This window comes from Dendropsophus ebraccatus, chromosome 5 (assembly GCF_027789765.1).
Source record: "Dendropsophus ebraccatus isolate aDenEbr1 chromosome 5, aDenEbr1.pat, whole genome shotgun sequence".
In the NCBI taxonomy this organism is placed as follows: domain Eukaryota; kingdom Metazoa; phylum Chordata; class Amphibia; order Anura; family Hylidae; genus Dendropsophus; species Dendropsophus ebraccatus.
The window spans coordinates 144494249-144638427 of record NC_091458.1 but is presented as its reverse complement, the minus strand read 5'-3'; the positions used below and the strand labels follow the sequence as shown (position 1 = coordinate 144638427).

The following is a 144179-nucleotide window of genomic DNA, read 5'->3' as shown; positions in this document are numbered from 1 at the left end:
TTAACAAAGGGGTGAGGCTTAGCATGAATACAGGCAGAGCCATCTCCTGCTTGCCTATTACAAGGTTTGTCAAGTCAACAACAAAAGCAGATGAGAGTAGCAGTGTGCGTTACGAATCCTGCTGACTGATATGTCTACTGAGAGTGCTTGATGTATTGTCAATACTATGTCTATTGTATTTTTTAAAACATGTATAATGTCTAGGATATGTCCAGCCCTTTCTTTTGGGTGCCTTGCTTAGTCTGGCCTCTCCCCACTGACCTGTCTATGCAAAAGAAGAGCCCATAGAGCCTCATCAAAGAGTCTCAAAACTCAGGGCAAGCCAGATATCCCTCCGAGAAATACCCAGCCAAGGGGTGGCTCCTGTAAGGATACCACCAAAACCACCATATTAAGTGACCCTATAAGTCAATGTAATGACAAGGGAAAAACCAAGGCTAGGTTCCATCCACATACAGCTGTTTCGGGGTGTTGCCCCTCATCAGTGTGGAGCAGCATTCTGGCTAGGTGGGAGCAATGCCTAGTAGAGCCATAAGAGAAACAGATCGCTGATCTCAGGGAGACCAGCCAAAAATGACAACACTGCCAGCTGCTAATGAAAGCGCTCAGTGCAGTTAAGTCCTAGGTGCATTGCCCCCTGGGAAACAAATATGCAAAAGAAGAGCCCATGGAGCCTCTCTGAATGGCGACCATATAACACTACAGGTTACTGACTGCTGTCTCTTGGAGATTATAGTTTTTTGCCTTACAGATACCCATGGCCGCCATTACTAATGTCATCTGTGTCTAGTACAGATCAGTCTTATAAACGACAGCTAGTTACATGGCCCCCTAACATGACCAGTCTCCCCCCATGATCAGTGTCCCTCTCTGCTGTCCTGTGTGCCGTGTGTACCAGTAATACTTACCAGTAGATGTTCTGGGATGTACCGGTGAGCTGTGCCGTCCATCAGGCGTCTCTCTAAAAGAATAAGAGGCCGAAAATGGCCCCTCAGAAACCACAAGACGCCGCAAGACTTGTTTACATCTCCAATGATGGTGGCAGTTGGTCGCCAACCTCACCAGCCATCATCATAACATTCGGTGATTGGACAATGACTTTTTTTTTTATAAACTAAAAGTAGCTTTACTAACAATCAGCTGTTTTAACATACATACAATGTACTGTGCAGCAGCTCCAGCTAAGACACAGCACAATCAATTATTACTCATCTCATACATAGCATAACAATACAACACATGTATCTCAACACTATACATCATACCACATTATGTATATATAGTTACCAAGATATAAATTTTTTCCCAGGGACACATTGGCTTTGACAATGACGGGTGTGATTTATTGGGGGTGTGGCTTGTCACCATAAGGGGTCCCTCCTCTTTTCTATAACCAGCCTCGTAACATCAGGGTAGGAAGGTCCCTGTATCTTGGCCCTGTGTAAAGCATAGATATATATATATATATATATATATATATATATATATATTTACCAGTGATATGCTATCATATTTTGTTATAGATTTTTTAGGTCCATGGTCTTTTTTCCCCCGAAATGTAGCATGCTGTAGATATAGTATATTGTGGGTATTTATTGATTATTATTAAGCCTATGGACTGATGAGCCGTTCACAAGATAGTTTCATTAGTCTGTGGTCAGTAGGGTCACGCTCATCTCTAGTCGCTGTCTCTATACAGGAGAAAACTGATTCCAGCCCCATTTACTGTGTAGTGTGGATGGGGATTAACAGCTGATGTATGAACACCCTACCGATCAGAGACTGATGAAGTCTCTTCCAACACTGGAGCCAGTAACAGCAATCTCTGCAAGCTAAGTGCTTTTATAGTGTATTTGTGAGCGAGTTTTGGAGCGTGCGAGTTTTAGATCTGAAGTGTGTTTTTGTCTCAAGTGTGGGACTTTAATATTCTGGGACTTTAGATTCAGGGAGTTTTAGAGGAAAACAAATTGTTTACTTGCTTTTGAATACATTGTTTGCTTTTGTTGCTTTTGTTTTGTTTAGTTATACATAATATCCCCATAATAATGAGCGCCATGTTTGACAATGCGGCCCAATGTACATCTTGTGCGATGTATGCAATCCTTGATCAACCGATCGAGGGTGCATACCATTGTGGGAGGTGTGTGCATGTTGCTGGTTTGGAAGCCCAGATCCTGGATCTAAATGAGCAGCTGCGACGTTTGAGATACATTGGCAAACTGGAAAGGGGTCTGGTGCTCACTGAGCAAGCGCTTCAAGGAGTAGATGGGGGAGAGAGTGATAGCATGGAGGTACAGGAGGAAGAGGCAAGTAGTTGGGTCACAGTTAGAAAACGGGGTAGAGGGAAGAGTGTGAAGGAGGCCAGTCCTGATCTGGCACACCCCAACAAGTTTGCCAAATTGACGGATGAGGGGGATGTTGATTCAGGGGTGGCATTGCTGCAGCAGGACACTGCCTCTGAAAGCCAGGGGGGTGTCTGCTCCAGTAAGGTGGGAAACAGGAGTTCAGGGCAGGCCAGGCAGGTACTGGTAGTGGGGGACTCAATTATTAGGGGGACAGACAGGGCAATCTGTCACAAAGACCAGGATCGTCGAACGGTGTGTTGCCTTCCTGGCGCTCGAGTTCGTCACATCGCGGATTGGGCTGACAGATTACTGGGAGGGGCTGGCGATGACCCAGCAGTCATGGTGCACATTGGCACCAATAATAAAGTTAGAGGTAGGTGGCGGGTCCTTAAAAACGATTTCAGGGACTTAGGCAGGAAGCTTAAAACTAGGACCTCCAAGGTGATATTCTCCGAAATATTACCTGTACCACGAGCCACACCTGAGAGACAACGGGAGATTAGGGAGGTAAATAAGTGGCTCAAGAGCTGGTGTAGGATAGAGGGGTTTGGGTTCATGGAGAACTGGGCCTACTTCTCGGTCGGTTACAGGCTCTACTGTAGGGACGGGCTGCATCTCAATGGGGAGGGTGCAGCCGTGCTGGGGGAGAAGATGGCTAAGAGGTTGGAGGAGTGTTTAAACTAGGGACCGGGGGAGAGGGCAACTACAATATAGTAAGTGAAGACAGAGTAGATGGAGAGCTGGGCCTAGATTATGGAACTGGGGGTGGAGCGGCGGGAGGGGTTAGAACAGTCACTAGTGACAAGAGGAAAGGGAATATGGACAAACATATTAAATGTATGTATACTAATGCTCGAAGCCTCACTAATAAAGCTGAGGAATTAGAACTCATAATGGTTGAAGAGAAATATGATATAGTGGGGATAAGCGAGACATGGCTGGATGAGAGTTATGACTGGGCTGTTAATATCCAGGGTTATAGTCTATTCAGAAATGACCGTAAAAATAAGAAAGGGGGAGGGGTCTGTCTATATGTTAAATCCTGCCTTAAGCCCATTCTGCGGGAGGATATAAGTGATGATAATGTAGAATCTCTTTGGGTAGAAATAAGAGGAGGGACGAAGAATAATAAAATTCTTTTAGGAGTGAGTTATAAACCTCCAAGTATAGTGGAAGAGTCAGAAAATCTTCTTATAAGACAAATAGATGCGGCAGCGAAGCAGGGGGAAGTCATTATTATGGGGGACTTTAACTACCCAAATATAAACTGGAAAGCAGGAACCTGCAGCTCCAGGAAGGGAAGCGTGTTTTTGGAAATAGTAAAAGATAATTACCTTTCCCAACTAGTACAGGAACCAACAAGAGAGGGGGCCCTTCTGGACCTGATCTTAACCAATAGGCCAGAAAGAATATCAAAAATAGAGGTGGGGGGTCACCTAGGTAATAGTGACCATAATATAGTAAGTTTTCAATTATCCTTCAATAAAATAATTAGCAGAGGGGCTACTAAAACATTAAATTTCAGGAAGGCTAATTTCCAAAAACTAAGAGAGGACCTTGGGAACATAGACTGGGACAATGCCTTCAGAAATAAAAGTACACAAGAGAAATGGGACATATTTAAGAGCATCCTGGGTAAATCGTGTGAACGACAAATACCATATGGGAATAAACGTAGTAGAAATAAGAGAAATCCAATGTGGTTAACTACAGCTGTAAGGGGTGCAATAAATGATAAGAAACAAGCATTCAGACTACTAAAACAAGAAGGTAGTGGGGAAGCATTGAGCAACTATAGACAGAAGAATAGAATGTGTAAAAAGCAAATAAAAGAAGCAAATATAGCAACAGAAAGAAGGATAGCCACAGAAAGTAAAACAAATCCCAAAATGTTCTTCACTTATATAAACAACAAAAGACTTAAAACTGAAAATGTTGGTCCCCTCAAAAATAATCTGGGTGTAATGGTGGAGGGGGAAGAGGAAAAGGCCAATCTACTAAATACATTCTTCTCTACTGTATTCACAGAGGAGAATCCCATAACAGACGACATGACTAGGGATAATATAAATCCTCCCATAAATCTCACCTGCCTAGAACAACAAGAAGTGGGGAGACGCCTTAAAAACATTAAAATCCATAAGTCACCGGGCCCAGAAGGTATCCATCCTAGAGTTTTGCAATAATTAAATACTGTGTTAGACAGACCATTATTCCTAATATTTAAAGATTCTATTACGACAGGGATTGTTCCACAGGACTGGCGCATAGCTAATGTGGTACCAATATTCAAGAAGGGGTCAAAGAGCGATCCTGGAAACTACAGGCCTGTAAGTCTAACATCTATAGTAGGTAAAGTATTTGAGGGGTTTGTAAGAGATGCTATACTGGAGTATCTTAATGAAAACAATCTTGTGACGCAGCATCAGCATGGATTTATGAGGAATCGATCCTGTCAGACTAATCTGATCGGCTTCTATGAAGAGGTAAGTTATAGACTGGACCTGGGGGAGGCTGTGGATGTTGTGTATCTGGACTTTTCAAAGGCATTTGATACTGTGCCGCATGAAAGGTTGGTCTACAAAATGAGGATGCTGGGACTCGGGGAAAACGTATGCAAATGGTTAAGTAACTGGTTGTGTGATAGAAAACAGAGGGTGGTCATTGATGGAACATATTCAGATTGGGTTTTAGTTACTAGTGGGGTACCACAGGGGTCAGTGTTGGGTCCACTTCTTTTTAATATTTTTATTAATGATCATTATGAGGGGCTACAGAGTAGAATCTCCATTTTTGCAGATGATACTAAACTGGGTAAAGTAATCACCACAGAGGATGATAATATCATATTACAGAGGGATTTGGAGAAGCTAGAGGCTTGGGCGGTGAAATGGCAAATGAAGTTTAATGTGGATAAATGTAAGGTTATGCACTTGGGCCATAGAAATAATAAATACAGTTATGTGCTAAATAATAAAACACTGGGTAAAACTACTTCCGAAAAGGACCTGGGGGTATTGGTGGACAGTAAACTCAACTTTAGTGATCAGTGCCAGGCAGCAGCTGCCAAGGCTAATAAAATAATGGGATGCATCAAAAGAGGTATAGATGCTAAAGATGAGAACATAGTTTTGCCTCTTTATAAATCACTAGTCAGACCACATATGGAATACTGTGTACAGTTTTGGGCACCGGTATATAAGAAGGACACAGCTGAACTAGAGCGGGTGCAGAGGAGGGCAACAAAGGTCATTAAAGGAATGGGTGGGTTACAGTACCAGGACAGGTTATCACGCTTGGGGTTATTTATGCTAGAAAAAAGACGTCTTAGGGGCAATCTGATCACAATGTACAAATATATATAGATTTCCGGTGATACGTTGATCCAGGGATTGTTCTGGTTGCCATTGGAGTCGGGGGGGGGGGGGGAGGAGTTTTCTCCCTGTGGTTGGGTGGTTGTCGTCTGCCTCGTGGGGGGTTTTGCCTTCCCTGGATCAACACAGTAGGGTTTCCCTAGGTTGAACCTGATGGACTCTTGTCTTCTTTCAACCTTATTTACTATGTTACTAAGTACCCCGTGGATAGTTTATCATTTGTTTTTGTTTGTTTTTTTGCCAGGAAAATCCCACCACTGTGCCACTAAGCATTTTCCACTCAGCATCCCCCCCCCCATAGGCTTATAACTAGTGAATAAACACCCACAGTATACCACACCTACAGCATGATGCATTTTGAAAAAACACCATGGACCCAACAAATCTATTACAAAATGTGATAGCATATAATACAGCCATAAGATGTATCCATGGTTTCCAGGACTCCCTAGGGCTGCATCCAAATTCTTCAGGCACCGGTATTCAAATGGCAAGCGATTGCTTTTGTGCATGCCCGAATCATGCTCATCTCTGGTAGTGACCTGTAACCTCAGCTCAGCTCCCATTTAAGTGAACAGGAACTGATCTGTGTTTGATGACCTATCAGTCTATTTTGCCAGAAACACCCCATTAAAAAATGTGTTAAAACCCCCCCAAAAAATCTTGTAAAAATTATTAAGGGGGCATTCACACGTAGTGCGTTTCGCAGTGAAATAAATCTTCTGCCATTCTTAGTACCATTATAGTCTATGGCCCTTCATTCTCGCTGCAGATTTTCATTGCACTGCAAGAATGTAGTAACAGCCAAGGTTAACTATTTAGCTGCTGTGTAAAACTGGCCTAAAGGGGTTTTCTGATTTAAACTTACTTGTTCTCTATCCACAGGATAGGGACAAGTATGAGATTGCGGGGAGTCCGATCTTCGTGCCCTCTGGGAATCTTTAGATTGGTGCATCGGCTCCATTGTTATGATTGGAGCTGCGGGTCGCTTCTGACTTGCTACTCCCTCCATTCTCTATAGAGCCACCAAAGAATCAAGCACAGCACTCTATTCTTTCCGGCGGCTCCATAGAGAATGAATAGAGCTGCAGGTAACGCATAAACCTGTGGCTCCATCTACAACAAGGGAGCAGAGAAACCGATCTACAGATCAAAGAGATCTAGAGATCCTGTGGATAGGGAACAAGTAAGGTTAAATCAGAAAACCCCTTTAATATAAATGTTTAGTATAAATCAGACAGGAAGCTGGCCTCTATGCTCTCCAATGCCAGGGGGCTTAATTTTATTCCCATTCCGGCCCTGCAGCTCAGCCAAGATGGCAGCACTATAACAATGTACAAAAAGTGAAATAAAAAAATTACTTTTAGTATCTGATTCTAATGAGTAAATAAGCTAGGTGACACATTCCCTTTAGGGGTACAAACACACACAGCAGATACGCAGCAGATTTGATACTGTCAGGGCCGGCGATAGGGGGGGGCAAGCAGGGCAAATGCCCAGGGCCCCCATCCCCCAGGGGCCCCTCCCGCAGTTCCAGTAGGAGAGCGTCCTGCAGCGTCTGGCAGTGATCCCTGGCTGCTGCTATCAGGGGTCACGCAGAGGCTGCAGGACGCTGCTTGGTGTCTGCTCCGTGTGTGTGTAGCTCCCCCTCCCCCTCCCTCCAGCTCCTCTTACTGCACGTGACTTCCTCCTCTGGTGTGGAGCTGTCGGGACGATGGAGGAGAGGATGACAGCCTGCTGCATGGTACATGAGGGGGATTCACCACTACACCCAACATGCTAGACAGAGTAAGTATACTGTATATGTAGTGTGTAATGTGTATGAATGTAAGTGTATAATGGATGAATGTAGTGTGTGTTACATGTCCTGTGTATAGTGTATGGACTGGATGGTTTGTATCTGTATAATGTGTTTTCATGGATGTGTGAGTGTATATATATACAGGGCCGTTTCTGCCATGAGGCGGAATGAGTATTCCGCCTCAGCCCTGCAGCCGCTCACCTGTCCTGCCGCGGCTGTCCCGTCGCCAACGCTCACCGCTGTCTTCCCGGCCCTGCAGCCGCTCACCTGTCCTGCCGCAGCTGTCCCGTCGCCAACGCTCACCGCTGTCCCGCGCCGTCAGCCAGCAGCTGTCATTGCCCTCCAGCGAGTCATGAGTGCCCGGGGTCAGTGGGGGCATCACGGCCCCTGCTGACCCCGGGCACTCACGACTCGCTGAAGGGCGACGACAGCTGCTGGCTGACGGCGCGGGAGCACGGAAGGGAACAGCGGTGAGCGTTGGAGGCAGGACAACCCATCGGCGGCAGGACAGGTGAGCGGCTGCAGGGTCGGGAAGACAGCGGTGAGCGTTGGCGGCGATGACAGCTGCTGACTGACGGCGCGGGACAGCGGTGAGCGTTGGCGGCGGGACCGGACGGCTGCTGCAGGACAGGTGAGTGGCTGCAGGGCCGGCCGGGGAGGGGGGGGGTTGTGCAGGCGCGGGTGATTCAGTTACGGCGGGGGGGTGGGGGGGTGGTGGTGGTGGTTTGTTGCTAGTGAGGGGGCGACCCCAGAATCGGCCCTGTATATATATATATATATATATATATATATATATATATATATATATATATTAGTGTGTGAGTTAGCACTGCTGACTCCCAAGTGTTGAGGTGAATAGACTGTGTATAGGAGCTGCAGCCATTCTCTGGCCTCATCAGTCCTATGTAATTGCTGCCGATGACCACTGAGGCCGCTGATTGGCTGCAGCTCCTATGTATATAAGGCGATACGGTGTATTTTATTGAGAAAAATAATAAGGTGGTATTCAGTCCTTAGGTGGTGGTCACTGTATGCTGGTAATATTGGTCTGTATATAGTGTATATATAGTCATTACTGCCATAGATTGACTGCCACATAATGACACTATATACAGACCAATATTACCGCCATACAGTGACCACCACATAATGACTATATACACTATATACAGACCAATAGTACAGCCATAGAGTGATCGCCACATAATATTGGTCTGGATACAGAGTCATTATGCAGTGGTCAATCTGTGGCGGTAATATTGGTCTGTATATAGTGTGTATATAGAGTTATATGGCGGTCACTCTATGGCAGTAATATTGGTCTGTATAAAGTGTCATTATGCAGTGGCCACTCTTTGGCATTAATATTGTTCTGTATATAGTGTATATATAGTCATTACTGCCATAGATTGACTACCACATAATGACACTATATACAGACCAATATTACCGCCATACAGTGACCACCACATAATGACTCTATATATACACTATATACAGACCAAAAGTACAGCCATAGAGTGACAGCCACATAATATTGGTCTGTATACAGGGTATAAAGAGTCATTCATTATACAGTGGAAAGTCTATAGCGGTAATATTGGTCTGTATATAGTGTATATAGAGTCATGCGGTGGTCACTATATGGCAGTAATATTGGTCTGTATATAGTGTATATAGAGTCATTATGGGGCGGTCACTTTATGGTGGTAATATTGGTCTGTATATAGTGTATATATAGAGTCATTATGGGGCGGTCACTTTATGGTGGTAATATTGGCCTATATATAGTAAAGTTTTCTTCAATAACGGTATGGAGGTAATATTTGGTCCTGATTACTAGTGATTTTTTTATTTTATTTTTTTAAAGCAATTCATATAAATAGTTCTTGTGTTTACACCACTAGCGGCAGTCCTGGCATGTAGCGGCAGTCCCAGAATGTAGTGGCAGTCCTGGCATTTAGGGGCAGTCCTGACATGTAACGGCAGTCCCAGAATGTAGCGGCAGTCCCGGCATGTAGCGGCAGTCCCAGAATGTAGCGGCAGTCCTGACATGTAGGGGCAGTTCCGGCATGTAGCGGCAGTCCCAGAATGTATGGGCAGTCCTGACATGTAGGGCAGTCCTGGCATATAGTGGCAGTCCTGACATGTAGGGGCAGTCCTGGCATATAGCGGCAGTCCCGGCATGTAACCTTCTGAACTGAGTAAGGGGCCTAATACATGGAGCGAAAATAGTCCGAATCAGGACGCTATCGCTCTGTGAGGACACTGGGGAACATGATCAGGTAGTATATATCACAGACAAGGCCTGAGGGTAGCGGGGAACGTGATCAGGTAGTATATATCTTTATTGTTTACTTTATACAGCAAGGATTGCACACACATCACTAATGATATACTGTATATATACACATAGGGGGAGATTTATCAAACATGGTGTAAAGTGAAACTGGCTCCGTTGCCCCTAGCAACCAATCAGATTCCACCATTCATTACTCACATTCTAAGATGGTGGAATCTGATTGGTTGCTAGGGGCAACTGAGACAATTCTTCTTTACACCAGTTTGATAAATCTCCTCCATAGCTTTTGCTGCATCATAAAAGAGCCATGTAGTAGGCTCTCTAAGCGAGCTCCATTCTACCAGATTGGCGCTCACTTCTGCAGAATATCAGGCCGTGTAATACGGCCTTAAAAGTGGCCGTACACTTCCAATAACTGCTGGCTGAACAATCCTTCAGCTGACAATTATCTGTCCCATCCTGTCCCGTCCTCCCCATACACAGAAATTTGGCACATCTGAGTGTTCCTGTGTTCTCTATGAGAGGGGAAAGCCATAGCCATACAGATCTGATGGCGGCTTATCTCTCTGAGAACAAAGAGGTTGGGCGTTGATTTTCCATCAAGCTTGACCCCCTATGTCCACTGATATCATCTGTCAGAGGACTGTCCAGAGAGCCCCATACACCTTACGCTGATGGCCAAATCCACCAGGAGCAACAGGTACCACCAACAAAAGAGTAACATGTATGGGGACCTTAAATGGTTGCTAAAATATTTCAGCATTTGGGGCCCCACCTTCAACTTTGCCCAGGGCCACATCTAGTCTAAAACCGGCCCTGGATACTGTGTTCAGTTATTTAGATCTAATCTGCTGCGTATCTGCTGCGTATCGCAGTAGTAAATACGCAGCGTATAAGCCGTGTGTGTTTGTACCCTAAGACAGCATTTTATAATGGCAAACCCCTTTCTTATTTGTACGGTCATTAACTGCCCAGTCACAGCTATCATCCAACCATTTCTCACGTATCCCCACTATATCATATTCCTCTTCCACCACTATTATTTATAGTTTCATTAGTGAGGTTTCTGGCATACTCTTCATATACTTATCCATGTCTCCTTTACTTTTATCACTAGTGACTGTTCTATCCCCTCCGGCCTTGAGCCACTTATCTCTGGTTTGGCACGTGGTACAGGTAATATTTTAGAAAATATTACCTTGAAGGTCCTGGTCTTGAGCTTCCTGCCTAAGTCATTTAAAATATTTTTCTTTTTTTTTTTTTGTTTTGTTTTGTTTTTTTGTAAATCAGCGTTTATTAAAGGTTTCAAAATAAAGTACAGGTACGCATGTGATGGGGGAAACAGACCCCGCACTGGTATACATAGTAAATGAACCAGATAAGCAGCGATAACTAGACATGTTCAGAGCTTACATTTGAAACAAGTATCAATAGAGCTAATGAACAATACCTTAATATCAAAGAGGCCCAACGGGGCACAAAAAGGGGCAATAGCCCACTGTATAATGCAAATGTGAGACTGTGAAGCCTCTAATATCTGATAAAAGGAGAACGAAAAGTGAAGGGGGGGGGGGAGGGAGGAGGAAGGCAAAGTGTTGGATAAGGAGGGGGAGGGGGAAGGAGGCAGGGAAGATCGTCTTGGTGTCCGGGGGCACGTCCAAGCCCCTCAAGCCAGGTACTGCACAAACCAAGGATCAGTTTTGTAGGACGTCCAGGCAAGCCATAACCTGTCTACTTTGCTACCCTGTAGGTGTTCCTCAGCCATCAGGGATTCCATCCTGTACAGGAAGTCCATTTCAACAGCCCATTCGGCAATGGTAGGTGGGAGAGGGGTCCTCCAATGCCTGGGGATCACCGCTCGAGCCGCTGTGAGGAAGTGGTGCAGCAGACCTTTCTTGACGGCAGAGGGAGGCCCAGGGAGCAGGGATAACAGAGCCACTTCGGGCGTGGGTTAGATAGGGGTGCCAGTAACCTGAGTATAAATATTAAAAACTGTGTGCCAGAAGGGATTCAAGACCGGGCAACTCCACCATACGTGGAGCATGGTGCCCACCTCTGCCTGACACCGCCAACAGAGATCCGTTACATTCGGGTAGCATTTGTGGAGGAGTTGCGGGTACCTGTACCACCTAGTGAGGATTTTAAAGTTTTTTTCCTGGGAGTGACAGGCCATGGGCATCGAGTCAGGGTATAAATGCGCAATCTCTCCGATGCCGAGAAGGAGCGACCCAGTTCTTGCTCCCAGACCCCCATGTATGGTAGGTTAGAAGCCTCCATGTCTGCTAAAAGGATGCAGTAAATACGGGAGATAACTTTGGTCGGAAGAGAGGATTCCAAGAGAATCACTTCCAAGTCTGTAGGGGTGTTAGATAAAATCCCATTTGGGAATCTACGTTTTAGAGAGGCGTTCAACTGTGCATACTCGAACCAAGAAAGCGTCTTCCCCGGGCAGGCCTCTTGCAAAATAGTTAAGGGCGGGAGGGTTTTACTAGCTCCCAGGACATGACCCAATCGTACACCAGCAGCCAATGACCACCCCAGGAAGTTCTCTCTCCCACAGGCAGGTGGAAAGGCCGGGTCGTCAAAGAGGGGGCACATGACTCCAGAGCGGTGCGAGAGGCCATACAGCGGTAGCAGCCTGTCCCACAGCTGCAGAAAACATTTTGTCAGGAGCGGGAAGGTCTCTAAGGGCAGCCGGTTGATACCCATGGAAGTGATTTCAAAGAAATCGGCGACAGGTCCCCCTCCACGCTCACCCACTGTTTGCTACCACCGCCATGTAGCCAATCCACGACCCGGAGGAGGATCGACGCCCTATAGTAAAGTAAGGAGTCCGAAAGTCCTGCCCCACCGCTCAATTTGGAGCGTGCCAGAGTGTTATATTTCAGTCTTGGTTTGAGGGGGCCCAGACAAACTTCCTCACCAGAGTCTGCACCGGTCTGAAAAAGGTGGCCGGGATGTGCACGGGTAACGCCTGAAACACGTAAAGGAAGCGCGGCAGAACATCCATTTTCACTACATTAATGCATCCGAACCAGGACAACTGGGGTCTATTGTATTTGGCAAGGTCAGTATTGGTGCGAGTCAACAGAGGTAGGAGATTTAGGGAAAACAATTTAGAAAGATCTGTGGAGATCCACACTCCTAGGTATTTAATAGCCGGTGTTTGCCAGCGGAACGAGAACGAGCTCAGGTCGGGGGGGGGGGGGGGGGAGGAGATATTAAGTACCTCCCTTTTGGAATAATTTACCTTGAAGTTGCTGACGTGGCCATAGGCCTCAAATAGTTTCAGAATGACCGGGAAGGAAGCCGCCGGATTGGATACATAGATCAATAGATCGTCAGCGTAAAGCGCCAGTTTGTAATCAATGCGCCCAAGTCGGATACCTGAGAGGTCAGGGGACGCGCGCAAGGCCACCGCCAAGTGCTCCATTACTAGGACATACAGCATTGGTGACAGTGGGCATCCCTGGCGCATTCCGTTTGCAATAGGGAATGGGGTTGACAAAATGCCATTGACCCTGACTCTCGCAGTCGGACCGACGTATAGCTCCGCTATCCGTCCTAGCATACCATCTCCCAGGCCAATCTGTCGCAGGGTGGCATGAAGAAAGGTCCAGTGTACCCGATCAAATGCCTTTTCAGCATCGACAGAGACCATGCATGAGGGTACACTGGACCTTTGTGCGTGGGACATCAGAAGCAGCGTTTTGTTGACATTGTCCCTCCCTTCCCTGTGTGGCACAAACCCGACCTGGTCAGTATGAATAATACCGGGGAGCGAGGGACCCAGCCTATTGGCCAGTGCTTTAGAGAAAAATTTCAGGTCCACATTAATTAAAGAGATGGGGCGGTAATTCGCACAAACGTTAGGATCTTTCCCAGGTTTAGGGATGACTACTATCGTGGCCATCAGAGATTGTGGAGGAAAGGGACAGGAGGGGCTTATGGCGTTGAATGTTTTTGTCAGGAACGGGGTGAGTTGTGGTGCGAAGGATTTATAGAATTGGGCGGTAAACCCATCGGGGCCTGGGCTCTTGCCCCCGGGAGTATTCTTAATAATGAGGGCCATCTCATGTTCTGAAAAGAGCAGGTCCATATCAGCGGCTGTATCTAACGAGACCACTGGGAGGGCCGTAGACTGAATGTACTGTTCTACTTTTGCTTGGAATGCCTCAGTCGACATATCAGCTAGCGAACCTTTGAGGTTATAGAGTGTCTGGTAGTAATGTTTAAATGTGTTCACGATTGCCAGGGGGGTGTGACATGTCCCATGTTGCTGGGAAACAATGGAAGGGACAAAAGTCTGTGTGGCTTTGGGATGTAGGAATTTGGCAAGGGAAGACCCACATTTATTGGAGAATTCGTAGAAGAAGCGTCGCACCCTTTCTCTAAAGCGTGCATATTTTTGATCAATTAAGGCTTGTAATCGACCTTTAAGTTCAAGTAAGGATGCCAAGACCGCAGGGTCTCTGGACTGTTTGTGGGATGTCTCGTGATCATGGATTTTTTCCAGCAGTCATGACATTTTAACCGCGTTGTCCCGTTTCGGGCGCGACCCGTGCTGAATCAACACCCCTCTGATCACACACTTCAAGGCCTCCCATTGGAAGGGCAGGGGAGTGTCGTCGGTGGCGTGAGTCGTGAGGAAGTTGCTGATGGCGTCCCTGACCGCTGCCTGGCAGCCGACATCTTTAAGCAGATTGGGATTGAGTCTCCAGTTCCACTCTTTGGGAGTGGGATCCAGAAGGCTCAATGTCAATGTGATGGGGGCATGATCCGACCACATCATGGGGTCGATGGTCGCCAGGATAGGAGATGGTGGTCAATGAGAAACATATCTATCCTGCTGTAAGAATCATGTACAGCGGAATAGTATGTATAGTCGCGGTCTCTGGGATGTAAAATCCGCCAGACGTCCACTAACCTGCTGTCAAATAAGGTCTTTCGGAGAGAACGAGTCTGTGGGAGAGAGAGAGCTGACCTGCCCGAGGAAGAGTCCATGGATCTATCCATCACCAAGTTAAAGTCGCCGGCCGTCACAAGGAGCCCTTCTGAGAATCTCGACAGGGCATTCAGATACTGCTTGGCAATCCGCGACTGGTTCTGGTTGGGAAAATAAAAATTAGCAATTGTATATACACGATTACCCAGTCGTATTTTCAGGAACAAATAACGGCCCTTGGGATCCGCTAGCGAGTCCAGGACAGAGACGGGCACAGATTTGTGGAAAGCAATGCTCACCCCTTTGGATCTGGCGTCAGGATTGGTACTATGGTACCAATGTGTGCAGTATCGGGAGGGTAAGTCTGGAATGTGTCCGGTCTTGAAGTGGGTCTCCTGTAACAGCAGTACCTGTGTCCGCTGCTTGTGCATATGACATAACAGTTGAGAGCGTCGCTCCGGTTTATTAAAACCACGGATGTTCAGAGAGGTGATCCTGAGCGAGACCATCATGTAACCGGACACCAAGTGGTAGAGAAGGGGTGGGAAGGGAGAGGGAGCAGGGTCAGGGTATGGGAAAGAGAAAACGAAGGAATAAGAGAAGAAGAATAACCAAACGAGAGAAAGAGAGGCAGAGGAGAAAAGCGTTGAAACAGCGCCAGCCAAAGCGTTGAAACAGCGCCAGCCGAAGCCAGCCAAACAGGACAGGCCTATAGCAGAACTGTCCGCCTTGGTCCACTAAGGACAAAGGAAAGAGGAACCCTAAGGGCTAATCGTGTAAAAACTAACACGAGTTATAGACTAGTTGGGAGGTAACTGGAGAGTGCTGAGAGACATTATCGTGCCACCAGGCGTCTCTAACACACCCTATGAGAGCATATGTGTGGCCATGACAAAATTATAGTTATAACAGAGATAGCCAAGAACACAGCAGACTTCAACCCCCCCACCCTCCCCCTTCTCCCAATCCGGCGCGTCACGCGCCACATAGCACCACAATAAGACCACAGGAGCATAAAGGATAAAAAGAAGGCAAAAGAACACTCAAAGAACAATCATGGTCACAGCAATCACTATTCAGAGCCAAAATGAAGAGAAAAAAGGGGGGATAACCAGACAGTCTCCAAGTCGAGATGATAAGGGGAATGCTAGCGCCATTGGCACCACCTAAGGAGACCATGAAAAGTTCAACTTTCAGGAAGACGTGCATCCGGAACCTGCGCTGTCGAAGCTCTTCTGCGGCGTCTGCGGGGATACGGAGGTCCCGACGTGCCCTGGTGGAACCTAGGGGCGCGCAGAGGCAGCGGTGGCATGAAGGGCCAGTCAGGAATAGAAACTGGCGGGAGTTGTAAGGCCTCGAGGAAATCCGGCAGGTCTGCAGGAGTACGCAGGCAAAAGGATTGGTTATTCTGTCTAACCTGCAGCTGAAAGGGGTAGCCCCAGGAGTACGGCAGGTTCCTATCACGCAGGAGAGTCAATAGAGGCCGCAGCGCTCTTCTCTTGGCCAGCATGGTCCGGGATAAATCCGTCAGGAGCTGGATTTGGGCTCTGTCAAAATCACTGGGGCCAGCGTCCCTGGCCTTCCTCATATTGTCCTCTTTAACTTGAAAATAGTGCACTTGACACACAACATCTCTGGGTCTGGCCAAGTCAGAGCTAGGCGGGCCGAGTGTTCTATGAGCCCGGTCCATTTCAATATGATGGTCAGGCGGTTGGTTCAGGAGGGAATTAAATATGGCTTGCAGTGTTGGAAATAAGTCAGGCGGTTTAACCGCTTCCGGTATCCCCCGCACGCGGATATTGTTCCGCCTATTCCGATTTTCTGCGTCAACAGCCATATTGTACAGTTGCTGAATTTGCTGTGTGTGTAAGTCCAGCTGCTGCTGCTGCGACTCCTGTGTAAGTTGTATGTCAGCTGACATTTCCTCTAAAGTGTGCACTGTGGATGTTAGCGACACCAGATCAGACTTTAGGGAGCGGATCTCTGCCTTACAGACTGCCTCCATCCTGGCCATATATCCCTCCATATTAGCTTTAGTAGGTATAGCCGCCATATGGGCACGCAGCGCCTGCAGTTCCATACCTGAGGTAGGCATCGCTCCTGTGGGAGACCTGGAGGCAGGATCGTGGGGGTCCGGGTCACATAGCAGAGGGGGGAAGTCCTGGGAGAGCGCTGGAGCAAGCTGCAGCCCCGCCGGAGCCCGTGTGCTCTGTTGTGAGGAGCGGTCGGCCATCTTGGGAGTAGCTGTGCGCGCTCTGGCAGCCGGCGTGTCGGTGAAGAAGCGCCGGATCCCGCTTCTGTTCCGATTCGGGTTCACCTCTGCAGGTTCGGGGGTCTTGGGGGGAGCGTTCTTGGGCATCCAGGCTGAGTTAGATCGCTGTCGGGTGGCGAAAACACCGGTGGCTAAGCGGAGCTCTTACTCTGTGCTGCCGCTCAGCGCCATGTCCAAGCCACGCCCCCCCTTAAAATATTTTTCAAGGGCCCTCCACTTACCTATACCAACCTCTAGATCGGGCCAGCGATCTAGAGTTCCTGTGGATAGGGAACAAGTAAGGTTAAATTAGAAAACCCCTTTAATATAAATGTTTAATATAAATTGGAGAGCCTCTATGCTCTCCAATCTCAGGGCTGACTTTTATTCCCAGTCCGGCCTTGCAGCTCAGGCAAGATGGCAGCACCATAACAATGTACAAAAAGTGAAATAAAAAAATGACTTTTAGTATCTGACTCTAATGAGGAAAAGACAAGCTAGGTGACATATTCCCTTTAGGACCTCTCTCTCTCCTCTCCTGCCTTGAGACACTTATTTACCTAGCGCTGCCTCTCTAGTTTGGCATGTAGTACAGGTAATATTTCAGAAAGTATTACCTTGAAGGTCCTGGTCTGGAGCTTCCTCCCTAAGTCCCTTAAAATATTTTTAAGGGCCCTCCACCTACCTATAACTTTGTCATTACTGCCAATTTGCACCATGATTTAGCCCCCCCCCCCCCCCCCCCCCCCCCCCCCCAGTAATCCATCAATCCGATCCGCAATGTGATGAACTTGAGCACCAGGAACACACTGTTAAAATATCCCGGTCTTTGTGACAGATTGCCCTGTCTGTGCCCCTAATAATTGAGTCCCCCACTTCCAGTACCTGTCTGGCCTGCCCTGCACTCCTATTTCCCACCTTACTGGACACCCCCCCCCCCCCCCCCCCCCTTAGCTGTCAGTATCCTGCGGCAGCAATGTCACTCCTGAACTAAAATCCCCCTCATTCACCAACTTGGCAAACTTGTTGGGGTGTGCCAGATCAGGACTAGCCTCCCAGGCACTCTTCCCTCTACACCATCTTCTACCTGTCACCTAACTAGCTGCCTCATCGTGCTATCCTGCATCTTCATGCTCTCACTGTTATGCTAACATAATATTTTGCTGTATTCGTATAGAGAGGCAAATCTTATGCATACATGAACAGAATAATGGTGAATGGGCCGCACACTAGGATGATAGCAATAGAATGTTCTTTATATAATGAGTACCCCTTTCATTAGCCGTCAGTAGCAGCTGATGATTTGCAAACTTGTTGAATAATCAACGGATGAGTGAGTGATTGCTCGCTCCTTGGCTGACTATTGTTTTTATTACACGGGGAAGATAGATGGGGGGTGAGTATTGACTCGGTCTGATTCAGCAGATAATCGCTCCTTGTAATAGTGCCTTAAGTCAAATCTGGGAGAAGGAGGAGATGAACCTTATTATAATTCTTAGCTATTGCTATGGCATAGGTAGGTAGACAGCATAGGTAGGTAGGTGACTGGCCGGTGGAAGAGGTCCAGGAGCGGAACACGTCGATGTGCGGGCACTGGTCCAGGTAAATATACAATCTTTATTATGTTCCCCCCACCCCGTGCTCAAAATGATTTTTTGTCCCCCGCTGGATTTTTCCTTTAGTAACTAAGCAGCGGGATAGACAATGAATGCCTCACTGATCGGTATGTACAGGTGTGCATAAAAGAAATAAATCTGATATTGTAAGTGCCCATACAGTATGCCAATCACATATTTTGATCAAGGCCTAGTGACCATACAGCATCCCATCCCAGACCACCCACCAAACAGGTCCCAAGTCATTCAGCTGCCCAAGGGTCCCTTAGAATGCAGATGGATAGCTGAAAGATGCTGGTGGGGGGACAGAGGCCTAAGTTCTCTTTGTTTCCCCATCCTAGAGGAGAAAAAGAAGACGGAAACCAGATGTATTCCTACCTTCTATTGATACTAACCTAAAACTGCTTAGCACAGTGTCTGTAGGCAGGTATAGCCTGTATAGGATGAGCTACCCTTTATTCTAGATGGCTGAGTCTATGCCCATGGTTTTCTGTGTCCACCAATAATACATTTGATAATCATTGCTAAGCAGGGCTCTGTTTTCCTCTTACTCTTCCCTTATTGTCTTTTGCATAACTAGCAATCTGTATAGACACACACAGCATTTTATTCATGAACTAGGAAGATCAGGATGAATAGAGCAATAGGTCCAGACACAGTATAAACCATGCAGTGTTTGAGGATTTATTTACATCAGCAGAATGCTGGAATCTAGACTTTAGCAGTGTGTTATACTGCCACCTTCTGTCTACTTCAACAGGTGCAACGTCCTTCATTTCCTTTTTGTTCACAGGGAAATGGTGGTGCCTACTGCAGAGAACAAGGAATTATATGGTTCGGTTTATTCACTGCAACCATGTTTCTACATAACCACTACGCAGATAGGAATGGCTATCTGTATCACAGCACGCCATATGGTGGTAATACCTTTATTTTTTAATTAGTTCCATCCCCAAATATTTATTACATCACTTGTAATCTTGAAAACTTTGTAACTCTGGTTCTGCCGCCCACCCTCTGATTTAGCCGCACATCTTCCTAATGACAAAAACAGAACCAGCAGAACAGTCACTGAATTGTGGCCTATTATTTCTGATTTAGTTAGTCTCTTTTGTCATTGTTGGATAAAGAGGTAACATTGTCAGGAGATGAAGCAAACTGTGTCCCCTCTACATTACAGAGGTGTGAAAGCACAAAGTTCCAGTATTCAGATGTATGATGAATAATTTATTTAAATATGTGGTGTACTCCAAGATGGTGTTATATCGGAGGGACGGCTGGACACTTGCTAGGTGGTCTAGTGTGACGCCACTCCTATGGTGGATGGCCAAGATACAGCCAGACCTTATTATGTTGTCACGTGATGCCAGTGCCTGGTGTGACACAGGTGTGATGGCACGCCTCCTTTTAGTGGACAAGGCTGAGTGTATCCTTTTCCCCTGTGGTCAGTGTCCTGCCGGGTTGCTACCGGGTCCCTTGGGATAGTGTCACTGATAATGTAGTCACGGATGGCCAGAGCGGTGTAATGCCCCTTCCAGATAGTAGGACCTGCCACCCACAGAAAGGGGAAGTGTCCCAAGGTTGTAGTGTATATGCTGTGTAAGTGGTGACGAATGACCACAGACTCTTGAGATAATGTTGAGTTGGTTTACTACTTGTAAATGTGCAACAGGTAATACAGAAGATCTTCGATATACACTTGACAAAGTTCCAATAAAGACTTGAACATAGGGCAACCAGATCTGTAGGCTAAGTGCGGTGTAGGAGATAGTTGTGTCGATAGAGTTGTGCTGAGGTAGAGTAGCAGAGAGGAGGATGCCGTGAGAGTTTCAACCCATGTAGTAATTTGCTCTGCCGGGATGTTGGAGACTATAATAGAATTAGGGATGGTCCGAACAGAGTTCGGTTCGGGTTCGTACGAACCCGAACTCTCGGTAATGATTCCCGCTGTCTGCCTGCTCCGTGCAGCGGGCAGATCCAGCGAGAGGACCACCTGGAAAAGTGGGATACAGCCATAGCCATAGGCTGTATCCCAGTTTTCCAGGCGGTCCTCCCGCTGTATCCACGCGATCCACATAGCGGGCAGACAGCGGGAATCTGATGCCGAGCATTGGGGTTCATACAAACCCAAACCTCGGAGGGTTCGGACCATCCCTAATTAGAATACTTGTAGAAGAAGAACACCTGTGCCTGTGTATTGACCTTTACTTTAGTCTTCACACCACCTTATACCCACTAGCGTTGGCCAAACGGTACTAATGGGTGACACTGGCCCCAGACCTTGTTACCTAGGTTGAGCGGAATGCTGAGGGTTTCCTGTTTACACTCGCGCTGTGAGATTGAGTTCATAGGCTTACTGCAACTTTGCTCCACCCGTATCAGTTCCTAGCTCTTTGGCTCCATAGTGGATACTGTCCTGCACTGTGACTTCTCCTTGTCCACGGCGTGGGTTGAGGTTATCTTTTGGCTAGTCCTCTCCTGAGAGGTTTAACACTGCATAGTGCTTTGTGTGGATACTTGTAAGAAAGGTGGTAACAGTGTGCTGTCTTGCGTCCTACCCATGTGGGGTACTGGCTAAGAATGACTCGGTATAGAATATGTTTATTTGTATATGTTTTATTTGTATAATGGGATGGGGTGGGATTTTAACTTTTATTGGGGTAGGGGCTTTGGGGTATTTTTAAAAAACATTTTTAATTTTTTTTTTTTTTTGTCCCCTGGGGGACTTTTACATGCAATCATTAGATTGCATACACTGATTATTGCTATGCCTTAGGGCTCATTTACACAGAAAGATTATCTGACAGATTATCTGCCAAAGATTTGAAGCCAAAGCCAGGAATGGATTTTAAAAGGAGAAATCTCAGGCTTTGCTTTTTGAACTGATCCTTGCTTATAGTTTGTTTCTAGCTTTGGCTTCAAATCTTTGGTAAATAATCTGTCAGATAATCTTTCTGTGTAAATGGACCCATAGGCACAGCACAGCCTGCGGCAGACTCAATGTGCAGGTCGCCGATCAGACCACACAGAGGAAGGTAAGAGACCTCCGGTGGTCCGGCAGAGCAATTGGGACCCCCGCAGTCACAATCGGTAAGAACATACCTGTAAGCCCAGGGTCATCTGGTGACAGGCGGCCAGGGCGTACAGGTACGTCCTAGGTTGTCTAGGGGTTAAATGCAAAGCAGAGCAGTGCTTCATAGTGAAAAATCAGAAAGATAAGATAAATAGGGGAGAGGTATCGGAGATTTTCACCTGATAGTGTTGTGCAAATGCAAGGGCACAACACTCAACAACAGCATGTAGTCAGACCCACAACCACTCCCAGGCAACCACTAAGGGATACAAAAGTCAACAGAACTCCTCACCTCCACGCTGGGTGTATCGGACACAGGTCCAGATATGAACAGATTCACGATTAAAATGTAGACTAAAAATTTATTAAAAATGACAAATCGAATCGAATTCAATCTGGCGCTTTTAGTTTCATTTAACCTATATGGTGTTAAAGTGGATAGTTTAAATTTCCAGGTTTCATGATTTATCAACTGCCTGTACCTATTAGGTCGGTCTTCTGAGATATGCCCTAAAATTATCAGTGTGAGATCTGCTGGATTGCATTGGTGTTTCACAAAAAAAAAATTGTTTAGAAACTGAGAAAAAGGAAAGCTTTTTTTAATGTCCGATCAATGTTTATTCATGCGGAACCATATCGTTTGAATGGTGCAGTCCATATTGCACTATAAATTGTATAGCGCAATTATATGTCCCACGCACAGTGGATGGACAGTGTTGGATTTAAATGATGTTAAAGGTGTAGAGGGAATCCATTCAGAACACATACAATGGCTATTTTGACATCTCACAGTGCCCGCCCCGCTATTAATGATCTGTATAGAAACTGGAGCTGGTTCACACTGTTTGTGGAGTCTACTGGGAGCCAGATGATTACATAAGGTTTTCATTTTGCGAAAGATGTTAGGGTTTTTAGAAATCAAAGGTCTCAAAATGGGGTCATCTAACAAAATAGGCCAGTTTTTTCTTGAGTATCTCCTAATGTCAGTCGCCCACAATTATTTTCAGTAACAAAGCAGCAGTAAAACTTTACAATATCACTTTGCTTACTGTCTGTCTTTGTTCACACTTTTGTTTTTCATATTAGTTAGAATGTCATTATGTGGAGTATTATTTATGTTATAGGCTTTTTTGTTTTTGTTTCAGATACCCTTTATTTAAAAATCTGTTATTTAAGATTCTAGACTGTTGTGTATAATCCTTCTCCACAGTGAAGCTTTTTCTTATTCGTTGGTACTACCCAAATGGCACATTCTTGAGCCACTGGGGCAGATGGTAACTACTATATTTGAGAAAACTATTATCAACACTTCTAAAGTGTGTTGTTGTTTTTTTTTTTTTAATAATCCTGCAGTCTTCGCTCTTCTCACTCCTTATTACTTCTAGGTCTAAAAAGTCTATACTGTTCTTACCAAAATTAGGTGTAAATTTGATCCCCCACTGGTTGCAATTGAGGCCATCAACAAAGTAAACCGCTTGCTCCTTGGTGCCTGTCAAGAACAGATTGTCTATATAACGACGATAGTATAGAGCAGACAAGTTAGTAAAACTCGGTGCAAAGCAAGTGCCCATCACACAGCCCCTCCTCTGCTTATAAATATGATCTTCATAAGACTTATATCTGACCACCCCAACCGGGGAAGAGTATTCTGGGTACCCTGGTTTTCTCTGGAGCTGTGGATCGGTAGCCCCAGGGAGATGAGTCCCAGTGTTGAATTATGAAACTGACGGGACCTACTCAATCCTGCTCCAGGGTTCTTCTCTCTGGTGAAGCAGTCATGTCTATGGGAAAGTAAACTTTAGTTTATATGGCCCTATTGTTGCACATTTATTTCTAAAGGGAGTTATTAGACCAGTTTAGCATAGGGCTGAAATGGTCTATTCCGGATTGTCTTACGGCAGCGTGAAAACTTAGACAGGTTAATTAGCAATAAATCAATGACACATTTAGTTATTCACCCTATAAAGCTGATCACTAGACCTTTAGCTTTAAGGTGCTGATGTCTCTACTGGCAGAAGATTGCTTAATTTCACCTGAGCTTGCTTGCAAAGGGTGTTACTACTTTAAAGAAAAATAAATATATATATATATTTTTTATTTATCTCTCTATGGGCTGTAATATATATATATATATATATATATATATATATATATATATATTCCCATTAATAGTAATGATTTTATTTATATAGCGCCAAACTATTCACATTACACAGTTTGTCAATTTTGGCCCCATTAGGGCTCAAATACCAAATACTCTAAACATGGAAAGAATATACAAACTCTTTGCAGATGTTGCCCTCGGTGGGATTTAAACCCAGCGCTGCAAGGCTACAGTGCTAACCACTGAGGCGCTGTGCTGCCCATTTAAGACTTTTGCCTTATGCTACGTTTACACGTAGCGATAATTCGCCCGATCGTACGATTAACGATTTATTTTTTTTTTCATAACGATCAGCGTAAACGCAGCATTAGGCCAGCAGATCATTTCATTTACTCAGCCGCAGCAGTGCACAGGGGCGTGTATGGTCACTGGCCAATCAGCATTTATCTTCATTGGGTCATTCTGTGCAGAGCAGAGGGACAACAACTAACAACACTTCCCGCATTTAGTCTCTTATTGGTAATGACAGTGCCCATTTAAATGGTTAAATACATCCTGACATAAGCAGGATGGCTGATATCACTTATTAGCAGTGGTTACTGCTCCAAGAACCTGTTCCATACACATCCTGAGAACTGATGACTAGAGATGAACGCAACTGGGGCATGCTCAAGCCTGATTGTTCGGCTTTTGAATATCGGTGGCTGAAGAAGTCTGGGAAAACATAGATACAGCTTATGGATGTAAGCTGTGGGCAGTTGTGACAAGGAAACTTTTAATTAGGAGGAGGAATGTTATGTTACAATGGAAACAGTATTTAAAGGGGTTATCCAGTATTTTAAAAAGTTATATTTAAATAAATGACCCAAAATATAAAACTTACTAACACAGTGTTATCACTAATAGAACTGACTTCAGTGTACTTCTCCACTGACAGGAATGGAAAACAGCAGAACTACACAATCAGTATTGTCTACAACAGTGCTTCTCAATTCCAGTCCTCAGGCCTCACCAACAGGTCGTTTTGAGAATTTCCCATACAAAGGACACCTGTGATCTGATGCACGGAGTATAATTATATCACCGGTTAAATACTAAGGAAATCCTCAAAACATGACCTGTTGGTGAGGCCTGAGGACTGGAATTGAGAAGCACTGGTCTACAGCTCTGTTACATTGTCTATGTGACTCCGTTACAGGCCTTTCTGTGCAAAACATGGAACGTGTGAATAAGGCTTTAGTGGTGTAATAGGGCCTTTAGACCTGCATATACAGAGATCGGCTCACCCACATTGACTTGCACCATCCTATTTATAAAAGATGGCCAGAATACTCTAGAAATTAAAGAAGTCCAGAGAATTTTTTTTCATTATAGTACTGCCTTTCAAAAGTTATACAAATTACCAATATGCACTTATTACGGGAAATGCATATAAAGTGTTTTTTTCCTCCTATACTTTCTACTGCATCAAGGCTTCACTTCCTGGATAACATGGTGATCTCATGAGGATGATGGCAGGGGGACACTGAGGGACACAGGGCACTGGAGGGACACTGAGCATCCCCCCTGCCATCATCCTCTCCAGCAGCCACAGCCCGCACAGCTCTGGGAGTCGGGTCGTGACATCACCATGTTATCCAGGAAGTGAAGCCTTGATGCAGTAGTAAGTGCGGGGAAAAAGCACTTTATAAGCATTTCCCGTAATAAGTGTATATTGGTAATTTGTACAAATTTTGTGGCGCAATACAATATTTTAATAAAAAATTTCACTGGACCTTTCCTTTAAGCAGTTTTGCCTTTTGTGTCCAACCTTTTCCCCATAGTCTGTAAGCTCTTCTGAGCAGGGCCCTCACCCCTCATATTTGACTTGATGATTACATGTGAATCTTTAATGTCTCATTTTCTCTATGTATGCATGCCTAGAATTGAAAAGCGTTGTAGAATATGTTAGCTCTACATATAAAAAATTATTATTAACTTATGTCTATGCTCTTAGATCCGATACTACAGCCTTATGAACCTCTCCCAAATGATCGTAATTTTTTTTTCTTGATTTTGTCTTCGTGATGCTTATTATTGTACCTACATGATGATGATATTTATTTTACCTTAAGTCACTTTTACAGCCCTTTATGGGTAAAAATGAGGCTCAAAAATGGTGTGTAAACAAAGCCAAACAAAGGTATGAATGTAACCCTTTTTTGTTGTCGTATACACAGTTTTTTGTTTTTTTTTAATCTTAACCCCTTCCTGCTCCTGCACTGTAAATTAACATAGCTACAGCAACATTAATTTATGATGCAGGATGGCACAGACACAGAAGCTGCGCCTGTGTCATACGCAGCGGGTCCTGGCAGTCAGTAGTAGTCAGGGACCCGCGAAAACTGTCAGCACCGGTGCTGACAGTTAACCCTATAGATACTGTGGTCTAGAGAAAGTAGTCTCTGTCTAATTACCACAGGGGCTCTGCGATGTGATCGCAGAGCCCAGATGGTAGCCATGGGCACCAGAAGCCTCAGGCTTCTGGCATCCTGGCTACAGAGACCAGCAGGAAACAGGAGGGAGGTAAGGCCGGCACACGGCCGCAAACTCTGCCCCCTCTTCTCACAGTAGCAGGGGACAGAGGAGAGGGGACAGAGCAAGGGACTTTAGCTTATGGGATCATTATGATCCCATAAGTTGAAGTCCCAAAACAACCTGGGCATTGAGGAATCAATGACTCACTGTCGTCAAAGGGTTAATTACACAAAATAAAAAGGTTCAAGTTCAGGATTGAACACGTTGCCACCTCTGTGACCATCCTAGTGCAGGGGGTATACTTAAGATATTGATCACATTGCTGTAAATATGTAAAATTAATCCATGTGCCAAATGCAGTAAACTTTGCCAGCAGAGCAGGTTATTCCCAATGTACCATGGCCACTAAAAACAATGCACAGACTGTAAAAACACCTGCACATTTTGCCACAAGGCGGACCTTTTTTTTTTTTTTTTTTTAAAGTCCTATTAAGATTAACATGTTTTTAATTGTATCTTGATAAAAAAACACAGCAAAGTAAAGACAAGAAATTCACAGTAGCACCAGTATCTATAAGCTACATAAAGCTGCTTACAAGAAGTACTCCATGGAAAATAATACACATGCAAATACACCAGAAAGACATCACAAGACTTTATCAGCAGTGCAGGAAAGTGCCTTGAAAAAGCTATGGTCTTTGTTTCAATTCGTCTCTTGTAAAATGTGCAATGCTTTAGAACCCCCTTTAAATGACCTTGTCACTGTGTACACTTTTTTGGCATGTCATATGTCTGATCCCTGAAATCCCACTTTTTCCTACATCGGGGCTTTGAACTCTAGTGAAGTACTGGTAATGTGTGCATAGTCAATCTCCATTAAACAAGTACTCCAGCAAATTTTTTTTTCTTTCAAATCAACTGATGTCAAAGATTTGTAATTTACTTCTACTAAATAATCTCCAGTACTTTTCAGCTGCTGTATGTCCTGCAGGACATGGTGTTCTTTCCAGTCTGGAGAGCAGATGTTTTCTATGGGGATTTTCTACTGCTCTGGACAGTTCCTGTTATGGACAGAGGTGGCAGCAGAGAGCACTGTGCCAGACTGCAAAGAATACACCACTTCCTGCAGGACATACAGCAGCGGATAAGTACTAGAAGACTGGGGATTATTTATTTATTTTTTTTAAGTAAATTACAAATCTATTTACTTGTGACACCAGTTGATTTGAAAAAAAAAAAGGAAAGGATTAGGGACCTATTACACCAACAGATTATCTGACTGATTTTTTTAAGCCAAAGCCAGGAATGAATTTGAAAAGGAGAAATCTCGGTCTTTCCTTTATTATCTGTTCACTGTTTATAGTCCATTCCTGGCTTTGGCTTAAAAAAAAAAATCTGTCAGATAATCTGTTGGTGTGATAGGGTCCTTAGTCCTACCGGTAACCCAGTTTCATTGAAACCTTCATGACAGCACCACAGTAGTCATGACATACCCTAGCGACAGGAAAAGCTTAACATGAGAGGTTAAAAGCCCCTCCCCTTCCCTCTATCACCAGTGCATTTATAACAACTTTACAGCCCCACGTGAGAATTATAATATTACAATATAAGTAGGGATAGTGATGCAGTCATGTAGGCTTTGGAGAAACCGGCTTACCGGTAGGACTAATCTTTTTTTCCTCTCCTGACCATCATGACGGCACCTCAGGAGAATGCCAACATTTTACTTTAGGGAGGGACAACGGCTTGTAAGACCTTTCTGTCTAATGCCAGGTCTTTGTTGCTTTGAAGTTGCAACCTGTAGTGCCTTGTCAACGTGTGCTTAGATATTGCAATTGTCAAGAATGTGCAGCAAGCCTGGTGTGAACTGGGCCTGTTTTTACTTTTTGTGTGACACACTTGCTTGCTGTTGAGTTACACTGCTCACTGCTAGCCTTGATTGCTGAAGATGAGCAGTGTGGTTTGATTGACACATGCCTCTGCCTGTCCAAAACCTTAAGGATCAGAGCGCCGGTCCAATGGGAATCTGGACCGGGCTCTTGATCCTCATAAATGAAAGCAGAGCCAGTCTTTCCCTGCTGGCTATTAAGGTTCATACCCTGATCCCAGCTCCGTCCATCTATTCCTGCGATACCCGTTCCTAATTTCTCTGCTTGCTCGACCTGTTACCTGACCTCCCGCCTGACCTTTGACTATACAATTGTTCCCTGATTTTGTACTGCACTGCCTGTTTGGTTCTGCCTTTGGCTTGTTGACTCTCCTTTATTGTGTTGGTTTCTCTGTCTCGTTCTATGTTACACTTATACAGTATAGGGCTCGTCTTTGTGGTTGTCCGTGGCTGCCTAGGGCCGTTTCAGGCAAGTAGGTAGGGACACTGTCTCGTCTAAACCCTACCTCCCCGTCCTGACAGTAATACTACCCTTCTAACTGAAATACAGTAAGGATGAGTTATTGTGAGAGCTTGCATATCACTGATCCTTCTTGCTTTAGAAATTGATACAAGAAAGGCTATTTTCCAGGATAAGCTCTTTGGAGATGGTTCTAATAAGGGCTGAAAGGGAGGTAAAGTTAGACCTTCTAAGACCACATTTACATTCCAAAGAGGATTCGGGTTCCTTACAGTAGGGTTGATTCTACTTGAATCTTTTGATTCTGTGGAAAGAGCAGAAACTTTTACTTTAAGGGCAGCTGGTTCATGACCCTTCATCAAACCTGCTTGGAGAAAGTCCAATATCTGGGGATTATTAGGCTGGGAATGAAACGGAGGAGGATTACACAAGACCTTCCATACCTTTAAGTATATTTTGACTATTACGGTTTCCTACTCTGCATCACAATGTCTAATAACCCCTTGCTTTTAAGGATGGACTCCTTAGGATCGAAGCAGAGAGTTAGTTGTGTCAAGTTAGGATGAACAACTGGCCCTTGGAGAAGATCTTTAATGACTGGGAGATGACATGGGACATCCATCACCAGGCTCTAAAATAGCCCAAACCAGCTTCTTTTCGGCCAGTACGGAACCACCAGAATGACCATAGTTTTCCCAGTTACAATTTTGAGATAAGGAGAAATGGGGGAAATCAGTAAATGAGGTGAAAAGTCCAAGGTTGTGTCAGGGCATCCACTGCCAGAGGGTAAACCTTTGGCTTTAAAGTGGAAATTTTTACTTTTTGATTTTCCCTGTTAGCGATTAGTTCTCCCCCTTCTTGGTTTTTATATCCCTTCTCGATGATATTTAAGATCCACTGGTTGTCATTGCTTGTCCTGAGAGGCTTTGGGGCTGAAACATATTCTTCTCTTCACCTCTCTTGGAATAGCTCTAGTGGCCAGATTTACCTTTTCCCTGAGGTTTCTTCTTCTTTCTTTGTTTACCCTCTGGTAAAGTCTTCTTATCTGATGATTTTTCTAGGATTTTATCCAAATCCTAACCAAAAACCTATCTTCCCTCAAAGGAAATACCATATAATTTGAACTTGGAGATATTATCTCTTGTCCAGTATTTTAACCAATGTGCTCTCTGAGCTGAATTTTTAAGAGCGCCTTCCGTGGTTGCAATATGGACTTCTTCCACAGATGAGTCAGCAAGTAAAGCCTTAGCATCCTTTAACAGAGAATCAAGTTCATAAGAACTTGATGGATACTATTACTTCCAAGGTACCAAAGTTTTTATTTTTGATCAGCAGACAATGGATTCCATTAGGGAATGTCTATTGACTACCTATTTACAACCTATGATGGACATTTTACCTCACAAACCTGGAAGTGGGCTGGGGCTTGAGACTCATTTTTAGTATTTAAGAATGTTTGTTATGTACATTTACATGCCTGAGGAAGGCTCTTTTTTATTATAGAGCCGAAATGTGTTGCTCAAATAGATAGCTACTGTATCATACCGCCTGTAGTAATATATATTGGGCGGTAGCTGCTATCATCTTGCTGTACTTGCCAAAGGGTTACCCTGTCCCAGACGGCTACTGCTGGAAAATCCTCTCTCCTACTCCTCATGCTATCTCTTGGCTTGACCTCGAGACACCTGGAGTTGTCAGCGGTGTGCGGTGAGTCTACAATAGAGTTGTGCCTATGCTTAGCACAACTCACCCAGGTGAGCATATTGTTGTTCGCCATTCTCCATACTACACTAGAAAGCATCCCGATCTTTTTGTTTCCTAGAGAAAGTGGCTGAGCAGGCACTTTATATAACTGCCCCATAAGCATATCAAGACAGAGACCGCAGTGTAAAACATCAGAAACACTTACAGATGGTTTTAAAGGAGGTTTATCCGCATTAGATTCCATCAGGAAGGCTTGCAGACCAGGCCATACAGACTGAGACGAATTGGAGCAGAACATTGAGCTCTTTATACTCATCACCGGAATCTTCGCTCGGGAAACCAGAAGTTCAGAACCTCCAGCGTGACATGGAGGCACCGTACGTCCAGTACGGCACATCTGGGAGAAGGCCGAAGCATAAGTGCACTCATGTATTGTCACATCTGGTCCTAGGCTGTCACTCCGGCTGTGGACTATCCCGGAACTTGCCACCGTGCACATAGGACCTGAGCCCGAGAGTGGGTAGCTGGACCAGAGCATCCAAGTCACATGTAGTTAGGAATGGGGTGAGGATATCGGGAGGCCAACAGAAACATCCAGCCCCACAATTCCCGAAGGGCCTACCCACATTTTTCTGCTGGATAGAAAGGGACCTAGACCCTGATCAATCGATTCAGTAGGTGAAAAAATGTTCTTTTTTTTCTAAGGGCTCCTCATCTTAACGATCCTCTCATGCCTTCCCTGCATCGACAGGAAAAGCACTAGTGATAGGGGGAAGGAAAGGGGCTTTTAACCTCTTGTGTTGTACTTTTCCTCTTTAACCTCTCGAATTTACTTTCTAAAATGGACACTTTGATGTCTAGAAGAGATGCCATCACAATCTAAAGTTCCATAAAAGAGTAGTTCTCCCTTTCTTATTCATATGCAGACATAATTTGGAATGGGAGCACAGTCAGCACACAGGAACCATGGTTATGTACAAAAGATTACACGTTAACCAATAAATATCTAAAACACGACATGTATTTACTAGAGAGGATTCCCTTTATTAAAAGCCCAGTAATATATAATGGGCACAGTCAGTCAGCAGGAAGCCTTGGGGTTATTACAGTGAAATGCAAAAGCCATCGATACCACTTATAAAAGAAAAAAAAGCGATCCTGATGGGTAAACAGGATTGGTCCTTAATTTACATGTATACCTTTTATCAATTTACAGATCCTAAACATCTCTTTATTCGTATCCTATTCAGAGAACTTCAAAATCTTATATATTGGTGTTACTTTGTGACCTGACAATTCACTTCATTCACCCAAACATCCATTCTTGCATCCCATAGATCACCATTGTATGTATGTCATGTAAGTTTTAAAGGTGGGGGAGTTTCTCACACCCTGCCAGGCACAAAAGGTACTAGACAGGATGTCTCCTGGTACCTGACCAGAAAAGACCCCTCGATAACAGTGAGCCCTTAGGTGTACAAAAGCACCAAAATCTGCATTGTTATGAACATGTCATGTATTTGATGGTATAATAGTCTTTGTAGCACAAAGCAGAAGGCAAAAACAGATTTTTAAAACTCAGAATTTCTTAGAGTTTCACAAGTAAAACAGCAGTGTCTCTACCGTCACAGACAGCAAGAGTACAGACAGCCCTGAGATAGTGCTGCAAAGGGAGAAGGAGCGGCATAGGATGATTTACAGAATGGCAATGGCCACCTCTAGTGAGAAAAAAAAAATAGTCAACTATGCCTCATCATTACGATTGTACCTTTATGTAGGCAATATGCCACGGCCCTAGGATTCTCCTGCAACTGTATTAGGAAAAGCAGCACAGCAAGTCTATGCTATACTGAATCCATATTTGCAGGAAGAACACAGCTTTATATGGTCATAGTAAAATACGGTGTTTCACCGTTGATGAAAGCTGGTAACAGTTAAAAATCACCACCACAAGTCATGATAATAGGAGAATCAATCATTCTGGAGGAGGAGAAACTCGGCTACAGAGTGGTGGAGGGCAGCTTCTTTACACGACGTTGGGCGAGGATGGAGGATTTGATTGGTTGCAGCTGAGGGACCGGTTTAGAGCTGTTTAAGGCAGAATACGTTGCAGCCATAGCTCCCTACAAAGAAAAAAAGATATTATTGAAAATGAACTGTAGTCATTTTTGTGATGAGTGCTCAAGCCATCTCTTTACTAGGCGCAGCTCCATCCATGCATCAGCTGCACCTGGTAAGACATGTACTAAGACAGGCCTAATCCTAGCCAGGAAGGGCACAGTATGCAACTAGACTGCATCTTCAGGTGAGTGGTGCCACCCAGATGACTTCACTGGAAAATCGGACAACCTCATGCTACTTTATAACTTCACTGCAAGGGACAGCCTAGATAGAAGGAGTCTTAAAAAACTATAACCATTGTGTATAATACCATGGGGACCGCTTTGGGGCCAAAAATGTGTTGACTGGCTTCCTTTTAAAGGGAATGGGTCATCAGAAAATGACCAACTTTAAAAATATGTTTAACATGAAACTTTATTTAAAGGGTCACTGTCAGTAAAACATTTTTGCAGAAATCAGGCGATTTTAAGAAACTTTGTAATTGGGTTTATTAGCCGAAAAATGCATTTTTATAACGAAAAAGCAGTTTAAAGCTCTCCCCCCTGTCTTCATTATTGTCTATGGAGAGGGGAGGGGCTGAAGGAGATGAGGCACCAAAACAGGACAACAAAGAGTTAATTTACAGCTACATCACCCGGTTATCTCCTCTGACATCAGCACTGACCTCTGAATACCAGCTTCACACAGCTCCCTGCTGTGTAATCCTTGTTCTCATCTCCCTCCTTCCTCCTCCCCCCTCCCCTCTTCATAGAACAGACAGGGTGTGACTGATGTAAACTAGTCGAGAATTCCTGATAATGAGCAGTGAATGAGAGAGAGGAGGGGGGGGGGACCTAGGGAAAGTCTTTTTGAATGCAGATAATGGCATATTTGCCTTATAAACCCAAATACAAAGTTTCTTAAAATCGCCAGGACTATTGATTTCTGCAAAAAAATTTTTAAACGACAGTGACACTTTAAGGGTAGCTTCACACGTACCGGATCCGCAGCGGATTTCACGCTGCGAGTTTGCAGTGAAATCCACTGCCGATCCTGGTAGTGTGAAGCTGAATGGGTCACACACACGCAGTGGAATTTTCTTTTTGCTGTCTGTATGTGATCCGGCCCCTTTAACCCCCGCATCCTGCTGCCCGGCCCGAAGCATACATTACCTGCTCGGTGCCACGGCTGTGTGAAGGTCCCTGCAGCCACGGCCCTGAGCAGGTAATGTATGCTTTGGGCCGGGGCGGCGGAGGGTTAAAGGGGCCACTGCGGATACGGAACGTATAAAGGCACTCTAAAAGATTTTTTTGTGATTTAAATTTTGATTTTACCATCTATAAATTACACAATAATCCTGAGATCTTGCAGTTATCTTTCTTACCACTAGGCTAAAACTAAGCTGAGATTTCCTGTTCAGTCTGTAGTGATAAAAGGAGGCTGCTGTAAAGGATATCACAACACGCTGTCAAAAGCAAGATGGCAGCCACCATAATAAAGTACAGAAATCTGACATAATGAAAATAAAAAAAAATTCAGAAAAAAAGAAAAATGAGAAACAAAACCACGTTTCAGTATCTGGCTTAAATCTCTGTGATAATTCCTCTTCAAAGTGTGTGTGTGTATATATATATATATATATATATATATATATTATATATATATATATATATATTATATATATATATATATATATATATATATATATATATATATATATATACATACACATACACACACAAATGTATTCATCATAGGTAAAATGTGGAATAGTTTATATACTCTGCTTATAAAAAACAGCTTGTAAAAGATTCTACATGAAGGTTAGCGAAGATTTAAAAGACCAATAAATCTAAGATATAACTAATAAAACAATCTCTTAGCTTATTTCCAGCTTCATCCAATAGGATTGTATTTGTATAGCACCAGGTCTTACTATTAGTAGCCACAAGGTGCCACAGCTAAGACCTGGTGCTCTACAAATAAAGCTGCAAATAAGCTAAGAGATTGTTTTATTAGTTGTATATCTTACATTTATTGGTCTTTTACATCTTTATTAGTTAACCTTCATGAAGAATCTTTATATCTACTTTTACAAGCTGTTTCTTATAAGCAGAATATATAAAATATCCCACGTTTTACTTACAGTGAATACATTTGTATTTTAATGTCTATGACTAAGGTCTTATTCACATGTCCATAGTTGTGTGAAAACAAAGGACCAATAGATTTAATTGGCCCTGTTCACGCATCCGTATGTATATAGGGGGGGCCGTGATCCATGCCACACACAAAAATAGAACAGGGGGTTGCAAATTTTTATGTAGTGGTCCATGAATTGCAGAGAACTACTGATGCACATTTGCAGTGCGGTCCGCAATCATGAGCTGCACTACGGACATGTGAATGGGGCCTAAATGAGAAAATACAAGAAGGAAGCTTCACCTTCACCAGCTGTGCATCCTGTCTATTCAGCTGACTCTGAGGTAGCAGGTCTCTTTTTGTGATCCACTCATGTTGTAGAACTTGGCGGGCAGTGAGTCTGCGATGGGGGTCCACATGCAACATACGAGACACCAGGTCCTGGAATAGGACAGAGAAGATCTGATTTATACATAATGTTAACAAAGATGTAACATTTAAAGTTCTTTCATAATAGGCTAAGAACGTGATGCACACACAGACCAGTCACAGCTCAGCTTTCATTTAACTAGAGCTGAGCTGTGATTGGTTTCTATGGGCAGTTTACACCAGTTTCTATTTTACACACAATAAATCTGGGCTATGTCTGCTGAATTCACATTTACACCTCAGACCTGCACAGCATATAGGTACACAATTAACACCCGCATAGCTGCCTAGGATCTAAGGTTCAATATCCTTCTTTCACTGTGCAAAACATGATTGTTACTTCTGCACAATTGGGTACACCTATGCAGGTTGTTACCGACCTTAAAGGGGTATTTCCCCAGAGAGCTAAAAAAATGAAAAGCTCCAAAAGTTTTTCTAAAAGACGGTCTATACCCATGATGGGAAACTACATTTGCCATCATGCCATTCTTCTGTCTAATGGGTCCATGATGTAGCAGAGCTGATACCCACATGATACAGCAAAGTTGAGGTAGTAGAGGCGAGTCAGCGAAGCCGCAGAGGCGAGTCAGCGAAGCCGCAGAGGCGAGTCAGCGAAGCCGCAGAGGCGAGTCAGCGAAGCCGCAGAGGCGAGTCAGCGAAGCCGCAGAGGCGAGTCAGCGAAGCCGCAGAGGCGAGTCAGCGAAGCCGCAGAGGCGAGTCGGGGGTGGGGGGCAGTCAGGGGATGCTGCAGGCCACAGGGGATGATGTCCGGGGGGAGGGGGAGATAGGGCGGCGGGTGATGATGTCCGGAAGGGGCGGCAGTCAAGGGATATCTGGAGGGGATTGGAGGACAGAATCAGGACGCTGTGGGCAGTGGAGGATGATATCTGGGGGGAAGTACAAGACGGGGATGCTGTGTATGACGGGGGATGATATCTGGGAGGGGCAGCAGTCAGGGGATGCGGCAAGCAGCGGGGATGATGTCTTGGAAGTGAGGGAGGGTGACGTTTCCTGCGGTGGCTAAGGAGACTGAGGGTGATGTGAGCTACAGGGTTACATTACAACTGGGTCCTGCTCATGTGTGTGCAGGCAGAGGGTGCACACTGTAACTGGAAGCAGGCACACTGATTGGTCAGGCGTCCTCACTCTCCCTCTGTGGACAGTGTTATAATCGCTAACCCGGCCCATTAAAGAGAGGACACGTGATCCCCGACATGGAGGCTGGGGGTCAGGAGTAATGCTTCTTTTTTGCATCCAATAGGGAGCGAGTCTGCAGAAAAAGCACCAAAACTGCTCAAAACACATAACAACTTGCTTTGACCAATATGGATGGGCTATAACCTGGTGTAAAAAAGATTTTAGGGGGGAAATACCCCTTTCAGGGGTATAACACACATTTTTGGAGTGTGACACATTAACACCAAAGTGGGTAACTATTTCAAGTGTAATTAATTATACAATATAATGTGGTCTGAATGTAACTTATAAGGGCCACATTAACATATCTATAGCTGTCCACAATTTCACTAGGAGATAGTTGATCTGTGCCATGAATACGGGCTGTATTTGGGGGTATTGAGGGACAATAAACTGAACTTCAGTGGTCAGTGCCAGGCAGCAGCTGCCAAGGTTAATAGAATAATGGGATGCATCAAAAGAGGCCAAGATGCTAAAGATGAGAACATAGTTTTGTCTCTTTATAGATCTACTGGTCAGACCACACATGGGTATCGGTATATAAGGAGGACATCGCTGAACTGGAGTGGGCTACAGTACCAAGACAGGTTATCAAGCTTGGGGCTATTTAGTTTAGGAAAAAAATGTCTTAGGGTTGATGTGATCACTGTTTCAGATTCTCTCTGGCCGTTTGCCAGTGATACTCACACCTAGATTTCCTTTCCCTTACATCTCTGGCCGGTCAAAGCATAGCTCCTCTGTGCCATGCCATTACATTGAACAGGATACAATGTGCTGGTGGATAATTTACACAGTTCAGCACTAAAGATGGCATGTGGGGGAAGACGAAGGGGTTAAATACCTTTGCAGATTCTGATACAGTGTTCCAGTTTCCCCCTCTCAAAGTAAACTTTCCACTTCCAATTCGAGCCAATATCTCCTCTGGAGTGTCTTCTGGGCCATTAGCAAATGGAGTGTATCTGAAGGGATAAAAAATTGGGGTATGCGGTAAATAAAAATAATTTTTACATTACTTAATATAAATGTGTGCATTTAGTGGCAGCAGCAACATGGCCCCTCTTCTGATGCCAATGGCTGCTGTGTCAGGAACTGCACGCTCTGGGGGTCCTACGGCTGTTACATATCGCTAGTGCTGCAGCAGAGTGAAGCAGAGCAAGCAGGGATAACTGTCTACAATGTCCCATGGCAGCTCTACTGACACAGGCAGCTTCCCCAAGTGTAGCATCTATTCTAATGCCATAATACATTAGCATAGACATTAAGGGAGACTCTCTACCACAAACGCTGTGTGCAGCAGTATTAGCGATAAGTAACTGTGCCAGCACCAGGGCTTCTGAATACCTGCTGTACCCCACACAGCCACTGGTGGCAGAAGATGGGCTGTGTCACCACTTTACGCTGCCTGCCAATGGAATGGAATCTAAAAAAAACATTAAAAAAAACAAGAAACCCTGATGATAACCATGTTGATAAGATAGACACTGCTGGGAAACAATCTGTACAAAACAGGAAGTCTCAGCTTAGTTCTAAGCCTAGTGGACAAAAATAAAACTAAAAGATTTCAGGATTATTCTATAATATACATAGTAGAACGGAAAAAAAAATCTTTAAAAACTTATGTTTAACATGAAAACTTTATGAAAACATGAAAAGTTTTCTGATGACTCATCACCTTTAAGGCCAGCATAGTACACACAAGTCTTTAGGTATCCTGCACTATAGTATGATGCTTCAAATTTATTAAGATGTGACAAATTTATTAAGAGGTGTGAATATCTGTGGCTGTCCGTGCCAGAGACTGAAATCTATGCTAGCCAACAGCTGGAATGGATTTCGGCTATAATTCCTACAAGCTTTCTGGTGAAAAATATGGTATATCGGCAGCAAGGCAGACACTTAATTTTTTGCACAAAACTGTGGCACTCACACAAAAATTTGCCACTTTTTTAAACCAATAAATCAGCATAGAGCATTAAAGGGTTACTCTGGCGAAAATCAACTGGTTTCAAAAAGTTATATAGATTTGTAACTTACTTCTATTTAAAAATCTCAAATTGTCCAGTACTTATCAGTTGCTGTATGTCCTGCAAAAAGTGGTGTATTCTTTTCAGTATGACACAGTGCTCTCTGCTGCCACCTCTGTCCATGTCAGGAACTGTCCAGAGCAGGAGAGGTTTTCTGGTTCAATGTTTTTATTAGTTTTTTTAAGAACAAATTACAATTTGCTACTACTCTGGACAGTTCCTGACATGGACAGAGGTGGCAGCAGAGAGCACGGTGTCATACTGAAAAGAATACACCACTTTCTGCAGGACATACAGCAGCTGAAAAGTTCTAAAAGACTTAAGAATTTTTAAATAGAAGTAAATTACAATGCTATATAACTTTCTGAAACCAGTTGATTTAAAAAGATTTTTTTTTTTTGCCAGAGTACCCCTTTAATATATGCTCTACCCTTCCCCCACAATGTATAGAGATGCAGACAGTGGTTTTCCCTAACCTGTGGCTCTAAAGTTGTTGCAAAACGCCAACTCCCATCATTCCCTGAATGCTGATAAAAGGAGTTTTAATTTGCAATGCTGGAGAGCCACAGGTTGGGGAACACTGGTCTGGAATATTGCTTCTAGTGACTGGGTGTTGTCTGCCACATCTGTAAATATTTGAATAAACACATTTTGCTTGAAGTCCAATTGTCTGGTCTGTCTTCTCTATACATCTATTCTTCTGCCGATATCTGTGACACAGTTGGGTAACTATAAGTAGGTGCGGAGAACCTCCCCTACATACCAGGAGAGCAGTACTTTGTATGTCCACAATGAGTGGGCAGGCCAGGAGCCACGCCACAAGTTAGTCTTCTGGTTTAAAATACAATGCATGTACCAGTCTTTGTTACTTACCCTGCCAGCATTGTGTAGAGGAGAATTCCTAGACTCCAGATGTCACATCCTTCATCATATCCTTGCTTCTTTAACACCTATAAAACAGTACAGCTCCATTGCACATCTGCAAAATCTCCATGCATGCCTCTTACACCCTGCTCTATTATTCCAGTATTTAAAGGGAAGCCAACAGCAAGTTAGAAGAATCTAACCTGCTCATATGTTCCCATAGGGTCGGGGACGATGAGAATAAAGGTAGTTTTCTTACCTTCACGCACTGTGGGAAGTACTACCACCAACAGCCCTGCCTGCCACCTCCTTATGAATACTAAGGTAGCGATCTGCAGTAATGTTGACGATATAGATTGCTGTAGTACCACCGCCAGTGCACCAAACCCCTTTATTTACATATTAACAACAGCGTAAGAACATTACCTTCATTCTCAGCGTCCTCTGCTCTATGGTAACATACCAGCAGGCTAGAATCTTCTAACCTGCTGGTAGTTTCCCTTTATGGGTCTTATTACCTCTGGGGCCACAAAATTGGCCGTGTAACATGGAGTCATTAGTAATCCATTTTCTGCACGCAGTTGTTTAGCAAATCCAAAATCACAAATCCTTATGGATTCTGGGTTTCCAGATTCATCAACATACAGAATATTGCTTGGTTTCAGATCTCTGTGAACAACCTACAATGCAAAAGAGATGTAAATTTCACATAAAACGAGTAAAACTCACAGAAGGTCTGTGGGGGACATTTATGAAGACCAGAGTACGTGTAAATTAGGCTCCGCCCCTAATTGCCCTGCCAGATTCACAAAGAGCACTAACACCTCTTAGTGAATGTAGCCTGACCTGCTCCTGCTGCAAGCATGCATAAATCATGGTAAATCAGGAGTGGGAAGAGGCCACACCTCCTCCTCACTTTGCCGCAACCCCCTGTGCTTGCCGATCGGTTGAGCGGGGGATACAGTAGAAATACGCCAAATCTGCACCTTCTCCCTGGCATACGCCCCTGGCCGCAACCTTCATAAATGTCCCCCAGTGTGTATCAGGCTGGAAATGCACATGGAAGTTCTTTGGAAATCTCCCACTGCAGTTTATGCCAAAACCAGAAGTGGATTCACATAGGATGGAAAATATAAAGGGAGGACTTGTACTTCTCTTTCCTGTTGGATCCACTTCTGGTTTTGGCATAAAAACTGCAGTGGGAAATTTAAAAAAACAAAACAAAAAAAACCCTGCTGTGTGTTTCCAGCCTTAGGGTGCGTTCACATGTACAGGATCCGCAGCAGATCTGCAACAGATCCGCAGAAGATTTGATGGTGCAGATTTGAAGCTAGTTCAGTTATTTAGATCAAATCTGCTGCGGATCCATGCCATCAAATCCGCTGCAATATATGAAAGATTTTGTGCACATGATTTTCTCACCCCTTGCGAGTGAAGATATTCCACTGTCTTGCAGATGGTCAGAAGGACAGCACAGGCTTCCCTTTCGGAGAAAAATTTCTGACGTAAAATTCTGTCCAGCAGTTCTCCCCCTCTCATAAGCTCGGTCACCAGGTGGACACTATTTCCCTCTTCATATACCTGTTTTGAGTTTTGCAGAGAAATTTTATGAGTACTTTCTTATGAAGACAGGACCAGTGCTTTATCTGCCATTTCCCTGCATCAGCCATGTAACTGAGCGGCGTCTAAATGGCATTAGTACTTACATCCTTTAGAGTAATTATGTTGGGATGTTGACCATATCTGCGTAAAATCTCAATTTCTTCCGATGGGTCCCTCTTGGTTTTATCTATTATCTGCAGTAAATAGAAGATGAGTCGGCACCGCATGGTTTAGAGGCACAGTCATAGAGTAAAATACGTAACAGGATAATTAGGACTAGTCAAAGCTTTCTAAACTGCTCTATTGAAGGGAAAGTTTGACATCAGTAAAAAGGGTCTGTTGAAGGGTGGACTCAGACTAGGTGTTTTTTTCCAGAAAAACTGATTTAAAAAAAAAAAAAAAAAAAAAAAAAAAAAAGGACATAACTGGTGCTTTTTTTTTTTTTTGTTTTTACGTATAAATTCTGCAGCCGGATGTCAGCTGAGAGTAAGAGTCACTGTCTGTAAACTGGCGGAATTAGTGAGCAGCAGGGGACTGGATTGCACATCTGCCTCTCTTTCCCCACGGCTATATCTCCTGATTGCAGCGGGTCTCGGCAATAAGGGCCCATTTACACAGAGAGATTATCTAACAGATTATCTGCCAAAGATTTGAAGCCAAAGCCAGGAACAGACTATAAACAGAGATCAAGTCATAAAGGAAAACCCGAGATTTCTCCTCTTTTTAAATCCATTCCTGGCTTTGGCTTCAAATCTTTGGCAGATAATCTGTCAGATAATCTGTGTAAATGGACCCTTAGACTCACTGCAATCAATCAGTTTTTATATCCCTAATGACGTGTGAAAAATTATTCTTTTTAATCACAGGTGCTCTTTAATAAGGAAAAATGAAAATACCTATATGATATTTTTTGGTTTAGCATTTTGTCAGGGCAGTTTGGCGTTTTTATGGTGGTTCACAATAATGCGGGCGCCTTTACAATAACCACTATGTACCACTGCTCAGAACTGTGCATCCCACCTTAACGCCTTACACTCTGTGGGCACGGTGCATTGCACCCGACCCATGGAAGATAAAACCTGCAGACTTCAGCCAGCTAAACCCACAACAAATATGGTACGTGTGAATGCACGCCCATATGAAAGAAACAGTTAAAACAGTTGGACAGCAATATTTACTACAAAGCATATATAGCGAGACACAGAAAAAGCAACTAGGAGGGAAACATTTTGGGACAAAAGCACTTCCAAAATGGCCCATAAATTTTCCAGGTTTTGCCTAAAATATGAATTAGGTCTATGCAGTAAAATGATTAATACAAAAAAAAAATATTTATATCTGCTTAACATTTCTTTACCTTCACAGCATATTCCATATTCGTTCCCTTGTGAACACAACGCTTGCATACAGAGTAAGAACCAGTGCCAATAGTCTCCCGTACCGTGTACACATCACTGAATACAGCATTTTTAGTGTATATCTATATAACATCAAGAAATCATGAAGAGAAATTGCATTAAGTAATGTAATATAATGCCAAGGATAAGAAACCACCAACTGTTATGGACAAGCATCACTGTCACCTTTGGTACAGAAAGTACTGGGGGGGTAGTCTCTTTTCCTTCCACATCGGTTAATGTAGGAGCCACAAAACTAAAGCCACGGAACAGCTGGTGAGCTCCTGCGCTGGGAGGAATGCCAGGGGAGTCTGTTTAACAAAAAAAAAATGTATTTATTTATAGTGCGACAATATGCAGAGACGCAGAACAGCCCCTCTCCCCATTGGGCCTCACAACCTAACATCCAGATTACCTTGTCAGTATGTTTTTGGAGTGTGGGAGGACATTGTGTAGGTTTCTACTATGTACTCCATACACAGAAAACATCATACACATTTCATACAGAGAGTCACATTTTAATCTAAGACTCTAGGCTGCAAGGCAACAATTCTGACCACTGAGCCACCGTGCCAAGGAAGCTTGTCATATCCCGTCTGTTGGTACTTTACACAGAAATCTATACAAGCTATACAGGCCACTTCTGTTGTCAGAAAATATGTTAGGACATCAGGGAAGGGCTGGAAAATGCAACTTTGGATAAACCATTACTATTTATGCGCAAAACCAGACGGATTTACTCCTGTTGCAATGCTTTACAGAAGCAGTAGGAAGCAATCATGCATGTCTCTACAGCATTAGGTTTAATTGCTTTTTTTGCCATCACATGCAAAAAACAGGTGGGGCGGGGGCTTGAGAATCACCTTTTGGAGTGCGTGACGTGAACTCTTTGTCAAAGTAATAGGTGTCATCTGGCTGTGTCACGGCTGGTTTAAAGGGTGGGCTGAGCTCTCGACGATACAGCTTCTGAGAGTAGAAAAAGAGAAGACGGTATTGAATTTATAAAGTTGTACATGAAAGTGCACAATTCTGTTGATAGTGGCAGGACTTGTTCACACTATTGCCTTGCGTTCTTAAAGGGAAATTAAGTCTATTCTTTCGGCGGACAGCGAAAATGGCCATAGAATGGAGTCTATGGAGCCGGCAGATATGCGCACCGCTGTGAACGGGTACGAGCGACGCAATCGGACGTAATTCATCTGCGCAGATTCCGTACTGTGAACCTACCCTAAGGCTGCATTTCCACATTCAGTGTTTTATACAGAACAGATGTGGAAGGCCTGTAATAGAGTTCCCCCCGCACAGCAGCATCTCTGATACGATGCTGGGAGTGAGGCAACTGTATGGACATGTAATGAAGCAGCCACACGGCTCTATCATTACAGTGCGGCACATATTCATAAAGTTCTTCAAATGAGACGTACCTCCGCACCTGCCCGAACTCGGCTCAATCAACTGGGGGCTGGTTGGTTGGTAGGTCCAATCACCTGGACACACTGGGACGGTGCTCTGCAAACTTGAAACAAGTCTCTGAATATAATATCAAAGGAGTAAAAATGTTGCGGCACACGTCCAATCTTTGCTCGTGATAATTTATTGTTCACATGCTCGTGGATACAAACAAGAACATAGGCTACGATCGCTCGCGCTCTCACCGCGCTTCCTCCTGGCCCATACGTCATTACTACACCCACCCCCTCTATATACGTGTGTGCAGTTAAAGAGACAGTACAGTTACAAATAACGACTATATGAAACACACCATAAATAGTGAAAATAAAAACAATGATAATGCAAACATTCGGATATAATAGAAATAAGCAATAACTTTAAATATCATATAATAAAGTACCATCATAGAGTCCATTTATAATATAGCTTGTAAATCTGTGCGGTCATTGAGACCTAACGGACCCAAAGCTCCTGTGCGTAGGATGAATTCCATTTCTTTTTTCAATAATAAGGCATGTTTATCACCACCTGTTTTCAAGTTATTGATACGTAACAGACCCATAAATTTCATGTTAGATACATCTCATTGTGAGCCTGTACACACGCATCCCTCAGGATGCGGGTGTGCAGGCTATCCGTCGGCACTTGCTATCCCTGGATCAATATGACACAGTTTACATTGATTTTTTGTGTGACATGTTGCGATTGGTGCTCACCCATAACTCGTTCCAGTTCGCTGACCGGTGGTACTGTCAGCGGGCTGGGACGGCGATGGGGACGCCGGTCGCACCTACTTTCGCAAATTTATTTTTGGCCGATCTTGAAAAAGATATTATTTTTTCTCCAAGTAACCGGTTTTCTGTACACATAAAACTTTTTCTGAGATTTATCGATGACATATTGATTGTGTGGTCAGGCAATAAATCTCAATTCTATGAATTTTTGGATTATATGAACCACAACAATGTGAACATGCATTTTACATCTTGCTTCGGGGGCCAGAGTCTGGATTTTCTAGATGTGCACCTAGAAGTATGTGATGGTACCTTATGTCTATCAGGTTTTCGCAAACCAACGGCCACTAACTCACTGTTGCGGTATGAGAGTTTTCATCCGCAGCATGTGAAGGAGGCCATACCGTACGGTCAGTTTGTTCGGCTACGCCGTATCAACAATTCAGATGAGGGGTTTGAAACCCAGGCTAATGAATTGAGAATACGTCTGACCAGTCGCGGTTATCCAGAAATAAATGTGAATAGGGCCTTAGAGCGAGCCAGAGGTCTTAAACGTAAGAATTTGATTTACTCGCGGAAAAATAACAAAGACTCACCCAATAGGATGTTTTTCAGTTTCAGACATAGCCCGATGAACAACATTATAAAAACAGCTATCCACAAGAACTGGCATGTACTTGGTGAGGACGAACTCCTAAAAGAAGTTATGGGTGAACGTCCTATAGTGGCTTTTAAAAGATGTACTAACCTTAGGGATAAATTGGTCCATGGTCGTATGGCAGCAGAGAGTAAATCTGGCAACTGGCTTAATCGTGACCTCCCAAAGGGTAACCACAAATGTGGTAGCTGCAGTTATTGCAGCTACATGAACAATACTCAATGGGTTAACTTGGGAGGCCACGATATTTTTATTAATGATTTTATCACTTGCAGAACATCTTATGTTGTGTACACGATTACCTGTAAATGTAAATTCTTCTATATAGGTAAAACAATAAGACCTTTGTTTAAACGTTTTTCAGAACATCTGCGCTCAATCAGAACAGGGAAGGGATGTCCCAAATTGATCCAACATTTTAGAGACAAACATCAGGGTGATGTATCTAACATGAAATTTATGGGTCTGTTACGTATCAATAACTTGAAAACAGGTGGTGATAAACATGCCTTATTATTGAAAAAAGAAATGGAATTCATCCTACGCACAGGAGCTTTGGGTCCGTTAGGTCTCAATGACCGCACAGATTTACAAGCTATATTATAAATGGACTCTATGATGGTACTTTATTATATGATATTTAAAGTTATTGCTTATTTCTATTATATCCGAATGTTTGCATTATCATTGTTTTTATTTTCACTATTTATGGTGTGTTTCATATAGTCGTTATTTGTAACTGTACTGTCTCTTTAACTGCACACACGTATATAGAGGGGGTGGGTGTAGTAATGACGTATGGGCCAGGAGGAAGCGCGGTGAGAGCGCGAGCGATCGTAGCCTATGTTCTTGTTTGTATCCACGAGCATGTGAACAATAAATTATCACGAGCAAAGATTGGACGTGTGCCGCAACATTTTTACTCCTTTGATATTATATTCATAAAGTTCCCCCGCTCCTAGCATCACATCGTGTGGGGTGGGGGGTGGTATTGGAGAACTAAGTGTGAATGCAGCCTTAGGCTAGGTTCACACCAGCGTTTTACCCTCCACCTCAGTTCCATGATGTATACAAGCAGATCAGTCAAACTGCCCATTCATTTTAATAGCTTTAAATTGTGCTCAGTTTGCATCAAATCCATCAGTGTTTAGTCAGTTCAGTTCAGTCAATGGACATAACATTGGTGCGTACTAGAGATGAGCGCATCTCAAGCATGCTCAAGTTGGATCGCTCAGCATCTGGATACTGGTGGCTGATTAAGTTGGCTACAGCCCTAAGGAGTCCTGGAAAACATGGATGCAGGCTAGGTTTTTATTTTATTTTAACATTACAGTCTATGATGGTGAATCTAGACTGACAGTCATGCCTCCACCATGTCTTCAAATCTTTGTTGTGCACAAATTTGAAATTTGGAAGCAGGTAGAGGGATAGGATGGGGAGCAAGGAGGCGTTTCTGCCCTCAGCACTTCAGGGCTTTAGGACCTTATGACCAGAGAATAAACACATTTTTAACTTTTATACAACATATGGAAGAGCATATATAAATATCTTTCAATACTGCTATTGCTTATTGGAAATACTCACATTCCAATCGATAGTGGAAAAAAATGGATGACGCTTAATCTCTTCTGCTCCATCAGTGGCAGAACCTATAAAAATTCCAGCATAAAAAGTATTACAGCTCAGGGTTTCTACAGACAAAAAAAAACGTACAATCAGCAAATCGACAGGCTGGGTTTACACTGCAGCCGTTTAATGTATCTGGCTACTTTCAACGTACACAAAAATTTGGTCAACCACATTTTTGTGTACACTTAAAAAATAAATAAATAAATTCGTTTTGTACCTTTTTTTTTTTTTTTTTTTAAATAATGGAAGTCAATAGAAAAACTAAACAATTGCATCCAGTTTTTCATCCTAAACAAAAATGGTCATTTCAATTTGTTCTGATTGAGAAGGAAAATCTTACCTAGTCTATTAATGGGATTTCTCTTAAAGAGAGCTCGTAACAAACCCTGAGCTTCATTGCTAAGGAACTGAGGCATTCCCAATTTGGCTCTAGAAAAACAGTAGAATGAGCGATTAATCCAGAGAAATACTGAGCACGGTTTATAGATTTACGCATTAAATATTAATGCACTTCAAGTATTTTTAATCATCATCAATAATTCATGTTATTTGTTTGGTACACCACCAATAAAACGAACACATCCAAGTTCCTTTATAGGGTAGCAGAAAGCAGACGGTAATTCTGTGTGAATGTTTTTGGCATGCAGGTCATTAAAACAAAAAGAGTTAGTAAAAATCCAATTTACACAAATTCGAAGCAAGCTAATTTTGCTATGAAATCTATGGCAAAATCTGAGGCATTTCCTGCAGATTCTCTCTACATTGGCTGAAAGGATTAGTAAACCCTTACATGTTACCACAGAGTTTTAAAATAGAATAAGAACTGAATGCAATTAAGCACTGTGACTGCCAGCCTGGTCAAGAGCAGTACAAGGGTGCGCTAGTAGGTTATAGCATTTAATTTAGCAACAGATATACATCATCCATTTCCATTACATGAGGAGTAGGTGGAATTATTTAATCCATCATCACTAAACACTTAACTTATAACATCACTTTCAGATTATAAATTGTGGTGACCATTCTGCATAGTCATGATGTCAATGTGTCAACTGCAGGGATAATGATGAGTGACATCACAAGAGTGGAGATTAAGTACATCAATAGGGGACAGGGATGACTATCAGCTACAGCAACAGGGGACAGGAATTACCATTAGGTACATTAAGCGGGGGGAGGGATGACTATTAGATATAGCCAACAGGGGTCTCGGGCAAAATTAGATACAGCAACAGGGGTCAGGGGCAACGATCAAGGAAGGGCTTCATTAGTGTGTTTGTGCTAACTGTAATGTATCAAGGCATCAGTACATCAGTAATGACAGGCCAATCCCAAAGTTCCCAGGCAGAGGAGAATGAGGATAGGTCCCTGGTCGGTTGCCGGGACCAGTCACCACTCAATGTATTGCATTCACATTTATGTACGTGGGGTTGTGCTAACGTGCAGCAACACCGCAAATACGTTAAAAGGGATAGAGAGCCGCAAGGCTTGAAATGCATAGCAACTTTTCACTATTAATATTGTAATGTTTTTAATGGAATACTAATTAAGAATTGTTAAAAAACCTTATTAAAACAAAGTCAGGTGCTGGAACTCTTTTGTTTTGCCTTTCTTTAATTAATAAATGCAGGTATAAGGGGATGGTAAAGACTTTAGTAAGACTTTTAGCTCTCAGAACTTTGACTATTTTTGTTTACTACATAACTGTTCTTCAACTCAAACCAGTAACTCACTTTAGGATTAGTGTCATTGTTTCTTTGCGGTCTTTTCCTTGAAAGGGTAAGGACCCAGTAAGCATCTCAAACTGAGGAAACAGAAAGGAAATAGGAGAATTTATCAAATAAATCCAAGTTTCAAATTCCATTCTTAGCCAGTATAACCCCATTATAGCCCAGATTCTAAGCAGATTCTAACTGACCAATACAAATTCTATTAATGATTTTTCAGTCACATTGTACAACACAGTTATTACTGTTAAATCATACCTGTCATTTAGAAAAACTTTTGACACATCACAGGGACATATCAAAGGACTAGTCCGACAGCATTTGATTGGAAGCAGACTTCAAATCTTTATCATGAATCCAAGCAAAGTTTTTTGAACCATTAGGATCCTTGTCAATCATGCTTGTCTCTGTTGTGTGCTTGGATTCACAATAAAGATTTGAAGTTGAAGACTTGTGCGAACTTCCTGTTTCAGCTTTGGGCTGTGCTCTAACTAAAGTCCCAGCATCCCTTTCCTCTATTGTCCCTGCCTCCGTCCCACCTTTCCTCCCTTGTCCCGGCCTCCGTCCAGCCCCTCCTCCCTTGTCCTAGTCTCAGTCATGCCCCTCCTTCCTTGTCCCGACCTCCGTCCAGCCCCTCCTCCCTTGTCTTGGCCTCCGTCCCTGCATCAAATGAGGGGGCGGTGCCTTCAGCTTATTGGAAGACTACGGTCCACAGAGGCATGGCCAGAAGAGGAGGGTGTTTCAAGCTAGAGATGAGAACACCCAGAGAAGGAACGACCAGGAAAATGTTAACTCAAGATGGCGGTGAAAAACAAAACGGCAGGTTGTGATGAATGGTTTTTGGCTGAACTGCAACACTTCTGGCGGCTGGAACAGGAGCCGAAAGTCATGTAAGCAGCATGAATCTGTAATAACTTCACTTTGCCAACTTATATAACTTGGGGTGGGGGTGTTCAGTTGGTTGAGCCAGCTTACCCCTTTAAGGTGCTGTTGGACCCTGTTGTTTGCATGAGGTCACAGGGACATGTAAAAAGATTTGACCTGTCTGGTTTAACCAATCAAAAGGGCAAGCGGGAGAAGCATGCAGCAGCATGCTTCACTTCCCTGCGGTCAATCATCTCTGTCCAGCAGCCCAAAAGACTTTTAATGGAGTAACTAGATGTAAATCAATGCAAACCAGGGAGAAAAATGCGCTATTGTGCATTTCGCTTGTCTAATTCTTCGAACTGTTGGAAGTCTTGGCAGTGAGATCCCGACCTATCAAAACCTTAACTTGTCCCTGTGAGACCTTAAAGGTTTTTTTATATGACAGTGTTCATTTATGGCTTAAATGAAAACATAGAACAAATTTCAGTTTAACTGCACCAACTAAACAATACACAACACAGACAAATACAATGCAGACACCTGCACTGGACAGCCATGACCTCAGATAGCTCAGAGTCTATGCAGGACAAAATAAAGGACCTAGAGAACTGTTCATGGCGTTCAAATATCCGTACTGTGGGTCTCCCGGAAAGAAAAGGGGAGAATGCAAATAAATTTAGTAAGGAATGGTTTAAGCATTAATTTTGTGAGTTTATACTATCATTAAAGCGACTCTGTACCCACAATCTGACCCCCCAAATCACTTGTACCTTCAGATAGCTGCTTTTTTTTATTGTCATAAAAAACAACTTTTAAACTTAGAAACTTAGCTTAGAATATCTGTGCCCTAACTTTGCACCACCCCTCCATCCCTCCTCCCCACACTCTACATCATTAGGAATGCCAGTGAAACATTTTCTCCATGCTGAACATTGCACAGGTACCTTAACGATCCAGCCCAAGTGCCGGGCTGACACAGGTGGGGAATAGGAGACAATCTGCCTGGAACATTCCTAATGATGAAGAGGGTAGGGGTTGTGCCAGCCTAATGCATACACAATCTAGGCCATGGCCGTTGGGCACGGGGCTGCAAGTTTAAAAGTTGTTTTTTAGGACAATAACTGCATCACCTGCCGAAGTGGTTTGGGGGGATCAGATTGTGGGTACAGAGTCGCTTTAAATTTGGCCAATTCCGGGGACCCCTCTGGCAACACTTTTGGTGCAGGTCTTATTATCCAGGGATCTAAGCAATCCTGGGATGGGAAAGAATAGAGAAAGATTTGACTTATAATTGAGTTAGAGTTAAACTCTTTTCAGATTTTTCAAGAGGCACTCTAAAGAAACGAGAGTCAAAGTGTATGCTCGAATATTAGTTTGAACATAAGAACTTTACACCTGCATATTCACACATCTAGTAATACTCAGTTGTTTACAGTCCAGTTTACCATAAGAACTCCATAGGACCACCAATCTGCACTGTGTGAATGGCCTTGACGGTTCACCACTTCAGGAGCCATATATTCTACTGTCCCACAGAATGAGTATGCCTTCTTCTCATGATCTATTGCTTCTTTACTAAGTCCAAAATCTGAGGAAACAAAGAAAGGTGCAACTATAGCAGACAAGCAAGATGTACAGGTGTGTGTCTGAGAATGTGTATGTGTGTATCTTACCAGTTAGTTTTATATGACCTTCTTCATCAAGCAAGATGCTGCAAAATTAAGATATAGAGTCATTAATATGACACAGTCAATATATAAGGGTAAACATTCCAAGCCCTCAAACAGTCCATGAGGTCCATAGTGTGCACATACCCTAAGTGCATTAAGACTGACCTGAACCAGAAGGGTCTCAAAATAGTCATTTTAACTGCATCTATCCTCCTTAAGAGGGACAAGGGCAAAACATTCCAATTATCTAATGAGGGTAGAATATCAGCAAATAGTCTGGGGACGTTATGGGAATATAGAGAAGAGTAAAAGTTGGTAATTTGTACTCCTAGGTATTTAAGGTAAGCATCCCTCCAGTTGTACTTATTATTTTTCGAGGAGGAAAGCAAAAGGTTCAGAATGTTGATAGGAAGGGCTTCTGTTTTGGATACAATTATTTTATATCCTGATAATCGTCCAAACTGGTTCATAAGAGCATGAAGGTTGACAAGTGAGATTTGTGGTTGAGTCAGTGTCAGCAAAACGTCGCCTGCGAACAACTAGAGTTTAAATTCCTTCCTGTGTATATCAGGGTTTTGTCATACGGGAGCCACTACTGGTTTGATACAAAGCACCACTGATTGGAAGTTATATGGACCACAGATGGCTGTAAGGAAGGCATCTCCCACTCCAAAGTCTCCTGGACCCTTAGGATAAAAAGCCATCCCAGGCGATCAAAGGCTCTCTCAGCATCAAGGCTTAAAGAGGTTGTCCGAGCAAAATCAAATTTTTCCCTATCCACAGGAATGCAGTAACCTCCTCTTTATTGACGGCATCTTAGCAACAAATTTGATGCACAAAAAAATGCACTAAGTCATAAATAAATGGATGAAAAAGTACTTGGGTACATACTTCTCAGGTTTTAGATCACGATAAATAATTCCAAGGCTGTGTAAATGATCCAAACCCAAAGCCAACTCAGCCAGGTAAAACTTTACATCCTCCTCAGTAAACATGACCTAAAAGAGAAAAGGAAATTCTTAAAAGGGATTTTCCGGCCAAAACAGACTGAAGAGCTATCCACAGTCACTGATCAGCGGGTGCCGACACCTAGCATCCAAACTACACAGTAAACGGGGCCAGAAAAAGTTTGTCTCCAATCACTGTGTAGTGTTGGTAACATTTAAGTGTAGCTCCACTCCTATTAACTTAAGTAGAAGCAGGTCACTATGGATAGCCCTATTGATAGCTCATCAGTCTATTTTGACCAAGAAAAGACTAAGAACATAGATGGTATATATTGAATTTCTTTCGTATTGAAGGTAATGGTCAGACTGATTGAACGCCCAATGGGCAGGAAATGCATAGGTCAGGACACCACAACTTTTTGCTTCTAGTTTTTAATATACGATTTAATAAAAAGGTTTTAAAATAGTGCTAGAGATCCCTTCCCACATCTATTAAGAGAACTGAGCATTGGGTTCAGGTAACAGCTCTGTGCACACTGACCTCCTTTGACAGACGAGTGAAGAGGTCTCCTCCACGTAAGAAATCCAAAATCAAGTAAAGCTTCCCTTCCGTCTGAAAAGCTGTAACCCAATGAGGTTAGTTTTAGTCATGGCGATGCAGTGCCAAAGCTATTAGTGGGTTGGAAATTATTTTAGTGTGTGTCCTTACCATAATGAAGCCTGACAACAAAGGGATGATTAACTTCAGCCAGAATATCCCGTTCCATTTTAGTTCTCACTCTGTCTCTCACTAAAAAAGGACAAAGAAAATAGTAAAAATTATTAATCCTCTGGGGAGGGGAGAGGAATTGGTGGTTTTTCCCTATCCTGTAGGATAACTCCTCAAGATGGGAATATCCCTTTAGGGTATAAACCCACACACCGTATATGCAGCGTATTTACTGCTGCGATACGCAGCAAACTCGCAGCAAAATCGCAGCAGATTAGATCTAAATAACTGAACACAGCATCAAATCTGTACCAACAAATCTGCTGCGTATTTGTTGCATATCTGCTGCATATACGGTGTGTGGGTTTATACCCTTAATGGGTACACTAGATGAAAGGAACTCACCTTTAAGCGTAGCTTTCTTGAGTACTTTCATTGCATACAGTTGATTGTTGTCAGGGGGGGTGATTTTCCGAACCAGAAATACCTGCAGAGTATAAAAGTATACAGAGTAAAGCTAAATGGAAACAGAAAAGTGAGTGAACAGATGAAAAAAGGGCTTATTTTGCAAAAGCAGATGGTAAATCGTGAGCAAGTTCATTATTTGGACGGTCGTAATCAATTATAGGCGTTACTCTATACAGTGTTTGCAATGCTGGCCAATTATACTGAAAATAAGCCTGTATTTTAAGTTATGTGTGAGCAGTTTTGACCCCTCCTTCCTTTCCAGTTCTGCTCACAGCACTAAATGAGTGAGGAGTAAAGCAGTTTACACATCTCAGTGGACAGTTTTTCTACTTGCATGACCAAGGACAAGTTTTAATTCTAATTGTACTGAATTATACCTGCCACCTAGATTAAAAAGTGGCTTGCCACTCCACAGTTTTAATTCAGCCCTAATATATGGCATCCTTGAACTTGAATTTTTGTGGCCTTGTCAAACAACGGACATTGTTTGTATTCACTGCAATGGAAAAGATTGAATGTAGAAAAAAAAAACCAGTCATTGTTTTAAACTAAAAGAATGGCCGTTTTACAAAAAAGTATGTTGTGTGAACATAGCTTTATGGTGCTTTACGTGAAACCAAACTGGATGCGACACCTAAAAATGGCTTTTTTCTTGTTGCTTCCTGGCTCCATCGGCAAAATAAACAGAAGCCACTTGAGACACTTCCTACAAGCAGTCAGACAAATCATTCACACATTTTGGGACAGAAGGGGTAGAACAACAGGCCTCTTGCCAGGGTGAAAACACCCTGCTCTGTACTCATAGGGCAATTACCAAAACAGCTGTCTTCTGCAGAGATTTCTGGCTTGGCATATAATCCCAGTCATGTTCTTACTCCAAACACAACCTCCTCAATTGTGACTGCTTGTTTACCTTTTGCCCATCCTACCCCCCTCGTTTTTCTTCTTACTTCGTTGTCTTACATATTTAACGTCTTTAGCCTACGTCTACTTGTTCATTGTTTGGGAAGGTAAATGGGATTTATGTATGAAGCGCTGTGTGAATTTTTTTGAAAGATTATTTTACCTGAAAAACTACCGAAACCTGTTTGAAGCAGTGTCCGGTTACTAACAGTCTTAAAAAATCTTGTAGAACAGAGTTTAGCACAATGTGGGTGGCGACACCATGGGAAGTTATGTGAAAACCCATGGGAAGGGGGTATTAGCAAGCCACTCACCGATCTACTGACTGATGTACAGCAGCAGAAAGGACTGGAAACAGTTTTGCTTTAAAGTGTAGCAGTCCTAATTTTTTTTTTTTTTTTATCAAAAGAGGTTGTGATTGCAAGCAGTTTTGTAATGAACTAATTTTATTTTATTTTTATTTTTTTTAAATGTCAAAGGTTATTGACCACAGCGGGTCTCACTTCTAAGACCCACTCAGAACAGGAAATATAGCCGTGGAGAGATCTCAGGAGCGCGATATCCACTCTCTGGCTGGCCACTCATTCCTTCAACATTTTCTCATAGACTTCTATTAAAAACATTGACGGAATGCACGGATGGCGGGGAAGTTAAAGTTTAAATCAATGTTATACATAAGTGCAAACTGCGCCACTTCACCCTGCCCACATCAGTACCGAAGACCCTGCCCCTCCGTGACGTCATCACAGTCTAGGTCCCGCCCCCCGACAGCTATTGGAATTGGCCAACCAAGAGGGGGTGGGGCCTAGATCTCTGGGCCGGCCCGGTCCCATGGCCACCAAGGAGGTGATGTCATGTCACAGAGGGGGCGGGCCCTATGACGTCAATGTGGGAGAGACAAAGGGACGCATCGGTCATGAAGCCCCATGCAGGTGGCACAATTCACCAACGATAAAAAGCGTTTTTCACTGGACCAAGCACCAAGAAATCTATAATAAAGTAAGGTATGAAAACTGCAGAATTCAGGTGTGTAGAGAAGTCCTCATACAGAAAGGTGGTGACAGTATCACTTTAAGTACTAACTTGAAAGAAGGGTATGTGAGTGTAATCCCCAGGATTACTTAATCAGACCACTGGAAATGATACTTTGGTTATAAAGCCTGTTTGATGATGGCTGGCATACCCAAATTTAAAGAGTCACTGTCGTTAAATTTTTTTTTGCAGAAATCAATAGTCCAGGCGATTTTAAGAAACTTTGTAATTGAATTAATTAGACAAATATGTTATTATCTGCAAGTAAAAAGCCTTTTCCCAGGTCCCCCCCTCCTTTCCTTTCTGTCATCCACTGCAAAGAATCAGGAAATCTCGACTGTTTTTTCATCAGTGGGATCCTGTCTGAGCTATGGAGAGGGGAGGGGAAGGAGCGAGATTAGCGGGCAGCTGAGAGCCGAGAACAAAGGATAACACAGCGGGGGAGCTATTCAGAGCCCTATTCAGAGGTCAGAGAGGTCAGTGGTGACTGCAGAGGAGAGAACCCGTGATGTGAATGTAAATTAACTCTTTGTTGTCCTGTTTTGCTGCCTTTACTTTCTCTCTCCATAGGAAAACCATGAAGACAGAGGGAGAGCTTTAAACTGCTTTTTCATGATAAAAATTCATTTTTCGGCTAATAAACCCAATTACAAAGTTTCTTAAAATCTCCTTTACTATTGATTTCTGCAATAAAAATTTTAAGGACAGTGACACTTTAATATTAAAGGCTTGGAGTTATAGTAACTAATTGCCTCAAATTCTTGTAGGATATCCAAAGAGGATTCAGGGGATAAAAAACACAAGATCACATCATCCGCAAACAATCTGATGCGGTGTTAAGTTTCGTCTATAGTAAACCCTTTGATTGTAGAAGCTTTCTGTATTTTTTGAACTGTCATCTAAGGACGTGCTACCTGTAGAGGGCGCCAGTGTCAGCAGGGGTGCTGGGGTAAGTAGATAACCATTTACCCCTGGGTTCATAGAGGTAGACTCAGAGGTGTGCTAAGCCAGGAGGTAATGGATGCTGTCCTGCAGGGTTTTGTAACGGGGCAACACTCCCACACTGCTTTTGTGCAGCAACATCAAGGATCTCAGCAGCCGGGTAAAACTCTGTTAACTTTTGCGGGCTCTTCTTTTTTTTTCTGCTCTTTGTTATGTCTGCAAGCTAAAGGCACTGTAAGGAACAGATGTGCCTGAAGGAATGGGTTGATCTGAGATGGTTTTTGGCCGTTACTAGCAGGAGAGCTCAGGTCTCATACGTCCTTCCTCATGTATAGCAGGACATGCTCCCTGCACTATTCTCTGGTTTTGAATATGACTATTATAGTTTGAGATGTTACTGGAACATACTTTCTGAACAGGGTTCAAAAGGACAAAAAAAAAAAAAAAAAAGAGAGGGTCTCAGCCTTAGAAGGTGCAAGACCGAATGTATTGCTTCGACTGGATTAAATGTATAGCAAACCCTCAACACATTCATATATGGGCTCTCCTCCTTTGGGTGTAAACGAGAATCTTTTCAACTTACAGCAAGTAGAGATTTTGAAAATAATGAGAAATTTAAATAAAACACAACACACTGCCCTTGTCTGACGCATCAGGGCACTGTCCTCAAGCCAGGGTGGTGGCGTCCACACACTATGCAGCATAGGAATACTGTAAGGTGACTGAATTGCTGGGTCACTAAGATGCACCCATCGTATTCCAGATCTCCTTAGGGTACTATTACACGGAATGATAATCGGCCGAATTGGCCCTATCCGACTGATTATCGTTCCGTGTAATAAACACAACGATCAGCCTATGATCGTTGTCATCGGCTGATCGTTGATATAGGTTTGGACCTATAATTGTCGGCCACCGACCGCGCACCGCTAAATACAGTTAGCCTATCCATGCAATACATTACCTATCCATGGTCCAGGGCTCCTCTTGCGGTCCACTTCTCCCCGGGTTCCGCGCGCTGCAGCTTCAGAGCGGCCTGTCTTAGGGGACAGGCCGCTCAGCCAATCACTGGCTGGGTCCGCCGTGGCCAGTGATTGGCTAGGTGGCCTGTCAGTTAAAACAGGCCGCTCTGAAGCTGCAGCGCGCCGGACCCAGGGAGAAGTGTACCGCAAGAGGAGCCCTGGACCATGGACATCGGTAACGATGCATGCAGTTAAACGATTATAGGGCCGTGTTAAAGGCCCAGTAACGTTTACAGTTATTATCGGGCCCCCATCAACCCGCGTAATAGCACCCTAATGGTGCCTTTACACAGAGAGATTTATCTAACAGATTTTGGAAGCCAAAGCCGGGAATGGATTTGAAAAGGAGGAGAAATCTCAATCTCTCCTTTATGACCCGTTCCCTGTTTACAGTCTGTTCCTGGCTTTGGCTTCAAAGATCTGTCAGATAAATCTGTCTGTGTAAATGCACCATTAGTCTGGTCTCCCTGAGCAGGTCTATAAAAGACTCCAGCTGCCTATAGGAGTTGCCTGTGATTTGGTCTGTTAGCTACACAAGCATTTGTATGCCGTCACCGGTTGTTCTACTGACCTCTGCCTGTACCTTGGATTTCCCCTTGTCTTTGTGATTTGGTTCTGACTACTCCTGCACTTTTTGAGCTCTGCTTAGAATTTGACTTTCTCTTTGCTTTGCGATCAGTCCGACATTCCTGTGTTCCCTATGGGAAGGGAAAGGTGGCGGCTTATCTCTCAAAGAACACTGGGGTTGTCATTTTTCTTTCTTCGTGATATTCATGAAATATAATTTGCTAAAACTAGTGCGATTTTTTTTTTTACTTCACCTAACTGAATCTAAGCAGTTTTTCGGTTATCTGTGCAGCTAAAAATTTTAAAGTTGCACAAAATTTTTGCACAACCACTTTTTGCACAATTGAAAAATTTCTGAAACAAATCTGTGTGTAAATTCACATTGAGTCTCTATTACAGCCAAGAGTTATAGGTTTCCATACTTTTGCAAGCTTCAGAGATGTAACCTCACAACCTCTACGCTGGCCCCACATCTGCATGGAGCTTGCTGCAGTGTAAATTATTAGACAACATAAAAGCTTTGGCAACTGCATCCAATAACAACCATGAAAATGTGACTACTCTATGAGCTGTCAAATCAGTTGCATCACTCACTGGCTTCAGCACTTTTATTTCGCTTCTTAACCACCTGAGACAGCTACAAATAGGCCACACTGGGCCGGGAAACCCTTAATCTGAGGATAGATACATTTAAAGAGCATGTGTCACCTACATTTTCTTTTACCGATTTACCCTTTGTGCATTCTGACATCTCTACACAGGTGTAAAGGGTAAATTTAGCGGTTTTTATACCTTATTTTATATCATACGTCATGGTGCTTTTTCAAGTAAAAAGTAATCTTTTATCAACTGCAGATTGTGTTAAGTTGGCGGGGCCTTGCGGCATTAGCGCCACTTAGCCCCGCCCACAACACCGCAGTTTTCCCCGTCCCCTTGCAGGCCATTGGAACAGGCTGGTCGACAATGGCCGGCAAGGGGGCGGGGCCAACTGTGCCGTTGTGGGCGGGGTTAAGTGGCGCTAAGGCCACGCCCACTTAATACAATCTGCAGTTGATAAAAGATGACTTTTTACTTGAACAAACACCATGACGTATGATATGGAATAAGGTAAGAAAAACGCTAAATTTACCCTTTACACCTGTGTAGAGATGTCAGAATGCAAAACGGGGGTGACAGTGTCACTTTAAACTTGTTCTTTTTTCTAATGTTTAAATTTTTTGACTTTCATTTCTTTTATTTCACTTTTTGTACACTGTTATGGGGGCTGCCATTTTGCCCGAACTGTTCTTAACAGCATTTAGTGACATGTTTTACAGCAAGACTCAAGGACATTGATGACAACAGTCAGACTTTCTGCCCTTGAAATGATTGTGAAACATGATTGAGCACGCTCTGTGACCTTTGAGAAGGTCAATAAACAGGGAGTTGCTATTGTCTCCACTATCTACTGGTGTCACATGGACGCTGCAATGCTGTACAGATCACTTTACAGCAGACTCTTCTTATCACCACAGAAATGGGAAGTCTCAGCTCAGTTTTAGCCCAAGTGATGGGAATGAAAACTGCAAAATATCAGGATTATGTTATAATATAGATGGAGAAATGGAAAATTAGAAAAAATGTCACCAAAAATTCTTAAAAACATTTAAACAATAGGTAAATTTCTGATGACACATTCCCTTTAAAGCTGAGAGTACATGGTGACTTTGTTCACACAACAGCAAGTCTCGACAAGTTGCACGACTAAGCGAATGTACTGCTTGGTACATTGCTTTAGGTTACTTACATCAATAGACCACCAGTGTCGCTTTTTTTTTTTTTTGAACCTCCACCTGGTTCCCGCACATGGCGCCACTCTATTCCCAAGCACCAGCCTGGCATGAAGCACTGGAGGCAGGCCCACCGGCCCACAGTGTGACGAAACCCCCTTCCCTCAGTGACGCGGGAATAGATCGGCCCAGTGTGCAGGAACTGGGCGGCGGTTCAAAAAAAATAAAAAATAACTGAGCCACTAACATCCCCGTACCAGCATCGGTCTATTCATGTAAAAAAAAAACAACAAAGTGATGTACCTAGTGGTACATTCACTTTAAATATTGTCTGCAACCTGCCATTGTACATTTTTATTAGTTATGACTTGTTGTTAACAAAGCAGACAAATTGCAGAGAAGTCGCAAGCGATGTGCCTAGTGGGACATTCGCTTTAGGGTCAGGGCTACACAGTGACTTTTTGTAGTGCTATTAGTGATGCACGATGCACCGAAATATCGATACTACTATCGATATTTCGGTCAGAAAAACGGTTCGATACCAGGATTTCCTGGTATCGATACTTCATGTTAATCTGCATAATAGTGCAGATTAACATGAAGTATGGTGCAGAGAACACGGCCGGCAGCTACCTGAGCGCCGGCCGTGTTCTCTGTGTGCCGCCCCCTGCCCCCTGGTGTCCCCTCCTCCGCCCGCGAGCTCTCCGCTCCCGGCGGCGCCAAATTTAAATAGCCGGCACACAGCGATCGCTAGTGCCGGCTATTTGCAGGGGTCCTCAACTGGCGGACCGCGGTCCGAACCCGGACCGCGGAGGCCAGCTGTCCGGACCCCTGGTCAGACCTCCTAACCGCCCCGGATCCGGTCCGTCCCGGGGCGGTTAGGAGGTCCCGCTCCCCACCACACTGCCTCCCGCCCCATAGGCGTACTGTCCTTAGATGTCAGTACGCCTGTGGGGCTGGGGGCGGTGTCGGTCCGGCCCCCAGCTGATACGCGCTCTGTAGGGATGTCCCGGGGATTCCCCAGCAGAGCGCGCACCACAGACCTCAGTGTACGCTGCCGGCCTGTCCTTCCCGGAAGTGCAGGCCGGCGGCGTACGCTGAGGTCACTGATGCGCGCTCTGCTGGGGAATCCCCGGGACATCCCTACAGAGCGCGTATCAGCCGGGGGCCGGACCGACGGGAAGAGACGAAGACAGCCGCAGCGGGGAACGAGGTGCTAGAAGAGTTGTTTTTGTTATTTTTTTTTTCTGTCTGGGGGGCATCTACAAGGGGAGAGCGCACAGGTGGACTATATACTACAGGGGGGACCTCACAGGGGGCTATATACTACTGAGGGGGCTATATACTACTGGGGGGAGCGCACAGAGGGTTATATACTACAGGGGGGACCTCACAGGGGCGCTATATACTACTGGGGGGAGCTCACAGGGGGCTATATACTACAGGGGGACAGCGCATGGGGGGGCTATATACTACAGGGGGAGCTCTCAGGGGGCTATATACTACAGGGGGGAGCTCACAGGGGGGCTATATACTACTTGGGGGGAGCTCACGGGGGCTATATACTACTGGGGGGAGCTCACAGGGGGCTATATACTACAGGGGGAGAGCACAGGGGGGCTATATACTACTGGGGGGAGCTCACAGGGGGCTATATACTACTGGAGGACAGCGCACAGGGGGCTATATACTACAGGGGGGCTATATACTACTGGGGGGAGCTCACAGGGGGCTATATACTACAGGGGGAGAGCGCACAGGGGGGCTATATACTACTGGGGGAGCAACAGGGGGCTATATACTACTGAAGGAGAGCGCACAGGGGGGGGCTATACACTACTGGGGGAGCAACAGGGGGGCTATATACTACCAGGGCAGTCACCCCCTTTGTACCTAATATCAAAGGCCTGGTGAGAGAGAAAAAAATGCCAGTTTTCCCGCTAATAAGCAGCAATTCTGTATATAAATAGTTGAACGTTTGTGACAAAGTAACAAAACACGTTTCCTACTGATGTTCAGCTCGGACCTTCACCTGACAATAGACCCCGGTAAGTGGACCTTCACTAAAAGTTGTTGAGTACCCCTGCCCTAAAGGGTAGATGCCGCTGTCATAACCGACAGCGGCATTTAACCCCTGCAGAGCCGCTCCATATGCAGCACGAGTCTGCTGCATATGGATCGGCCCCTCACTGCTAATGACTGCGGCCCGCAATCCCGCGGGCGGCAGTCATTCAACCATTCCAAATACGGGACCCGCCGGTGCTGCGGCAGCGGTCCCTTACACCAGCCAGTTCCCCAACCTCAGGGTCCACAATCCTGTCGCCGCCCCTCCATTCCCGCGAGGCCCACCGATACAGTGGCACAACAACTCCCAGAATACCTTCTTGTGGGGAGTTGTTGTTCACAAGGAGGCATGCTGGGAGTTGTTGTGCCAGGAGGCTGCTAATGCATTACAACTCCCAGCAGCATACCTCCTTATGCACTACATCCCCCAGCATACCTCTTTGTGCACGAGGAGGCATGCTGGGAGTTGTAGTGCACAAGAATGTATGCTGCACAGAGTTGTGTCAGGAGCTGCACAACTGCAATTCCCAGCATACCTCCTTGTGCACTACAACTCCCAGCATACCTTCTTGTGGGGAGTTGCAAAGCACAAGGAATTATGCTGGAAGTTGTTGTTCACCAGGAGTTATGCTGGGAGGTGTAGTGCACAAGGAGGTATGCGGGGAGTTGCAGTTGCGCGGCAGCAGCCTTTCAAAACATCCCAGCATACCTTCTTATGCACTACAACTCCTAGCATACCTCCCTGTGCACTACAACTCCCCACAAGAAGGTATTCTGGGAGTTGTTGTGCACAGGGAGGTATGCTTGAGGTTAGAGGGGAATAAAAAATGTAAAAAAAAGTGTTTTAAAATAAAACAAAAAATAAAGGTTCTAATAATCCCCCCTTTTCCCTTTTTTTCAAAAAAAAAAGTAAAAAAAAAAAAAAAAAAAAAAAAAAAGAACATACATGTATCCATTAAATGTGAATTGTCCGAACTATAAAATGTAACAAAGTGATCAAGAAGTCACATAAATAAAAATGTTGTGCATGGGGGGAACATATCTGTAGTCAGGGAAAAGGGAAATTATATTTGTATTTTTACGTGTTTTTTTCTCAAACTTTTTATTTAGTATCGAATTGGTATTGAGTATCGAAATCCGAAAGCTGGTATCGGTATCGAACTCAAAATTTTGGTATCGTGACATCCCTAAGTGCTATAAGACTGATTTCAAACTATCAAGCTGGACGGCAGCTGTCACTCAATAGGTAAAATCCATCTTAGCTCTACAAAACATCACAGTGTCACCCTGACCCAACACCACAAATGCACATTACTTATAAGGGTCTGGATTGCTCAGCTCAGAGTGATGAATGAAATGTAGTAACCCAATTACCTGCCACTAAAATGGTATAAAAATTACTGAGCAGAATAGATAACACAGAAAGAACAGAGTTATACCAAGAGCCATTAAAACCTGCAGTGAAATGAGGATCTTCATATTTACAAACAGCACATGCACGGCACCCAGAACTTGCCTCTTTCAGCTTGGTTTTTAGTTGCGACTTGGTTGTTAACAAAGTAGACAAAAATTGCAGAGGAGTCGCAAGCAAGAGTTGACCATTATCACCGTCCTCAATGTGCATGCGACCAAAAGCCACCAAGGACTTTTTTTTTAATGACTGTCAGGTTGCATCCATGTTATATTGCAGTTGCAATGCAATACCATTTGCTAACACTACATGCAACCAAAATTTCAGTATAGCCCTAGCCTCTCACATTACACAATATTTGGCCATGTACGGCAACAAAGAAGCACCGCTCAGCGAGATTAGTGCTTGTTTGCAGTGCCAATACAGCACACGGCTGTTCGTCCACACAATTGTTTGTGCGGCCATTTAAGTATATTGCTATTGGCTGCACGTGCCCTGTTTACAGTGATGTGTAACCAATAAAGAAAGTTTATGGATGCACCAAAGTTCAAATCACCTGACGAGCAGCTGTTTGCACAGGCCGATTATCAGCCCATGTTAAAGGACATTAGGAATAGACATGCATGTCCTTCGCAAGTAACTGGGTAATTACCTGACGATTACATTTTTAGCTGACAAGGTTGAACTTGACTACTCACCTTCCCAAAAGATCCCTGTCCCAGAACTTTAAGCAAGACAAAGTGCGATTGATCAGCCTTCTCAGAGCCTTCCTTGACATGGTGTGTAATGGGGATTTCCTTCACTACCACCTCATCCTGTAGAGAAGGACAGAGAGAAAAAACACAGCCAAGAATGAATAAGGTAATATGTAGTTAAATGTTCGTTTTCTTTGTTATTTAGATTTAATTTTTAACGCTATTAAAAAAAAAAAAAAAAAAAACATACAAAGCTTATTTAGTCTACAATGTCTATATTAACGCAAAAACAAAAAGGTTTCACACAAAACAGACCAAATAATACATTTTAGCAGCTCACACCCCTTCTCAACACACAGGAAGTGGTAAAGGCATCAGGCAGATCATCATCTGAATACATCTTCTTATGACCTTAAAAATATTCTAACAGACAAACTATTCCAAAAAAGCCAATCCAAGATATCAATAAGAAGCCTTATCCAGCACCTACTGACCAAACTGCCCAGCTGTCCTGTATTGGGAAGTGGAGATCGAGACTTGTCCCTGTGTTTTTTCTGTATCCAATGAGAAATTGCCTTAAATCCTGGAATCCGAACCTCCTTCTCCATGGGGCTCAATGCCCGCATAGAGAGGAAGGCTAGCGAATACTAAAAGGATGAGATACTGGACTACTCCAAAGCCAACTGATGATATCTGCCGCTTCCTCTGTTGCTATCTGCTGAAACTGAAAGCACTGTGACATACAGCTATTAAACTTCCTCTACTTTAACCTCAATACAAAAATACACTGTAAACCAATGGGGAGGACATGCTGAACCCAACACCCTCCTCTAATACTGAAGTGAAGCAGCAACACCTCCTAACACAATCTTAATCTTTAAGTAACATAAAAAGTGACATGTGATAGTAAACCAGAAGTTAAAGAAATACCTAAAATTCTGTAATTTTGTTCCTTTTCCTTACATTGTGGCTTTTTTTTTCTTTCTGTGAAGTGGAACCATATTGGCTGTAACTATGACACTGACCACTCAGAACCTGACAACTTAATAAACAGTGGGTAACGGTCATTGTGTCACCATGTTTGGTCAATGACAAAGTGATGGTTCGCCATTAGTTGCTGAGAAGTGGCTGTAACTTCCTTTTGTCGCTTTTGCAAAATCCACACCAAAATAGATATATGATAGTATCTCAATATAGTAATAATAAACTTGGGCTACTTCTCTCATTTCAGATTTCCATTTTGGGTGGAAGCAATCAGTTATTTAGCTAGGACGTTTTTTACTAGAATCATTGGGAAACAGTAGGTGAGAATCTCTTTTAAGGGGCCTATTCCACGGAGCGATAATCGCATGAATCGGCCCGATTCGGCCGATTATCACTCCGTCAAATAGAGACAACAATCAGCCGATGATCGAGTCATTGGCTGATCATTTATTTAGGTTCAAACCTAAAATCATTGGGCATCAGGCTATTCCACGCAGCGATGCTCGGCAGGCGACCAACGACTTAACAAACACCATAAATTAACTAAGCATGTTGCAGGTCTTCTCCTGCGCCCCTTCTTCCTCCGGGTCCCGCGCGCAGCAGCAGCTTCAGTGCGGTCTGTCTTAGCTGACAGACCGCTCAGCCAATCACTAGCCAGGACCGCCGCATCAGTCCGCACCAAAGCTGCTGCTGCGCGCGGGACCAGGAGGAAGAGGGAGCGCAGGAGAAGACCTGGAACATGTTTAGGTAATATATGGTGTTAAAACAAGGGCTGTAAGTACATCAGTAACAATGTCCCTGCAGCCCTCGCTGAACGATTGTCGGGCCGTGGAATAGGCCCAGTAAACGAGCGCCGATCAAGCAGATCGCTGCTCGTTTACACTAATGATTGGGCCCCCATCGGCCCGTGGAATAGGACCATAGGCGGATTATAATGAGGGCAATCTGGGCAACCGCCTGGGGCCCGAGCTCCAGGGGGGCCCAGCCAGATTGCCCCCATTATAATGCCACCAATGTTGTTAATGCTGGCCAGGATCAGCAGCTCCAGGGCAGAACAGTAGCAATAATAGACAGCTAGGACAGCCATCACCGGACTAAAGAAGCATGTGACTGACATAACCAGGCTTCAACCAATGAAATGCAGGCTGATCATGTGATAAATCAGCAGCCTGTGGCCTCCTGGGTTCAAGCTGTCCCAGAGGAGAAGAATGGCAGCTCCAACATCACATCCACGGGGGAGGGGAGGGGGGGGGGCTGCCACCAGGACCAGGTCAGTGAAAGAATCTAGGCCTTCATCCCCCTCCCCCATGTGCACTATTTATTTATTTATTTTTGGTAGGAGCAGTCTTCACTCACTCACTGTCTGTGAAGACGGCAGCCTCAGTGCCTCCCGGCCCCCTGTAGTGTGAGCTGCAGCTCAGCTCATTACACTGCAGAGGATGGAGGGAAGCTCGCAGGGAGATCATAATTTCACCCTTACATGCTGACAGCTTGGCCCAGCAAGATAGGAGTTAATTGACCCCTTCATTGCTGGGCTGTCTGCATCTGAAGCTCCCAGGCAGAGACTTCTATCTACTCTGCAGCTGTCACCTGAGGTCACATTCCACAGCAGAGGAAAGCGCACAATAAGGGAGATAAGAATAGGGTACTATTACACGAAACGATAATCGGCCCGATTCGGCCGATCGCTCCATGAAATAAATACAACGATCAGCCGATGACAACGATCATCGGCTGATCGTTGATATAGGTTTAGACCTATTTTCAGCGGGCGCAGACCACGCACCGCTACGTGTAATAGCAGTGCGCGGCAGGAGACTGACGATATACATTACCCATCCACGTTCCAGGGCTGCTCCTGCGGTCTTCTCCCTGGGTCCTGCGCACTCTAGCTTCAGAGTGGCCTGTCAGCTGACAGGCCACCCAGCCAATCACAGGCCGTGGCCAGGGCCGGCGTCAGCACCCGGCTAACTAGGGCAAATGCCGGGGCCCACAGCTCCTCTAGGGGCCCACTCCCGTTTGTTACTACATTTTTTTGTTAGTAAAAAAGAAAAAAAAGTGTAGTAACAAAGGGGACTGGGCCCCTAGAGGCCGCATGTGACAGTTAGGGGCCACGCCGATACATACTGGGGCCCCCGGGCACCTGTCTTCCTTCACAAATCTTCCCTACAGCCGAGTAGGAAAGGACCTTTGAGTGTGTAGGACCTTTGATGATGTCACGGGTCATGTGATCGGACACCTGACCTGATAGAGGGCAGCACGGTAGGCTCTGCAAACTAAGTGTTCTGTATGTGCTGGTTTCTAGTTGTTTTGTGTATAGAGGTCCTGCTGTAATATAGATATATATATATATATATATATATATATATATATATATATATATATCTATTACAGCAGGCTATATATATGTTACAGCAGGACCTCTATACACAAAACAACTAGATATCTGTATCTATCTATGTATATATCTATCCCCTATCTATCTATCTCCTATCTATCTATCTATCTATCTTCTATCTCTCTCTGTCTCTATCATATAAACATGGTGAGACCCCTAGTTCTCCTATATACAGGTCCTGCAGTGATGTTCAGTGTGTATGTATATATATATATATATATATATATATATATATATATATATATATATACATACACACTGTATATCACTGCAGGACCTGTATATAGAAGAACTAGGGGTCTCACCATGTATATTATATATATATATATATATATATATATATATATATATATATATATATATATATATATATATATATAATCATGCTGGTGCTGCTAGTTCTCCTGTATACAGCTCCTGCTCTGTGTGTGTGCGCTTGTATATATACACATACACACACACACACACACACACACAGCAGGAGCTGCATGCAGGAGAGATCCGGGAGATACAGGAGGAGAAAGATATGCAGCAGCCGCATGTTTCTTTTGCTGCAAATCTATCCTCACCTGTCTCTCCATGATTTGCTCCTCAAAGGGGCCCGCCGAGGCTCTGTCGCCCAAGGGCCCACAAAAAGCTGGAGCCGGCCCTGGCCGTGGCGGTCCCGGCCTGTGATTGGCTGAGCGGCCTGTCAGCTGACAGGCCACGCTGAAGTTAGAGCGTCTGGGACTCGAGAAGAAGACCGCAGCAGCAGCCCTGGAACGTGGATACGTAATGTATATAGTTAAGCAAGGGCTTCAAGGACATCGCTAACGATGTCCCGGCAGCGCTTGTTTAACGATTATCGGGCCGTGTAATAGGTCCAGTAAACGAGCGACGATCTAGCAGATCGCTGCTCGTTTACAGGTATTATCGGGCCCCCATCGGCCCATGTAATACCACCCTGAGATGCAAACAGTCCAGCAATGAAAGGGTCAATTAACTCCTTGCTTGCTGGGCCAGGCTGCTGGTATGTAAGGTAGCTAGTGACACCTCTTTCCTCTACAGCTGCAGATAACTAGTTACAGGAATATATGTAACTGGGTCAGGTATCTGTAGCTGTACCAAGACTACCACTCTCATCATGCTCTGTAAGTTAAAGCATGATGGGAGTGATAGTCTTGCTACAGATGCAGATAACTTGGTTGTAACAGTAGAGATAGATAGATAGATAGATAGATAGATCCAGTATCTGCAGTGAAGACATGACTGGACTTGTAGTTTTGCTGAAGCTATAGATACATTAGTTTGAGAAAGAGTAGGGAGAAAGTTCTTGAAATACATGACATAATTTTTTCCCCAGCAGTATCTGCATCTAACTAGTCCTGCTACCTGCCTGTGCCCCTGATGAGCTTTTCTATGTTCATTAGTTAAAATCAATCTATAGATTGGTCCTTCTTCTAGGCTTGCTTCTAGCTGGCTTGTGGTGCACTATGGGAAGTGAGTGGGGGCATAGTTATCAGACAAGGTTAGTTGGGGCGGGGGCAGGGCTAGAGGGGGCCCACAATTCCTGAACCGCCCGGGGCCCATACTACTCTTAATCCGCCCCTGAATAGGACCCTAAGAAATTGTTAAAATCCGAAGTATACAACACACATAATGTACATAAAGGAGTACAAATGTGCCGTTTGTAAGTAAAACCGCTTACATCCCTGTAGTGTTCCTCTGCCCCATGGATCTGGTTACTTTCTGGTTTCCTCTATGAATGGTGACAATCCCCATTACATTCAAAATAGCAAACTGCCACACTCAGAAACAACAAACTTCTTCAAAATGACTTTTTACATGGCAATTTTCCAAAGCAAACAATTCCACATAGATGCAAAAGCCACATAAAAATATTTATCACCCAGAGTGTTCGATTGAGCGACTCTGTACCCACAATCTGACCCCCCCCCCCCCCCCCCAAACCGCTTGCACAGTCAGATAGCTGCTTTTAATCCAAGATCTGTCCTGGGGTATGTTCGGCAGGTGATTCAGTTATTGTCCTAAAAACTACTTTCAATCCTGCAGCGCTGTGTCTAACGGCCGGGGCTTACATTTGTATATGCATTAGACTGGCACCACTTCTCCGTCCTTCCTCCCCACCCTCCTCATGATTAGAAATGCTCCAGGCAGATTGCTTGCTATTTCCCACCTGTGTGCATAATGAACATGGGCTGGATCATTAATACACCTGTGCAAAGCTCAAACAGCAGTAAATGTTCCATCATTCCTAATGATGAGGAGCGTGGGGAGGAAGGAGGTGGTGCCAGCCTAATGCATATACAAATGTAAGCCCCGTCCGTTAGACACAGCGCTGGAGGATTAAAAGTTGTTTTTAGGACAATAACTGCATCACCTGCCGAACGGACCCCAGGACAGGTCTTGGATTAAAAGCAGCTATCCGAAGGTACAAGCGGTTTGGGGGGGGGACAGATTGTGGGTACAGAGTCTCTTTAAGCTTGTGGATCAACTCTGCTCCTCCTGAAGTTTGCGATTCCTCCATCTGCACGATCGACGTCCGGCAAGGTGTGCAATCATACAGCTGAATGGATGTTTCAGGAGCGATGCTCCCTTTCTCATCCAATCACTAGTGATTACTTCCTCACCCATCCAATCACTAATGATTGATTGGAGCTGCGTCACAGAGGGGAGATCGCCACACTGGGACCCGGCGGGTTTGCCTCCAGTGCTTCATGCTGGCCCACCCAGGAACCGGGCAGAAGTTCAAAAAAAGGACCTCGGCACCAGCATCCCCGCACCGGCGTCGGTCTGTTCATGTAAAAGAAAAGAAAAAAAAACAAGCGATCTACCCAGTGGGAAATTCGCTTTAAGGGTGACTTCACACCTACCGGATCTGCAGCAGATCTCACTTCTGCGGATTCGCAGCGAGATCAGCTGCGGATCCAGTATCAATTCACCCCTATGATAGCACATACCCGCAGCGGGATTGACATCCCGCTGTGAATATGTGCTTTAACCCCCCGCTGTCCGCAGCCCCACAGCATCTCCCATCCCCGGCCGCATCAGCCCATCCCGGCCGCATCCAGCAGCCCGCATCCCCCATCCCCAGCCGCATCCCCCCATCCCCGGCCGCATCCTGCAGCCGAGAGCATACAGTACCTGCTCGGCGGCGCGGCTGCAGTGAGGCTGCCGGCTCCGGTCCCGCTTAGATCAGCTGAGTGGGACCAGAGCCGGGAGCCTCACTGCAGCCGCGCCGTCGAGCAGGTACTGTATGCTCTCGGCGGTGGGCTGCAGGATCCGGCCGGGGATGGGGGGATGCGCCGGGGATGGGCTGATGCGGCGGCGGGGCTGCGGACAGCGGGGGGTTAAAGCACATATTCACAGCAGGATGTCAATCCCGCTGCGAGTATGTGCTATCATAGGGGTGAATGGTACCGGATCTGCAGCGGTTCTCGCTACGAATCCACAGAAGTGAGACCCGCTGCGGATCCGGTAGGTGTGAAGGTAAATGGTCTTGAGGACGGCAGCTGTCACTCAGTAAGTAAAGTAGATCTACAAAAACATCACAGTGTAGCCCTGCCCAAACACCACAAAAAAATGCATACTGGTGTGGATTGCTCAGCTCAGAGTGATGAATGAAATGTAGTAACCCAATTACCTGCCACTATAATGGTATAAGAATTACAGAGCAGAATAGAAAAGACAGAAAGAACAGTTATACCAAGAGCACCATAAGTTGCAGTGAAATGAGGATCTTCATACGTACAAGCAGCACATGCATGGCACACAGAACTTGCCTCCTTCATCTTGGTTTTTGGTCGGAATATTTGCCTCAACATATTCGGGGGACGAGTTGCCGTCATGGCTATCCTCCTGCGATGTCACTATGCTGTGCACTGTACAAGGCAGTTTGGAAAGGTATGAGATTTGGATGGGTGTTTATATGGGGTATACGAAGGATTTCCTTCAGCTAAAGAAAAAAAATGATGAAAAAAAGGGAAATATTGCAATTTCCTCAGCAAAAGCAGAAACCACAAGAGTCTGTACAGCTGGGCGTGAGAGCAGGAGGTTGCGATAGACATGAAAGTTACAATAAAGCAGAGAGAGGGAACACAAACTGTGTGCAAGGGGGAATGAGAAAGGTGCAAAGAAAAGAAAGCAGAATAGGGCTGATGGGAAATCTCATCCTCTGCCAAAGGCCGACACATCTATTGTCTGGCCTGTGGGCTAATTCCGACTTAGTGCTAGAAGTTGTGAATGTTACACTCGGACAGCCATGTACATTCCTACCTGGAGTCTGCTAGCTGTCATATAGACAGAAGAGCAAAGCATGGCCAAATCCTAGAGAAAATGGATGACGCAAAGACCATCTAAATACTACACCATGATAAAGACGTTTAAGTTCTAGATGTATTGAGGTTCTAGGTGTGTAGAAGTTGAGGGTCTCGTGTACACCTAGCTGACCGATTATAGATCCTGGTGCTAAAAGGGAAAGCCCTTAGAACGGAAGGGGGGGGGGTGTTCTAGGAACCTTTGACAAAGAACAGTGGACTCATCACCAGATCATTATTCTCTGTGAATCTCTATTCCTGGCCAGGAAATCCCTTGCTCTGCGATGGATGGACCCCAGGTCTCCTACAATAACAGAGTGGAAGCTGTTAGTTAAAGAAGAAGTCCAGTGAAATTTTTTATTAAAGTATTGTATTGCTCCCCAATAGTTATATAAATCACCAATATACACTTATTAGGGGAAAAGCTTTTTTCCCTGCACTTACTACTGCATCAAGGCTTCACTTCCTAGATAACATGGTGATATCACGACCCGACTCCCAAAGCGGTGTTAAAGGGGAACTCTGGCGTTTTTTCTTCTTTCAAATCAACAGGTGTCAGAAAAGGTATATAAATTTGTAAATTACTTCTATTTAAAAGTATAAAGTATTTTAGTACTTCTCAGCCACTGTATGTCCTGCAGGAAGTAATGTATTCTTTCCAGTCTGACACAGTGCTCTCTGCTGCCCCCTCTGTCTGTGGCATGAACTGTCCAGAGCAGGAGAGATTTTCTATGAGGATTTGCTACTACTTTGGACAGTTCCTGACAGACAGAGGTGGCAGCAGTGAGCACTGTGTCAGGCTGGAGAGAATACACCACTTCCTGCAGGACATACAGCAGCTGATAAGTAATAGAAAAGATTTGAGACTTTTAAATAGAAGTAATTTACAAATCTATATAACTTTCTAATACCATCTGATTTAAAGGGAACCAGTCAGCCCAACTGGGCTGATATGGTTCCCTGGAGCAATGTATAAAGCTACTGCAGCAGCCGCAGAACGAACCAGCCGTGGCTGCAGCAGGAGCTTTATACCAGGGAAAAATGACTTTTATTCCCCTGTCTTGTGACAGACAGGGGTGGGGGAAGTAGTCATCTGGGCAGCTCCCCGCCCATGTCTAGTCACCGCGCTCTGCCTGTCAGTGCGCTAGGCGGGATGATTGACAGGCAGATAGGCCAGTAACGGACCTCTCTGCCTGTCAATCATTCCCGGAAGCGCTGACTAGACACGGGCTGACTGGTTCCCTTTAAAAGGAGAAAAGAAATCCGCAGGAATCCGCTCCTTTAAATGTATCAAACAACAATTCATACATGGTGTACACTGGCCATTCACTATACACTGCTGCACCCCATTCATCTCAGATTTAGATTCAGTAGCTGAAATGAAGTAGGTCTCGAGCACCCAGAAAAAGAATAAAATTCATAACATTAGGAAAAAAAAAAAAAAAAAAAAAAAAAAAAAGCTCATCTAGGATTAGAAAAATTTAGCTGCTTCCTTCCACAAACAGCACCCTCCTTTTATCATTTTTTTGTGTGCTATTGCAGCTCCAAACTGAGCGAATGGAGCCGAGATACTACGCTCTACACCTTTCTTCGTCTATAGTGTCAAATGTATTCCAATATACCATGTCCTTAAAGGTCCTTTTATTTTACCAATTAGAATCAGATACTGAAACTTGTTCTTTTATTCTAATCTGTCCTTTTTTTCCCATTTTACTTTTTGCACATTGTTATAGGGGCTTCCATCTTGCCTGAGCTGTTTTTAACAACATCTAGTGACATGCTTTACAGCAAGCCTCATGGACATAGATGACAATAGACAGGACCTGTCCCCTTTAAATGAATGTGAAACATTAGGAGCGATAATAAGGCTGACCCAGCAGATTATCGCCCTGTGTCATAAAGACAATGATTAGCCGATTGTGTCTTTTAATGTTGCTTAAAAATTTATCGGCTGCCGGGTGCACATCGCTACCTGTAATAGTAATGTACGGGCGATGGCTGATGAATGTGTAAAAAAAAAAAAAAAAGATGGAGAAAATAAACTCTATAAATACCTGTCAATTCTGAGTGGCCTGTCTCTTCAGATACCGGGAGTGAAGATATATATTATATACACACACAGCCCTTGCTGCTTGATTATCAAGCTATATAATAGGCTCATTAGTCATCGGGCTGTGTAATACGGCTCTTACTGAGCATGCTCTGTGACCTTTGAAGAGGTCATTGCACAGGAAGCTGCTCCTGTCTCCAATATCTACTGTTGTCAGCTGCAATGCTGTACAGATCACTTTACTGCAGCCTCCTCTTATCACACAACAAAAGGCACAGCTTCTGAGAATGAGAATGAAATCTGAGAATGAGAATGAAAAAGATATCAGGATTTTATAATATTGATAGAATAATTGAGGACGAGAAAATATGTCACCAAAAATACTTTAAAAAAAGTTTAACATAAAAAAATATTTAAAAACAAGTTATTTTCTGATGACACGTTCCCTTTAAAGAGATTTTTCTAATGAAGACTGTGCAGAGGAAGAGAGCTGGCGACTCTTTTCTCTTTAATTTCCATATGTCATGCCCAATATTCTAACAGGTATAAGAGAAAGTTTTCACATACAGGGGGTGTAACAGCAAGAAGTGCCCAACAGAGGTTTCATCTGAGGTGGCGAGAAACACCATTGACTCATCCATAGAGCTTTCTATGGCTTTAATATTCCCCCTCACCCCTTGGCTCCTGATAGACTATTAGCTTACCCTAAATGCCACCAGCCGGCAATGGATCTCACTCATGGTATATGATCCTGCCCACATACTCATAACTCCTGGACCCAACTGGTGGCTCTCATATGCACTAAATGGAATCTAAAGCTTCCCTTATCGCTACGTCTTCTTCTTTTCCACTCTGTCCCCGAATCTATGCGGATACTAGGGATGGTCCGAACCTGGTTCGGAAGAACCCGAACCCTCCGCAATGATTACCGTTGTCTGCCCGCTCCGTGCAGAGGGCGGATCCAGCGGGAGGAACGCCTGGAAAACTGGGATACAGCCATAGCCTGTATCCCAGTTTTCCAGGTGTTCCTCCCGATGGATCCGCCCGCTGCACGGAGCGGGCAGACAGCGGGAAACTCATGCAGAGAACCCCCCAACCTAGGCGGGTTCGGACCATCCCTAGCGGATACCATTGGCCCTCCATGCTTTTTTGCTTGTGGCCAAAAGGTGTATATTACGAGCGTGGCTGCAGCCGGCTCTACCGTCTATGATGGAGGTCTTATCACAGATGAAACATTTTCTGTTCCTGGACAGAGTGGAATGTGAAAGGCTTAAAGAGGTGAGCACTGTTAGATTCTTCAAGAAATGGAGACGTTTTGTGGAAAGCTTTTATTCAGATCAGGAAATCAAGGATCTGATCTGATCTGATCAAGGAGTTATCCAGTGCTACAAAAACATGGCCACTTTTCCCCTCTCTTGTCTCCAGCTTGTATAACTTTGTAATGTGTGTTATTTAGTGAATAAAAGTTAAACGCTGCACTACCCCTTTAAGGCCATCTCACAAAGCAGGGTGAAAGACTGCTTAGATGAATTATCAGTGAGCGAACAGCGACAATTTGAGAACAAGTTGAAAGATTAATTAATGTTTTCTTGCTTGTCTTTTGATTGTTAGCTGTATTTACACCACCAGATCAAATGCTATCTTTATGGTGTAGATTTGGCTCTGTGCAAAAAGGACCATAAAATTCCTTGCAGATAATTTTTTAAGTGAACCCCATTAAGTGTTTTACAGCTGACCTGAAGTAAAGATCACTGGGTATCAAAGGATCCAACATCACAGGTCACCCAGCTCATCTCTCCGCATGAGTTTCATTAAACTAAAAAGAAAACAAACAAGCAATCCACACTCTATCTTTGGTCACTTCCTGCAGGAAGTGGTGTATTCTTTCCAGTCTGACACAGGGTTCTCTGCTGCCACCTCTGTCCGAGACATGAACTGTCCAGAGCAGGAAATGTTTTGTATGGGAATTTGTTGACATCTCTGTCCGAGACAGGAACTGTCCAGAACAGCAGAGAGCACTGTGTCAGACTTTCCTGTAGGACATTAACCAGCAGAACAGCCAGCCATCTTGTACAGAACAAAGTAAAATTAGGCTGAAGGTCCCCTGGTGCCCAGCAGATGGCGTTCACTGCTTTACCACATGGCAAATACAGATTTGTGTTACCGATGCTGTCTGCACTAGTGATGAGTAGTTCATGAGTGATTAATTCAAAATGAACTAATCTTCAGAGTGAACTAGTTCATCTAGTTCACCATCCTGACAGAGATTAGTTCATTATGAACTAAACAGAAAGTGGGAGGAGACATTGATCCCTCATCCAGCTCCAGGAAACAAGATCCCTGCTCTCACACTTGCTCTAAAGCTCCTGATGCTGTAAAATAAGGCAGTAAAACACTATACCGCACACATCTAATAACATTGAAATTGCACAGGAGAGAGAGAGAGAGAGAGAGAGAGAGAGAGAGAGAGAGAGAGAGATTGATTCTATGTGTGGTTCATGTCCCTCACTTGTCTTTGGGATTAGATCAGCCTCCTGGAGCCTAGATGATCAGTCTTGCTAAAAATCTTTACCCCCTGGCTCCTGTTTTGTACTCACAATGGTGGCTGCTGATCTGCTTCTCAGCTCCCTCATACACATTCATTATGAGTCAGTACTCTACACTACCACAGGGGGCAGTGCTGGGCTCAGTGATATGCATCACATTGAACTAGACTGTCCTGATTCACTCTCAAACCATCTCGTTCAGCAGTTCATCTAGTTCATAGGTCACATGATGCCTCTCTCTATCAGCTCCTCATAGGATATGGCTGGAGAATCAGCAGGCTGTTTTAGAGGAAGATTTTCTTTGCCCCCATAGCAACCAATCACAGCTCAGCTTTCTGATATTGCTCCGGCAAGTGAGAGAACTGGAGAATGATGAAAGTTAAACATTTAAAAAAAAAAAGTAAGCTTTCCAGTACTTATCAGTTGCTGTATGCGCCATATGAAGTCATGTAATCTTCCCAGTCTGACACAGAGCTCCTTGCAACATGACATTCTGTGGGACATACAGCAGCTGATAAGTACTGGGAGGCTTGAATATTAACCCCTTGCCTCTAAAGCCTGTTTTGGCCTTAATGACCAGGCTCATTTTTCAAAATCTGACCTGTCTCACTTTATGCGCTTATAGCTCAATGATGCTTTAACGTATGCTAGCGATTCTGAGATTGTTTTTTCGTCACATATGACACTTTATATTAGTAGCAAAATTTGGTCACTACTTTGTGTATTTTTTGTGAAAAACATCAAAATATCAAGAAAAATTTGAAAATTTTGCATTTTATGAACTTCTGAAATTCTCTGCTTCTAAAAAAGGAAGTCATAGCACATAAATTAGTTACTAAATCACATTACCAATATGTCCTCTTTATTCTGGCATACTTTGGGAAACATATTTTACTTTTTTAGGGTGTTACGGGGCTTAGAAATTTATTAGCTAATTATCACATTTTGTGAAAATTTCCAAAACGGATTTTTTTTAGGGACCAGTTCTTTTTTTTAAATGGATTTAGAAGGCTTGTATACTGGAAACCCCGATAAGTGACCCAATTTTGGAAACTAGACACCTTAAAGAATTAATCTAGGGGTATAATGAGCATTTTAACCCTACAGGGGCTGGAGGAAAGTATTCACAATTAGGCCGTAAAAAAATCGAAAATAAAAATTTTCAAATAATATATACGTTTAGATTAAAGTTTCTCATTTTCAAAAGGAACATGAGAAAAAAAAGCATGCCAAAATTTGTAACGCAGGTTCTCCTGAATACAACGGTACCCCAGATGTGGGCGTAAACCACTGTATGGGCACACAGCCGGACTCAGAAGGAAAGGAGCGCCAATTAGCTTTTTTAATGCAGATTTTGCTGAAGAAGTTTCTGAGCATTTGCATTTGCAGTGCCCCTGTAGTTTCCGCAGAATAGAATCCCCCCAAAAGTCACCCCATTTTCGAAAGTACACCCCTCAAAGAATTCATCTTTAGGTAGGATGAGCATTTTGACCCCACATGCATTAGAGGAAAGTATTCAAAATTAGATAGTGAAAATGAAAAACACGAATTTTTCCAATAATATGTTTGTTTAGTTTGAAATTTCTCAATTTCACAAGGAACAAGAGAAAAAAAGTACCCCAAAATTTGTAAAGAAGGTTCTCCTGAATACAACGGTACCCCATATGTGGGCATAAACCACTGTATGGGCACACAGCCGGGCTCAGAAGAAAAGGAGCGCCAATTTGCTTTTTCAATGCAGATTTTGCTGAAGAAGTTTCTGAGCGCCAGGTGCGTTTGCAGAGCCCCTGTAGTGTCCACAGAAGAGAAACCCCCCAAAAGTCACCCCATTTAGGAAAGTACACCTCTCAAAGAATTCATCTTGGGGTGTGGTGACCATTTTGACCCCACAGGTATTAGAGGAAAGTATTTAAAATTAGACAGTAAAAATGAAAAACTTGAATTTTTCCTATAATATGTTCGTTTAGTTTGAAATTTCTCAATTTCAAAAGAAACATGAGAGAATCTGCACCCCAAAATTTGTAACGCAGGTACTCCTAAGTACAACGGTACCCCATATTTGGGCATAAACCACTGTATGGCCACACAGGAGGGCTCAGAAGGAAAGGAGCGCCAATTAGCATTTTCAGTGCAGATTTTTCCGAAGAAGTTTCTGAGCGCCAGGTGCGTTTGCAGCGCCCCTTTAGTGTCAGCAGAATAGAACCCCAGCAAAAGTCACCCCATTTAGGAAAGTACACTACTGAAAGAATTCATCTTGGGGTGCAGTGAGCGGTTTGACCCCACAGGTATTAGAGGAAAGTATTCAAAATAAGACCGTAAAAATGAAAAACTCGCATTTTTCCAATAATATGTTTGTTTAGTTAAAAATTTCTTAATTTCATGAGAAACTGGAGAGAAAACGTACCCCAAAATCTGTAACGCAGCTTCTTCTGAGTAAAACGGTACCCCATATGTGGGCATAAACCACAGTATGGGCACACAGCTGGGCTCAGAAGGAAGGGAGCGCCAATTTGCTGGAGCAAAACCGCAGCTAGTAATGGTTATTAGAATAGCGCAGTTACTAAAATACAATAAAAAAATGAGATTACAGGTAATGTGGGGTGGTTACGGATAAACTGAAGTGCTTATAGGTAATCTGGGATGGATACCTGTAATTTGGGGTCGTTACAGGCAATCTGGAGAGGGTCACTGGCAATGTGCGGTGGTCAGGGGCAATGTGCGGTGGTCAGGGGCAATGTGCGGTGGTCAGGGGCAACGTGCGGTGGTCAGGGGCAACGTGCGGTGGTCAGGGGCAACGTGCGGTGGTCAGGGGCAACGTGCGGTGGTCAGGGGCAACGTGCGGTGGTCAGGGGCAACGTGCGGTGGTCAGGGGCAACGTGCGGTGGTCAGGGGCAACGTGCGGTGGTCAGGGGCAACGTGCGGTGGTCAGGGGCAACGTGCGGTGGTCAGGGGCAACGTGCGGTGGTCAGGGGCAACGTGCGGTGGTCAGGGGCAACGTGCGGTGGTCAGGGGCAACGTGCGGTGGTCAGGGGCAACGTGCGGTGGTCAGGGGCAACGTGCGGTGGTCAGGGGCAACGTGCGGTGGTCAGGGGCAACGTGCGGGGGTCAGGGGCAACGTGCGGTGGTCAGGGGCAACGTGCGGTAGTTACGGGCAATCTGGACGGGGTCACTGGCAATTTGGGGTTGTTACGGTCAAGATGTGGTGGTTATGGGCAACGTGCAGTGGTTACATGTAATCTGGTGTGTTTACGGGCAACCTGCGGCGGTTACGGGCAAACTGGGGTGGATACGGGCAACCTGCGGTGGTTACGGGCAAACTGGGGCGGATACGGGCAAACTGGGGTGGTTACGGGTAATCTGGGAGTAAACCGCAATTACTATAATAAAAAGTGTGTTTTATTTTGTTTGTATGTTTTTCACTTTTTCACATTTACACTTTTTCACTTGTACTTTTTACACTTTCATTTTTACTATATTACTATGATTACTGTAATATTTTCTATCACAGTAATCATAGTTTAGTGACAGAGACCAAATTGGTCTCTGTCACTTTAAATTTTCAGAGCTAACTGCTTCTGACGCGCATGCGCACATCAGAAGCAGTCAGGACGTCGAGGAGGACGGAGCTCCAGGATCAGGTAACGTATGTGGGGAAGGGGGGGTGACTGGGGGACGGGGGCGTCTTGGGGGGGGGGGGGGGCACGATGACACTTTTTATCCCCTGTCACCAATGATTTATGGTGACAGGGGATAAAATGTGCCGGGCAGCACTGGGAACAGGCGATCAGCGGTATATAGTATATACCGCCGATCGCCTGTTCGGGGGCCCCCCAGGGGGGTCCCCGATCACTGCCCCATGCTCTCCGCTACCTCCGGTGGCGGAGAGCATGGGGTTTTCATTCATTCATTTTTTTTATTTCCATCGCTGCGAACAAACATCCCTCCGGGCAGAGGCAGCGGGAGGAGGCTATGTGACATAGCCTCCTCCCGCTGCCCGATCTCACCTAGGGACAGCGGGGGGAGGCAGGGAAGACATGACGTTTGGGAAACGTCATGTTGCGGGAACTACCTGCTTTACATGACGTTTCCCAAACGTCATTTTGCGGCAAGGGGTTAAAAAAAGGAAATTACTAACTTGAATAAATAACTTTTGAATTTATTTTCTCCAGAGTACCCCTTTAACAAAAGTTTGTTATATAATGATCAGATGTATTAACTATATCTGATCATTTTAACAAGACTATAACTCATCCTAGGAGCCACAGCTTCTGTGTAATGAACTAGAACTGTTCAATATCTTCTCAGCAGAATCCAGAGAAATACTGAACTAAATGAACTAAATGAACTAATCTTTTGAACTAATCTTTTCAGTGAACTAGTTCATAGTGAACTAATCACCAAAACGAACTAGATTTTCCATCACTAGTCTGCACACCATAACATATGGCACCTATCATACTTGTATGCATAAAACAGCTTGATGAAGCTCATACTGCCCTTAGTATAACTCCAGACATACCCAGTGAGTCTCCACAACTGTATGACCCAACATGCACCTGCGTCTCACCATAGCAGATGTAAGATTAGATGGGAGATTATCTAGTAGATCCCTGACAATGTACAGGTACACTATATGCTAAAATCAACAGTTAATATAATTAGTACAAGGAGGTATGAAATGAGTTAGAAAATAAATACAAAAATAAAAATTTGCCATAATGTGGATTCACTTTTGATCACCATATACACGTCCGCTTCACCCCCACCTCCTGCACACAGAAGCAGAGATCTCCAGCAGCAACCGAGCACTAAAGAGCCCTCCTGCTCCATCTAGTCTGACCTTTTAGTATTTCCCAATTTATTATCTTAGGATAGATATATGTATATACCAGACAGGTTTACCTTCCGTTATTGTAGATTTACCAACCACATCTGCTGGAAGTTTCTTCCAAGCACCTACTACTCTTTCAGTAAAATAATATAGTCTCACGTTGCTTCTGATCTTTCCCCCATCTAACCTCTCACTGTGTCCTCTTGTTCTTGAGTTCATTTTTTTTCTGAAAACACTTCCCTCCTGAACCTTATTTAGTCCTTTAAAATATTTAACTGTTATGGTGAGTTTACACAGACAGATTTGTCTGACAGATTATTGAAGCCAAAGCCAGAAACAGAATATAAAACAGAGAACAGCTCATAAAAGGAAAGATTGAGATTTCTCCTCTCTTCAAATCCATTCCTGGCTTTGGCTTCAAAAATCTGTCAGATAAATCTGTCTGTGTAAAAGCACCATTATTGGTGGGAGAAACAGGACAGCAGCCGAGACCCAGACCACCATCACTGAAGAGTAGGGGGAGAGGCCAACACCACACCCCGTCCACACCAGCTAATATACCTGTACTACTACAGCCCTCATCTATATTTATACTACTACACCCTTCATCTATACTTGTACTACTACTGCTATACCATTCATCTGTACTTGCACAAGTATAGATGAGGGGTGTAGTAGTACAAGTATAGATAAGGGGTGTAGTAGTAGTAGTACAGGTATAGAAAAGGGGTGTAGTAGTACTACTACACCCCTCACATCTATATTTGTGATACTACACCCCTTATCTATACCTGTCTTACTACACCCCTTATCTATACCTGTAATACTACTACACCCCTCATCTGTACCTATAATACTACTACACCCCTTATCTATACCTATACTACTACACTCCTCATCTGTACCTGTACTACTTCACCCCTCATCTAAGAAAAGGAAACAAATGCTAAATCAAAATCTGAGAGAATGAGGACCATTGTTAGATAAAAGGATCGGGTAACAATGTCAATCTACTGCAACAAAGTGATTCTGTTACATGTAGCCTACACACTCCTCAGACTTTATATAGCAGGTATTTATCTCTGCACACGTGCCCGCATCATGCTTGCCTGAAGCTATAAGAAGCTGTGTAAGCCACAATGTACCCGCGGATAAGTGACAGCAGGGAGTGGCAGAGTACAGCTCCTGTGCACAGTCTACACGCTGCAGGCAGATCACAAGCCTCGTATACAGTGTGAACTGTGCAATAATCAATACAAAGGAGAAACAGTGTGAATATCCATTACAATATACATTACAAGAGACACAACCAAACAAGATTTACATAGAATCTCAAACATCTAAATAAGACTTTAAATGCGGCTGTCCAACCAGGGGCACATTCCAGACCAAGACACGGAAACGACCATGGCTCATGCCTGTACAATAGGTGTCATGTAACACGTCGGCAGCTTACTGCATAAGGGCCCTATTCCACCAACAGATCTGACGACAGATTATCTGCCAAAGATTTGAAGCCAAACCCAGGAACAGACTATAATCAGAGAACAGGTCATAAAGGAAAGACTGAGAGCTCTACTCTTTTCAAATCCACCCCTGGGTTTGGCTTCAAATCTTTGGCAGATAATCTGTTGTCAGATCTGTTGGTGGAATAGGGCCTTAAGTCTCCCCCCCCCCCAGGTTTCATCAAGGCTTCAGTTTGCTTGAAACACACAACTATTCTATTGGAGTTGACCTCTGCGGTGCTCTCAGCAGGTTACATAACAGCAGAAAGACAAGGATAAGCAACTTATGGAGTCTGGAATATGTTCTGTAATGATAATTCTATTAAAGATAAAGGATCAGCATTTCAGAGCGGAGCTTACGGTCTGCAGGATCTTCTTGTTAGGAACCGATAGGTGGACACCTGCTAGGAGATAGCCTACCTTCTTCATTATAAGTGTTATTGGCTGCCCGGGGATTAGGCTGACCTAGGGATAATGTGTCTGTATTGGAGCAGTGGGAAGTCACATCAAGACGTTCACACGCTGCTTTGCTCGGAGTTCGGAAGCCGCAATACTTCACCATAACAGTCAAATGTGTGAAAGAGATTTATCACTGCATCATTTACATAGAGCTGTGAAACGACTTCATGCCGCGTTGCATTTTAAAACAGCACATCTATCACAGTGTCTACATGTGGATGTCCTTCCCAGTCTTCCAAGAAATAATAATATGCATTGTCACTGCAACATGGCATTTATTTTCATGTATTGTCTGTACTGTCTAGCAAAATTCAACCGGTGTCAGAAAGTTTTTATAGATGTGTAATTTACTTCTATTTAAAAATCTCCAGTCTTCCAGTACTTATCAGCTGCTGTGTGTCCTGCAACAAGTGGCGTATTCTTTCCAGTCTGACACAGTCCTGTCTGCTGCCACCTCTGTCCATGTCAGGAACGGTCTTGAGAAGTAGCAAACCTCCATAGAAAACCTCTCCTGGTCTGTCCTCAATGTGGAGTTTTCTCTGTTTTTCTTCACTGTTCTATGGCTGCAGCAGGCTGTTCGTGTGTTAGGGGCCTTTTCCACGGAGCGATAATTAGTCGGATTCGGCCGATTATCGCTCCGTGGAATAGAGACAACGATCAGCCAATGATTGAGTCATCAGCTGATCGTTTATTTAGGTTAAAACCTAAAATCATCGGGCACCGACCGCGCATCGCTGCGTGGAATAGTGATGTGCGACGGGCGACCGACGATTTCACAAGTACCATACATTACCTAAGCATGTTGCACGTCTTCTCCTGCGCACCTTCTTCTTCCCGGTCCCGCGCACAGCAGCAGCTTCAGTGCGGCCTGTCTTTTAGCTAACAGACCGCTCAGCCAATCACTGGCCAGGACCGTCCCAGCCAGTGATTGTCTGAGCGGTCTGTCAGCTAAAAGACAGGCCGCACTGAAGCTGCTGCTGTGCGCGGGACCGGGAAGAAGAAGGAGCGCAGGAGAAGACGTGCAACATGTTTAGGTAAGTATGGTGTTTAACCCCTTAGCGACCCATGACGTATCTAATACGTCATGGCGCCGCGGGGGGTGTTCAGAGCGGGGTCCCGCCGGGACCCCGCTCTGAACGGCGCTGATCCCGGCTGACACGTGCAGCCGGGCAGTGCCTCTGTTAGCCGGCGGGGGTCCCGTTGCCGCGCCGGCTAATTAAGCACTTCAATGCAGCATTGATCTCTACACAGCATTGATCTCTATGAGAGATCATTGCTGTGTATATACAAGCCCCCCAGGGGGGCTTCTAGTCCATGTAAAAAAAAAAGTAAAAAAGTGTTTTTATTAATAAAAAATCCCCTCCCCTAATAAAAGTCCAAATCACCCCCCTTTTCCCATTTTATAAATATAAATTAATAAATAAATAAACATATTTAGTATCGCCGCGCGCGTAATCGCCCGAACTATTAATTAATCACATTCCTGATCTCGCACGGTAAACGGCGTAAGCGCCAAAAAATTCCAAAGTGCAAAATTGCGCATTTTTGGTCGCATCAAATCCAGAAAAAATGTAATAAAAAGCAATCAAAAAGTCGTATATGCGCAATCAAGGTACCGGTAGAAAGAACGCATCATGGCGCAAAAACTGACACCTCACACAGACCCATAGACCAAAGGATAAAAGCGCTATAAGCCTGGGAATGGAGCGATTTTAAGTGACATATATTTGTTAACAATGGTTTGAATTTTTTACAGGCCATCCGATACAATATAAGTTATACATGTTATATATCATAGTAATCGTAACGACTTGAGGAACATGCATAACAAGTCAGTTTTACCATAGGGCAAACGGCGTAAATGCAAATCTCCCCGAAATCAAAACAAATTCGTTTTTTTTTCAATTTGACAGCGCAAATGATTTTTTTCCGGTTTCACAACATATTTTATGGAAAAATAATGCCTGTCATTGCAAAGTACAATTGGTTTCGCAAAAAATAAGCACTCCTATAAGTCTCTAGGTGAAAAAATGCAAGCGCTATGGACTTTTAAACATAAAATGGAAAAAGCAAAAGCGCAAAAACGAAAATTGGCTTGGACCTTAAGGGGTTAAACAAGGGCTGCAAGGACATAGGTAACTATGTCCCTGCAGCCCTTGCTAAACGATTATCGGGCCGTGGAATAGTCCCAGTAAACAAGCGCCCATCTAGCAGATTGTTTACATTATTGATCGGGCCCCCATCGGCCCGTGGAATAGGACCGTTAGAGAGGCAGAAATTAAAGAGGTATTCTCGGCAACAATAAAAAATTCAGGGGGGGGGGGGTAGTGAGATCATAATAAAATAGTCCTATTAACCAGTATAAGTAGTGCAGCATCGCGGCTCAAGGTTCCGCTTCCAGGCTCCCGATCCGGTGATGTCGCGGCCCCACTTAACCAATCTGTGACTGAAGCGGGACACAGCTGTAGTCACGGACTGGCTGAGTGGGTAGGAGCGCGGACGCTGACAGATGCTCTTTTTTGATTTAGGCTTTTTTGTGTGCTGAACTTTTTTTTCCCTCTGCCATCACAAGACCTAGCTGTTAGATCACAAAAGGTGGAAAACACCAGAAAAAAAAAAAAAAAGCCACGCACTGCGCATGCTGCATTTTGGAAAAAAGCCAAAGAGCCTCAAAAATGCCTGAGAAGAGAAAAACACCACCCCAAAAAGAGCCATGTGTGTTAGGCAGATCATAAATTTCCATTGACCTCCAGCTAACATCTGGCCGCTGGTGTTTTTATTGGCATTTTTCCAAGATTTTAAAGCAGTGTGAAGACAGCCTAAGTTCAGCCCTAATCTCTTTGGAAGTTGTTTTGGGCTCTTTGGTTACCATTCGTATCATCAGTATCTTTAAGTTTTCAATATTTTTCCCTTACGGCTATGTCCAGGGAGGTTGGCTATAGTTCCATAGACCTTAAACTACTGAATAATATGTGCAACTGTAGTAATAGGAAAATCAAGCTGTTTGGAGATGGTCTTATGGCCTTTACCTTAACATGTACCTCTCACTTAAACTTCTGACATGTCATAGGAACATGTCAGAAGTGTTTATCGATAGAGTCCTGGTGCTGTGACCCTCACCAATTGCTAGAACGAAGGGGGTATAACTGCTAAACAAGCTGTTGACAGAAATAATAGAAGCCTATGGAACTTCGATCAATCCTCTCTACCAGAAGGTCCACACCAATACACACTTCAGACTTGTCAGTACGGCATGTCAGAAGTTTATTTAAATGGTAGGTACACTTTAACATGTTTGTCATTTTCTCTCTAGTCTCCCGAGACAACGCTTTCCATAGATTTCTTTGGTCCATGCTCGATACACACCATAATACCAAACCGCTGTGACTACTTTTCACCCTCTAGACTCGATTACAAGTGTGAAGACACCTGCGGCGCTACAGGATATACTACAACAAAAAATGTCTCCATGGTTAAATGATTTTCAATTGTGTCCAGGGGTAACATTGTTGTCCAGGCCAGTTTCATAAATTTTTCTTCATTTTCTGCTGAACGGCAATTCAGAAATGTTGCCTGATTTTTATTAAAATTTATTTTAATATAGTTATAGTTAAAATTTATTATTACCTTTCTCAGTGACCATTGTGGGGCTTATATAATATATATAATATATATATATATATATATATATATATATATATATATATATATATAATATATTATATAATATATATATAATATATATTATATATACATATATATATTTTTTTTTCTTAACAAAAGAGTACCAACAATTTAGTCCATGTGTTTCACTGTAAAATGCATAAAGAATAAGCAAAGTAAACCATGTCTTAGCTATGTATTCCTAGTGTTTTCTGACAACTGCGGGAGTGGCAGACACACCTTCCTGTTCAAACATGCAGTGACTGTTACACTCAATGGCAAAGCTCACTAAGGACACAGAATACTGGCACGTCCTAGACACCTATGAGCAGTTATGAAGTAATAGTAACCTTCTAAAAACAAAAACTACGGCTGGAATGCTAAAAGGTACTGAACTGCAGCAGAACATACAGAGACGGCAAAAATGTCAGACTGGGGTACCAAGGGTCCACCTGTGGAGGTGAGAGTAATGTTGCGTTTACACGGAACGATTGTTTAAATTTAAATCGCATTTGAGCAATAATCGTTCTGTGTAAACACAGCAAACGATCAAGCGTCGAGCGAAAAACCGTTCATTTTGATCTTTCAACATGTTCTCAAATCGTCGTTCGCTAAAAATTCGCAGATCGCTTTGTGTAAACAGTCTTTCAAAGATTCACCCTATGTGAAAGATTGGCTTAAGCGGTCTTAAAAGCGAACGCAATAACGATTTTACTTACGAATTTTCTAACGATTTGTCTAAGCGCTGATAGTTATAAAAACCAAATTGTTGCTTCAAAATCGTTAAACGATCAATTGGGTGAATTATCGCTTTGTGTAAACGCAGCATTAGGAGAGCTTTGTTTGGCATGTCAAAGGACCCTATTACACGGGACGATTATCGTGCAAAAAATCGTGATATTGTTCTAATTTAAACGATAATCGTTCTGGGTAATTGCAGGCAACGATCAAAAAATCTTATGTCGTTGATTTAGGTCTGAACCTAAAATAATAGTTAATCGTTCGCTGTAATTCCGCATTTTTTCCCTTATCGTTTAGTGTAATAGCACATTGTTCATTGTTTTGTCATAGTAACGATCACAATAACGATCATAGTGACAATTATATCTAACGATTATCGTTCTGGGTAATATGGTGAACGATTTCAGGTTAATGATAAACAATCTTGTTTGCGATCATTTATCGTTAGTCGTTAAAAATCGCTCAGTGTAATAGGACCCTCTGTTAAAACTGGATACAAGATGAGGCCAACTCTAAAAACTCTAGTTCTGAGGTTCATGAAGGGAGTCGCCTGCTTCCACTCTGGGCCAGTCCAAATCTGTTTGCCAAACACATAGTTAGGGCTGGGTGATCAAATTACTTTAATAATTCGCCTTTGGGGGTGGGTGGTGGGGCAACCCTAACAATTAGAGTTTTCTAAAAATAGCTAATTCGATTAAAAAAAAATAAAAACCTGCAGGATCGCTGAGCAGGAGCCATGAATGTAGTGGGCTATGCTGCATGTGACAACAGAGCTCAATTACTAATGCTGCAACACAGAAAGGGTTACAGAGTAGAACGCTACCCGGGGTAGGAGGGCAAGTGCCATCATCTGGGGCATAGACACTGATAGAATTTAGCAGCAGCTAGTGTATGCACCAGAGCAGAGAAAAGGGACCAAGTATGAGGAGCTCCAAGAGCTGACGGACCTTCAAGAAAACCTGAACAAAATAAATAAAGTCAGTATAGGTCTGCAGAAACAGAATGATCTACGTTTATGGCCTAATTTATGACACAGTATTTTGACCCTTATTTTGTTTATCAAAACCAGAAAAGGAGTCAAGACAGAAAACCTATAATAAACAGATATCTTTTTGGGGAGTTTTGGACCCACTCTGAATTTTGGTTGAAAAAAAAATGTTCAAAATGAGGACCTAACACTATACATGACCACAATTTGTTTTCTTTCCTTAAAATAAACTGGCCGCATTTTAAATCTACCCTATGTGGCATAATACATTTAAAAAGAACCATTAAACAAAACCTATATATCATATTTACAGACTCTTCCAAAACTTTTGTTGCAATGTTGAGCTTGCACTGGAATAATTTTCCACATTTATAGCCCTGCAGACATCTGGCTAGGCTGTTTAATGTCCTTTTTGATATATGACATTGCATTTCTATAACTTTAACCCCTGCAGTTCACTTCCTGCTCTCTCTGGATCACTTGATCTACTAAAACATTTTCCTGTAAGTAGCAATTTTGTATTGCCTACATAAAGATGTGTAAACCAAAATTTATCCAAAGAAATCACTGAATCATAAAATTCTTAAGTGAAAGATAATCATAAAATCAATCTTCCGCTGCTTGGAAGACAGGTCACTTCTTCGTATACGGTTTTATGCAGAGGGCAACTTGCCATGCCTTGGTCATACCCAACTGAAAGTTCCTTGGATAGAAATTTAGCCTGCAACCCTTATGAGCTGGTACAGCGGGCTTAAGATATTTGAATAAATTGTTTCTCAGAACAGGAAGGTATCAAACCAGGAAAAAAAAAAAAAACATCACTTTGAAGATTCAGATGGGAGAAGTCTTGTGGATCAGGAAGCTGAGAATCCGGGCATTGATTTACTCCCAAGTGTAAGTTCGGTTCTTTATTAAGTATCTCCTTATACTTTTAAACACTATAAAAACTACACAGAAAAGGGGCAGGGTGTATCCTGCTGTGCAGATGGCGGAGATGGCAAGAGTTTTTGTCAAGACACCCGTTTTGTGACGATACAGTGGGTGCGGCTGTGTGCAGATGAATTCCACTTTATGCTGCTTGGAGTTAGCTTATGAAATAAATCACTGCCTACTCGGGTAAAATTTATTCCCCAATTAATTTTCAAAAATTCACTGCCTAGGGAAGCATAAAAATCACCAAGATTCAAAAAATTGTGCATGCCTACACTAACCAAAACAAAATAATCATAAAATTCCATTTGCCAGCCACGTCACTGATCTTACAGATACAGATGCCAGTGAGCTGGTCTTATAGCATGATATATCCAAGTGTACCTGGATGTGGAGGGTTACAGGGGGCCTATGATGGAGGTCCCTATTTCTGTCCACAGGGGAGGGAAGTGGGGCACCATATGGTCAGGGATGTGTTGGGCATCTAGGTTGGGGGTGTCTATCTGCCCCTATGCTGGGGACCCTCCTCTAACCTGCCCTAGGCAGAGTAGACTTTACTGAAAAGGACGGCCCCACTCCTGGATCCTAACCCTCCTCTCCTGTCTAACTGTCTCACTATGCTATGCTATAAACAAAGGAGGAGCAGGCTGCAATAAATTCCTACTGTGATAATCACCCATGCAGTCCTGCTTTTATCCAAATAATGAAATGATAGTGTTAGATGTTACAATTATCATTCATATTGGTAGTTGGCTTAGACTACAGTGAGGGTGTATGGCAGCCCCAAAATAAGTGTATAAGTGTGCCCAGCACTGGACAGAATCTTTTCTAAGGGTGAGGAATTCTCGCGGATAAATTCTGCGGAATTCCGTCACCTGTACGCGCTCACGGCTGCGCGCCTTTCCTCCAGCTTCATTGACACCATTCTATGGACCGTCTGATTCCGCCGAAAGAATTGTCACGTCTATTCTTTCGGCGGAAACAGACAGTCCATAGAATGGTGCCTATGGAGCCGGCGGAAGGGCGCAGGGCCGTGAGCGTATACAGGCAACGGAATTCCGCAGAATTTATCCTAGAGAATTCCTCACTATGAACCCACCCTAAGGCTGCTTTTTACACACTGCAGTTTTGGGGCCAAAGCCAGAAGTGCATTCAGCAGGAAGCAGAAGTATAAGGCTTTCCTTTTAATTTTCCATTCTTTCTGTATCCAACCTTATGCCCAGTTCACACTGAGCAAAAATGGCAGAATTCCACCTCGGAATACCGCTGTGCTGTGTCCTGCAGTATCTCTATGGGAGGGTGCGCGCATGTCCTCTGCGGTCACTCATGGAATTGACATAGTGTTAACTGGGCTTTAGGGTATATGCACACGGAGTATTTCTCGCTGAAAACTACGTGTGGAATTCGCTGCTCATCCCCGTGCGCTCCCTCTCTGCCAGCGGGAGCACGTGGGGACAAGCAGCGGATTACGCAGAGTTTTTAGCAAGAATTACTCCGTGTGCATGTACCCTAACCTAATCTTCTGTAGCATTTTTCCACACCAACTGTTATGCATGATGGCAGCCTGAATGGAGTTCATAATGCAAAAAAAAAACATCTATCACCCAACCACAGGAGCAATAACCCTTACACAACCGCAGTTAAGACAATATAAATGGACTGGTGGTTAGACATACAGGTTCTAAAATGATAGGCACACTTTAACCCCTAGACGACCCATGCTGTATCCGTACGCCATTATGTGCTACGGCGCTATAAAGCGAGCTCAAGAGCTGAACTTGCTTCATAGCAAGTGAGGACTGGCTGCTATCAGCAACCGGGCCCTTACTATTATTCCCACACTCTGTAGGCTGTACGCAATTGTGGACAGCACTACAGACCCATTAATTCAAATCGCCCTGTTCACACTTTTCGGATGTGTTACGGGGCCATGATCCATTGCGGCCCGGATCAGTATTCTCTTTTGAATAGATTTGTACATTGCAGATAACTTATGGAGGAATTTCTGCAGGCTATCAGTAGCTACAGGTCTGCGGCAGCCTACAGAACATGTGAATGTAGCCTTACACTAACAGGCCTTTTAATTGTAAAACTAAGCAAATGGGATAACCCCTTTAACCATTACTACTTACATACAGAATAAGTGACATGATTCATTTTACGTTTTTCTGTTATCAAGTTTTGTGAACCCTTGCAGCTTGTTCAAAGGTTAATCTGGCACACCTATATTCAGATATGGCCAAGAAAGGAGAACCTTCCCACTTTAACATGTTCATCCAAGTGTAGCATTCTTTCTGGAGGTCCTCCCTTTCATTTCCAATTATTCCAATGTAAAGTATCCAAGAAATCGTCTGCTAGCACGTGAAGTATATAAAGCTTTAAATGTGCTGGTCTGCAGCTGTGCGCTGACATTACCATGCTCCTTGCCTGCAGGTTTCACAGATCACTGGCCTTTTCCAATTAAACCATATACCACATGCATTAGAGATGGTTGCACTATCCCCCACTAAAGTTATGCAGGATCTATGTAAAGAGTTCATGTATGAGCATGCCGGTTACGTCACACGATTCCTGCATATCATTTCCTCTGTTTTCTAGAGTGTTTAACTGTCAAAAAGGGGTAATTTGGAATGGAAACTTCTTATCCAACTTAGAGTTATACAGTGGTACCTCGGTTTAAGAATAACTGGGTTTAAGAGAGTTTTGCAAGAAGAGCTCAGTGTTTTTTTTAAATTGTAACTTGGTTTAAGAGCATTGCTTTGGTTTAAAAGTTCCCTGTACTGGGTGGGAGGGGGAGGGGCATGGTTTGCATAAGTGGTCTACAGCTCTGTACCCTCACCTTCCAAATCATGGCAGATCCACTTCCTTCCTGCTTCATGCTCCCTGCAGTCTCTGTCAGCCCTTGTGTTTTCCATCCTTTCCATTCCTGCTATAATGTGCCTGCACTAACATTCAGCTATAAACACTGCTGCTATTATGTGCCTGCACTTACACTCAGCCATTCAAACTGCTGTATAGGAAAGTTTCTGTCACTGTCCCTGTCCTCCCGCACAGCTCTGTGATTCTCACTTCCTGATTGGTTCATGCTGAACACCCCCCCCCCCCTTTCCATTGCTGTCAAGTGACCAGGACTGTGGAGTCCGCAAGATGCGGCTCAGACTCCAACTCAGACTCCGAATCCTGAATTTTATCAGCACCAACTCCAACTCCGACTCCTGCTCCTTCATAAATGGCCAGTCATATACCAGGGGAGTTATTTATCACACTGGCTCAGCAGCTTCTCCTTAATGTCCTACATGATCCTGGGGCTATTGCTGAGGGAATAAGGAAACATATAAAGCACCTTCTCCTGTGCGTGCAGTGGATGTAGCCAGTCTCCAGCCTCCATGTCCTGAACTACTCACAACTAGACTAGATGGAGCAGGTGGTCTATTCCAGCTGACAATCTTCTATGTTTCTAACTAATATTCACCATACACACAGAAACACTGCTAACAATGCCAGATACCTGTAATATAGAGGTCAGCCATAGTGATATAGAGTGGTTACTGTGGGTGTGGGGGCATGCCATAGCGCGCACACAGCCTGCTGCAGCCATAGCGCGCACACAGCCTGCTGCAGCCATAGCGCGCACACAGCCTGCTGCAGCCATAGTGCGCACACAGCCTGCTGCAGCCATAGCGCGCACACGCACACACACACACACACACACAGCCTGCTGCAGCCATAGCGCGCACACAGCCTGCTGCAGCCATAGCGCGCACGCGCACACACACACACACACACACACACACACACACACAGCCTGCTGCAGCCATAGTACATACACACACACACACAGCCTGCTGCAGCCATAGCATACACACACACACCCACATACAGCCTGCTGCAGCCATAGTACATACACACACACACACAGCCTGCTGCAGCCATAGCATACACACACACACCCACATACAGCCTGCTGCAGCCATAGCATACACACACCCACCCACATACAGCTGCAGCCATAAAACACTGAAGAAAAACCCCACACTGAGGACAGAGGTTACTGCTGCACTACTTCTCCTCCTCCTCTATATTACACAGGATATCTACATATTACACTGCTGCTCATATACAGTTATCCAGCATGCAGGAAGAGAACAGCACAGATCTCCCCCCACACAATGGACTCTTCAAGCTCAGAAACAAATAACGACCGACAACTTTTCCTCTACCACCCTTATCTAATAGGGCCAGTGTCCTATCAGAATGTTGCCCATAATATATATTGATGAGCAAAACTTATAAAATTCATATCAAAACTCAATTCTAAATTGTTCTAAGACTTTTTTATTTAAAGCTGGAGTCGCAACATTTTTTCCAACTCCGACTCCAGCAAAAACTAGCTCCGAATCCGACTCCACAGCCCTGCGATGTGACCACACAGACCTCTGACAGAAGCCCTGCTTCTCTATTCTAGCCTGTTGTACTACGCTACTACATTATGGGGATCTGCAGCTCTACAGGGGGGGGGGGGGGGAGGGTAGAACCAACATATTAACTGTTTGAATCTTCAGCCGCACATTGCTATTACACATAGCGATGTGCCCGGCGATTAAGGTCAGGGCCTAAGGAAATGATCAGCCGATGATAGTTTCATCGGCTGATCGTAGTCTTTATTACATGGAGTGATAATCGGACGATTTTTAACAAGATTGTTTATCATTAACCTCAAATCTTTCACTGTATTTCACAGAACGATAGGCGTTCGTTATGATCACTACAAGTTTTGCTCATGAATATATATTATGAGCAACATTCTAATAGGACACTGGCCCTATTACATAAGTGTGTGTGTGCGCTATGGCTGCAGCAGGCTGTGTGTGTATGCTATGGCTGCAGCAGGCTGTGTGTGTGTGTGTGTGTGTGTGTGTGCGTGCTATTGCGTGCCCCCACAGTGACCTTCTATATCACTATGTGTGACCTTCTATATCACTGTGTGACCCCTCTCTATATCACTATGTGTGACTCCCTGTATATCACTATGGCTGACCTCTATATTACAGGTATCTGGCATGGTTAGCAGTGTTTCTGTGTGTATGGTGAATATTTAGTTAGAAACATAGAAGACTGTCAGCAGGAAAAGACTACCTGCTCCATCTAGTCTAGTTGAGTTGTTCAGGACATGGAGGCTGGAGACTGGCTGCATCCACTGCACACACAGGAGAAGCTGCTTTATAGAAAGTATTCCTTATTCCCTCAGAAGTCGCCCCAGGATCATGTAGGACATTAGGGAGAAGCTGCTGAGCCATTGTGATAAATAACTCCCCTGGTATATGACTGGCCATTTATGAAGGAGCAGGATTCAGAGTCGGGAGTCGGTCCTGATAAAATTCAGGAGTCGGAGTCAGAGCTGCGGCTTACCGACTCCACAGCCCTGATTGTAATCCACATAGAAAACCTCTCCTGCTCCGGACAGTTCCTGCGGGGGGGAGGGGGGGGGGGGGGGAGTTTGTTCTGTATTGTGTTTCTGTCCTTCCTGGTTCTGTACGTCCTGAGCAGTTCCCAGAATGCAGTGCTGGTTCCAGAATGCACTGCTTTCCCTCAGCTGTTCATCACCAGAGAAGTTGCTGCACCTGCTTCTGGCTAGTGAGAGATGGTGAATCACTCAGGGAATTGGGGGATCCAGCCAAGCCTCCTGTGACATCACACCCTTCCCCCTGTCTGCATCATCAGCCTGCACTCAGCAAACACACCCAATGTGAGACAGAGGCATGGAATATTTGTCTCCTGAGGGGGGGAGAGCACTGTGCCAATTCACATTGTCTCCTGCTCACTGAGGCCATTTTTCTTCACTTCCTGTATTCTATCAGCTACCAATGTGGCAGAACCGTACAGATATGGTAATACACTATATAGACACATCTATATAACTTTTAATGTACTTTTAATAGAAAACAAATTTTGCTTATGTGGAGTTTAAATAGAAGGAAGTTACAAATCTATATAACTTTCTGACACCAGTTGATTTGAAAGAAAAATATTTTTGCTGGATAACCCCTTTAAAGGGGTTCTAGCATTCCATCACAGTCACCCCCCCCCCCTACACACACACACACACACACACCACTCCTGCCAGCAAACCACCCAAAGCTCTTGCAGTACATCTAATTTCACTGCAGACAGTGATGTTGGTCAGTCATGTTGCAGCACCTGCTACATTTAGTCTCTGTCTGTTCTCTGCCTTGTCAATGCTCAGCAAAAGGCAGCATGCTGTAATCACACCTCACTCCCCCCAAAAAGATATATAGTATCTGTGTATATAACAGGGAGATGGTCATATAGACTGGAAGGGCTGGTCACATCATTTAGGGTGTGGGGCTAGAGCTCAGAGACCAGATTCAGCTATGACATCATCAGATGATGCGCTGACTCAGGAGAGAGGGGGGTGATCGGGAGCTGGAGATAATATGTTGTGTAGTTATTCTATTTTTCATTTCCTGCCAGTGATGAATCATCCAAAAAGCATTCTGAGGCTAGTAGTATTAGGTATAGAGGAGAGAAATTACAGTAATAATGAAATCAATTGCTTAGTTATCTCTGCAATCCGCTTATCAGCCTGCTTCCATTTAACTGACTGACGCCTCCTCAGGTGCTGGGAAAAGCTGGATCCAGTCGTGGTAAACTTCTCCCGGTTTCCCAGGACTGGATCCAGGTTTTCCCAGCACCCGGAGAAGAGCGGCTTGGAGCGTCAGTCTGTTAAACGGAAGCAGGCTGATGAGCGGATTGCAGAGATAAGTAAGCGATTCATTTAATTTCTCATCTCTAATTAGGTACTTTCAGTAATTGACACTATATTGGTATGGTATACATCTTGGGGGGGTTATAGTTTTATCTAAATACAATTTTCTTATACTGAAGTACCCCTTTAAATGAAACAGAGCTGCAGAATTGTGCCCAAAAGACAAGACTGGTGCTGTTTCAAGAAGAAAGCGGACACGTTTCTAACCTGGATAACCCCTTTAACCACTTCCCATTTTTCTTTTAAAATGAGTCATAAGAGGGACTTTAAATAAAAAAAAAAAAAAAAAAAAAAAAGAATAGGGGGTAAACACCCATATATAGGCAACTTTAAGTTTGTGGGGCACTGGTTCTTCTAAGGGTACTATTACACGGAACGATAAACGGCCCGATTCGGCTGATTATCGCTCCGTGTAATAAATACAATGATCGGCTGATCGTTGATATAGGTTTGAACCTATAATTGTCGGGCCCCGGGTCCTGCGTGCTCCAGCTTCAGAGCGGCCTGTCTCAGCTGAGAGGCCGCTCAGCCAGTCACTGACCGCCTGGATAGGTAATGTAAATTGTCAGTCGCCGCTGACGATTTACATTACCTATCCAGGTGGAGCACTCGGGACCCGGGGAGAAGACCGCAAGAGGAGCCCTGCAGCCTGGACAGGTAATGTATAAAAGTAAAAGCAAGGGCTGCAAGGACATAGGTTACAATGTCCCTTGTTAAACGATAATCGGGCCATGTAATAGGCCCAGTAAACGAGCGACGATCTACCAGATTATCAGCCAGTGTAATACTACCCTAAGTCATATGCTAGCTTTATTTTATGGGGTCAGAATGATAACTAGTAGATAGTTTGGGTGTAATATCTTCAAGGTTTTAGATGAATGCACGGTGCAATATTATATCCCCTTTTTTATTTTGAAAGCGAAGTTTCCTTGAAGAGCATTTACCGGAATATAACCCATAGGTTTGTCTTCCTGCCACTGAGGCAGTGGTAAAGGAGGTGGTTGCCTGTAATGATCCAGTAACCTGATCACATAAAAGCTTTGTGTCACCTCCTGCTATATGGAGCAGGACAGGAGGAGGAGGCCAAGATAGGATCAATATCCATCAAAGCTCCCATGCTTTCAACTGGAGACAGACAATGCAGCTCCAACCCTCCTCCCAGATCCAACGGCACTGACAAACATGGTCACATTAGTCCTTGGTGCTTCACATCCAGCTGATATATTCCTGTACAAGTCCAGACAGACAGAGCTCCTCTTTTCTACAGTTCTCAGAAATGGACTTGTTTGAAGCTGCCTCATACCGGCTAAGAATGCATTCTGCAGTAGTGAATTATTCATTTTGGAACACAGTACTAGAAGTCTAAAATAAGTACAGAAGATTGAGAGATAAAGAATAGACAGATTTGCATATATAATATTACAATTAAAACGTTCTGTTGGAAAGTAGCAGAAATAAATGATATTCATAGAGTACTAATGAAGTTCCAATAAAGATGATAAAGGTTTTCCTGAAAATTCATGTGTTTATATAGGCAGTCTTCAGATATGTCCCCTGTTAACCATTATGATCTAATCAATTGAGGAAGCTATTGAAATATGTTTATCTGTTGCTCATATAAGCATTAAAAGGAGAAGTCCGGCCTCAGCTAACTTCTCACAGGCGGCAGGGGAGAAAGGAACAAAGTATTGCTTGCCTCTCCCGATGCCCGTAATGCGCCATTTGACCGGCCCTGGGACTCCGCTGGAAGGTATTTCCCCCCTGAGATGTGGTGATGTCACGACTCGGGGGATAATTGTCTGTCCCGCCTGATAGAGAGCCCGCTCAACCAATCAGTGACTGGAGTGGTGTCCTGTTCCAGTCGCTGACAGGCTGAGCGGCCAGACCATCAACCGGGTCATGACATCTGCGGAACTGAAGAAATTTTTACTACCCTTTGTTATTTTCCCCTGTGCCCCTGCCTTAAAAAACAGGTTCCATAGACTTAGGGTAGATGACAATGTGCAAAATTTGCTGACCCTCAGACCCCGTTCTATCAGAATCTAAGGATCAGCAGGACAAGAGACCAGAATGTACAGAGGGAGTGCACTGCTAATCATTGTTATTGCCACATAAATAAACCCCTTTAAGGAAACAATCTAACTCTCCCCACATCCCCACATAGTATAATGCCTCATTTAGTGTTCCACATATGGTATAATGCTCTCAAAAGTTACCCAGTATTAAGTGCCCCAATACATACATAGTATGTAAAAAAACATTGTTGGCGATGAATTTTACCATCATACCGTGATTACATATTGCCTTCATACTGCTACTGAACAAATATGCAAAACAGGAGTCCGTGGAGCCTCGGTTGCGAGTCTCAAAACACGGGATAGCCAGATATCTCTAGCCTGTTGCCATGGGGTGCCTCCATGATAGGGAGAGCACCACACCACCCTGATAAATAGCCCCTTAAGTCCCACTCGGTTGCGAGTATTGGAACATAAATAGGGAAACACCAGGGTGGCCCCTTTTTGTCAATGTCTAACTCAAGGTGCGAGTATTGCGATCATGACAAGGGCTTGCCAAGGCAGGCTTCCATCCACAGCCGTTTCAGGGTTTTTGCCCCTCGTCAGTGTGGAGTAGGATTCTGGCTAGTTGGGGGCATCAGTGGAGACTCTTGATTGAGTACTTCATTGGAATTTTTTTCACTGTTCTCCTTGAGTTCAGTGATAACTGTGTTTTGTTGGTCGATTTGCTATTGCCCCAACTAGCCAGAATCCTACTCCACACTGACGAGGGACAAAAACCCTGAAACGGCTGTCTGTGGATGGAAGCCTGCCTTGGCAAGCCCTTGTCATGATCGCAATACTCGCACCTTGAGTTAGACATTGACAAAAAGGGGCCACCCTGGTGTTTCCCTATTTATGTTCCAATACTCGCAACCGAGTGGGACTTAAGGGGCTATTCATCAGGGTGGTGTGGTGCTCTCCCTATCATGGAGGCACCCCATGGCAACAGGCTAGAGATATCTGGCTATCCCGTGTTTTGAGACTCGCAACCGAGGCTCCACGGACTCCTGTTTTGCATATTTAAATTTTTGGGGGCATCAGTGGAGACTCTTGATTGAGTACTTCATTGGAATTTTTTTCACTGTTCTCCTTGAGTTCAGTGATAACTGTGTTTTGTTGCTACTGAACAAAACAGAATGCAATTACCAATAATTCCACTACATAATACCGCCACTACCACTACAGACTGCAGTTACATCCAGTGACTCACAGGGGGCATCTTCTCTGATCAGAGCCATTCACTTTTCCTTTTTCTCTCAGTCCAGGCCACCTTGAAATCTTCTCCTGGCAATGAATCCTCTCTCCTGGTGGCACCAACCATTTTTTAAATTGCTGCCAGTTTTCCAACCTGCGACGGCCTTATTTGCATAGAGAAACCATAGCAGATGGCAGGAACCAGGAAGCGGTTTGTAAAATGGACAGCGCCACCAGGATCTATGTGCCGATACTAACCAGGTCATATTAAAAAATTATTACGGGAAGTGGTACATTTGCTTTAAAGTAAAAGGTACATTACATTACAAGAGCTGTAGCTCAGAAGTGTTTTGAGACTCATGACTGAGGCTCCACGGACACAGTTTTTGTATTTTCAAATTTTTTAGGGGGCAATGTATCAATAGAGACTCTTAACAAAGTACTCAATTGAATCTTTTTCCTGATTTCCCTGAGCTCAGTGACTGTTGTGTTTTACATGCACTGACACTACACACAGCGGCTGGGTCCGCACTACGTTTTTGCAAAAAAAAAAAAAAAAAAGGATGAACGACGGATAGAAAAAAAAATGGATGCAGGTGTGTACATCCGTTTTGATCCTTTTTTTCATCAACTTCCATTATAAAAAAAAAACAGATCAAAACGCATCTGGGTTTTTTTTTTTTTACGTACACAAAAACATAGCTGACCTTACTTTTGTGTACGTTAAAAAAAACCCGGTTGCGTTTTGATCCATTTTTATTCAAATGGAAGTCAATGGAAACACGGATCAAAACGGATGCACACACAAATGCATCCATTTTTCATGCTTTTTTTTTTTTTAGCAAAAATGCATTGCAAAAACGTAGTGTGGACCTAGCCTAACTGCACGAGGAGATCATGTATTACACAGTCACATGATTATATAGCATTACTGCATAATGCCATGGAATTATCACAGACGCATAAGAATATGTAAATATTTACCTTAGTAAAGGGGATTTATTTAATAAAAGAGAAAAAAACCCTGTTTCCTTGACAGAAGGGTTAATAACTTGCGGTGCATTCCTTCTTGGCATTAGTTTACTTGTCTCTCAGCAAGATAAAGTTTACAGCAAATGAAGGAAATTCCAGGAATACGCCTGCAAGACGGTCAGTGAATTCCATCTGAAAACACGCCTGCATACTATACATTTGCAGGAGCATAAGGAGAATATAACAATAGTTACTCCAATCATGACAATAAAATCCTCTGCAGTAAGAGAAGGGAAATGCAAACTTTATGCAACTAATCATTCTTCAAATACCCTCAGAATCCAGGACATTGTTTTTTAGCCTGCACACAATAGCCTGGGATTGCTTATAGTTCACCATCTGTACACCTTCATGCTGAACAGTAGCCCATGAAAGACGGATAAGAGAGTCAGAAGGTGGTAAAAACCAGCAAACAGAGCAGTCCTGCATGTCTGCTAGAAGTATGTAATTAGCTAATACCTCCCTATGGTGAACAGGGAGCTGAGGATGAAGTAAAGTTTCTAACCTTCATCCTCTGCGCCATTTCCGGGCTATTAGTTTAATCCCAATGCTAATTTTGGTGCACTGGGGGTGGGACTATCTAGTCACCCCGGGGAGCTCGCTTCGGTTAATTAATTCATTAATTAGGCATTTTAGTGCACCGACCCAGCTTATTAAGAGAGGCAAGTGGGCCGGATCGGTGCACTGGGGGCAGTAGTCCCACCCCCAGTGCACAATAAGGTCTATTTAGCATAGTGATTAAACTCCTAATAGCACGTAAATGGCACAGAGAAACTTACCTTCATCCTCAGCGCCCCGTGCGCCATAGGGAGATATCAGCAAGTGCTTATAATTTAGCTTTAAAGTGTTATTGTAGTTATAAAAAACCTTTGACGTGTCAGACCTGGACCAATCAAAACATTAAAAAGTCTCTAGGGGGGGGGCCATTTACGAAGACCAGCGTACAAGTACGCTAGTCTTATTTTAGGCCCCGCACCCTTTTCGCGGCAGGGTTCACTAAAAGGTGTACGCCACTTAGTGAATCCAGCCGGATTGATATACTAGGCGCGGGAGGAGGCCACACAGGCTTCCGCAAGCTCCACCAGCCCGCCCATCGGGCTGGGCGTACGGGAGGCACCTTCCCTCTGGCGTACCTTTGATAAATGTCCCCTTAAGTGTTCAGACCTGTACAGATATAGTGAGAACAAGTTGAGAGACGACCGCACTCAACGTGGTTCTCTTCCAGCAGTGTGTCATGTGATTAGTTGGAGTCAATTAAAGTCAATGAGCCTGTCTCTTTTCACTGACACAGAGCAGGGAGCGGACCACATGGCAGGGTGGTCCTCTCCCGCTAGTTTCACTGTCGGTCAGGGGCAGAACACTCAGACCCAGAAAGATCAAAACCTCTGACAAAATGCCTCTATTTGTTTTCTTGGTGGCAATTGGGAATGTATATAAACAGTTTATAGAGTAGTCCCTGCGGAGGTCCTTCCTGCTCCTTCCAGCCCAATAAACTCCTTTCTTTCCCCACTGGATCTAGGGGCAGACGTTCCGATTATTGTGTCTTTGAACTTACCCCATGCATAAGCAGTTGTATTGTTTATTCTTCTTTACTGCCATTTTGTGTATTACTGCAACATGTAACCATGGGTACTGAGCATTTTCCAAATACTCTGACTGCTGAATAGGATAAATCACAATTTTATTCTTTTTAATCCCCATGACAACCAGCACGCGCTACTTTCTGACTAGACAATACAATGTACTATGGATTTTTATTTCACATAAATACTGAAGCCAGATATAAGCCCCCCCTGGGTTACACTTTGCTTATGAGCTACCGACCTCTGTTTTAATAGCACATCATATACCATATCTGGTGAGTCAGGGATCTATTACACCAAACGATTATTGGACTTACTTTTTTTTTGTCTTTTTATATGTCTTCCATACGTGTTATGCGAGTTATATCTGAAATTAATCTGGCAAACTTCTGCACTAAGGATTTCAAGATCTGTTGAGGGACAGAGGCTATATGTGTTGCAGTGAAATAATCGAATCAGGGATTTGATCAAATCCCGGGAAATTATGAAATGGCCAAGCCTTACCATCATTTCCCTGCAGAAAGTCATTGACCACTTTCAGGGAAATGATGGAACGGACTTCTTTCATTTCCCCTGCAACATACCTCCTGCCTTCTGCTCCCCTGTCCGTCTCAGGTCCCGTGTGCTGTGTGATGATGCCTTCTGCTCCCGGCTCTGCTCCCCTGTCTGCCTCCGGTCCCGTGTTCTGTGTGATGATGCCTCCTGCACCTGGCTCTGCTCCCTTGTGCTGTGTGATGATGCCTTCTGCTCCCGGCTCTGCTCCCCTGTCTGCCTCCGGTCCCGTGTGCTGTGTGATGATGCCTCCTGCTCCTGGCTCTGCTCCCTTGTGCTGTGTGATGATGCCTTCCGCTCCTGGCTCTGCTCCCTTGTGCTGTGTGATGATGCCTCCTGCTCCTGGCTCTGCACCCGTGCTGTGTGATGATGCCTCCTGCTCCCTGTCTGCCTCCGGTCCTGTGTGCTGTGTGCTGATGCCTTCTGCTCCTGGCTATGCTCCCTTGTGCTTGTGTGATGATGCCTCCTGTTCCCGGCTCTGCTCCCGTCTGCCTCCGGTCCCGTGTGCTGATGCCTTCTGCTCCTGGCTCTGCTCCCTTGTGCTGTGTGATGATGCCTCCTGCTCCTGGCTCTGCTCCCTTGTGCTGTGTGATGATGCCTCCTGCTCCTGGCTCTGCTCCCCTGTCTGCCTCCGGTCCCCTGTGCTGTGTGATGATGCCTCCTGTTCCCAGCTCTGCTCCCCTGTCTGCCTCCGGTCCCGTGTGCTGATGCCTTCTGCTCCTGGCTATGCTCCCTTGTGCTGTGTGATGATGCCTCCTGCTCCCGGCTCTGCTCCCCTGTCTGCCTCCGGTCCAGTGTGCTGATGCCTTCTGCTCCTGGCTCTGCTCCCTTGTGCTGTGTGCTGATGCCTTCTGCTCCTGGCTCTGCTCCCTTTTGCTGTGTGATGATGCCTCCTGCTCCCAGCTCATCTCCCCTGTCCGCCTCCGGACCAGTGTGCTATTTTATGATGCCTCCTGCTCCCTAAAAATTATCAGCTTTGCTACCTGTTTCCTTTGTTAATTAGTTTTGAATAAATAATTTTCATTTCAATGACTATTGTCATGTTACTTATAAATAAATATAAACCTATAAATAAATATCGAGCCGGGCAACTCCTGACTCGTTCATTCCATCATTTCCCTGAAAGGGGTCAGTGATTTGATCAAATCACTTACTTTCTTCAGGGAAATGATGGAAGGGCTTGGCCATTTCATCATTTCCTGGGATTTGATCAAACCTCTGAATTCTATCATTTCACTGCAACATATGTATTGATTGCTCTCATGGTGTGGGTGATTTTATATAATCCACAATCACCAGAGTTACTGGTTTTGCACATTGAATGAGCACTGCCCTACCATTTTTCTGTATATTAATAATTAGACATGAACCCAAGTCCAGCATGCTCGTGTCAGATTTTTCGCCATTTGAATACAGTTGGCTGAAGTTGGATGCAGTCCTAGAGAGTCCTGGAAAACATGGATACAGCATATGGCTGTATCTATGATTTCCAGGACTCCAGAGGGCAGCATCCAACTTTTTTATCCACCGGTAATCAAATGCCGAACAATCGGACTGAAGTATGCTCGAGTTGCGCTCCTCTCTACCAATAATACCATGACAAATGCCATTACCACCATACTGTTACTGAAGGGGCAGAACTGCAAGGGTCAGTCTTACATTTCTCATGCAGAAGTCGAGTTTTAATTTTTGTGTGAACATTCCCTTACACAAAGGAAATGTGTGAGTTTACAGTTCTCAAAGAATCTCTTTATAACTTGCTGAAATTTAAAGCAATGCATGCTCACAACCAGATGTAGTAGTATGTACAGAATGGAAAGGTACAGCACAATACAGTAACACCAAAATGTATTTAATCAGTATGGCAATGAGTAACTATCCATCTAAAAGATGTCTAAAAGATAAACAATAAATATAAAACATCAACAAACAGGAATATTTTCTTGGTAGAAGAAAACGTGATGAACTCATGGATGGTCATTGTGGATGTTATCCCCAGGATCTAGCCCTCTGTCCATACAACTGCAGATTCTTACGTAAATCAAGGATGTGTGTCCATTTGTACAGTAAAACTTTAATTTTTTGTTATGTCAGGTGCATCCAACAATCCCCTTTGCCACTGCAAGAGTACTTACAAATAGAATGAATAAAAGCCTATGTCATCCTATATCCTATACAAAATTACAGTTGAGCTCTATTTACATCTCAATTAAGGAAGCCGACAGAAAGGGGGGGCTTTGCAGTGGCCCACTTGCAGGAAAGTAGAGCTTCATGTACATTCCTACACTGCAAAATAAAAGTGTTGCCACATACCATACCACATAGCCCAGGACATTTTGTGGCCTCCGCTGGGTCAGTTGGGTCTGTAGCTACATACAGCATATGTGCCAGGCGCACAACTGGTACACTTGCTGAATGTATTCACATGTGTAAACAAAGCCTTACTAGTATAATAACTTTAGTATCTGATCATCTGGAACACACTGCTTACTGTTGTAGACATACCTATTAAAGGGATATTCCACCCAAAATCTTTTTTACATTGTTAAATAGACCACCCGCAGCTCCATATTTTGCTCAAAGTAATTCCATGTTCTGAGCCAAATGGAGTCCACTCTGACATGCTCCTTCCTCCTGGCGCCCCACTGTCGGAGTCAGGATCACTTGTCTTCCCCTCTCTTTAATGGGCTGGGTTAGCGATTATAACCCTGCACACTAATGGTGCTTTTACACAGAGAGATTTATCTGACAGATTTTTGAAGCCAAAGCCAGTAATGGACTATAAACAGGGAACAGGTCATAAAGGAAATACTGAGATTTCTAATTTTTTCAAATCGATTCCCGCCTTTGGCTTTCAAAATCTGTCAGATAGATCTTTCTGTGGAAACGCACCATAACATGCTCCCATCATATCTCCCATTAACTTGCTCAGCACCTGCTTCAAATCCCCACCCCCCAAACCAGGACATGACAATGCCCCCACTACCTTGCATAGCACTGTCACAGCCTTCTTCTGCTGCTCACAGATTTCAGCGCCCTTCTCAGCCGGCAACTCGCTCCTGTCTCCCAATGCTGGCTGCAGTGGATCAGAGCATTGGCCTCGCACACAACTCCAAACCCACCTCCCCCCCAGTGACATATTACAGCACCCCACTTAGCTGCCAGCTCCCTCCCATATCTGAGCGTCGGCCCCACACACATCAAAGGGGTAGAATACCCCTTTAACAAACACAATATAAAGCAAAAACCTGAGTTCACTTATCCAAAGGATGTGATGATTTCTGACAGGCAGGAGAGTCTATCAGATAATATAGTGCAACCTTTAGACATAGCAACCCCTCTGAAGATGTCACCACCATTAACAGCTCTCCTGACGACTTTCACCTTCAGGTCAAATACAGCAATAATTATTTTGTAGGACTATGACCTTATAGGAAGCGCCGAGATGCCTCCATATCCCACCTGTGACTGGAGAAGGGAACACATTTACCAGAAGCATTAGAAGAATTGCTGTGGGAAGGACAAGACTTCTTACCTTGTTTGCACATTTGCCCGTGTCCTCCGTGCTGGCATGTCCATTCTGTAATAGACAAAGGCACTATTAAAAACAGATCAACTATACAAGTCGTTCATAAAGAGAATAACAAATGCAAGATTATTTCTATTCTCAATGTGCACAGAGTTGTGTAAAAAAATTAGTGTTTTTTTGCATTTTTCATAGTAAAATTAAAGGGGTACTCCAGCAAGTTTTTTTTTAAACTGACTGTGGGCAGGGCAATTTTTTGTAAAAGTGCCTGGGAGGGGGGGAGGCTAAAAGAAATAACATGCTTTCACATCACCAGCTCCAGTGCTGATGCCACTTAATACCAATCTAAACCCTAGGATCCCTTTCTAACTAGAGAGGGGACCTGGGGCGTGACATGGCAGTGCCACTCAGCCAGTCAGTGGCGGGACCCCATTACAGCCAATGACTGGCATCAGCATCGTAGCCAGGAAGGTGAGAACACCTTTCAGCCTCCCCCTTCTTGGCACAAAAAACAAACAAACAAAAAAAAAACAACAACACACTGTTCCCAGAGTTTCCCTTCAGACTTTCGAGTGCTGTATGTTCTGCAGGAAGTGGTGTATTATTTCCAGTCTGACACAGTGCTCTCTGCTGCCACCTCTGTCCATGTCAGGAACTGTCCAGAGCAGCAGCAAATCCTCATAGAAAACCTCTCCTGAGATTATATATATACATTATATATATATATATATATATATATATATATATATATATATATATATATATATATATATACATACATATACATACATACATATATACATATATATATATATATATATATATATATATATATATACATATATATATATATACACATACATATATACACATACATATATATACACACATACACATATATACACACATACATATATATACACACACACATATACATATCGGTACATGCAGTGCCAGCACTAGAGCTGTTAAATACGCAACTCTGCACTGAGCGACATACTCCCTCCTTCCTTCCACATTGCCATGGAAATGGAAGGTACAATGAACGAGAGAAAAGTGTGTAAGAGACCTTGTGCTACATGTCACCTCGAAGAAGGTAACACACTCGTGTAGCATCTGCTGATGTTTGATTACACAAGAAGCAAAGACACCAGCAGAAAGGGGTGCGGGGCCAGGTACAAGACGTGTGCGCTGAGGGCAGATACAGGCCAAGAAAACCTGTCACTTATAATACTATATACTTACAAGTGACTGTAATGGAAGACAGAGGGATGAGGAAAGTTCCCCCCCAGTTGCCTCACTCAGGCTGACAGATCATGAAAAGTGAGGAGATGATTTCTCTCTCGGCAGATCACCATCCCCCAAGAAGTGCTGTCAGTTTGATTCAATGATTGTAAGTACATGCAAGTTATTATGCAGGACTATAGAGCTGGCTGGAAATTTCCTTGTCTATAGACTAATTAAATGCTGTGGTGAAATGCTACATGGCACTGGAACAAAAGAGGAGTGAGCCTTAACCCTTCCAGGCATCTACTGTGACAAGACAACATATCGCCACCACTGCGGCCACATAGTACAAACAAAAACCTGAAGGCAAAAACCCTGGACGTCACTATTCAGAAAGCACTGGGTGAGCTTTTCTGTATGATCTCAGAGCAGGTTACAGAATTAGGCTGTGTTCACACTACGTATATTTCAGTCAGTATTGTGGTCCTCATATTGCAACCAAAACCAGGAATGGATTAAAAACACAGAAAGGATCTGTTCACACAATGTTGAAATTGAGTGGATGGCCGCCATTTAATGGCAAATATTTGCTGTTATTTTAGAACAACGGCTGTTATATTGAAATAATGGCCGTTATTTACTGTTATATGGCGGCCATCCACTCAATTTCAACATTGTGTGAACAGATCCTTTCTGTGTTTCTAATCCACTCCTGGTTTTGGTTGCAACATGAGGACCACAATACTGACTGAAATATACGTAGTGTGAACCCAGCATTCCTAATGATAAGGAGGGCGGGGAGGAGGGACAGAGGTTGTGCCAGCCTAATGCATACACAATCTAAGCCCCGGCCGTTGGGCACGGGGATGCCAGTTTCAAAGTTGTTTTTTAGGACAATAACTGCATCACCTGCTGAATGGACCCCAGGACAGATCTTGGGATTAAAAGCAGCTATCCGAAGGTACAAGCGGTTTGGGGGGGGGGGTCAGATTGTGGGTACAGAGTCACTTTAAGAAACTGTGTAATTGGGTTTATTTTTTTTTTAAATCAGATCCTTTTTTATTGAAACAAAAGTTTTTTTTTACAAACACAAACAGTGTTCTATTTTCTCCCTCCCATCCCCCCCCCCCCCCCAACGAAAGCAAGAAGGAGAAAGGCCTCAAACGGATTCCTTCTAAGGAGTCTAGAAGAAACACCAGGGGCGTCTATCCAGGGCCCCCACACAGACTCAAACTTCTTCATAGCTTTCCTTTTTTTGTATACCCACTTTTCCAGGCGGATATTGCTATTAAGTTTGGCAATTAGTTCCGCAACTGTAGGTGCGGCAGGTTGTATCCAGTATTTGGCTATTAATTTACGGGCTTGGTAAAGGACTCTACTAATCGCCAGTTCTATACCTGTGGGCTCGTCGTCCTCACTTATCAGACCCAGAACACACTTCAGCAGTTAAAAAGGTATTGCAATCCCAAAGACACGTCTTATTAGAGCCACCACCTCCCACCAGTAACTCTCCAACTCCACATAAGGTGGATTATGTGGGCATCTCCCATGCCGCACCGGGGGCAGTTTGAGTCTGCGCGGACACCTATTTTAAAAAGAAACAAAGGGGTCCTGTACACTCTATGGACTAGGAACAATTGGGAGAGTCTGTGTGCCTCAGAAATCGCCAATTTAGGAGTCATAGCTAAGACCGTAGACCATTGGTCATCCGTTATAAGACCCACATCCATCTCCCACTGCTCCTTGATCGTCAGAGGTCTGCTGGAGATAAAAGGAGTCCAAGAGCGCTCCATAGATAAGGGTAATCATACCTTTAGAATCTGAGGCAGTTAACACCATGTCTAAGAGGAAATGAGAGGTTATATTCGGAAGAGATCTATCAAATTGCGTCTCAATAGCGTGGCGCAACTGTAGATATCTAAAAAAAAACACGAGTGCGGTAAATTAAAATCCTCCTGTAATTGAGCGAAAGACTTGAAGGCTCCCTCATGAAATAGCTGCGAGAGAGCATTCAAGCCCTTCTGTTCCCAAAACAAAGCTCTATCCAATTCGAGCAGGTGCGGGAACCCAGGATAGCGCAACAGAGGAGTGTATTTAGTATATTGTCCGCATTCTAAAAAGCGTTTTATCTGTGCCCAGACTTTACGCAGCATGGGCAGTAGAATTGGTACGTCCGGGGGCCTGGTCTGAGATGCGATCTCCAACAGATATTTCGGGACTCTGCCTCCAGACAATTGTTGAAAGAGTAGTCCTGTAGGGGCCATATATTCCGATCCACCCAAAACCCCGAAGCTGCTGAAATTGTGCGGCAAGGTAATATAGATATGGGTTAGGGACAGCTAGGCCACCTCTATCCTTACCCCGCTGCAATGTGTCCAACCTAATTCTAGGTGTCTTTCCATCCCATATAACCCAGAATTAAACCAAAGGTAACACTCCGCCATATTCTCATCTCCTCTCCCTCTCTTTGCTCAAAATGTTTATTTTGGCTTTCACCTTTGCTTCAGTTATCCTCAAACTCTGTGTAAACCCTCCACTCCCCACACCAAGTAACAATCTCTTTATTTCTCCAGCTCTTCTACCCGATCTCACCCCTCCTTTTATCCTCTTTCCATACACTAAAACCTTTAACCACAAATGCTCTCAATGTCTGCGCCCTCTTACCTACTCACACCTACTGTCTCTGTCTCTGCTACTTCTCACTGCTGGAGACATTTCACCAAACCCTGGCCCTCCCCACCTGAACTCATATACTCCACTGCCCTCCTTTCGTCCACATTCTTCTAGATCACGGCGGCGCCCCTCTGTCACCATACGCATCCGTCCTGACCCCCCTCCCCCTGTCCCTTTCTCTTTACCACAACTTCTTCTTCCTAGGCATAACTGAAACATGGCTGTCCCCTACTGACACTGCTTCCCCTGCTGCACTACGGTGGGCTCCAGTTTACTCACACCCCTCGCCCTGGCAATAAGCCGGGTGGCGGGGTTGGCCTGCTGCTAATGGACAACTGCTCCTTTACGCCAAGCCCTCCTCTCCCTGCTCTCACCCTCACCTCCTTTGAAGTACACTCTATCCGTATCTATTCCCCCTCTAACCTCCAAGTGGCCGTCATCTACCGACCACCAGGCTCCGCAACCACCTTCCTTGACCAGTTCAACACTTGGCTGTTGCATTTCCTTTCAACAGATATTCCCACCATCATCATGGGCGACTTCAACATCCCCATCGACACAACCAAATCACCCGCCTCTAAACTCCTATCACTAGCTTCCTCCTTTGGCCTTACACAGTGGTCCTCCATGGCAACTCACAAAAAGGGCCACACACTGGACCTCATCTTCTCCCGCCTCTGCCCCATATTTGATCTCACCAGCACATCCCTCCACATCTCTGACCACAACCTCCTAACTTTCTCGTTTCTCCTCTCTTCATCTGCCCCCCCAGTCCAGAAACTTGCCCACCCTCGCAGGAACCTCAGAAACCTCAACACTCAAACACTCTCTGACTCCCTTCTGCCTCTCTCCACCATACACTCTCTGAACGACACTGACACAGCCGCAACCTTCTACAATTCCACAATAACCTCAGCCCTCGACTCTGTTGCCCCTCTCACGAAAAAGAAAACACGAAGCACGAACAGACAGCCTTGGCACACCGACCTAACCAAACAACTAAGGCGAGTGTCCAGAGCTGCTGAACGGCGCTGGAAGAAGACTGACTCTGAGGAACACTTCCAAACATACAGGAGAGCACTCCTTGAGTTCAAATCTGCCCTCACCTCTGCTAAACAGGACTACTTTTCTTCCCTCATATCTTCCTTATCTCATAACCCTAGGCAACTGTTTCACACCTTCAACTCTCTTCTCCGCCCCCCACTGCCACCCCCCACATCTCTCATCTCTGCTGAGGACTTCGCCACATTCTTCAAGCAGAAAATCGATGACATCAGAGGAAGCTTCAACTCACAGTCCCCTCAGCCCCCCCTAATGCCTGTCTACTGCCCGTCCCCACTAACTCACCTCTCCACCATCACAGAAGAACATCTCTCCAAACTACTCTCCACATCGCACCTCACCACCTGCGCACTTGACCCTATTCCATCCCACCTTATCCCCAACCTCTCCTCAGCACTTGTCCCAGCACTTACCCATCTCTTCAATCTATCACTAACTTCTGGCATCTTCCCATCTCCATACAAACATGCAACCATCACACCCATCCTCAAAAAGCCATCCCTTGACCCTACCTCCTTATCCAGCTACTGCCCCATCTCGCTTCTCCCCTTTGCCTCAAAACTCCTGGAACAACAACATGTCTACCATGAACTTTCCTCACATTTTTCATCCAACTCGTTTTTTGACTCCCTGCAATCCGGTTTCCGCTCCCACCACTCCACAGAAACTGCCCTCACCAAAGTGGCTAATGACCTGCTGACTGCCAAAACCTCGCACCACTACTCTGTGCTCCTTCTCCTTGACCTATCTTCTGCCTTCGACACAGTTGACCATTTTCTCCTCTTACAAATCCTCTCATCCCTTGGTGTCACTAGCCTAGCTCTCTCCTGGATCTCCTCTTACCTCTCCAACCGCACTTTTAGTGTCTCCCACTCCCAAACCTCCTCCTCTCCTCGTCCCCTTACTGTTGGTGTTCCCCAAGGCTCTGTACTCGGGCCTCTTCTCTTCTCCATCTACACCTCTGGCCTGGGACACATCATAGAATCCCATGGCTTCAGGTACCATCTTTATGCCGATGACACTCAGATCTACCTCTCTGGTCCGGATGTCACCTCTTTGCTATCCAGGATTCCAGAGTGTCTATCGGCCATATCCTCCTTCTCCTCCCGCTTTCTAAAACTCAACATGGACAAAACAGAACTTATCATCTTTCCCCCATCTCGCTCCACCCCGCCTTCTAATCTGTCAATCACTATCAATGGCTGTACTCTGTCCCCTGTCCCCCAAGTCCGCCACCTTTGACTCTGCCCTGTCCTTTAAACAACATATTCAGGCCCTGACCACCTCCTGCCGCCTTCACCTCAAAAACATTTCCAGAATCCGCTCTTTCCTCACCCCTGACTCTACTAAACTGCTGGTCCATGCTCTCATTATCTCCTACTTGGACTACTGTAACACCCTCCTCTCTGGCCTTCCAGCTAACACCCTTGATCCCCTCCAGTCTATCCTTAACTCTGCTGCCCGACTAATCCACCTTTTCCCTCGCTTTGCCTCAGCCTCTCCCCTCTGCCAATCCCTCCACTGGCTCCCCATTGCCCAACGTATTCACTTTAAATTGTTGACCATGACATACAAGGCAATCCACAACCTGTCCCCTCCGTACATCTCTGACCTGATATCCCGCTACCGTCCCTCACGCAACCTTCGATCCTCCAGTGACCTCCGTCTCCGCTCCCCCCTTGTTCGTACCTCGCACAACCGCCTCCAAGACTTTGCCCGAGCCTCCCCCATACTCTGGAACTCGCTACCCCGACACATCCGTCTCTCATCCACCATCAAGTCCTTCAAAAGTAACCTGAAAACCCATCTCTTCAAACAAGGCTACAACCTACAATAACTCTGCATCACACTTGAATGGCTGCACTTTACCTGTTTCTCTCCCTATACCCCATAGATTGTGAGCCCTCGCGGGTAGGGTCCTCTTCCCCCATGTACCAGTCTGTCTTTTGCCTTCATGTAATGTTTTCTGATCTCGTATTGTTCCTGCCTGTTGCCTATCTATTGTATAGCGCTCTGGAACTAAGGGCGCTTTATAAATAAATAATAATAATAATAATAATGATGATAATAAAAAATAAGCTCTCTGAACAGGGACTGAATGCGCTTAAAATGCACCATAGGCACCCAGACCAGCACATTATGTAGAATATAGAGGAGCTGCGGCATCAAAATCATTTTAATCAGGTTGGCCCTGCCCGCCACTGAAAGAGGAAGTTTACACCATAGTTTAATTTTCTGAGCAGATTTTGTAAGTAAGAGGAACAAGTTAAGAGAGAGGTATTTAGAGACAGTAATTGGGTTTATTAGGCAAATATGGCATTATCTGCATTCAAAAAGACTTCTTCCCAGGTGCCCCCCTCACTCCTCGCTCTCATTCACTGCTCATTATCAGGAAATCTCGACTGGTTTACATCAGTTGGGCCCTGTCTGTTGTATGAAGAGGGGAGGGGGGAGGAGGGAGATTAGTCAGCAGCAGAGAACAAAGGATTACACAGCGGGAGCTATGTGAAAGCCAGTATTTAGAGGTCAGAGAGGTTAGTGCTGACCTCAGGGGAGATGGCCTGGTGATGTAGCTGTAAATTAACTCTTTGTTGTCATGTTTTGTTGCCTCATCTCCCTCCACCCCTCCCCTCTTTATAGAGAATAATGAAGACAGGGGGAGAGCTTCAAACTGCTGGGAGCTCCCAGATCCAGTCTGAAGAACACCGTTCATGTACAGACTGAATTTTTACAGAAGTGTGAATGACCCCTTAAATACTGTCAGGTCCGGGAGACACCTGGTTCCTTTTTTTTTCATATATATGTCAGTTTCTAGAACATAGAAAATGCTTTTATTCTCCAGTGAAAACTGTCAGGGTGCTTTTACACAGATATCCGACAGAGTTTTGAAGCCAGACTATAAACAGGGAACCGGTTATAAAGGAAAGACTGATTTTCAAATCTATTCCTGGCTTTGGCTTAAAAAAATCTGTCGGATAATGTGTGTGTGTGTGTGTGTGTGTGTGTGAGTGTGTGTGTGTGTGTGTGTGTGTGTGTGTGTGTGTGTGAGTGTGTGTGAGTGAGTAAAAGGACACTTCCCCAAGCTCCTGATCTGCTACAAGCTGTAACATTCCTCCCATCCCTGACCCTGCTGCCAGCTGGGGAGGCTACGGAAGCTTTTTAGCCTGCAGTAGATCAGGAGCTTGAGCCTCACATGGGGGACATTTATGAAGACAGGCGAGTATGCCAGTCTTCAATGAAGTGCAACCCCCTTTTACCCAGCTGGATTTACTAGGAGGCGCATGCCTCTTAGTAAAACCAGCCAGCCCTGTGCCCAGCAAATGCTCTGCTCAACAAATCTACACCACATGTAAATCATGATAAATCATGCATGGAAGGAGGCCACGCCCACCCACTGCCGGTCTATCAGGAGAGAGGGTATATGGCAGGAATACACCAGGGGCGCAAAGACATTAAATACAGTCTACATGTGGCAGACTCTATTAGAAAATTAATGTAATTTAATTACTTCTATTTAAAAATCTCCAGTCTTCCAGTACTTGCCAGCTGCTGTATGTTCTGCAGGAAGTGGTGTATTCTTTCCGTCTGACACAGTGCTCTCTGCTGCCACCTCTGAACCTAACAGGAACGGTCCATAGCAGTAGCAAATCCCCGTAGAAAACTTTTCCTGCTCTGGACAGTTCCTGTTAGGGACAGAGGTGGCAGCAGAGAGCGCTGTGTCAGACTGGAAAAAATACACTACTTTCTGCAGGACATACAGCAGCTGTAAAGTACTGAAATACTGGAGATTTTTTTTAAAGTAGTAATTTACTAATTTTTATAACTGCCTGCCAACAGTTGATTAAAAACCACAACGAAATTTATTTTCCTCCAGAGTACCCCTATAATTACTGTCCCATTTATGGGGTTATTTAAAAGGACACTAAATGCTTTGTCCCATTAAGGCGATACCTGTATAACAGACATATTTTAGGGCAGGTGGCCTCTATATTCAAGGATTGTCTACGATGTGACACAGGCTTGCTGCCACAATTCAGCAGCCAATCAGCGCATGAGTTTGCCAGCTAACTTGTGTTCCATATGGCTGCTGTTTTCTAGTTGCATACAGCCGGGAGCCCATGTGTTTTCACCCTAACTTTCACAGATCATACATCCAGTATTTCTTCTTGATTGAATCAAACCTTTAATTTCTTCCAACAGACTTATCCATTGGTCAGGAATACCTAAGCACGTCAATGCTTGTGCTGACCGCTCACTCAGGTTCTAAACACATCTAATACAGTTTTCCTCTTGCACTTGTTTCTACGACCTTCAAGTTGCTTGATCTGAAGGTCACTGCTTAATTATTCTTCTGATCTCTGCAGGGAATAGTTCCTTTTTATTATTACTCTTGGTATTATTTCCCTTTAGGACATAAAGCCGCCAAGTTTAGGTGAACTTACACATACAGATGCAGCATGCAATTCATTTACCATATCCTATATTAGATTATAAATAATAAGATGTATTTTTATGTCTGGTAATAAATGGATCATGTTCAATATAATAAGAAAAAAAAAAAAAAAACAACAATCAACACATGCTCCTATGTATGGGGAGGAAGCGTGGGAGATATAAGCGACAGTAGATAGGGTATGCTCTCATTTCAGAACAAGCGCCGAAATTTTAAGCAGTAGCTGTGCACCCTTCCGCCTGTCCCATAGACTCAATGATATTCTGAAGCTCAATCCACTGTCCAGGGCTCCAGATGGCGACCAAAATGGTCGCCAATGCGACTGACATTTTGCAAATGGCGCCCAGATTTATTAATCTGGGCGCCATTTGCGACTGGCCCCGGCGGCGGCGCGCTGTCTCTTTAAGATGCGCGGCTGATGCGCGGCTGCCGGGGGTGTCCCGTCCTATCCCCGGCAGCGCGGCGCATCAGTGAGCTGCCTGGGGCCCTGACTTCCGGCACAGGAAGCGCACGTCAGAGACGCTTCCTGTGTCAGAAGTCACAGCCCCGGCGTACACTGACGCGCCGCGCTGCCGGGGATAGGATGGGACACCCCCGGCAGCCGCGCATCAGCCGGGGACAGCACCTAAAGAAGAAGAGGATCGCCGGGGGAGCGGGTTGTCAGGTGAGTTTGTGTGTTTGTTTTTTTTTAAATATTGCTTAGCATAGAGGAGAGGGGGGGGGGCTTTATAATGGGGGGAAGAGAAGGGGGGCATCTATAATGGGGGGAGAAGAGGGGCCATCTTCAAGGGGGGGAGAGGGGGCCATCTATAAGGGGAGGGGGTATCTATAAGGGGGGGAGAAGAGGGGGCATCTATAATGGGGGGGGGGGAGAGGGGGCATCTATAAGGGGAGGGGGTATCTATAAGGGGGGGAGAAGAGGGGGCATCTATAATGGGGGGGGGGGAGAGGGGGCATCTATAAGGGGAGGGGGTATCTATAAGGGGGGGAGAAGAGGGGGCATCTATAATGGGGGGGGGGGAGAGGGGGCATCTATAAGGGGAGGGGGTATCTATAAGGGGGGGAGAAGAGGGGGCATCTATAATGGGGGGGGGAGAAGGGGCATCTATAAGGGGAGGGGGTATCTATAAGGGGGGAGAAGAGGGGGCATCTATAATGGGGGGGGGAGAGGGGGGCCATCTATAAGGGGAGGGGGTCATCTATAAGGGGGGGAGAAGAGGGGGCATCTATAATGGGGGGGGGAGAGGGGGCCATCTATAAGGGGAGGGGGGTCATCTATAAGGGGGGGGGTCATCTATAAGGGGGGGAGAAGAGGGGGCATCTATAATGGGGGGGAGAGGGGGCATCTATAAGGGGAGGTGGTATCTATAAGGGGGGGGAGAGGGGGCATCTATAATGGGGGGGAGGAGGGGGCATCTATAATGGGGGTAGAGGGGGTCATCTATAAGGGGAGGGGGCCATCTATAAGTGTAGGGCAAACTGGCTGCAGACACTGGGAGATAGATATATGCACAATTATTATTATCAGGGCCCCTCAGGTGTCTGTATTGTAGGGGGTCACTTGCATTAGTCACTAGGTGAGAGATATATCTATCTATATACACATCTTGTGGGGGGTCACTATGGCTGCAGTCATAAGTCTAGCTCAGTATGTATAGACTGTTGCAAGCTTTTAAAGGGAACCTGTCACCCCCGGTGACGGGGTGACAGGCTCCCAACCCCCCGTTAGAGCCCCCTATACTCACCTCATCGCGCCGGGTCCCGCTTCTGAAGATGGTCGGGTCACGGAGAGCTCAGCCGCTGCAGCCCGGCGCGCACACTGAGAGATGAGTCCAACACTCATAGAGAATGACAGAGCGCTGGACTCTCCCGTCATTCTCTATGAGCGTTGGACTCATCTCTCAGCGCACGCCGGGCTGCAGCGGCTGAGATCTCCGTGACCCGACCATCTTCAGAAGCGGCACCCGGCGCGATGAGGTGAGTATAGGGGGTTCTAACGGGGGGTTGGGAGCCTGTCACCCCGGCACGGGGGTCGACAGGTTCCCTTTAAGTTCAAGTTCAGAAGAGTAAGCCTCATTAGAAGGCTAGCCAAGTGAAGCTGAAGTACTGAGTCAGACTGAAAACGTTCAACATGGAAACTTGCAACTTGACAACCATATACAAACTAAGAAAAGAAAGGATCTAAAGGAGGAGGATGCTGCCGTGGCCTCTGTACACAGTAAGTTCCATGTAACATAACATTAATTTTACATGGTTTAAAATGTTGGCGACCAAATATTCTATTTGGCGCCTAAATTTTTCAGGTTAGGAGCCAATGGCTCCTAGGTAAATTTTTTAGTCTGGAGCCCTGCTGTCCACATAAAGAATTGACAATTTTTTGTGGGGGGGGGGGGGGGGGGGGGGCGGATTAAGCTTCAGAATATCAATGAGTCTATGGGACATGCGGAACGTCAAGTGGAGTTCGGCGTTTGTTCCGCTGCGGGAACATAGCCCTAGTTAATAAAGTATATGACCTCCATTATACATCTTCAATAACTCTTTGGAAGTATCTCTCCCATCCACTTCTTACATATCGACAGTCATGTGTTCTCTATGTGGAGAAAAGGGGTAAGCTGCTGCCATACTGCTCTAGTGCCGGCTTTTCTCTCTGAGAATAAAGTGATCGGGCAGTTAAAATCCATCACGCCTGACTGCTACCTTCACCAACACGATCTGTCAGTGGAGAATCAGATGCACCCCCCCCCCCCCCCCCCATATACACCTTATACAGACAGCTAAACCAGCCACAGGTTAAGCCACCTTTAGAATTATGTGTATGGAGGGCCTTCAATTTTTTTAGAGCGATTTGTAGTTTACTTCTATTTAAAACTACATATCAGCTGCTGTATGTCCTGCAGGAAGTGGTTTCTTCCCAGCTGCCACCTCTGTCCATGTAAGGAATAGGAGGGTCCAAACTAGACGGGCCCTGTCCAAAGCAGGAGTTTTCTATGAAGATTTGCTACTACTCGGGACAGCTTTTTTTTTTTTTTTTTTTTTTTGGGGGGGGGGGGGTTAGGATTCAATTTTGTTGCACTCAGCAGGATAAACCACTTCATATTTTTATGCTATATTCCCGCCGTCTATTGATACTGATGGCAGCAACTAATGAAAAAGTGTCAGGCTGGAAAGGACACAGCGCTTCCTACAGGACATACAGCAGGCTCTCACCCACTATCATGTGGCAGCCCACCATTAACCCCTTAAACGCCACAATGGCAGCGTTTAAGTGTAAGTGACTGGAGCATCTCTGGTCACTTACCGACCGGAACCCCCGCAGCGTGTCGCACTGCCTGACTGCCAGAGTTATACTGCTTACCTTTGTGCGGTCTGATCTTCTGATAGAGTCTGCCACAGGCCACAGGCAGGCTCTATGAGAAGATCACAGATTACACTGATCTCTGCTATGCTCTGGCATAGCAGTAATCAGTGTATGAAATCTATTGCATTAATGTAAAAGTAATAAGTAAAAATAATAAAAAAGTGCTTTTTTTTTTTGTTTTGTTTTTTAAATGTCCCGAAGCCCTTCCCCCAATAAAAGTGAAAATCTCCCCTTCCCATTTTATACATAAAACACATAAAAATTAAGATATTTAAGATATAATATAAAAGGCGCTATAAGAGTCACAATAGGGCCATTTTCAATATACCTGTTTGCAAAGAATAATAAAAAAAAATAATAATTCTGCTAATAAAAATAGTAAAACATTAGAAAACCTAGTAAACATGCACATCGTTGTGTTCAGACTGACCTATAGAATGACCTAAAAATGACAGTTTTACCGTAAAGTGCATTACATAAACATGGAACCCCCACAAAGTTCACAGAATCGCATTTTTTGACCCAAATTCACCCCATAAATGATATTTTAGGGGTTCCATCATTCATTTTATGGCAGATTGAAAGATGCCATTACAAAGTACATTTGTTCCTGATATAAACAAGCCCTCACATGGCCCAGTAGGTGGAAAAATAAGAGAGTTATGGGTCTTAGAAGGCGAGGAGGAAAAAACAAAACCGCAAAAGTGACAATTGGCCCAGTCCTTAAGGGCCCTATTCCACAGTAACGATAATCGGCCGCATCGGGCCCCTTTGGCCCGATTCGGCCGATTATCGTTCGGTGAAATAGAGAGAACGATCAGCCGATGATTGTGTCATCGGCTGATCGTTCATTTAGGGCCAGACCTACGGTACGGTTGAATAGCGGTGCGCGACGGGCGACCGACAATTTGAGAAGAAACAGCAGCAGCATCATCATACATTACCTGGCTGCAGGGCTTCTTCTCTGCGCTGTCTTCATCCCCGAGTCCCGCGCGCTCTATCTTCTGAATGGCCGTTCAGCTGACAGAGCGCTCAGCTAATCACAGGCCGGGACCGCCGCGGCCTGTGATTGGCTGAGTGTGGCCTGTCAGCTGACCGGCCATTCAGAAGATAGAGCGCGGGGGACCCGGGGAGGAGACGGAGCGGAGGACAAGCCCTGCAGCCAGGTAATGTATGATGCTGCAAGGACATCGGCAACAATGTCCTTGCAGCCCTCGCTCAACGATCATCGGGCCGTGGAATAGGCCCAGTAAACGAGCGGCGATCTAGCAGATCGCTGCTCGTTTACATCTTGATCGGCCCGTGGAATAGGACCCTTAGGGGTTAAGGTCCTTTTCCATGGTATAATAATAAGCCAATATTGTCATCTTCAATACTCCCAGAGAATCTGAATGTAGCAGCAATGTGCAAGCAGGAGGGAGAGAGATGTATGTGGAAAAGAACACTGGAGGGAATGCATAAAGAGCTCTTATTTTCCCAAGTAAGAAAAATGTTTAAGAATGGTAAAGAAAAAAAATTACAAATTAAAAAGGGTGCATGTAAAATGGGTGACGAGCAATCGCATTGTTTATCCATTACACTATTCCTGTACCGCCAAATGCATTGTAAATGCTGCACATTTTTCACAGTGAAAGAGATGAAGTTTTTTTTGCACCAAAATCCTTGGCAGAAAATTTGCTTTAAATTGTGCACATATATTTGTGGGCATTTCACTGCTGATCATGTAAACGGAAGAAAAAAAATCTGCACTATTTGATTTTGCTGCAGCTCAACAGTGTTTCTGCAGAAAAAAACTGCAACATTGATTTGGTCTGTAGATTAATTCATATTTTGACTGGCCCACTGAAGTCACAAAGGAAAAAAAAAAAAAAAAAAAAAAAAAAAAAAAAAAAGTACTTTGACGGCACCGAAATTTTTCAAGGTGGAAAATTATCAGCATAATTGCAGATTTTTAGCACAAAAAGCAAAAATAAATAAATAGTTTGGAGCCCCTATGTTCCCATGGCCAGCCGACCCCTTTTAATGATTACCAGCAGAGCAATCCGGATCAGCCACTGCTACTTACCGGACAGAGCACTATATTAAAACTGCTAGGGAACGGCGCCGAGGATGAAGGTAAGAGACATACCTTCATCCTCAGCAACCCGTGGCCAATAGGGAAATATCAGGAGGTTAGAATTATCTAATCTGCTGATGGTTTCCCTCTAAGGGTATGTACACATTACAGAAACATTTCAGTTCTTTCGGCGGAATCCACCCGTGCATGGAATGGAGTCTATGACATGGGCGGAGACGCACGCAGCCGTGCGGCTGTTCACCATTAACCCCTGCAGTGCTGCGATCCTGTCACTGTCTGATTGGGACCCCTGCAGTGTGGCTCAAGGGGGGGGGTGATCCTACTGACTTACCATTCTCCGTGCAGTCGGCTCATTGACCATATTACATACTGTAGAGTCTGCCACAGGCGGGCTCCATGTAAAGATCACAGATTACACTGATCAATCCGGAAGTAATTTTTCCCTTGTGGTGATGTCACAACTTGGGGTAAAAATGCCTGTCCCAGCTGATGGACTGGCTGCTCAGCCAATCAGGAACTGGAGCGGCGTCCCGCCCCAGTCACTGACTGGTTGAGCACCCAGTCCATCGCCTGGGTATGACAAGTACATGCCAGAGATCCGAGCCCGGCAGGGGTCCCAAGGCCAGTCCCGCCGCTCACTGGGGGCACAAGAGGAGGCAAGTGCCTACTTGTTATCAAATTCCCCCCTGCCTCTGTCGGATTTTCAAAATTCCCGGACTTCTCCTTTAAGGGGTTAAAACAACACTATACATATGTCTTGGTGTCCCCTTTCACTGCACATGTGTACAGCTTGCATTGTATGGTCAGCTCTCCTGTCAAACAGCACAACCTCTGTAACCACAGTGACATTACTGACTAAATTGTTACATAACAAAAAAGCACTGTCTTCTAGTAAGCTGCAGAGCTGATATTATAATTAGCCTAAGTTAAAGGAGAAGTCCGGCAAAATTTTTTATTTAAGTATTGTATTGCCCCCCAAAAGTTATACAAATCCCCAATATACACTTATTACAGGAAATGCTTATAAAGTGCTTTTTTCCCTGCACTTACTACTGCATCAAGGCTTCACTTCCTGGATAACATGGTGATGTCACTTCCTGGATAACATGGTGATGTCACGACCCGACTCCCAGAGCTGTGTGGGCTGTGGCTGCTGTAGAGGATGATAGGAGAGGGATGCTCAGTGTCCCTCCAGTGCCCTGTGTCCCTCAGTGTCCCCCTGCCATCATCCTCTCCAGCAGCCACAGCCCGCACAGCTCTGGGATGTAGTAGTAAGTGCAGGGAAAAAAGTAATTTCTAAGCATTTTCCGTAATAAGTGTATATTGGGGATTTGTATAACTTTTGGGGGGCAATACAATACTTTAATAAAAATTTTCGCTGGACTTCTTTAACTGCGCTCAGTTGATATACAACCTGCATGATATGTGAAACCCAGTTGGGAAGCAGACACACATTAGTGATTTGCACACAATTACACGTTTCCCCCTGAACATTCAGTACTGAATTCACTGGAAAATCTGCACCAAAATGTCCATGATTTGATGTGAATTACTGTAAAAATCTCAGCAGAAAATGTAACTACATGTGAAATTACAGGGTAGATTTTTTACTCTCCACAACCCGACCCCACAAGCTCTCTCTCTCCAGGCACGGGGCAGTGCATAGTGACAGGTACCCTTTAGGGCCAGCTGCAGCATAATACCCAGGCAAGTCCTAGCCCGACCATGAGTCTGATGACCTGAGCTGCCAGTAAGAGTCATTAGACCCAGGGTCAGGCTGGGACTTGCGGTCATAATGCAGATGCAAAAATGTGCACATATGATGCTGGTGCGACACAAACCCCAGGCTTACCAATACTGATACAACATATTGACCTTAATAAGCAAGGGTGTTTACAAGCAGAATGCACAGATGCTGTATGCGGCATACGCAGTCAGTTTTGGAGGCGTTCCATATGCTGCCATATGGTGCCTGTCATTTAGTAGCTAATAGAACTTTTTCTTCCTCCAGAATTTCATATAAAATGAGGGAAAGGGGAGGGGACATGTGCGTCTGTCAAATTGGAAGATTTGGTGGTACAACAAGGGCCCAAAAAAGTATGCAACATAGGCATCATACTAGGGATCCACAACATATACCTATAATACAGCCATGTCCAACGTTTCAACTAGAGTTGAGCAAACTTTGATCACGATCAGAATCGTCCGAACAAGAGTGTGTGGTATTTGAATTACCGGTGGTTGCTGAAGTTGGATGCAGCCCTAGGGAGTCCTGAAAGATTTGACACGTCAATTCTTTCGGCAGATAGCGGAATCAGGCCGCCCATAGAATGGTGTCTATGGAGCCGGTGGAAAGGCAAGCTACGGAATCCGTCGGAAATTCTCTGCTCGGGTTCTGTAGTGTGAACCTACCCTAACTTTGCACTGTGTTAGAGTTCTTTTACACGCACAGATTATCTGACTGATCTTTTTAAGCCAAAGCCAAGAACAGACTTTAAACAGAGAACAGGTCATAAAGTAAACACTGAGATTTCTCATCTTTACCAATCCTTTCCTGGCTTTGGTTTAAAAAAACTGTCAGATAATCTGTGTAAAAGGACCCTTAGAATGACACAGATGTTTTTTTTCTTTTATGGGGCAGTGCAGAGTCTACCCCCAATGGTAGATGAAAAAAGCATCTGGTATTTGCATGAGCTTGGCAGCAGCTTTAAAGAGATACTCCAGTGGAAAAAAAAATGTTTTTAAATCAACTGGTGTCAGAAAGTAAGAAAGATTGATAATTTACTTCTATTTAAAAATCTCAAGTCTTCCAGTAGTTATCAGCTGCTGTATGTCCTGAAGGAAGTGGTATATTCTGTCCAGTCCAACACAGTGCTTTCTGCTGCCAGCTGTGGTCATTGGCCGCCCATCAGGGCAATGACGATAAAGGGAAACTGACAGCACAGATATGTATACATTGGGCTCTGTAATATGTATATATCTGTGCTGTCTGTCTCCAAGGCTACACGAATGATACATGGATAGTTCATGCGCTAGATTTCTTGTGCCGTGTAAAGGCACTGCAAACAATCTTGCCAAACAGTGGCCACCCGCGGCCATGAAATTTGTTGGCCTAAAAGTAACCATATAACATATTATGTTATCACCTCTATACTTACAAGGTGACAACCAGATTTGAAACTTTAAGGGAGCGTTCACACGTACAGGATCTGCAGCAGATTTGACGGCGCAGATTTAAATCTGCAGCAGATCCACAGCAGATTTGACGGCCCACAGTTACTTTGCATTGAATATGCGCCATCAAATCTTCTGCAGATCCTGTACGTGTGAACGCACCCTTAGGGTAAGTTCACACGTACAGGATCTGCAGCAGATTTGATGTTGCAGGCGTTTCATAACAACGGCCGTATTTCATGAAATAAAGCCATTTTTACATAGTGTGAACATAACCTAAGGGTACAAACACACACACCATATACGCAGAAGATTTGATGGTGCAGATTTGATGCTGTGTTCAGTTATTTAGATCTAAACTGCTGGGTATCTGCTGCGTATTGCAGCAGTAAATACGCAGCATATACGCTGTGTGTGTTTGTACCCTTAAAGGTGCCTTCACACCTACCGGATCCACAGCGGATCTCACTTCTGCGGATTCGAAGAGAGAACCGCTGCGGATCCGGTACCATTCACCCCTATGATAGCACATATTCACAGCGGGATTAATATCCCGCTGTGAATTTGTGCTTTAACCCCTCGCTGTCCGCCGCCCCGCCGCCGCATTAGCCCATCCTCGGCCGCATCCCCCATCTCCAGCCGCATCCCGCCATCCCCAGTAGCCCGCCGCCGAGAGCATAAAGTACCTGCTCGGCGGCGCGGCTGCAGTGAGGCTCCCGGCTCCGGTCCCGCTAATGAGTGAGACCGGAGCCGTGAACCTCACTGCAACCGCGCCGCCGAGCAGGTGCTTTATGCTCTCGGCGGCGGGCTGTAGGATGCGGCCGGGGATAGGGGATGCGGGCTGCGGCGGGGGATGGGGGGGGGGGATGTGGCGGGGGATGGCGGAATGCGGCCGGAGATGGGGGATGCGGCCAAGGATGGGCTAATGCGGCGGCGGGGCTGCGGACAGCGAGGGGTTAAAGCACATATTCACAGCGGGATGTTAATCATATCATAGGGGTGAATGGTAACGGATCCGCAGCGGTTCTCACTTCGAATCCGCAGAAGTGAGATCTGCTGTGGATCCGGTAGGTGTGAAGGCACCCTAAAGGGTATATATTTTGCTTTGTACTTTTTTGGTCTTAATGGACAGAGTTTCTTCATTTTTCTTCTAAAGTCTCTGTAGCTTGCTATGCGGGTTCAATTTTCTTCTTTTACTGTACAAGCTAAACAATTCTCCACTACACACTGCTTTCTGTGTGCTCTCCTCTTTCTCCAGCTGTGTGGGCTGCCCTCCAAAGTTTATCTCCCCCACCTTTGATCTGGTGTGTAACTCACTCACTTTACTATCTTTTGATATCAGAGATGAGGGAACCTCAAGCATTATTTGGTTCTTTCGAATCCGAAGGCTCTAAATTCGATTAGCTGTGGCTGAAGAAGTTGGATGCAGGCCTAGGGAGTCCTGTAAAACATGGAAACAGCCTATGACCTTAAGGGTACAAACCCACACACCGTATACGCAACAAATACGCAACAGATTCGATGGTGCAGATGTGATACTGTGTTCAGTTCTTTAGATCTAATCTGCTGCGTATCGCAGCAGTAAATACACTGCGTATACATTGTGTGTGTTTGTACCCTAAGACTACATCCAACTTCTGCAGCCACCAGTAAACAAATGCAGTACAATGTAGGCATACAGTCAGATACATAGGGCGCCATTGTAAAGAAACAAAGCAAGGTATTCATATTTACAGAATGTCTTTGTATGTTATATCGCGGTCTATCTACATAGAGTTAGGGCCAAAATATTTGAAACTGACACTTAGGCTTGGTTTACACTATGTTTTGGCAATCCATTTTTTTACATCTGTTTTATGCAAAAACGGATGCATTTGTGTGCATCTGTTCTGATCCGTTTTTTCATTGACTTCCATTATTTAAAAAAAAAAAAAAAAAAAAAAAAAAAGACGAGGAAACATCAAAATACATCTTTTTTTATACACAAAAATGTGGTCTGCAACATTTTTGTGTATGATAAAAAAAAGGATTTTTTTTTTATTTTATTTTTTTTTTGCATACAACGAATTGTGAATCCAGCCTAATTTTGGTTTTCACAAAGATTGCTGCTTCAGTTCTTATAGCTTATGAAAAGTGATCAGCTGAATTGCAATAAATTACTAAGTTATTCTTTGCCATAAAAATGTATTTAATCATGAAAGCCATATTTCAGCTGTGCTACTAAGTGACCTGCTAACATTTCAGTGATTTTCTCGCTCGCTCAGAAGAAAGTGTTAATGAAGACAAGAGAGCGGATGCCACTCGGTCAGGCTGATTGAATTATAAGAGCAGGCTGGTTGCTTTAAAGGGAACCTGTCACGTCGCTGCTGCTCTGCAAGTACCTTGTAGCTGCCGGGCACAGCTCTCCAGCGCTGTTCCTACCAGTCTGGGGCAGGGCGACACGTTTAACGCGGTACGATTATTGTGTTAAAACAATCATTTTGTGTAAATGCAGGCAACGATGAAAAAGACCAACGAGAAATCGTTCATCGTACGTTTGGTGCTAATCAATCGCTGTAATTCCACATTTGTTCTTTGTATTATTTCGCTAATCATTTACTAATCGTTCAGTGTAACGATCCGTTTACACAGAGCGATAATTCGCCCAATCGATCGTTTAACGATTTTGAAGAAACAATTTGGTTTTTATACCGACCAGCGTTTAGACAGAAAAATCGTTATTGCGATCGCTTAAGCCCATCTTACACATAGGGTGAATCTTTGAAAGACTGTTTACACAAAGCGATCTGCAAATTTTTAGCGAACGACCAACGACCATTTGAGAACATGTTGAAAGATTAAAATGAACGATTTCTCGCTCGTCGATTGATCGTTCGCTGTGTTTACACAAGCCGATTATCGCTCAAATACAATCGTTATTGCGAAAATTCGAGCAATAATCATTCCGTAATAATCATTCTTTCAATGTGTCCTATTACACTAAACCAGTGATTTTCAACCTTTTTTGAGCCGCGGCACACTTTTATACTTAAAAAATCCCGGGGCACACCACCAACTAAAATGGCACAAAATGACACTAAAACAGTACATATTATACATATAGTTAATAATATAGATTCTAAATGTACTTATACTCAGTGTGAAACCTGGGCCTGTTTTCTTCTACCCCCCATGCTTCTCTCCACCATACTTCTCCCCTGTGCTTCTCTCCACTATACTTCTCCCCCCTGCTTCTCTCCACCATACTTCTCCCCCCTGCTTCTCTCCTGTGCTTCTCTCCACCATACTTCTCCCCCCTGCTTCTCTCCACCATACTTCTCCCCCCTGCTTCTCTTCTGTGCTTTTCTCCACCATACTTCTCCCCCCTGCTTCTCTCCACCATACTTCTCCCCCCTGCTTCTCTCCACCATACTTCTCCCCCCTGCTTCTCTCCTGTGCTTCTCTCCACCATACTTCTCCCCCCTGCTTCTCTCCACCACACTTCTCCCCCCTGCTTCTCTCCTGTGCTTCTCTCCACCATACTTCTCCCCCCTGCTTCTCTCCACCATACTTCTCCCCCATCCCCAAGTTTCTCTCTCCCCTGCTTCTCCCCCATCCCCAGGTTTCTCTCCCCCATTGTTTTCTCCTGTTTCACAGGGGCATCATAGTTTGGGGAACTTTCCCCGGGGCACACCCGACCATGTGTCGCGGCACACTAGTGTGCCACGGCACACTGGTTGAAAATCACTGCACTAAACGATTGGCCTGAATGGTCGGTATTCAGCCAAGTAATGATACGTTTACACAGACCGATTGCTTTTATTATTATCGATTATCTTCCCATGTAAACCCATGTAAGAATCAAACGATGAGTGAGAAATCACTGGTCGTCGTCTTTCAGCATGTTCGTAGATCTGTTCGTGTAAGCGCTCTTTTACTTTCAAATCAACTGAAGACTTAGGATTTTTTTTTAAAAAAAGAAGTAAATTACCAATCTATATAACACCGGTTCATTTGAAAGAAAGATTTGGGCTGGATAACCCCTTTTTGTGCATCTGTGTTCTCTGTAGATGCAGTAAAGCAGAATAAATAGTGGAGCTCCATCATTCATGTTCATAGGCTGCAGGACCTTCAGGCTCCTTGAGCATGCTATCTGCACAGAGGACCTGGCTACTGTGAAAGACTACACAGAGGACCTTTCTAACAGTACCTGCAGAGGAGACCTCACTACTGGGGGATTTATAAATGGGGGGGGGGGCGTGATCAATGGGTAAAATTACATTTGGGGAAAGACCTACCTCAGTGGGAAAACTAACTGCCTACAGGGGGCACCTACCTAATGAAGATGACTAGCTACTAGGGAAACTACCTAATTGAGGTAATTATCTACTGAGGGCCTCTATCTACAGGAGCAACCTACTCAGTGTGAGAGGGGGGGGGGGGGGGACACTACCCCTTTCCCCAAACCAATTATCTACCCACTTTACTGTGTGAGACACCAAAGGGAGGTGGGGACATTATTACCATTTGGGGCAATATATATGGGGAAAGATGAGGAGGGAGCTGGAATAATGTGAAGATGTATGTCTGCCAGGTTCTGCAGGGATGAATTATGGAGGGGAAAAAAACATCTAAAAGAAAAGGGAAACTTAACAACTCAAACAGGGGGGGGGGGGGGGGGGGCGGGGGAGTCACTAGATGTAACTGCACTGTAATCTGTTATAGGGTCTAAATAGTCTGAGGTGGTAATAATGGCAGTAATGCTGTGGCGGTAATATTATTTAGGCATTCAGTAGAGGTATCTTTGGTAATACAGTGGTGCCTTGGTTTAAGAGTAACTTGGTTTAAGAGCGTTTTGGTTTAAGAGCTCACACTTTTTCAAAATTGTGACTTGGTTTAAGAGCATTGCTTTGGTTTAAGAGCTCCCTGTACTGGGTGGGAGCGGGAGTGGAGGAGGGGCATGGTCTGCATAGCGGGGTCTACAGCTCTGTACTCTGACCCAGGAAGTCTCCCTCACCTTCCAAATCATAGCAGATCCACTTCAGGCTGGGGCTTACATCAGGGGACAGGACTGTGGAGGTAATCTCTGCATAGCTGTAACCAATCTCTCCCCGGACAGAGAGTGCTGCATGCATGTGCCCACATATGTCCTGCTCATTCCTTCATGCTCCCTGCAGTCTCTGTCCGCCCTTGTGTTTCCCATCCTCTCCATTACTGCGCAGTAACTTATAATATCACATATTCTGCTGTTTCTTAATGTTTGTTTCATTTGTTTTACATGTTATTCAGAATAATAAATCATTATTTTTGGGGTGTGGAACCAATTGTCTGCATTTCTATGATTTGTTATGGGGAAATTTGTTTTGGTTTAAGAGTGGATTTGGATTACAAGCAGAGTCCCGGAACGAATTATGCTTGTAATCCAAGGCACCACTGTATATCAATATATCAACCCTGAGTGGCAGAGGGTTCTGCAGCCTGATAGTTATTTTTGTAGGGTTTTACCTAGTTGTGCTTGCTCGCATTATTTTTCACAGCAGTTGTGCTTAGATAATGCAATTTTCTCCTACTGAGACCAAAGGCGAAAAACTTCACAGCCACAGTAAAGGTGTGAGAAAGTGTATATTCTAATGAATAGCAGTGGGTACAGTGTGTATTATAATGAGAATCAGGGAGGTCAGTGCATATTGTAACAAATTTCAGGGGGTCTAGTGTATACGATAGCAAATTTCAGAGATCACGGTTTGAGCTTCTGGGAGCTGTAGTTTTACCTGTTACAATAATCTAATCACTTAGGTTTATTATTATAATTCATGTTGTCAAGATTATTTGAGGGCACAAATGGTTTCCTTTTAAGGGGTTGTTTACAAAAAAAAAAAAAAAAAATTATTTCAGATTAACTGGTGCCAAAAAGTGCTTGTAATTTACTTCTACAAAAAAAAAATCAAAATTTTTTCCAGTACTTATCAGTTGCTGTTTGTCCTGCAGGAAGTGGTGTATTCTTTCTAGTTTGGACAGCATGAAATGTTTTCTATGGGGATTTGCTTCTGCTTGGGACAGTTCCTGACATGGGCAAAGGTGGCAGCAGAGAGCACTGTGTCAGACTGGAGAAAATACACCACTTCCTGCAGGACATACAGCAGATGATAAGCACTGGAAGACTGGATATTTTTTAATAGAAGTAAACTACAAATCTCTGGCACCAGTTGATTTAAAAGAATTTTTTGTGAACTACCCCTTTAAGCTTTAGAGTGAATTATTGCCTTATTTGCTTTGTTTGTGTATGACTCTACAGGCAAACAAAATACTACAGTCCACCTACAGCAGATGTAGTGAGTAAACTAGGTGGGCCAATGGCAACATTAGATGTCTCCCCTAAATTCCAATCGGATGGTCCAATAACATTTCCTGATAGCCGGCTCCATAATGAATATTTCCTGCTCTGCTTAGTGAATTGCTGTTGTGCAACATTATTACAGTTTAAGTTTGGCCAAAAAAATGGCCAAATCGCAGAGCGTCCACGAGCAAGTTGCAGTTGTGAGTAACTGCACAACGATGGCAAAGAGGTATGTGATTTGTGACTGGCTGCTTCGTACTGCGACACTATGCATCAACATTATGTGTGAAAATTAGAGATGAGTCCGACTGTTCCACATTTGGATACCGGTGGCTGTAGTTTTATGCAGCCCTAGGGAGTCCTGGTGGATACAGTGTATGGCCTATGGCTGTATCCACAGTGTCGGACTGGGGTCTCTGAGGCCCACCAGAGGAAATTATCCTGGGGGCCCACCAATGAAGAAACAGTAAAAAACAAAACGTCAGTCAGTGTTTGTGCAGATTCTAAAGCTAAGGGCCCACAGGAGGATCCTCTGGTGGATCCATGTTTTCCGGGACTCCCTAGTGCTGCATCCAACTTCTTCAGCCACCACTTGAGCTCATCTCTAGTGATGATGCATTGTGATACCTATCGGTGCGTCATACAAAGTCGCCATGTAATCATAGTTTAAAGCAGACATGTCAAACTCTGCCCCCCCCCCCAGGACATAAATTGATTTCCTAGAGCTGGCCCACCAATGTCACAGCAGATTATTATATGGGTGGTCCGGATGGCCGTTCAGACCACCTATATTATAATCTTCTAGGACACAGGCAGTTTTAAGCACGAGGCCTTAAAGTGAGTGAAACACTTTCGGGCAGCATCACCACACAGGTCCTGCCCAGTCATTGACAACTATAGGGGAAACTATTGTCTGAGCTGAATACTATGTGGAGCACTACTGAGAGGGCTGGTTTTTAAGTAAGGCAATATTACAAGGGCTTACTATTATATTGGGAGTACTATTACTCCATAGGGCACTATTGTGATGTCTGACTATTATATGGGGCACTAATGGGAGGGCTGGATCTATGTGCGACAATATTGGAAGGGCTGCACGCTTCAATTAATATCATGGTTGGCCCACTCCAATATTGGCCCACTATGTATCTGAGTTTGACACCCCTGGTCTAAAGTACTGAGACCACCAACACAACTGGTGGCCAATCATACTCCGGCCCCCCGACTAGAAGCGGTCTAGTAAGGTTGGGCTCCCTCCTGGGATGTATTTTCCATTTCTCTGCTCAGTCACTGGAGGAGAACACAGAACTGTACTGATCCACGCTGGACATGAGCGTCGCCCTGTGTGCCCGGCCTGAGCAGTCTAGTTTCCGCAATGTAACCCATGCAAAGTATATAATACAGGGGGGAAAAAAGTGTGTGGCAATCTACCCAATGTAATGGCATCTATACACTGTAAGGCTATGTTCATACATGGTAAGAGACATGGAACGGCCAGTCTCTGAAAAGATCATCCCGGCGGATTACCGGCCAGATCCGTGCGCCCCGCATCAGAACTCCCCTGTGTATACTATAGAGCAGGGGTCTCAAACTCGCGGCCCAACTGCGGCCCTCGGGACACTAGTTTGCGGCCCCCACCTCAATGGTAGCTTTCCTGTAAGTGCGGCCCTGACACTGTGCTTGTCTTCGAGAGGCCGGCCGAACTGCTGCAGCCGACCCTGATGCCGGCCCCCCTCTGCCGCGTCATCAGCTTAACTTTATGCTCAGCCAATCGCGGCTGAGCAGCTGATGACGCGGCAGAGGGGGGGCCGGCATCAGGGACGGCTGCAGCTGTTCGGCCGGCCTCCCGAAGACGACGGAGAGGTGGGCGGCGGCGGTGGGAGGGGAGGTGTGCGGCGGTGGTGCGGGGCAGATGAGCGGTGCAGGGGCCTACAGCCGCCTAGCAGAGCCTCCGCATGCAGCTCCCCGGTCTCTGGAGGAGGAGGCCGTGGGGACTGCAAGGTCATTGCATCGCTGCAAGTCCTGGGGTTGTTCAGCAGGATCGGGGGATGCAGTGCAGACCCCCGATCCTGCTTTACAGCCCCAGGACTTGCAGTGATGCGATCACCTCACCCTGCAGTCCCCGCGGCCTCCTACTCCAGAGATCGAGGAGCTGCATGTGCGGCTGAGAGGAGAGCGCCGGTGCCGGGGGTGAGAGGAGGAGGAGGGGTGTGTGCCCAGCTCCCCCCAGTCCCCTCTCAGTGACCCCAGCTCCCCCCAGTCCCCTGTGTCACCCCCCAGTCCCCTCTCAGAGACTCCCAGTCCCCTGTGTCACCCCCTGCTCCCCCCAGTCCCCTCTCAGAGACCCTCAGTCCCCTTTGTCACCCCCAGTCCCCTGTGTCACCCCCCTGCTCCCCCCAGTCCCCTGTGTCACCCCCAGTTCCCCTCTGTCACCCCCTGCTCCCCCCAGTCCCCTGTGTCACCCCCCAGCTCCCCTGTCACCCCCTGCTCCCCCAGTCCCGTGTGTCCCCTCTCAGAGACCCCCAGTCCCCTGTGTCACCCTCTCCTTCCCCCAGTCCCCTGTGTCACCCCCCAGCTCCCCTCTGTCACCCCCTGCTCCCCCCAGTCCCCTGTGTCACCATTCTGCTCCCCCCAGTCCCCTGTGTCACCCTCTCCTCCCCCCAGTCCCCTGTGTCACCCTCTCCTCCCCCCAGTCCCCTGTGTCACCCCCAGCTTCCCTCTGTCACCCCCTGCTTCCCTCAGTCCCCTGTGTCACCCCCTGCTCCCCCCAGTCCTATGTCACCCCCTGCTCCCCCCAGTCCTATGTCACCCCCTGCTCCCCCCAGTCCTGTGTCACCCCCTGCTCCCCCCAGTCCTGTGTCACCCCCTGCTCCCCCCAGTCCCCTGTGTCACCCCCTGCTCCCCCCAGTCCCCTGTGTCACCCCCTGCTCCCCCCAGTCCTGTGTCACCCCCTGCTCCCCCCAGTCCCCTGTGTCACCCCCTGCTCCCCCCAGTCCCCTGTGTCACCCCCTGCTCCCCCCAGTCCCCTGTGTCACCCCCTGCTCCCCCCAGTCCCCTGTGTCACCCCCTGCTCCCCCCAGTCCCCTGTGTCACCCCCTGCTCCCCCCAGTCCCCTGTGTCACCCCCTGCTCCCCCCAGTCCCCTGTGTCACCCCCTGCTCCCCCCAGTCCCCTGTGTCACCCCCTGCTCCCCCCAGTCCCCTGTGTCACCCCCTGCTCCCCCCAGTCCCCTGTGTCACCCCCTGCTCCCCCCAGTCCCCTGTGTCACCCCCTGCTCCCCCCAGTCCCCTGTGTCACCCCCTGCTCCCCCCAGTCCCCTGTGTCACCCCCTGCTCCCCCCAGTCCCCTGTGTCACCCCCTGCTCCCCCCAGTCCCCTGTGTCACCCCCTGCTCCCCCCAGTCCCCTCTGTCACCCCCTGCTCCCCCCAGTCCCCTGTGTCACCCCCTGCTCCCCCCAGTCCCCTGTGTCACCCCCTGCTCCCCCCCAGTCCCCTGTGTCACCCCCTGCTCCCCCCAGTCCCCTGTGTCACCCCCTGCTCCCCCCAGTCCCCTGTGTCACCCCCTGCTCCCCCCAGTCCCCTGTGTCACCCCCTGCTCCCCCCAGTCCCCTGTGTCACCCCCTGCTCCCCCCAGTCCCCTGTGTCACCCCCTGCTCCCCCCAGTCCCCTGTGTCACCCCGTCCTCCCCCCAGTCCCCTGTGTCACCCCCCTACTCCCCCTTGTCCCCTGTGTCACCCTCTCCTCCCCCCAGTCCCCTGTGTCACCCCCTGCTCCCCCCAGTCCCCTGTGTCACCCTCTCCTCCCCCCAGTGTCACCCCCCTGCTCCCCCTTGTCCCCTGTGTCACCCTCTCCTCCCCCCAGTCCCCTGTGTCACCCCTCAGCTCCCCCCAGTCCCCTGTGTCCCCCCCCAGTCCCCTTCTTCTTATGAAAACCTGATGCGGCCCAGCCTCACCCAGACTCTACCTCCAGCGGCCCCCGGGTAAATTGAGTTTGAGACCCATGCTATAGAGTGTGGCCGCAGCTGCTCGCTCCATAGTGTGCACTGACTGTTTCTGCGGCCGCTATTCACTGAAATGTCAGTTTTCTAAGATAGAAGGTAAGGCAACAGATTGCAACAACGGCCATACTTTTACGAAAATATACGTTGTGTGAACATAGCCTAATCTGTCGGATGAGAAGAGGACTTCAGGGCCATCTCCAGCCCGCCAGTTCCCTCACACCAGGGAGGCAGAGCCGATCTGGATGCTGTCACTGGGAGTTTATGTGGACTTCCAGCCATGACTCCGGTGTTTACACTGCAGCCTCTTCCCTCAGCCCCATCATTGACTGTTATGTTTATTACCATGACAATTCTCCCACAATGGCTGCAGATCCATAGAGCGCCCGCAGCCCATTGTCAGCACACACAAAGGATTGGCAGATTCCATAGCATATTGCACAAGGTGTGTGTGTGTGTGTGTGTGTGTGTGTGTGTGTGTGTGTGTGTGTGTATCAGTGTGTGTGTGTGTATCAGAGTGTGTGTGTGTGTGTGTGTGTGTATCAAGTGTGAGTATCCTGAGGCGATCGGGCACCTGTTGCTGCACAGCACTGCAGAGATTGGAGCATGGAGCATGCAGCATGGAAGCCGTGTCATCACACATACAGCGCTATAACAGATTACCATCACACATGACAGCAGCCCCCCTGTCACCCAGCGGCTGGTGCCCAAACAGAAGGTGCCCCGGGTGAAGTGATACACGCGGGGATGTGTGCACCTCCCGACCGGCCCGGAGGGGGCAGCGGCGCACACAGCCCAGACCACTCACCTCAGTCTCCTCCGGCACCAGCTCCACGTCGGGCCACAAATCTACCAGCTGAGCAAGCGGCATATTCCACGGGCCAGCACTCTCGTTCTCTCTCCTCACAGCACTCGGGCTACACAGGGAACGCGTAACTCCTCCCCCCGCTCGCTGACAGCGCCGAACGCACCGCCCTCCCCGCCTCCTATTGGGCTCTGTCCAAGCCCGCCTTCTTCATTGGTTGTTGTTAAGAAAGGGGCGGTAGCTCGAGGGGAGACCGCCCTCATTCTAGTCCACCCTGAGCCCTTCAGGTAAATGTTTCCTTATCAAGACTTTAGAGAAGCGGGAAAGAGAGCGCCACCTTGTGTCCTGAATTGGGAATACAGTTCCATCTACTACACTGGAAGGAATGTTTATGTGGATATGAAGACGGGACGTACAAGGAACAGGAGTCATATGGTGGCAATCTTAGTTCTAGTCTACACGAGCTGAGAGATGCTTGCTGTGGCTAGGTTTGCACATAAATAAAAATGACAGCCGTCTTTCATAGCAGCCGCCATGTGCGGTTTGGCCGCCTGTCAGTGAAATAATGGCTGTTGGTACATTATTAGGCCATGTTCACGCAATGTATGTTTTGTATAAATCACGACCGTTGTTGCAATTTGCAACAACGGCCGTGATTTATACAACACATATGTTGTAAAAATGTTGGAATATACGCTCCGGCTATGTACACGGGTGCGCCCGCATCCGAATTCAGCAGAAGTGAAGATCATCAGTAACGGATCACAGAACGGCCGGTGTTATACATAGTGTGAACATGGCCTTATACTTCAGGTGGATATTTGCCCTTTGTGGGTGTCTTAATTGAAAAGTCCAATGAATTTAACAGTAAAGATGGTGAAAAAAAAGAAAAACTGTGTGAACAGCTAACAAATAACGTATGTTGTTTAATAAATAATTGTCATGAACATTATTTGACGTCATTTAATACACTGTGTGCAAATGACATCTGTTATTCCGGAGAATTTAAAGGGGAACTATCAGCAGGTTAGACAAATCTGAGGAATCCTCAGGGAGCGTAACCTGACGAGCGGGGAAGAGGTGTGGCCTCCTCCTGCGCCTGATTTATCATGGTTTATGCCTTTACAGGTGTAAATCATGGCAGAAATCTGCACCCAGGTCTCAGGTCCTGCTGGATTTACTAAGAGGTGTGCGCCTCTTAGTAATACCAGTGGGGTAAATAGGGACAGGACTTGATAAATGTCCCCCTTAGTGCATAGATATTTTAGGTGCATGACTTAGATGCCATTTGCTGTTATGTGGCAGTTGTCTCGATGAAGCCCTAGACTTCTAAATTCATAAAATGATGGAATAATCCCTCCACACTATGACCAATAATATCCCTATACTGTGACCATATTGTAACCAGATACCAGTGCTATCTGGCAGTTTGCCTTATCACCTTTACCTAATAACTCACATATACCATCTCTTCTTCTTTAATACGGCCCAGGACACGTATAAGACTCTTTTAGACATATCTCTGCGGTTTTCTACCAGACATCTTGGGCTCTTTGCTTATCCTATCTCTTTACACAATTTTCCCATCCAGCTGCCATTCTGCTGTTACCCCTAATACAGTGCTCTACTATAGTAGAGCATGGATAACCTTTTTATTAATACCCTATTTATGTAGAACGTACTTTTTGATCACTTTTTATTTATTTATATATATATATATATATACAGTATATATATATATAATGTAACAAAAAATCGGTAATCCTGGCACTTTTTTTTAGCTCTTTTCGTTTACGCCATTCGCCGTTAGTGATGACGCTTGTTATATTTTAATAGGTCGGACAATTACGCACGCTATGGTATATTATATGTTTATTTATTTTTATATGTTTTTTTATATAATGGGAAAGGAGGTGATTTTAACTTTTATTGGGGGAGGGGCTTTGGGGTAGTGGAATAATGTTTTTTACTTTTTTTTTTACACATTTGAAGTCCCTTTGGGGGACTTTTACATTCATTTGTTAGATTATCTACACTGATTATTGCTATGCCATAGGCATAGCATTGATCAGTGTGATAGGCGATCTGCCTGTGCAGGCTCAGTGAGCCTGATCGGACCACCCGGAGGAAGGTAAGAGACCTCAGGTACCTCAGGTACAATACAACAATCAGGACCCTCGCAGTCACACTGTGGGGGTCCCGATCGGTAAGTGACAGGGTACTCCCCCTGTTACTTACACTGGGCGATCGCTGCAGCCTGTCATTAACGGTGAGGTGCAGGCTGCTCACTGCAGTCAGCCCCACCTGCTATGAAGCACGCTCCGCTCCGGAGTGCGCTTCATAGCAGGAGAAACACCCTGGATGTACAGTTAAGTCCAGGGTCGTCTGGTGACAGACTTCCATGGCGTAACTGTACGTCCAGGGTCATCTACGGGTTAAAAGCAGTTCATATGATGTTAAAGAATAGAAGAAATAATCCATTGGCACTCACCATATAAAATTAGTTTGTTTGTTTGTTTTAACACATTGCCAGGAAATGCGGAGACACACCACCAAGGATGTCTTAAGTTATTAGATCAATGGGGAATAAAAATGGTACAGGGATGTAAGATACTTTGCTAAAAACAGCACACTTATTCTCCTATACATATATGTATGTGGTACACATATAATTTTACTTTCTTTGCTTCATGACACCACAACTTTAATTCTACTCTCCTTCCTTGATACTGTCCACACTCTTTATAAGGGCTTCAGTTAGCCATTGATTTAGTTTTTAGCACCATGTGGGATGCGTGGTTCCATGATGCAACTGACAGCTAGGGGGCGCCAGCAGCAAAACCGTTAGGTGGGGGGGACGGGGTACTTTTTCAGATTCACCCTGTTTAGAATTGTTGTCGAAACTGCCCTGTTTCATACATATGTTGTCATCAGGCTAAAAGCCTAAAAGGTCACAAGGTGGAGCCTGCCTAAAAGTTACCAGGCTTTGCTTCAGTAAAAAGCGGATGGCACATGGATGGTGCATCCGTATGTCCTCCGTTTATAATGGACCCATTGATTTCTATTGGCGCCTCCGTTCCAAAAAAAGAAGTCCTTCCCATTATACAAATAAAACATGAAAAAATAATTAAATTAATAAACATATTATATACCGTAGCGTGCGTAATTGTCCATTCTATTAAAATATAACAGTATTGTTCCTGCACAGTGAACGGTATAAATAACAAAAAGAGAAAGGGGGGGGGGGGGGGGGGGGGGGGGGATGCCAGGATTGCTGATTTTTTGTGTGTGTTATATATAAAAAAAAGGTTAATAAAAAGTGATCAGTGAACAGTTTTACTGTTAAAAAATAGAAAAACGTTAGAAAAGCTATGAAAACATACATATCGCTTTATTCATAACGACATATGGAATAAAGATATCATGTCAATTATACCGTACATTACATAAACGTACCCCCCCCCCCCAATGTGCAACATGGCATTTTCTTCTATTTTCACCCCATAAATAATATTTTTGTCATACATTTTATGGTATATTGAAAGGTATCATTAAAAAGTACACCTGTTACAAAAAAGAAAAAGTAATATAAATAAGTAAATAATAAGTGGCTATGGCTCTTAGAAGCCGATGAGGAAAAAAATGAAAAATCAACTGAGTCATTAAGAGGTTAAAAACTTGACTGTGTAAACATACCATCAGACAAACATGTTTATGTTGATTACATATGTAGACTTACTAGAATAATGTTGTACCATGTTAGCCATATGTTACCGTGTTATTTATATGTAGACTTAACTTTAGTCCATAGCCCATTATGCATCATTTGTAACCCTCAATTTCAAGTCCGAGAGGCATAAATGTTATGCACTGTTGACGGCTGATAAATGTGTAATGAAAAAATAATAAAGTTATACATACCTCTCCGTACTCCCCGATGTCCTGCTAACCTCGGCCAGCTCGCCCCAGTGTCTGAAGTGACAGGCTGCTTAGCCAATCACAGGCTAGGGCACTCTCCCGGTGATTGGCTGAGCAGCCTGTCACTTCAGACACTGCAGGGAGCGGGCCGAAGGTAGCAGGACATATTATTTTACAAGGGCTGCATAGACATCATTAGCTGTACAATTATTAGGTTGTAAATGGGCTCAGTAAGCAAGCACAGATGTAAGTCATTGGACTGTGTAACACGCTTCTTAGATAGTTGGAATTGACTAGTACTAAACTAGTACTTAATGTATCTTGAACAAAAAAAAAACTTGTTTCTGTCTTACAGGCCCAGACAGGATAGGAATGTTAGGAAGCTAAGAGTGCAGAACGCAGACTAGCAAGGAATTTGGAAGTGGTGACTTTTTATTAAATGTCTAGCAAGGGATTGAAGAATTACAATTTTGGTAAAACTTATACAACTTCACTTTAACTTTATATTGAGCCAATACAGTGGCCGTCAAATTAACGTTTGTATAGATTTTTTTTCTTTCACTGTCTTTTCAATTAAATTCAAGGGACCTTTTAATTAGTCCCACCCAAAAGGACCATCATCACCTTCACTAGAATAATGTACCAACGGGCGTCATTGTAATGACCGCTGCCAAATTGTGTTAAACAACAGTCATTATTTAAGTATCAAATAACAGCTGTTGAAAATTGTTCGAATATGGCCTAAAATTGCTTTAGTTCACCCATGGACAGTGTAACCTAGCCAGGGCTTAGCACCTTTTTTTGCCCCCTCTTCCTGCCCTGGTCCAGTGCTGTTAGCCAGGCTCCCCCTTTGATGACGTAGGGAGAGCGGATTCAACAGACGCTAAGCCCCCTTAGTGACACTTATGGAACTCAAAATTGCCTGCCAGGGAGCTGTGTGCTTTGAGAAGCAAAATTTTAAAACATATTGCAAGCTTCAGGTTGCACAGAAAATCTGATCCAGCAGGACCAGACTTTATTCCGGCAAAGAGGTGGACACTTCTCTAGTACAATTTAAGCCAACGATCGGCACTCCAGCTCACCAGGGTGCCCTGTATTAGATACATATTAGAGGGGTATATATATTATACCCCTCTAATATGTATACAATATGTGGAAAATTTACTCACCGGTAATTTTCATTTCCTGGAGTCCGTAGGCAGCACACCATGGGGTTAATGTGATGTCATCTAACCGGATAGAAGAGGGTTAACCTAGCAATAAGCATAGTTAATTAGATGAGTTCAAACCACTCCCCCTAAGGGGGCTATATCTAGCTGCTAGGCCCAGATACCATCGTATAATACAAATAGCAATAATACATAAGGGTGGGATGTTTGTGCTGCCTACGGACTCCAGGAAATGAAAATTACCGGTGAGTAAATTTTCCACTTCCTGGTCGTCCTACGGCAGCACACCATGGGACATGGAAAGCAGTACCTTACATCAGGGTGGGATTATTCCCTTGCCAAAGGCTGACCCCTCAGAGGATAACACGTCAAGCCGGTAGTGTTTAACAAATGTGGAGGCTGATGACGACGTGGCTGCCCTGCAAATCTCCTCTAATGGGATATTGGCTCTTTCAGCCCAGGAGGCAGCGGTTGATCTTGTTGAGTGTGCTCTAAGAGATAAGGGTGATTCTAGACCTTCGGCTATGTAGCAAAATTTTATTGTGTCTTTTATCCACCTAGACAGTGAGGCTTTACTGGCTTTGGCTCCCCGGTTAGGACCGGAATAGAGTAGGAATAAGGACTCCGATGATCTGTTTGTTCTTGTCCTTTCTAGGTAACAGGATATTGCTCTTTTAACATCCAATAAGTGTCCATTAGAGCCCGAGACTTCTTCCAAGACTGGGAGGATAATTTCTTGATTCAGATTTGTGGATGGGGCTACTTTTGGTAAAAAGCCAGGCATTGTTCTAAGTGCCACTGCATGCGGTAGAAGGCACAGATAGGGGTCCTTACATGATAAGGCCTGAAGTTCGCTGATCCGTCTTGCCGATTTAATCGCTACTAGGAATAGCGTTTTCCAGGATAGCATCCTTATGTCTGATGTTTCCAATGGCTCGAAAGGGCTGTTGCATAGCTGCCTTAGCACTATGGTAAGGTCCCAGGAGGGTACTGGGTTATGGTAGGTAGGTCTGAGCTTTGCTATGGCCCGGAAGAATCTGGATATAAGAGCTACTCCTGAAAAGCGACCTTCTGTATGAGCATTAATGGCCGTAAGATGGACCTTCAGTGTATTCAACTTGAGACCTTTGTCATACCCATTTTGGAGAAATTGAAGGACTGAAGCCACTTCCTGGGTTTCTTTGAATGTTTCCCGGCACCAAAGAGAGTATAGTTTCCAAATTCTGGCATAAGTTCTATTGGTGCTTGGTCGTCTAGAAGCTAGAATAGTGTCCACTACCTTATCAGAGAAACCTTTCCTTTTTAAGGCTGACCGTTCATCCTCCATGCTGTTAGGTGTAAATAGTGCACTTGAGGGTACTTCATTCCTCCTTGCAGTAGAAGATTCTCCTGTTGTGGTAGTCTCCAAAATTCTCCTCTCGATAAATTTCAACGCGAGTGGAAACCAAGCTCCGCGAGGCCAATAAGGTAGAATTGCTATGGCCTCCACTTTTTCCTGCTGTATCTTCCTCAGAACTCAGGGAATCATTGGGAAGGGGGGAAACACATAGACGAAGATTCCCCTCCAACATATTGACAGCCCGTCTATGGCCACCGGGTTTCCCTGTCTTGACAGGGAGAAAAACCTCTCTATTTTCCTGTTCAGATGAGATGCCATCGCGCCTAAGGCTGGACGTCCCCACCTGTCCACTATCCTCTCGAAGATATTGGGGTCCAATTCCCATTCTCCAGTGAGAAGGAAGTTGCGACTTAGCCAGTCTGCCTGAATGTTCTGGGTACCCTTTATGTGGATGGCCGATATAGAGTCTAAGTACCTCTCTGCCCATAACATTATCTGGGAGCATTCTTTTTCCAGTTGTGGACTCCTTGTCCCTCCTTGTTTGTTGATGTAATATACGGCTGAGAGATTGTCGGACTGTACCTGTACTGGCTGATGGCATAAGAGATGCTGGAAATGGACTAATGCCAGCTTGACTGCTCTCAGTTCCTTCAAATTGGAGGAAAGTTTCCTCTCTTCTGGTGTCCATTTCTCTTGTACCCATTGATTGTTGACATGGGCACCCCAACCCAAGCCTGATGCATCCGTAGTGATGACTGTAGGAAGACGATGAACTAGAGTTCTCCCCTGGGTCAGATGAGGTGTAGTCAGCCACCAGTTGAGGTTGTTCTTTACTGATGGCAACATCGGTATTTGGTTGTCTAGGCTGCCCTGGTATCTGTCCCAGAAATGAAGAATATGTTTTTGTAAGGGGGGGAAATGTGCCTTTGCCCAGGGAACTGCCTCTATTGAGGATGTTAGTAGTCCCAAGACCTTCATGGCGTATCTCACTCTGCAGAAGTTGTGACGCACCAGGTGGCGCACTGAACTCTGGATTTTTGAGACTCTGTCCTTGGATAACTGAAGGTTCATCTCTTGAGTGTTGATGATAAAGCCCACGAACTGTATTCTGGAGGTAGGAACTAAATGAGATTTTTTGTGGTTCACCAGGAAACCGTGTTTGGAAAGGCACTGTAGGGTGACCGAAAGATGGTGCATAAGGGTTTCTGTAGAGGAAGCCCTGAGGAGCCAGTCGTCCAGATATGGTGTGATGAAGATTCCTCAGGGCTGCTGCTAGGACCACTGCCACCTTTGTAAAGACCCTGGGTGCCGAACTTATGCCAAATGGGAGGCATGTAAACTGATATTGGACGATTTCCTGAGAGGTGCGAACTGCTAGACGAAGATATTGTCTGTGTGCTTTCAGTATCGGGATGTGCAGATATGCATCTTGCAGATCTATTTTTGCAAGTAGATCGCTGTCCTGGATGTTCATCACTGCTGATTGAATGGTCTCCATTTTGAAATGTTTCTTTAAAAGGAATCTGTTTAGGTAGGTAAGATCTATAACCAGACGCCATTCTCCACTTGCCTTGGGGACTGCAAATACTGGTGAATAGACCCCTCTTTGTTTTTGCATAAACTGGTCTAGCAGGTCGAAGATAACAGGCATGACATTTCCCGTTATGTGGCTGTGTTACTCTCCAAAATTAAATGCAGCATATTGCGAACCATGTTGGCTGTTTGGCGACCGCAAAAAAATGGGATTAACCCCAGTTTGGGCCCAAGGCATAAAAAATTGGAAGGGTTTGTCTACCAAAATTCAGCTTTACGAATCCTCACATACTCATGTTGAAGCATGTGTGGTTTATGATCAGTGGCGAAGGGAGGGAACTATAGACCAAGACATTGAAAGGCAAATCAGAAAAGAGAAAAACTGCTGGAGGCAAGTTTTAAAAAGAATAATGTCACCTTGAAAATGGCTATGGGAAATATGGCCTTTCGTGGTCACAGAGAGAAAATTGGAAAAAGTAACAGTGGTAATTTCCTTGCAATCATAGAGCTACTAGCTCTATGTATGATCCTCTTCTAAAGCAACTGCTATAGTTACCTGAGCGCACAACCAAATACCTGAGTCCCCAAATTCAAAATGAATTAATTGACATTTTATCTAGACAAGTTCAAAATGCGATCTTATCTGAAGTGCACCAAGCTCGGTTTTACTCACTAATTATGGACACCACACAGGACATTGCAAAGGTAGACCAGATGAGTCAGGTGTTCAGATATGTGTCTGTAAAGAGAGACAATAATATGAGAGCTAGAGATGTCTGTATACTTGAAAGTTTTCTTGGCTTCCAGGCCGTGCATGACCAGAGTGCTGCTGGTATTGAAAAACATATTCTGGCATGCATTGATAGGCATGGTCTTTCTTTAGATAAGTGTGGAGGTCAGGGCTATGATGGTGCAGCTACAATGAGTGGTGTCTATTCTGATGTCCAGTCTCGAATATTACAAAAGGAAGAAAACGCTCTCTATGTGCATTGTGCTGCACATAACTTAAATCTAGTGCTTCAGAATGCTGTTTCTGAAATTACTGAGCTTTCCAATTTTAGCCATGCGGTTCAAACCATATATAAATTTTTTGCAGAAAGTGTAAAGCGTTGGGAAATTCTGTCTTCGTTCACAAGCCAGTAACTAAGTCACAAGCCAGTCACAAGCCAGTAAGTAAGTCTGCAGTAACTTTAAAGAAATTGTGCCCAACACGCTGGTGGTCACGTTATGAGGCATTGCTTGCTCTGCGGTTTCGCTTTTCAGATGTTTTGAAAGCATTGTCAAAAATCATCATCCTCTCATCCAAAAAGAGTGAAAGAGATGAGGCAATGAGACTTAAAAGGAAAATGGAGTCATTCCATTTTGTATTCTTAGTGGTCCTTCAAACTAAAGTATTTCAAAGTGTTAATGCCCTATCCATAATGCTCCAAGCTGAAAGCATGGATTTTTTTGAAGGCAACACATTTAATTAAGAATGTCACTGAAGAACTTTCTAGGTTTAGGAACAATTTTGAAGTTGCCAAAGAAAATGCTGTCT

At 44.7% G+C, this 144179-nt stretch overlaps 1 protein-coding gene across 4 annotated transcripts; it reads right to left on the bottom strand.

Annotated features, from left to right (window-relative positions):
• Positions 1 to 31401: 31401 nt before the first annotated feature.
• Positions 31402 to 134819, bottom strand: RPS6KA1 (ribosomal protein S6 kinase A1). Of its 4 annotated transcripts, XM_069971528.1 has the most exons (22): positions 134687 to 134819; positions 105553 to 105597; positions 63405 to 63521; positions 52934 to 53015; positions 52529 to 52609; positions 52361 to 52440; positions 51764 to 51870; positions 50876 to 50913; positions 50648 to 50790; positions 48342 to 48412; positions 46949 to 47037; positions 46564 to 46628; positions 42999 to 43101; positions 42322 to 42446; positions 42096 to 42218; positions 40843 to 40932; positions 40559 to 40717; positions 39655 to 39816; positions 39146 to 39222; positions 37090 to 37207; positions 34926 to 35063; positions 31402 to 32503 (listed from the first exon to the last, which is right to left on the bottom strand). In XM_069971528.1, exons 1-22 carry the CDS (start codon positions 134747 to 134749, stop codon positions 32381 to 32383), a joined length of 2199 nt encoding a protein of 732 aa, XP_069827629.1. In that variant the 5' UTR covers positions 134750 to 134819; the 3' UTR covers positions 31402 to 32380. The 4 variants fall into 4 exon arrangements, with proteins under 4 accessions (XP_069827629.1, XP_069827630.1, XP_069827631.1 ...); XM_069971529.1 differs by lacking the exons at positions 105553 to 105597; positions 134687 to 134819 and adding an exon at positions 82392 to 82470; XM_069971530.1 differs by lacking the exons at positions 105553 to 105597; positions 134687 to 134819 and adding an exon at positions 70566 to 70757.
• Positions 134820 to 144179: the final 9360 nt, after the last annotated feature.

What these genes read in the sequence shown, in the direction of transcription:
- RPS6KA1 (XM_069971527.1), bottom strand. Translation starts at nt 64,027, where the DNA reads ATGCGGGCATTGAGCCCCATGGAGAAGGAGGTTCGGATTCCAGGATTT. An exon ending in AGGTCATATAAAACTAACTG is followed by an intron (nt 50,791 to 50,875) that starts GTAAGATACACA and finishes TTGTTTCCTCAG; the next exon opens with ATTTTGGACTTAGTAAAGAA. An exon ending in ACATAATTACTCTAAAGGAT is followed by an intron (nt 40,718 to 40,842) that starts GTAAGTACTAAT and finishes AACTCAAAACAG; the next exon opens with GTATATGAAGAGGGAAATAG.